General features: G+C 39.8%; 2 protein-coding genes across 2 annotated transcripts; both read left to right on the top strand.

Annotated features, from left to right (window-relative positions):
• Window positions 1-5,250: 5,250 nt before the first annotated feature.
• LOC107776162 (uncharacterized) lies at window positions 5,251-64,486 on the top strand. The gene is made up of 19 exons (XM_075230804.1): window positions 5,251-5,458; window positions 5,551-5,660; window positions 31,613-31,771; window positions 32,188-32,253; window positions 32,368-32,457; window positions 32,602-32,898; window positions 33,001-33,098; window positions 36,651-36,686; window positions 41,874-42,024; window positions 42,115-42,351; window positions 45,218-45,313; window positions 45,434-45,499; window positions 45,672-45,710; window positions 45,785-45,919; window positions 46,725-47,086; window positions 47,331-47,424; window positions 49,686-49,862; window positions 50,154-50,271; window positions 64,061-64,486. The coding sequence occupies exons 2-18, from the start codon at window positions 5,562-5,564 to the stop codon at window positions 50,250-50,252; spliced, it is 2,301 nt and encodes a 766-aa protein (XP_075086905.1). The 5' UTR covers window positions 5,251-5,458; window positions 5,551-5,561; the 3' UTR covers window positions 50,253-50,271; window positions 64,061-64,486.
• On the top strand, window positions 5,667-17,791 carry LOC107810508 (uncharacterized). Its single transcript, XM_016635297.2, has 2 exons — window positions 5,667-8,872; window positions 8,939-17,791. The coding sequence occupies exon 2, from the start codon at window positions 9,023-9,025 to the stop codon at window positions 9,515-9,517; it is 495 nt and encodes a 164-aa protein (XP_016490783.1). The 5' UTR covers window positions 5,667-8,872; window positions 8,939-9,022; the 3' UTR covers window positions 9,518-17,791.
• Window positions 64,487-114,712: the final 50,226 nt, after the last annotated feature.

Below are 114,712 nucleotides of genomic sequence, written 5' to 3'. Positions count from 1 at the left end.
CTAGTTGATTACTCAAATCACATAAAACAATAACAAAAATACGAATCGCACTCTAATTCAAACTTAATGAACTTGAAACTTCATATTTCTACAACCGATCCGAAACCTATCAATTCACGTCCGATTGACCTCAAATTTTGCACACAATTCATAATTGACATTACGGACTTACTCCAACTTCCGGAATCGGAATCCGACCCTGATATTAAAAAGTCCATTCCACTGTCAAACTTCCCAAAAATTTAACTTTCGCCATTTCAAGCCTAATTCTGTTAGGGACCTCCAAATCACAATCCGGACGTGCTCCTGAGTCCAAAAATCACCCAACGGAGCTAACGGAACCAACGAAACTCCATTCTGGAGCCGTCTTCATGCAGCTCCAACTACGGTCAAATTCCTAAAATTTAAGCTTCCATCTTAGGGACTAAGTGTCCCAATTCACTCCGAAACCAAAAACAAAACCCCTGACAAGTCACATAAGCATAAAATGATACGGGGAAAGCAATTATTAGGGGATCGAGGCTATTACTCTCAAAATAACTAGTCGGGTCGTTACATCCTCCCCCGAAAGTCAACTGGACTTGTGTGTAAAATTTGAGTTCAATCCGAGTTGATTTGATATGTTTCGGCGCGAGTTTTGGAAGTTGAAAGTTCAGAAGCTCATTAAGTTTCATTTGAGATGCGATTCATCGTTTCAATGTTGTTATACATGATTTGAGGCCCCGAGTAGGTCCGTGTCATGTTATAGGACTTGTTGGAATGTTCGGACATGGTCTCGAGGGGCCCGAGCGTGTTTCGAATTGATTTCGGACCATTGTTTCTTCACATTGCATTGCTGGTTTCTACTCAGTGGCTATCCTTGATCATCAAATACACAAGCTTAGAACTAAGGAAAGTGATTCAGTGAAAGTGCATTGGAGGAATCAAAATGTTGAAGAGGCTACGTGGGAAGTCGAAAAGGACATGAAGTCCAGATATCCCCATCTCTTTGAAGAGCAAGTGAAAAATGTAGAAGGTAACTAACCTTCTCATTCAGACCTTATATTACAATCTCCATGCCTTTCAGTATTCAGTTAGCTCAAGAAGAACTCTGAAAATCGATCCCATGTGAGTGAAGTTGCCTCGGCCTGGCTACCCAACTCGTACGTTCGCCACCACTGATATGCCGCTCCCTTGAGCTGGAACGTAGTAAAAGCAACCCCACTCATCTCCACAATACCCATAGTGCGGAGAATACAACTTGCCCTTCTTCCCAAACCGCATCACACCCTTCATAGGTGAAAAATTGAGCAAAACCTTCTCACCCACCATATATGCAACATCACGAACCTTCCTATCAGCATAACTCTTATGTCTGGAATGCGCTGAACGTAGCCACTCCTAGATCAACTTTACCTTCTCCAAGGCATCCCGAACCAGATCGGTGCCCAACAACCTAGCCTCCCCTACCTCAAACCAACCAACTGCATATATATGACATGTATGCCTGCACCCATAGGTTATTACCTTACTCTGGAAGGGCGGGTCCATGCACAAGCACTGATGTCAAGACCCAAAATCCCAACCCTTCGTGATGACGCCTAACACACCGGCTAAGAAAGCCGAAACATAACAATAAAGAACCATAATAACGAAATTTAAATAAATGGCATAAGTCTGAAATCTCAATATAATAAAATACCGCTAATACATGATAAATTCCCCCAGAACTAGTAAATATTGAGTCATGATCTCTAATACATAAATAGAAGTCTGAAATAACCAGCTACCATACTACCTGAAATAAAGACAATAATACATAATAAATAGATGCCAAAACTGCGGAGTAGAATGCAGCTCTACCTCGTCTCTCGATACTCGGCTCAACAAGCAGCTCCGCTGCTGGTAACTGATTCCAGCACCTAGATCTGCACAATTAAGTGCAGACTGTAGTATGATTACAACCAACCTAACATACTCAATAAGTATCATAACTAAACTTGGCGAGGTAAAAAAGAAGCAAGAATTATAAATGATACCTGCTATAACCTGTACGGTTTCATCAATTTAACAAGCTTAGAAGAATGATGTAATCAACTCATAAAGCACAGAAAGAACCCTTTGTGTGTGCAATTATTCAAGTTCTCTATTCAGCTAATGATACATCATATAAAGATGATATGCAAGTAAATCAGGTAATTAACCATGGCAATTGCAAGTAAAGATGAAATGCAGATCTAGACAAACACTCGCTAGACTTTCTTCAACCTTTCCATATATGTACCAAAGCACTGATCGTTTTTTCTCAATATCCGTGTGTTCACCATCAAGAGAGAAACATGAGAGGGTGACCCTAGGGGAATGGATCCATATAACCAACACCTATGTGATCGCGGACCACCACACGCGATCGCGATGAACAACCGCATGCAATTGCTCAAGCCTTCCCTTCCTTCTTCGTGAACGCTTCCCCTCACACGCGTTCGCGTTGAACAAACACCCAAAGCTATGATCGCGTCCTTCTCCTCGCGAACGCGATGAACAAAAGTCCACCTGCGAGCAATAACTCTTCGCGATCACGACCGCAACCCTTTCCTCGCAATCACATAAGAGGAAACCAGATGCACGGAAATCAGTAGCTCCTCTAAGTCCAAAATGAATCCGAACTTGATCCGAATCATACCCGAGGCCCCCGTGTCCTCATCCGAATATACCAAACAAGTCCTAAAATACAATACGAAGCCTAAAATCACATCAAACAACATCAAAATCATGAACCGCACCCCAATTCAAGCCTAATGAACTAATTAACTTTCAACTTCTAATACTAATTCCGAATCATACCAAACCAATTCCGGATGACCTCAAATTTTTCATGCAAGTCCCAAATGACACAACGGACCTATTCCCACTCTTAGAACCAAAATCCAAACCTGACATCAATAAAGTCAACTCTCGGTCAAACCTCTAAACCTTCCAAACCTTCAACTTTCCAACTTTCGCCAAAAATCCTCAAACCAACCTACAAACCTCCAAATCAATATTCGGACATATGCCTAAGTTCAAAATCACTATACGAAGCTATCAGATCCATCAAAACTCCATTCCGGAGTCGGCTACATAAAAGTCAAACTTCTGTCAACTCTTTCAACTTAAGATTCCAACCTTGGGCTAAGTGTTCCAATTTCCTCTCAAACATTTCCGAAACCAAACCAACCACCCCAGCAAGTCACAAAAATCACAAATGAACATAGAATAAGAAATAAGTAGGGGAACAAATCTACAATGCATAAAACGACCAACTTGATCGTTACATTATTCCCCTCTTGAACAAATGTTCATCCTCGAACGAGTCTAGAATCATACTTGAAGTCTCACAAATTGGTGCATTTGTTTATGCCTTTGACCCTATTATTCGTAAAGTGTGCTTATTATCCTCCTCTTTGATTGTGCACCTTATTGTTAATATCCGTTGTTCCTTGATTGCTTCTCTATTATTGTATATGCTTATGAACTGCACAAGTTTTATAAAGTAAATATCTTTTGACCTAAAACCTTGTCACTACTTCGTTAATGTTAGTCTTGATACTTGCTGAGTTTATGTGATCGAATGTAATCATACAACACTTTTGCATCTTGCATGCAAATATTGGAGCTGAGCTGTTGCGGGGTTCAAGGGTAAGCACTAAAGACACTAGATAATGTACTTCTATTTATGTATATCCAAATAGATAATGTATTTTCTTTATACCAACGTTAAAGTTCTAAATTTTAGTTGCTCACGACTTGTATCACCAGTTCTTTGGGTAGTTTGTACTGAATTTCATATTCTCATTTTTTTTATTTATTAATAATATTCAGATTAGGTGATGTTATATTGGTTGACTTACCTAGCGAGTTGAGTTAGGTTCTATCACAACTTGGTAGAAGTTTGGATCATGACAGTACCAAACACCAATGTTAGAAGGTTAATAGTTAAAACTTGCTCAATCCCCAATCTAGTTGTCAACTTCACTCCTAATTTTCGAATAATAAATAGCAATTATCAAATAAATTCCTGAATACTTAATAACAATTTGAGAGAGAGAGAGAGTTGGAAGATTTGTATGAAAATAAAGAAGAATGGTATTTATAGTTAGAATTAAGGTTAAAGTATAATTTTATAAACTTAGGGGTTTAAAATAAATTAGGAGGGTAGGAGGGTGATTTAGGGGGTTGGACAAAAAGAAAAAGAACTATCGATGTGGATTATTCAAGAGTCGAAGTCGATTTGCTTTATAAAATAAAGTTGTCAATAATCTTCTATGAAATGGTATCACGGGATTCATCCAATTGTCTTGATTGAGGAATATCATTAAGAAATAGAAATCTTAACTATTAATAGATTTCTTGCAATAGTTTCTAGTATGGAATGAGTCAATCATCCACTTTGACATCTTACTAAACAAAAATAGTAATATTTTTAATAAAAAAAATTGAATTTTGAGAAGTATCATAATTGTTCAATAAGAATGATTTTCATTTTTTCAAATCAACAATTCAAAGACATGTTGATTCTAACAACTAATTGCAAAGGTTAACATCCAGACCTTTTAATTTATAGATGTAGAGCTCAGACCTATGAATGAGTATCTTTCCATATTCACACAAGATAAATAAAAATGACTTGAAAAAGTTTAAGCATTTCATAGATATGAAAAAGTTTGAGAAAGGAGATTTAACTTGAGGTGAGATAGTAAAGTTGTTTATGAGAAGAAAGAGAAAATGGCTAAGGTTAAGATTTTTCTTAAAATAATTTTGTAAAAATAATAATGAAATGGAATATTTTTATCTAACATGAATAATACATTAACACGATTAGGTGACACACACGATTAGATGCATTCAAAATACTTATGTTAATCAAGTTGAGTCCAAATAAAATCCCGTGGAACATGAGAGTGGAGGGTTCAGAAATACAAACTAGTGCAAATATAAGTGTCTATTTTGAGGTTAGGTCTCTTTTGAGTTGAAATCAACTTTTAGAAAAAAGAAATTATGCAGATTTAAGGAATAGTACCTTGTTAGAAAGTAATGCCCACCTCAATATATATACACATTTTATTTTATTACAATACATCCAAACCAACAAAATAATTAAATTCAACAATTAACTTTAGTTTCAAAATCATGTACTTACTTGTTTATGTGGTGCCCCATCCAAAGTTGGAGTGAATAATGTCACCGTTTGAAATAATCTGTGGTTAAATGAGAAATTGACAAGGTTTTGTGTTTGACTTTGAGAAAGAGGAGAAGGTAAAAAGGAAAAAGAATTGAAAAGATCATTTCATCCCAAAACCATCAAAGCTACCAATAATTTAATCTGCTTTCATTCTCAACTGTGAAGACAAATGGAATTTAGTCGATATACCTGAAAAGAATTCCAGCAAGGAGCAGAAGGGTTTCTACTGACTGAAAGCGGGCGATTTTAATGACGTAGGTCGATTTTCTTCTTCTTCTTCTGAATTACAAATTATTTGTTGGAACTTATAACACAAACAGAACATTGAAGTCCGTTTGGTTGGTTTCTAGGGATATCTGCGATGCACCGTGTAGCAAGTGCAGGCAACACATCCAATTCGGTGCGGGCTCGGAAGGAGAAGAGGTTGACTTATGTTTTAAATGATGCCGATGACACTAAGGTCATTCTTTGCCTTGCTCTTTCATCTGCAATTATCTCGTTTATCGTAATTTGCTTCGCATTTGCATTTTTCTAGGAGCATCATCCATGTGATCTTTAATTGTCTCTTTCGATACAGTTATCCAGATGACATATGTTTACCCTAAAAATCGGATAACAATTGAATTTATACGCGGTTTTAAGGATACACGATATAACTTGATACAAACGATTGAATTTATACGCGGTTTTAAGGATACGTGATATAACTTGATACAAATTAAGGAAACATATTAAAATTGAAATTGGCGATAAAAGAATTAATGCAAACCACACGAATCGAGCAACCTTATGCCAAACTGATTATCAAATCGAACAGTCTTGACCCTCGAGTTTGATCACCCTTGATCCGAGAGATGTCTCGACTGATGTATGAACATAATAACAAAATGATAAAAGCTAGAAAATGACACTATATTGCTTTTATGTTGCGTAATGTGTCCCCTTACAAATGATCAGACCCCCTTTATATAGTAGGGGAGTCCTACTATTGATACAATTCGATACAAGGTAAGAAATCTCATGATTTGCTAATCAATCGGCCTATCTTTGATACGTGCCGAGATTTCCGCCGTGATCTACAACCGATCGCGGATATTTCGTCCTTCTGTTATTTGGCTTGGTAAATTTCCCTCGATCTCGTCTAATCTCGATTTTGTTCAATGACATGGTCTCGAGTTTAACGATATAGCTTCGCACCTCGGTTTGATATAATTCGAGGTTGAACTTTAACCTACCATTTTTCAGTCTCGATTAGTCGCTTAAGAGGCGAACCCGGTTTTGACCGTATACAGATAGTCCCCTCGTTTCTCGGAAAGAAGATGACGAGAAACGATATGAACTTCTGAATCGCCTCTCGATGGGCCATGACGTAAGCGACAAACGGATATCGAAACGTCCCGTCGGCCCAGTTACCAAGGCATTAAATGCCTGTCAGTTGCTGGTCGGCCACTATGGGTTCTGAACTGTCATCAGCAAGCTATAAATACCCTAACTTTCATTTATTCAAACATTACGTTCAAAACTCCTCCTATTCTTGTTCTTCAAAAATCCCTTTGCTTCCAACTCTTGCACCCAAATTTCTTGAGTTTTTAGCAAACCGCTAAACATACCTTCCTAATTTCCTTTTCTTCTGTTCTACAATGACGAAAACTTCTAAGACTGTCCTGCGAAAGGAGGCCGCCTCTTCATCATGGCCCGCCGGCGACGTGGCTGCGGCGGAACGACACCCTGAGGAGTTCGTTTCTGCAGGGTGCCCGACCGTTGCCGATTTTAAGATTGAAAAAACTTCCTCGGTACCGGGTCGATGCGAGCCGGTTTCGAGGTACATATGTACAATCACCGATGATCTCCTCACCAAGGTTAAAGAAGATTGCAACTGGGCCAATAAACATGTGGTGGTCCCTTTGCCTGAGGAGTCAATCATTACCCACGTGGAGGGTTTTTTAAGTGTTTACACTTACCCCTTCACGTTGGGTCCCTTAGACCCGATCATTATTGCTTTCTGCAAGAGGTACGATGTGACTCTTGGCCAGATTCACCTTTCGTTCTAGAGAATAGTGATTCTCCATCGATTCTTCGTAAACAAAATCGAAGGGTGTTCCTTCACCCTCGATCACCTTGTGCGTCTCTACAGTACCCGACTCTATCGAGGGGGGCTAGTCAAGCTTGCTCGCCGGGCCAGTAGGGCCCTGTTCTCGAGTATAGATGAGGCTCGAGATCGAGGTTGGATGGGCCGTTTTGTTTGAATAAAGACTTCAGATTTGATCCCTGCCGAGGACATGCCATTTCCCGAGAAATGGAACATGAAACGTAAGTATTACTTTGCCTTGAAGATTTAATCTATTGTTTCTCCTCTTATCTCCTTTTTATGGGTGTTTTTGGTGTTGCAACTGTGGCCCAGATGCCGTATGTGGTTCCCCAACTCAAGGAATGGGTCGAGGACCTTGTGTCACAAAGACCATATTCCGAGCGTGCTTGGATGGAATTATCGAAGGATCGGTGGGAGGCCCGTAATCATGGTAAGTTTCCTTTTCTGGTTCGATAAGGTTTTGACTTTCTCCTTGTGCTGTCGAATTGTTATCGACTCTATTTTTTTGTAGGTCTCCCCAAGGACGTTGCTATGAGGCCTCCATTTGAGGGTGAGGATGTGCCTCTCGAGTCCCCTGCTCCGAGGCAAGGTGTCGAGAAGAAGAGGAAAAGGGCCCCGAGCCCTCTGGACTCGGAGAAGAAAAAACCAAAGAGGAGGCTGGCGCGTAAAGCTAAGGAAAGTACCAGCGCCCTCCCATCGGACTCGATCCGCCGACTGAGGGATGAGTCCGAAGAAGAAGAAAAAGATAACTCTGAGCTAGTGGCTCGGGTGCAGACCGCTTTGCCTCGAACTGAGGAGGCCGTTGAGAAGGCATTGGCCGGTACCTGCGAATCGGAACGAGGTGCGGTTGCTTTGCCTCAGGCCAGGGAGGTCGAGAGAGAGATCGGGGCCGACACTTCTCGGGCAGAGGGAGGTGCCCCGAGGGACGAGCTTGGGGCGGTCGACCTTACCGGGTCCCCTCAGATCTCAGACGCCATGATACGCGAGGCCGGTATGCAACTGATATCCACAACTTCTTGGATGGGTTAGAGTCCACTGCCTCAGAAGATGTCACCGGGCTTGGTGACTTATCGGTGCCAAGGAGGGTACCATCATCGGGTGCCAGTGGGTCTTCATCGAGCCCGAAACTGGTGGATCGGTTCCCGGCTCCAAGTGTTAACCCTGACTGCAGGCGGTCGATAGTTTTCTCTATCCCGGAGGATGCCCAGGTTTTTTCTGCCCCCGTGGGAGTTGCTATCTACCTTAGTTGCTTGGTGACCGAAGAAGACCAAGCCGTGACGGACGCGGTGGAAGCGCCTTACCTATTTAATGAAGCCCAACACGCTTTGAATCGGGTAACTTCGAGTGTCACTCTATTATTTATTTTAAATTTGAAGTTGTAAATAATCCTAAGACCTTTCTTTACGCTTGCAGGCCTTGGTATTGCACCATGAGGCTTTCCTCCGAATCCGGGAGGAGTTAACCCAACACGAGGCTGAGGTTCGGGAGCTCACCGAGAAAAGGATACTTATAAGCTTCTGAGTGAGAAGCTTCAGACCGAGTTAGAAGTGACTCGGAAGGAGCATACCGAGTGGGCCGAACAGGTAAATCGAGTACTTGAAGATAGTGACGACGAACTGGACTCAATGGCTAACGATCCGATCCTGCAGGTTCGACAAAGGCTTGGACAAATCGGGCAGCTCCAAGCGCAGATAGACACGATACAAACTGAGGCCGAGGAGTTCAAGAAAAATATGGACCTCATAACCTCGCAAAAGGAAGTTGTCCAAGCGCAACTGGCGTCGACCGAGGCTCAGCTTCGGGCTGCAAAGGAGAAGATCTCGGTGCAGGCCAAGAGGATCGAGGAGCTCCAATCTGAGCTTAACTCGGCTGTTTCTGGCCAAGAGAGCTTGGCCACGGAGCTCGAGGCGGCCAAATCTCAGGTGGCCGTGGCCAGTACCAAGGCCAATGCTAAAGTGGCCCAATTCAAGGTTGACGTCGAAGCTATTCAGGCACAGGCCAAGAGCATGGTAGATCATGCAAGGTGGGAAGCTCGAAGGGAAGCCCTCGAGGGAGTCCATGCTCAGGGCTTTGACATACTGGCGGAAATCGAGAATGCAAAGGTAGAAGAAGCCAGGGCTCGGAAGCTGGCTTTTCCCGAGGAATACTTCAAGAGCTTAACTGAATCTGAAGGTGGGGAAGACCCAGAGGATGAAGACGCTACCTCCGATGAGGACCAGGCCGCTTAGGACACTTATGCCTTTAGATGTTTTTATTTTTTGCGTTTTGCATCTTTTTGAGGTCGCTTTGGCCATTGTACATTTCTAGATCGGGCCATTCTGGCCTTTGTAAAAAAGATTATATATACAAGGCTTTCTTTCCCCTTTGACTTTCAAATTTTTCCTTTACTTTATTACTTGTATTCATAAGGGCCGAAACACCTTAACATAAAGTAATTTAGGCTGTGTTTGAAAGTTCAAACAAACCTTGCCTTTGCCCTACTTTGTTTTAAGGTGTATTGGGGGGTTCGGTGGTACCGGAACCTTTTCCCTAAGTAGGTAGCCGAGATTGTAGTTTGCCGAGGGTAGCCTTTAGAACCGGTTGTGAAAAATTTTCTTTTTCGAAGGCGTAGTTTTTGTTACAGGCTTCGGACGTCTTTGAGCCGTGTGAATTTGGTCGTAGACTTTTAGTTCGGGAGCTGCCCATTGGACTTGTTTTCCCGAGCTATCCGGACTTGCCCAAGATAACAGTCTTCGAGTGGGGTGGCCGTGGCCTTTAAAAACCGGTGAGTTGCCTAGTAGGTCTTATGCCCCCGAGGCCTAGTGACTTGGGCCTGTTCGAGTTTTTTGGACGGCGGTCCCGAGTGAGGGAGTGGCCGTTCGTATTCCGGTTATAGACTGCCCTTGGGCTCGTTATTTTCAGGAGATCGGAAGTACGAAACTCTTTAAGGGATGTAAAGAGGAAATTTTTTAAAACATAAGATGATTGCAAGGAAAGTACTTCTCTTTATTCTTGTGCAAAGCAGTCATACATGCGTACATGTTTTATGCCAGGGTTCGAGTAATCAATATGGGCACGGTTCGTTTGACGGTTTGGCCCTTACAATAAATCCTACCTATCGAGACCCTTCCTTTACGAAGTAATTTCCTCGCTAAAGTTGATATCCGAAGATAATGCATATCCGAGGGTAATACCCCCCCTCCCTCCCCCCAGTATTCGAGGTTGATTGTAGAGGGACCTCAAATATTGTTGATTTGACCTTCGATACCGATTCGTGATTGACTTGATTCTAAGTTAGCACGATCCATTGTTGCCTCGTTAAAAACCTTGCCGAAAAACCCATTTGGGACAAAATCGGTCTAAGGAAAAAAGAGTGCAATGCGTGCCTTCAGACCTAAAAACTTCATGCCGCTTCTTGTTGATCACCTGCAAGTGTTAGTCTGAAATAAAAAGGAAATTAAATGGGGTCGTACCTTAGCAGTAATATCGTTTTGGGTGGGATATATTCCAATTGCTCGGTAGTTGTTCTCCGTTCATCATTCCGAGCTTATAGGATCCTTTCCCGGTGACCTCGAGAATCTGGTACTGTCCTTCCCAGTTCGGACCTAATTTCCTTTCGTTCGGATTCCGGGTGTTTAGGGTGACTTTCCTTAGCACTAAGTCCCCGACATTAAAGTATCGAAGGTTGGCCCTTCGATTGTAATACCTCTCGATCCGTTGTTTTTGGGCAGCCAATCGAACAAGGGCGACCTCACGCCTTTCATCCAATAGTTTTAAGCTCGTATTCATGGCCTCGTCATTTGACTCCTTTGTTGCATATCGGTATCTGATACTTGGTTCCCCGACTTCGACCGGTATTAAGGCTTCGGCGCCATAAACCAATGAAAACGGAGTAGCCCCGGTACTAGATTTCGCAGTCGTGCGGTATGCCCAAAGGATTTCGGGTAGGATCTCCTTCCATTTCCCTTTGGCGTCGGTTAACCTCTTCTTAAGGTTTTGTTGGTCGATTCGACTTGCCTGTTCCCGCTAGGGTGATACGGTGTCGATAAGATTCTTTTGATCTTATGATCTTCGAGAAACTTGGTCACTTTGCTGCCGATAAACTGTTTTCCATTGTCACAAACAATTTCGGATGGCATCCCGAACCGACATATGATGTCGTCCCAAATGAAGTCTATGACTTCCTTCTCCCTAACCTTCTCGTATGCCTGTGCTTTAACCCACTTAGAAAAATAGTCAGTCATGAATAAGATAAATTGAGCCTTACCTGGTGCCCATGGAAGAGGGCCAACGATGTCCATTCCCCACTTCATGAATGGCCATGGTGACAAGACTGAATGCAGCAGTTCCCCAGGTTGGTGAATCATTGGAGCATATCTTTGGCATTTGTCACATTTTCGAATAAACTCTTTCGCATCTTTTTCCATGTCGATCCAGTAATATCCGGCTCTGATTACCTTTTGAACCAATGATTCGACGCCTGAATGATTTCCACAAGTGCCCTCGTGAACTTCCCTCAGAACATACTCGGTATGAACTTCCCTCAGAACATACTCGGTATCTCCTGGTCCCAGACATATTGCTAGTGGGCCATCGAACATTCTTCTGAACAAGATTCCGTCTTCGGACAAGGTGAATCGGGCTGCCTTTGTGCGCAGGGCCCTCAATTCTTTTGGATCTGAGGGAAGTTTCCCGGTTTTCAAATATTCTACGTATTTATTTCTCCAATCTCAGGTTAAGCTTGTGGAATTTATCTCGGCGTGACCTTCTTCGACTACCGATCTCGTGAGTTGCACAACGGTCCCTGAGTTGAGCTCGTCGTCCTCGACCGACGACCCTAAGTTTGCGAGGGCATCAACCTCGCTATTTTGATCTCGAGGCACGTGCTGCAAAGTCCATTCTTTAAACCGATGTAATGTCACTTGTAACTTATCTAGGTACCTTTGCATTCGTTCTTCTCCGACTTCGAACGTTCTGTTAACCTGATTCACCACAAGGAGGGAGTCGCACTTAGCTTCAATCGCCTCCGCCCCCAAGCTTTTGGCTAGCTCGAGACCTGCAATCATGGCCTCATATTCGGTCTCGTTGTTAGTCAGCTTCATAGTTCTAATGGATTGTCTAACCACGTTGCCCGTGGGTGGCTTCAGTACGATGGCAAGTCCGGACCCTTTTGCGTTCGATGCACCGTCCGTAAAGAGGGTCCAGATTCCCGAGGGTGTTCCCGAGTTTACCAACAACTCTCTTTCGACCTCGGGTATTAGGGCCTGCGTGAAGTTGGCCACAAAATCTGCCAAGATTTGAGACTTAATGGCTGTTCGGGGTCGATATTCGATATCGTATCCGCTGATTTCCACGGCCCATTTGGCCAATCGTCCCGATAGTTCGGGTTTATGCATTATATTTCGCAATGGGTAAGTTGTCACAACACATATAGGGTGGCATTGAAAGTAATTTTCAGTTTCCTAGAGGCGCTCAACAAAGCGAGCGCCAATTTTTCTAGGTGGGGATATCTTGTTTCGGCCTCACCTAAGGCCCGGCTAACATAATAAATCGGAAATTGCGTACCTTGTTCTTCCCGAACTAGGACTCCACTTACCGCTATCTCCGATACTGCCAAATATAAGTATAGTTGTTCGTCTGCCCTCGGCGTGTGAAGCAGTGGCGGGCTCGACAAGTATTGCTTAAGTTCTTCCAGGGCCCGTTGGCATTCCAGAGTCCATGTGAAGTTATTTTTCTTCCTCATCAATGAGAAAAATCGATGACTCTTATCGGAGGACCTCGAGATGAATCGCCCCAGGGCGGCTATGTGCCCGGTTAGCCTCTGCACGACCTTCACATTGTCCACTACCGTGATATCCTCGATAGCTTTGATCTTGTTGGGGTTGATCTCGATTCCTCGGTTAGATACCATGAATCCGAGAAATTTACCTGACCCGACTCCGAACGCGCATTTTTCCGTATTCAATTTCATGTTGTACTTCCTCAATATACTGAAGGTTTCCTGCAAATGCTTCAAATGGTCCTCTGCTCGCAGGGACTTAACTAACATGTTATCAATGTAAACTTCCATAGATTTCCCTATTTGTTTTTCGAACATCCGGTTTACTAGGCGTTGGTAAGTGGCACCAGCATTTTTTAATCCAAATGGCATTACATTATAGCAGTATGTGCCATACTTAGTGATGAAGGAGGTCTTTTCCTGATCATCCGGGTTCATTCGTATTTGGTTGTACCCAGAATAGACATCGAGAAAACTGAGGATCTCGTGGCCGGCCGTGGCATCAATCATGCGATCGATGTTAGGCAAAGGAAAAGAGTCCTTGGGACATGCCTTATTTAAATCTTTGTAATCCACACACATTCTTAGTTTGTTCCCTTTCTTAGGGACTACTACTATGTTTGCTAGCCATTCGGGGTATTTGACTTCCCGGATGGACCATATTTTAAGGAGTTTAGTTACCTCGCTTTGATGAAGGCATGCTTGATCTCGGACTGGGGTCTCCTTTTCTGCTTCACCTGATGGAATTTCGGGTCCAAGCTCAGTTTATGAGTGATGATCTCTGGTGGGATTCCTGTCATGTCGAGATAGGACCAAGCAAAACAATCCATGTTAGCTATAAGAAATTGAATGAGTTTTTTTCTAAGCTCGGGAGTTAACCCCGTGCCTAGGTATACCTTTTGATCGGGCAGATGTTCGATCAGTATGACCTGCTCCAGCTCTTCGACCGTTGATTTGGTAGCGTCGGAATCATCGGGGACAATGGAGGATCGAGGTACCCCATAATCATCGTCTTCGTCAGTCCCATGCTTATCTAGTTGGGTCGAGGCCGACATCTGTGATTGCTATTTGGCTTCCTGTTTTGCTTTCGAATCTGACTTCTTTGTCGATGAGAGTGTCGATATTGGAATTACTTCATCGATGGCAAACATTTCCTTCGCGGCGGACTGCTCCCCATAGATTGTTTTAATCCCTTATGGTGTTGGGAATTTTAGCACCTGGTGAAGGGTCGAGGGCACAACCCTCATGTTGTGGATCCACGGTCTCCCGAACAGGGCGTTATATCTCATGTACCCTTCGATCACATAAAACTTGGTCTCCTGGATGGTCCCGACTGCGTTCACTGGTAATGTTATTTCTCCCTTAGTAGTTTTACAAGCCATGTTGAATCCGTTTAGCACTCGAGCCGCGGGCACGATTTCGTCCTGTAGGCCGAGTTGTTCTACGACCCTTAATCGAATGATGTTGGCCGAACTACCTGGATCAATTAACACACGCTTAACTCGAGTTTTATTCATCAGTACGGATATTACCAGTGCATCATTATGGGGCTGTATGATTCCTTCTGCATCCTCGTCGTTGAAAGATAAGGTTCCTTCTGGTATGTAGTCCCGAGTTCCTTTCTCCCTCGTGATTGACACCTTGGTGCGTTTTAACATCGGACTTTGGGGAACATCGACCTCTCCGATAATCATATGAATGACGTGTTGAGGTTCTTCTTGCTCGTTTTGTTTATTGGAATCCCTGTTTCTGAAATGATTCTTGGCTCGATCACTCAGAAACTTCCGTAGGTGCTCGTCGTTGAATAACCTGGCTACTTCTTCTCTCAACTGTCGACAATCTTATGTTCTGTGGCCATGGGTGCCATGATATTTGCACATTTGGTTGGGATTTCTCTGGGGTGGATCGGTTTGTAAAGGTCGAGGCCATTTGGTATCTTTGATGCGTCCGATAGCCGATACGATGCCGGCTGCGTCAACATTAAAGTTATATTCTGTTAATCGTGGTGCCTCTTTAGGTCCGATAGGCCTGTCGAAGCCGTTCTTACTCATAAGCCCTCGAGAGCTCTGGCCTCGATCACTCCTCCTTTTATTTCGTACAGGATTTCGCCCAGATCTGCTGCTCCTACGATCTCCATTATACGGCTGATACCGATCCTTGTTCAACCTTGGTTCTCGGTCAATGTCCCTCTTGATTCTATCAATGGGCCTAATAGGATAAACGGACCCGGATAGAGCTTCAAGCTGTCATCTTTGACCCTGATCTTTGATTGATACCGATTGTGCACATCGGCCCAAGTAACAACCGGTATTCTATCAAATTCTGCTTCAACTGCTGCGGAGCCACTGAACTTCGAACATTGAGTCCTTGGGTGAAAGCTTGAACAACCCAATCATCGGCGACCGGTGGCAGATCCATTCGTTCCATTTGGAATCGAGACACGAATTCTCTGAGCATTTCGTTGTCCTTCTGCCTTACCTTGAAAAGGTCCGACTTCCTGGTTTCGACCTTGAAGGCCCCAGCGTGTGCCTTTACTAAAGAATCTGCAAGCATAACAAACGAATCAATAGAGTTAGGTGGTAAATTGTGGTACCATATCATAGCTCCCTTTGACAGGGTTTCCCCAAATTTCTTTAGCAAGACAGATTCGATCTCGTCATCCTTTAGATCATTCCCTTTGATAGCACATGTGTAAGAGGTGACATGCTCGTTTGGGTCGGTCGTTCCATTGTATTTAGGAATCTCGGGCATGCGGAACTTCTTGGGAATCGGTTTGGGAGTCGCGCTCGGGGGGAAGGGTTTTTGCACGAACTTTTTGGAATCCAGACCCTTCAATATTGGTGGTGCCCCCGGGATTTGATCGACCCTGGAGTTATAAGTTTCCACCTTCTTGTCGTTTGCCTCGATCTTCTTTTACCCCGACTCAACTCGTTTTGTCAGTTCTTCGAGCATCTTCATGATTGCAGGATCGGCCCCCGATTCCTTCTCGTTTGATTTCCTTGAAACCGATTCGACCCTATGGACAACTTCCTGGGACGGCTCGGGCTCGATCCTGCTCGGTGGATGATTCTGGTTTTGGAGCTGGGCTATCGCTGTTTGTTGAGCCTGCAACATTTCGAAGATCACCCGTAGGCTGATCCCGCCCTCTTCGCCGCCACATGTGCTTTGAGTGGCTGATCGAATGTCTCTGCGGATGCTGCTCTCGGGATCGACGACCAAATTTGCATTGATGGCTACATGCGAGCTGACGTCAATTGGATCTACAGCCGGAACTCCATCGAGGCCAACTGGAGGTATGTCGTTCCCTGGTGCTAGGTTATCATTTTCGTCGTGGTGACCGAAATCATTGTCCACGTGTAGGGGTGTTGACTGAGAGTTCGACATTTTGGTCCTGGAATCAAAGATACTCCAAAGAACAAGTGTAAAATAGTGTGTGTTTATGAAAGTTTGTAACATGTAATCACTATTATCCTTAGCCCCACGGTGGGTGCCAAACTGTTTACCCTAAAAATCGGATAACAATTGAATTTATATGCTTTAAGGAAACGTGATATAACTTGATACAAACGATTGAATTTATACGCAGTTTTAAGGATACGTGATATAACTTGATACAAATTGAGGAAACAGATTAAAATTGAAATTGGCGATAAAAGAATTAATGCAAACCACACGAATCGAGCAGCCTTATGCCAAACTGTTTATCAAATCGAACAGCCTTGGCCCTCGAGTTCGATCACCCTTGATCCGAGAGATGTCTCAACTAATGTATGAACAGAATAACAAGATGATAAAAGCTAAAAAATGATAGTATATTGCTTTATGTTGCGTAATGTGTCCCCTTACAAATGATCAGACTCCCTTTATATAGTAAGGGACTCCTACTCTTGATACAATTCTATACAAGGTAAGAAATCTCATGATTTGCTAATCAATCGGCCTATCCTTGATACGTGTTGAGATTTCCGCTGTGATCTACAACCAATCGCGGATATTTCGTCCTTCTATTATTCGGCTTGGTAAATTTCCCTCGATCTCATCTGATCTCGATTTTGTTCGATGACATGGTCTCGAGTTTAATGATATAGCTTCACACCTCAGTTTGATATAATTTGAGGTTGAACTTTAACCTACTATTTTCCAGTCTCGATTAGTCGCACAAGAGGCGAACCCGGTTTTGACCGTATACAACATACTTTAAGTCTTTTTTCGAATTTGTGGTGTTTATTGTTTTGATGTGATGAGCCGTGACAGGACAACGAGAAGTATCTTATTTGAGGTTCTTGCATTCTTAGCAGCTGTCTCTATGTACATATATACGTATAATGTACGTGTATGTGTATATACATGCATATGTGTGTATACACACACAAACTTAAATACAAGACACAGTTTACTAGCTAGGATTCGAACTCATGATGTGCGCCTACCATGCATTACGCGTTATACTACCTTAATCGTTGAATCAAAGTCGCCCAGGGAGTTTTCTTATACTATTTATAGCCTGTTTGGCCAAGCTGGAGAAATCAGCTTATTTTGAGAAATGCTTATTTCAAAAGTGCTTTTGGAGAGAAGCAGTTTGTGTTTGGCTAATCACTCGGAAAAGCACTTTTGAGCAATAATTTGTGTTTGACCAAGCTTTTCAGAAAGTGCTTTTAAGTATCAAATTACAAATAAGGACGTGAATAAATTTACTTAATAGTTAATATTATAAGCAAATAAATAATCTTAAAAATTTGTTATTACAGGCAATAATTAAATTTTTTCATTTTATTTAAGTAAAATATGAAAATAAAATTTAAAAGTACTTAATACTTTTAATATAAGTTAAATATATTAAAAATTATTCAACAAATATAAAAGCATTCACCCCTAAAGTCACTATATATTAGAAAACTATCTTAAAAATAATAAGAAACATTTATACATTAATATCCTAAGTATTAGGTTTAACGATTATTTTGGTATATACTATAAGGGTATTTTTGGTAAGAAGAAAAGTCAAAACTGCTACTGCTTCTGCTTTTTGGAAGAAGCTACTTTTTTCCGCTTCTCAGAAACTGCTTCTGCTTCTTCCCAAAAGCATTTTTTCCCCCCCAAAAAGCTTGGCCAAACGCCTCAAGTTAGGAAAAAAAAATGCTTTTGAGAAAAAAAGCACTTTTGGCCTCTTGAGAAGCTTGGCCAAACAGGCTATTAAAACTCTAATAGCGTCTACACCGTTAACCTAAAAAGAAAATCATATGTGCATCACGCCTCAAGGAACCTATAGGTCTGGAATTTCAGTACAAGAACACAGCACTCTCTCTCTCTATCTCTCTCTTTCTCTCTTTCTGTGTGTGTTTTTGTCTGCATTCAGTTCAATAGGTGGCCAACAATCTCTCGAGGAAGAATAAGAAGAGAAAGTGAAGTTCTGCAGTACAACCAATGTAAAAGAATGGATAATCTTCTGAAACTTGGTCAGGTTTAGCTCAGGTTATATGGCTCCTTTGCATTCTGACATGTATTATAGTAGGTATTGGAAGGAATCTTAAGTTGATATGTATTTGGCGTTGTGGTGGAGTTGGACGAAGTTGACAAGTCCAAAGTGAGTTAGTCATTAGAGGACACGGGAAGTTTAGCTCCAACCTGCCTTGGAGTTCTGAGCCATTCAATGAAATTCCTATTAATTCTTATTAAGTTGTGTTCATGCATTTTCTCTTTGCAATGTTCCTTTAGTTCCTAGCTTTCAATTTCATCGTTTCCTTTTCTTCCATTCCTCATTTTCATATGTAAGATGTTTTGCAGAGATGTGAACTTGTTATAATGGATTCAGAGCTTTCTTTTAGTTATGCACTCACTCCTCATTTTCCTTTTTTCTTTTAGATATACCCTCATTTTCATTTTTGATTTTTAGTTATGCGCGTAGGTCTCATAGCTTCTGAGGTTATCCTGAGGTCGAGAGTTCGAGCCTCTCTCACTCCACAATTCTTTTCCGGCTCTTCCCCCGCGCATAGCGGGAGCTTAGTGCACCGGGCTGCCCTTTTTTTTTTAAATATGCATTCTTAGCGTTTGAATTACTCCAATTATTACCATTATAAAGCAAACCGCGCAGCTAATTACTCCCTAGAACCATCAGACTTTTCAATGTCACATCTCTTCAGGTACCAAAGTTTGTAATAGATTTTCATATCATAAATGGCATTCGTAGACCAAAATGACAGTCTACTGCTTTCCGGTCGGTGGTAACTTATGTGAAGCCAAAATATCTATGCAATAATTCCTCTTTTAATTTGGTGAACTGCCGATTAACAAAACACATATAATCTTGATGTAGAAGTCTTGGTTTAATAGACAATGAACCCAGTACGTGGCTGATGGATGCCAAGGTCGTTCAGTTACATTTTCTTCTATCAAACTGATGATGCTAAAAAACAAGCTGAAGGAGTGGGATATTATTAGTTTTGGGTTTCTTGGAAACAGAAAGAATATAGTCTTAAAGGCCATTCAACAATTAGACGACCTTTTAGACTGATCTACTAATGGATCTGAAGGGTATTGCCGAAGCGGAATAAATCTCTTGTAATCAGAAATCCAGATGTCCTTGGCTCAAATTATGGGGACAAGAACATTGTTTTTTCCCGCAAAATGGTCAACACACTTAAACGTCATAATCATATCGACAGACTTGTGGTTAATGTGGAAATAGATGAGTAGACTATTTGCAAAGAGTTTCTTTGCTTCTTTGAAAAGTTATACTCGTAAATCGAACAACAAAGACCATTCTGAAATCAAGGGAGCCTTCCTGCTATCTCGGGTGAGGATGACGAATGCTACAATGGGAATTTGAGAAAGATGAAGTTAAGGGTCAGCCAAAAGTGTTCAAGTGATTAAACTCCGAATCCTGGTGGATGCATTACGTTTTTTATGAAAAATGTTGGAATGTAATCAAATGGATTTGATGAGAGCTCTAGATTATTTCCACTGGAATGGCCAATTTGAAAAAAAGTTTCAATACCTCTTACATAGGGCTGGTGCATTAGAGGATGTGAGCCGAAGAAGTGAGAGAGTACAGACCCATTAGCTTGATAGGTAGTTTCTACAAGATTGTGTCCAAGCTACTCTCAGAAAGACCTAAAAATCATTGACGGTTTTTATAAAAAAGAAGACAGACAAATCACTCAACTTTTATTGGAAATGAGTTCCTTGACACAAGGATTAGGCAAAAGAAGACCAGGATACATTGCAAGCTGGAAATTGAAAAGGCGTGCAATCACGTTCAATGGATTTTTCTCTTGAATTTGTTTAAGGGTATGAGTTTTGGTAAATAAATGGACTAACTGCTTGCATTACTATCTCCACAATGTCAATATTGGCGAACAACTCTCCTACGATTTTCCCTTCTGCTATCAAGACTATGACTAAGATTCGCCTTCCCCCATCAAATGTATTTTGAGATATGGATGTGAGATTGTCCATAATTGGTTTGATTAGCAATTATTTGATGAACATTCACCAATAAAAGAATAGGTTGAGCCTCCATCGCTCCACTTTTCTTTCGGATAAGTACAACAAAGATATATTATAGGCTCTTCGTGGCTGATCCTGCATGATAAAACTGATTAGCATTTCATGACATCCACAGTAATGATAATACCACAATACAATAATGATAATACCACAATGATAGAAAAAGCTTAGATGAAACCATCTAGTCAAGGTGTCTTATCTCCTCCATTTGAAACAGTGTTTCGAGTTAGTAAATCCCTTCCCATCACTCTACAAAGGAATTCCATCGAAGGTCGATCTCTAAGTCTTGTTTTTCAGTGAAGCTGCTGAATAGAATTGGACTACCCCTTCCTTTCTGTGAGAAGGCACGGGAGAAAATCTGTTATTGATATTAGATGAACAATACAATACAAGAGGTCCTTATTTATAGCTATACTATACAAGGACATACTACTCCTCTACCAATGTGGGACAATACTACACTATATACATGCTGTAAACTAACACTCCCCCTCAAGCCGGTGCATACAAATCATATGTACCGAGCTTGTTACATATATAACCAATACGAGGACCAGTGAGAGACTTGGTGAAAATATCTGCAAGTTGATCATTCGACCTCACAAAATTTGTAGCAATCTCTCCTGAAAGTATCTTATCTCTGACGAAGTGACAATCAATCTCAATGTGTTTAGTTCTCTCATGGAACACCGGATTTGATGCAATATGAAAGGCAACTTGATTATCGCACACAAGTTCCATCCGACTGATTTCACCAAATTTTAACTCATTGAGCAATTGTTTGGTCCAGACTAGCTCACATGTTGCCATAGCCATTGCTCGATATTCTGCTTCTGCACTAGACCGAGCAACTACATTCTGTTTCTTGCTCTTCCAGGACACCAAATTTCCTCCTACTAAAACACAATATCCAGACGTAGAACGTCTATCAGAAGGTGATCCTGCCCAATCAGCATCTGAGTATCCAATGATCTGCTCATGACCCCGATCCTCAAAGAGTAACCCTTTTCTTGGAGCCGATTTTATATATCGAATAATGCGGACAACTGCATCCCAATGACTATCACAGGGAGAATTCATAAACTGACTTACAACACTCACAGGATAAGAAATGTCGGGTCTAGTCACTGTGAGATAATTTAATTTTCCAACCAGCCGCCTATAGCTTACAGGATCGCTAAGCGGCTCCCCCTGTCCTGGCATAAGTTTAGAATTCGGATCCATCGGAGTGTCAACAGGTCTGCAACATATCATCCCCGTCTCCTCAAGAATGTCTAAAGCATATTTTCTTTGAGAAATAACAATACCTGAGCTAGACTGGGCAACCTCAATACCTAGAAAGTACTTCAATCTGCCTAGATCCTTAGTTTGGAAGTGCTGGAAGAGATGCTGCTTTAGATTGGTAATACCATCCTGATCATTGCCAGTAATAACAGTATCATCAACATAGACTACCAGATAAATACAGAGACTTGAAGCAGAGTGCCGATAAAACACAGAGTGATCAGCTTCACTACGAGTCATGCCAAACTCCTGGATAACCGTGCTGAACTTATCAAACCAGGCTCGAGAAGACTGCTTTAGACCATAAAGTGACCGACGCAAGCGACATACAAGGCCACGAGACTCCCCCTGAGCAACAAAACCAGGTGGTTGCTCCATATAAACCTCATCCTCAAGATCACCGTGAAGAAAGACATTTTTAATGTACAGCTGATAGAGGGGCCAATGACGAACCGCAGCCATGGATAGAAAAAGGCGGACTGAAGCCACTTTAGCCACGAGAGAAAATGTATCACTGTAATCGAGCCCAAATATCTGAGTATATCCTTTGGCAACAAGACGGGCCTTAAGTCGATCAATCTGTCCATCGGGACCAACTTTGACTGCATAAACCCAACGACAACCAACAGTAGATTTACCTGAGGGAAGAGGAACAAGCTCCCAAGTACCACTTGTATGTAAAGCAGACATCTCGTCACTCATAGCCTGGCGCCATCCTGGATGAGACAACGCTTCACCTGTAGACTAAGGGATGGAAACCGAGGACAAAGAAGATATAAAAGCATAATGGGGAGATGACAGACGATGATAGCTCAAACCGACATAATGAGGATTAGGGTTAAGTGTGGTCCGTATACCTTTCCGAAGTGCAATCGGTGTACTAGGAGCAGGGTCCGCAGCAGGAGAAGGGTCAGGTGCAGGACGAGAACCAGTTGGGCCTGATGGAGGACGCAAACGGCGATGATAAGTCAAGAGTGGTGTTCCTGTGGCTGGGGAACTAGGGGGAACAACACTAGACTCCTCAACGGTTGGTATGGATGAAACCTCTGTGGTTGGAGGTGGAGGAGGAGCTATAGTAAACTCCTCAAAGGTCGGTATAGGTAAGACCTCAGATATATCATGGTGGTCAGCAGAGGTAAAGAAAGGTTTAGACTCAAAAAATGTGACGTCAGTTGACATAAGGTACCTACGAAGATCTGGAGAATAACAACGATATCCCTTCTGAACACGAGAATAACCAAGGAAGACACACTTGAGAGCACGAGGAGCTAACTTATCTTTCCCAGGGACTAAGTTATGAACAAAACACGTGCTCCCAAAAACACGAGGTGGAAGAGAGTATAAGGGTGACTGGGGAAACAATACTGAATGCGGAATCTGATTCTTGATGGGAGATGAAGGCATCCGATTAATCAAATAACAAGCTGTGAGAACTGCATCACCCCAAAAAACGCAACGGAACACGAGATTCAATTAGAAGTGTGCGAGCTGTCTCAATAAGGTGCCTATTCTTTCTCTCAGCAACCCCATTTTGCTGAGGGGTATAAGGACAAGATGTCTGATGCATAATTTCTTGAGAAGTCATAAACTGCTGAAATTGAGAAGATAAATATTCTAAGGCATTATCACTGCGAAAAATGCGAATAGAAACACCAAATTGGTTTTTGATTTCAGCACAGAAACTCTAGAATATAGAAAATAACTCAGAACGATCTTTCATTAAGAAAAGCCAAGTATATCTTGAATAATCATCAATGAAACTGACAAAATAACGAAATCCCAAGGATGAACTGACTCTACTAGGACCCCATATATCAGAATGAACTAAGGAGAAGACAAACTCTGCATGACTCTCAACACTACGCGAAAAGGAGGCTCGGGTATGTTTCCCAAGTTGACACGACTCACAATCTAATGTAGACAAACTAGATAAACTAGGCACCATCTTCTGAAGTTTGGATAAACTCGGATGTCCTAAACGTCCGTGGATTAGATCTGGAGGATCTGTAACTAGACATGTTGTGGAAGGACCGAGTGAGTTAAGGTAGTAAAGGCCTTCTGATTCACGTCCTGTACCAATTGTCTGTCCCGTACTGCGGTCCTGCATAATAAAAGAATCGTCAATAAAATATATACCACAATGGAGGGCACGAGTCAAACGACTAACAGATGCAAGACTAAAAGGACAGCCAGGGACATAAAGAACGGAATCTAGGGTGATAGAAGACAAGGGATTAGCTTGTCCAACTCCTTTTGCCTTAGTTTGACATCCATTGGCTAAAGTAACAGTGGGAAGAGACTGTGAATATACAATATTTGACAAAAGTGATATATTACCAGAGATGTGATCAGAAGCGCCGGAGTCCATGACCCATGGGCCAAGAGTGCTAGACTGGGAAATACAAGCAAAAGAATTACCAATAACAGAAGTATCAGTCTGAGCAACTGAGGCTACTTGTGGAGATGTCTGCTTACTTGCTCGATACTGAAGGAGCTCATTATATTCTTCTTTAGATAAAGAAAATCCTTGGTTACCTGGAGTCTCGGTCTGAGGAATGTAAGCATTTTTTGGTGGACGACCATGTAAGGAATAGCACATTTCACGAGTGTGTCCAAGTTTGTGACAATAAGAACACTTGGGTCTAGATCTTCCAAAACGACCTCCTCCTCGTCTATGCTCCATAGTTTGAGATGCCCGAACATCCATTGTTGGGGATGCAAGAACAGAGGAATCAAGTATCTGTGATGAGATCACTGGTGGACTTGGTGCTGCAGCAAGGCGGAGTAATCGAGAGAATAATTCATCAACTGTCGGGACAGACGGATTAGCCAAAATCTGGTCGCGTACTGAATCAAGATCATTAGGAAGTCCAGCGAGGGTAAGAACGAGAAACATCTTCTGTCGCTGCTCTTGTTGTTTTTCCACACTAGCAGAAACTGGCATCAACTTCTCAAATTCCTCCATAACTGCCTGTACTTGACCCAAGTAAGTAGACATATCCAATTCCTGGTTCTTTAAGTTTGTCATCCGCGATATCACATCATAGAAGCGAGATATGTCATTAGTGTATAAGGTGCGTGCCTTTGCCCAAACCAAATAACATGTCTGGAATGGACGAAACAAGGGCATCAACTTGGAATCAATAGATCGCCACAAGATGCTACATAACTGAGCATCGATTTTTGCCCAAAGTGCTATTGCCTTTTCATCTCCATCGCTAGACTGTTTGATTAGATGATCTTGAACACCTTGACCTCTACACCATAACTCGACAGATGAAGCCCAAGCTAAGTAGTTTGAACCTCCCATTAAAGGTTCCGAGGTAATAATAGCACTAGAGCTTCCAGAACTCATGTTTCTAGACCCAAAAGCATCAAATCCCAAAGACATTGTTGCAAATTATTACCAAATAAGAGAAAGAATCAACTGTAATCCACTGAAACAGTGTACGGAAACACAGAAACAGAATACTGAAATACTGTAGCTGCCGGAATCTACTGTAGCTGTCGGAATAGTACTGTAGCTGCCGGAAAAAAAACTCAAAGTTGTCGGAATGAAATGAAAACAGTAGGGGTAGGATCGGAATTACCAGGCGACCCAATTGTTCTGAAGAAAGATTTTCAAAAAATGGCCGGATGTGGTCGTACGCGCCGGCGCGTGAGCTTACGCGCGTGAGCTTCTGGTGGCGCGTGGAGGAGGCTGCTGCCGGAGCTTTTCACTGGGGTTTGGTCGCCGGACAGTGACGACTCTTGTGGTAGTGTTGGATTTTGCACAACACTGACAGAAATGAAGCAGATATAAAACAGCCTTAAAAAAGTACTGATTTCTCTTTCCCGGAATCGCTGGAATTTATGCACAGCGATAAGTCTCTCACAATTGCTCTGATACCATGTGAGAAGGCACGGGAGAAAATATGTTATTGATATTAGATGAACAATACAATACAAGAGGTCCTTATTTATAGCTATACTATACAAGGACATATTACTCCTCTACCAATAGAGGACAATACTACACTATATACATGCTGTAAACTAACACTTTCCCTTCAAGTTCCCAACCATAGATTAGAAATTTGCAATTTCAATTATATCTTCTGTGGACTTTGGCCCTTCCGTGAAAGATTTTGTACTGTTATCCCTTCCCTTCAACTATTTCATTCTTGTTTTTTATTTCGGTATCTCCAACACAACTCTTGTGCCTCCAATGCTCTTGCTAACAACGCTTTTAACTCCCGTCCTCGCAACTCCTCCTTTAATACCCCTCATCTCCTTTCCAATCCACGCAATTCATCAAGTAGCTTAACAATGTTGGTTTCCCCTCTCCAATAACTTTCTGACTCTGCATCTTCCTATCATTCTTCATTGTTCAAATTTTACTATCAACCTATTATTTGGTATTTTCAGCACCAAATAATTTGTATGTTGATTAACTATCTCCTTAAAGCCGTTATGCTGTAGCTATGTGCTTTTGAACCCGAACGGATTTGGACCTTGCTCTACTATTCTTATCCGATACCTATCCTAGTGATATGTACAATCATCTGAGAATGTTTGTCCTATTCAAAAAATTAAGATTCCATTTATATAGGAGGCATAGCTTTATTTATCAATGTGAATTATGTTTGTGATAAGGAAAGATCAGAAGGTTTGTTTTCATTGATGAACTCTGGGAGCCTTGAAGACGCCATAGATGTGTCTGCTTGTGTATTCATGCGATTGTTCCAAATTGAAGCCCCGTACTATCACCATGGACATGATCATTTACTCATTGCCTACACTATTGGATCTGCAACATCAGTTCCCAATTATCAGCACTGAATTTTAATTTGCGAGAAACGGACTGACATAATGTAATTGTACATTTTTCGGCTATCCGACATCACCAGGGCCGCACCTTTGGATTCAAAGTTTTTCCATTCCATAAAATAATTGCCCTGTATACTTCGAACTATACTATTTGAAACTTGCTCCAGTTTTGCTTCCTCGATGAGTAGCTATGTAGCCTCCACGTTTTTATAAATGTTATTTCATGTTAAATATTTCATAGCAACATAAGGGTAAGTGTGAGATTTTAAAAGAATAAAATTTGCCTTTTAAAATAATCTTTTATCGATAAAAAAGAGATAATTTTAGAGACTTCACTTCAGGTTTGGCTTTGCCAAACTAACCTCCCTTACAGTTTTGCAATATTATACTTACCTACCTTGTTATAAATTTTTTGTAACAATTCTTTTGCCTATTTGTTGTTAATTTTAAAAAATTGTGGTATGACTAATTCACCTTTTCTAAGATACTCATATTTATTAATTCCGCAAACATCTTTTGTCTAAAGTTCCTTTAGAATATTGCCAATAATTCCGAGGTTTGTATAGTTCAGTATTTTTTATTTTTCCTGGTTTTTGTATTTTTTTTCCTTTTATATTTCTTTCTAATTTTACCATAATTCTGATTTGTGATATATCCTAAGAGCTTCTTATATTAAGAGTGATGTAGGATGAGTAAACAAGAAAACAATTAGGTGAATAGAAAGACTATTTCACGAATTGTCTATCAGAGAAAGCGTGCTCACGGCGAAGCATGAACAGAAAAGAAACAAGTGTTTACTGTTTACTGAGAGAACTTTAAGTAGAGAGAATTGTTATTCGCTTCTGGATGATTTACAATGGGTTCTAACAGGCTATTTATAGGCCACTTCTAATACTAGAATCTTCTCATTCTTGATATCAAATGCAATAAAAGATAAGATCCAAAAAATCCTTCCAACCAAAATTATTGCAATATCAATCAAGAAGGAATCTCTCCGCATCTCAATTGGAAATTCTCTAAATCATTGGATATGGTTCTCTTCTTGATTTAATTGATTCTCTACCTGATTTTCTGCATCAATTCTCTCCTTCTCAGGAAAAGAACCCGTCCTCAAGTTAACTGCCTCTTCCGGATAGAGTGGCTCCTTAGATGGATGGAAAAGTCTTGGAAATTTTCAGGGCATCCAGCAAATGTTGTTGTGTGTAAATAGTCCTTGTCCTATATGTCGTGTGAGCTATTCTGGCCATTTTTTGACAAAACTTCTTCAGGACAACTTACTCGTCTAGTGATCCCGAGCCTACCCATATAAATTACATCAAATTCTGACAACTTCTATTTTTCCGGCGTGAACAGTGCACTTTTCCGGCATGAGCAGTGATTTCCAGAAAAGTTTTGTTTTCTGGTGGTGTTTTAGAACTTATTTTGTAGTGTGGAATTCGGCTTAGTCTCACTATTTTCAAATTTTTCCGACGACCTTTCGGTCAACTTCTGTTTATCAGCAACCACTTGGTTTTGTTGCTCAGGGGAGTCTAGTGGCCTTATATGTCGAATGATCAGCTTGCAGATCTTTTCACCGAGTCCCTCACTGGTCCTCGTACTAGTTACATATGTAACAAACTCGGTATATATGATTTGTATGCACCGGCTTGAGGGGGGAGTGTTAGATAGTTATGTGTAAATAGTTTTTGTCCTATATGTAGTAGAAGTAGAATATGTCCTAGTCCCATACGTAGTAGGAGTAGAATATGTCCTAGTCCCATATGTAGTAAGAGTAAAATATGTTTATATGTAGGGTTCATTGTATCATTGTTAAAAAAAAATAGATTTTTCTCTCGTGCATTCTCACAGCTGCGTCCGCAGTAATCCAAGCACAATGTCCATGGTTAAATCCTCCCAAACATGCTCTGAGACTGACAAAGGAATGAAAAGGCTAGTATTTTGAGTTTGACCCGTTGCAGTTAGACATGTATAACATCTTTTCACCAATTTACGGATATCTCGTTTCAATTGAGGGCAATAATATCTTTCTTCTACTGCAACAATTGTTTTGTCTCTTCCCAGGTTTCTAGCTAAGCCTTTGCCATGTAAATCTTTGATAACCTTCTCACGCAGGGAAGTACGAGGAAGGCAGAGCTTGTTACCTTTCATACAGAACCGTTCATAAATGTGGAAATCATCAACAACTCGCTTAAGTTGGCATTTTTCCTAGATTCCTCCAAGATCCTCGTCATTCTCGTAATTATCTTTAAAACAATCAAAGCCAACGATCTCAAACCTGAGCGTTGTCATCAATGCCACTCGTTGGCTTTAAAGCATCGGCAACTCTGTTATACTCCTGACTTGTCAAAGTCGATAAGGGAACTTCTCTAGAAAAGTGAGCCATTTGGCACACGTCTTGACTAATTATTTTCTAGCTGCCAAGGTATTTTAAAGCCTAATAATCAGTATAGAGAACAAACTCTTTACCGATAAGATAATGTTCCCAGTGCTCTAGAGCACGACTAACCGCATAAAACTCCTTGTCTTAAGTAGACCACTTCTGTCATGCATCACTCAATTTCTCACTGAAAAGAGCTACTGGTCGCTTTTCCTGTGATAACACTGCTCCAATGCCTACTCCACTTGTATCACACTTCACTTCGAAAACTTTGTCAAAACTCGGCAAAGCTAAAATTGAAGGGGTAGTCAGCTTCTCCTTGATAATATTAAAACTTCTATCTGCATCTTCATTCCACTTTCCTTTCTTCAAGAGATCAGTAATGGGAGCCATGATCTTACTGGAATGATGAATAAATCAAAGCCATGATCTTACTGGAATGATGAATAAATCGACTATGGAAGGTCACTAACCCGTGAAAACTACGTAGTTCACTTACTGTTTTGGGGACTGGCCACTCTTAATAGCATACACCTTTTCTTCATCCACTCGAATTTCAACTGCACTGGTAATGTATCCTAAGAACAGTAACTTTGAGGTCATAAAGTTGCACTTCTTAAGGTTGATATAGAGCTTGTTTTCCTGTAAGACCACCAGTACCTCCCTTAGGTGTGAGATGTGATCTTCCTGAGTTCGAGTGTAAATTAGGATATCATCAAAGTATACTACAACAAACTTTCCAATAAATGGTTGTAGGACCTAGTTTTTAAGTCGCATAAAAGTTCTTGGAGCATTAGTTAAGCCAAAAGGCATGACTAACCACTCATACAATCCATCACTCGTCTTAAAAGCTGTCTTCCTGTCATCTCCTGGTCGAACCCTAAACTGTTGGTACCTTCTGTGTAGATCAATCTTTGAAAATAACACTGATCCATCTTACTGGACCATGTCGTCCAATCGAGGAATTGGAAACTAATACCCTGCAGTGATCTTCTTAATTGCCATACTGTCTACGCACATTCTCCAACTTCCTTCTTTCTTCAGTGTAAGTAAGGCTGGTACTGCACAAGGGCTCATGCTCTCTCGTATATACCCTTTCTTTACTAACTCTTCAACTTGGCTTCTTAAAATCTAATTCTCCTTAGGACTCATTCGGTAGTGTGGTTGGTTTGGTAAATTTGCCCCGGTATGAGATCAATGTTGTGCTGACTATCTCGTATAGTGTGGCAACTCCGGGGGCAGCTCTTTGGGCATAACGTCCTTGAACTCCTCTAACAACAGCCTCAAATATTCGGGAATTGGTTTCTCCGGTAGATCCTTTGCTGTATGAGAACAATGTGGTGCTTAATCAAAATATTTTTCAAAAGTCGTGAATGGACCTTATGATTTTGAAGGTTGGAAAGCATCAAAACATTGAGGGATTCATAGTCAATGTTCCCCGCCATTGTTGTTATTTTAGAGGAATCATTTTCCCGAAAAATGTTTGCAAATTTAACTATACAAATGAGTATATTAGAAATGGTTAGTCATGTCACAATTTTTTGAAAATTAACAATAAAAAAATTGTTATAAAGAAATTAAAATAAGGGAGGTAAGAGTAATATTGTAAACCACAAGGGAGGTTAATGTTACAAGCCAAACTTGAGGGGAGGTTTCGAAAATCTAAGTTGCTCGGACACAAGTGGTGCGGATCCTTCGAAATGTAAATTCTAAGATTCGGGGATACGAATCTTAGTACGGATACGGGTGCGGGGATCCGGCTAAAAATAATTAAAATAAAAAATAAAAAATAAATATATCTCTAAATTATGAGAAATTTTGTGGATACTTACGTATAGCTTGTAAAGTGTGGATTACTTTTTTATTCTCAACTTGTAGATAAGTAGAATCTCTTAGATAAGATATGCGATTTTCTTCAAATTTACCCTAGTTTTGGTTCTGATTTCGAGAATCAAATTGTATCTCGTCTCGAATTTTTCCTTCCGTCGTGGTCAAAGTACCCAAAATTGTTTGACCAAATTCGGTGCGGATCCCATACCCACACCCATACTAGTGTCATGTCGACACGGATGCGGCACCTAAACTGCCGTGTCGGAGCAACTTAGACGACTACAAGCAATCAAAGTTCACTTAATCAAGCAAGTTAGGTCATAGGTTGCAGCAACATTCTTCTATTGCCACAGTATTTTCCCTCTGATTCAGTTCTTTTTACCACCCAGAATTTCAAAACAAAATGAACCAAAAAAAAAAGTTCGTATGCCATGTTTCACATTTGGAGCTTCTGTTGGTGAAGAGGTACTTTTACTTTACCGAAGATGTAGTTTATCAGTAATATAAATTATGTCGGCCAGCCTGTTATCTTGAAGATTGTTCACCTTTCCACGAGCATTTCTGGCTAGTTCATCATTTCTTATTATTTCTGGCAAATATGAAATTTGCATCTTTTTATCAGTTATTTCAATAAGCCTCATACTGTTTTTTTTTTTCCTTGTGGTTCTTGTGATCATAAGCAAGTTCTCTTTGGTCATTCAGTTTTTTATACTCTGCCGAATGGTTGCTAACCACTGTTTTATTGCATTTCTTTCTCAGCATTATGCAGGTGTAACTTGTTTGACTCTATTGAAGTCATCCTTACCTGGTGGGTGTGACTACCTATTTACTGGGAGCAGAGATGGCACATTAAAGAGATGGGCATTGGCTGAAGATGGTGCCGCCTGTTGTGCTACATTTGAGTCCCATGTTTATTGGGTACAGTCCAAATTCGTTTTCCTCGCTAGTTCTTGTGTTGTACTAGCTATTTGACTCCTGCAGCACTAGCAGCAGTTTAATGACATCTACTGGATAAAATCGTATCCATCATATGGTACATATAAATCAGTTGACTTTGACCACGCTGCACCAGATAGTTGCTTTCATTCTTTTTCATTTTTTATTTTTCCTCTTTCTCAAATAATTGGCCACCAAATATTATTTTCAAGCACTCTATGCAGTGGCCAATCTTGGTGTGGAATTCAGTTTGTTAGATGAAAACCTCTTGTCCCCTTGGATATGCCTGGATGTGCTATTGACCTGTCTTTCTGATGCTAATATTTGGTTGCGTATAGGTTGTTATTTTGTTACTTATGCTGATTTGGCAGTTGTTTTTTGATTCATAAATTCTGCAGGTAAATGATGCTGTTCTTACGGGCAATAACACATTGGTTTCATGCTCCTCAGACACCACTGTCAAGGTATTTACAGTCATTTCTGAATATAATATCCCTATTTGCTACAGTTTTTGATACACATTTGTATACCTTTTCATTAAGGTGCTTATTTTTTTGGAAATTTCTGTTGGATATCAGGTATGGAATGGCTTATCTGAGGGATCTTGTATCAGGACACTTCGTCGGCACTCTGATTATGTCACTTGCCTTGCTTCAGCTGACAAAAATGTAAAATTTTATACAAAAAATGTGGCATTATAGAAATTGCAGTGGATAGTTAACCTCAATTGGAACTATGGCTTGAATATTCAGGCTGTATGCGGGCTTAATTAACTCTACTTTTTGCCTTTGTGTCCTTATCATTAATGATAGAGCAATGTTGTTACATCTGCTGGGCTTGGTGGTGAGGTTTTCATATGGGACATTGAAGGCGCACTTGCCCCAACATCTAAGTCAAGTGATGCAACTGAGGAAGATTATTCAAATGGTGTCAGTGGTTCAGGAAGTTCATTACCCATTACAGGCATCCATAAATCGAGCAACACCATTTCCTTGCACACCCAGTCTCAAGGATATATTCCTGTGTCTGCAAAAGGCCGTAAGGAGTCAGTATATGCATTGGCAATGAATGAGAGCGGATCCCTTCTTGTTTCTGGTGGAACTGAGAAGGTATATTCTGGTAGTTAGGTTAGTTTTTTAATCTTTCAAAATGTACAGTTCCTCAGTTAACAAAGCAGCTGTCTGAATAGCAACTTTCTGAGTTTCTTCAAGGTTGTTCGTGTCTGGGATCCAAGAACCGGTTCGAAGAACATGAAGCTTAAAGGTCATACAGATAATATTAGGGCACTACTTCTTGATTCTACTGGCAGGTATGTTGGAAAAGTTGATGCTATGAAGATACTTTGACTGGTTTTTAGGCTCACAGTGCTACTCTTTTATTTATCTAAAAGCGTTTGGCTTCCAGCTATTATCTGAAGTTGATATATTTTTGTAAGCATGGTAGAAGATGGATTGGATACATAGGTTTAGCCAAATATCACTGTGCATGTTACTTGACACTCAACAATATAAAGTGGAGCAGATGATGTTCATTTCCTCCAACTTATGAGGGTGCCCGATTTATGTGCTTGGGTTGTTTTCCTCGGGTTTGGTTTTGTCAAAGTTGCATGCATACTTTTTCTCTCATGTCCTTCAAATAGGTTAATAACATCAAACAACTTATCTTCTTTTCAACTCCCTTACTAATGGAGTTGCCTCCTTTTTTTTTTCTCCATACAAATGGTTCAGTCAAGTCAGTGTCCAGAAAATAGAATCTCACAGTGATGATTAATATGTGCAATAAAAATTTCCTTGGTCATTTCCTTGTTAAGTTATAAAATTTCACTGTTAGCTGTGATGATGTAAATAACTGAATATAGTTCTCAACAAGAATACCATCTTCGGCTTAGAGGCTACATCTTAATATTGGGATTTATGTGGGAGTTCCATTTCTTCTATTGTGAAGTTTACAATTTCTAATACAAATACAAACTCATATTCGTCAGTGACATGACGGCTGGCCTGTAGGAAAAAAAGGGTGCCCGACAAGATGTGATAGATTTTAGTCTAGAGTAACATACTGATATAGATAACTTTGAAGTGGCTGTTTTTGCAAAGTAGAACCTCAAAAACATCAGGAACATGGTAGAGAAAAAGTTCTGGGAAAGGTAGGGGAAAGTTAAGTATGTCCTCGCAGGAGTTTGATAAACTTGTAACTAATTCAAGTGTATTGGGTAGATGTGAAGTGCTGTACTCATGTTATATAAGACTTTGACCCATGAGAGGCAGCATGCTATATGATGAGAAGGTACTTTACTGTTGCATGTTAAGGACTTGCATGGTTGATTTTAGACTACGTAAGTTGCCGGAGATAAATGGATTTGCAAGGGGGTTATGGAGTCAGCATCTATACTGTTCTCATGGTTGAATGTCAATGAGCAATAAAAACTAGAGTGTTATATATTCAAAAGTTATTCTTCTTTAAATTTTTTTTTGTTCTTTTTTTGAGAAGGTAACATGTATCAGTATATTAATAAATTTCAGCACAAAGCTTGTGCTCGTCTTTAAATTCTTTTTGGAATATGAATATGTTTAGTTTCAAAACATTTTCACATTCCGAGAAGAATTCAAAGAAGAAACGATACTCCTGACAACAATTGTGATATGCTGTAAATAGATTGCATATCAATTAGAATCAGTAGGAATCTGTTAAGGAGATTATTTTTCTTGTACTTTTGAAACATTGGATTTTCTTTCTATTTTAGAGAAGCTTGACACATCCGCTTGTATGCACCACCTTGGAGGGGAGGTTTATAGGAGAATTATAAATATATAGTACTCCTTCTTCCAATTTATGTGAACCTATTTCCTTTTACTCCATTCCAAAAAAAAAAATGAGCTCTTTCTAAATTTGGGAATAATTTAAATCAAACTATCAATGAAAAGCTTTTATAGCCATAGAAACACTCTGATATGTTTAATACCACAACTTTCAAAAGAATTATAGCTACACAAATGTTATAGCTTCTTTAGGACCACAAGTTTTAGAAGTCTTTCATTTCTTTCTTGAACTCCGTGCCCAGCCAAATAGGTTCATATAAATCGGAATGGGGGGAGTTTATATGTTGGAATCAGTTAGAGAAATTATTTTTTCTGTACTTGTGCATCTTTGATATTCCTTCATACTTAAGAATAGGTACATACTACATCACTATTTGAATACTGAATAACTTGAGGGAATAATCAAGCTATGCATTCTCTATATTATTTATTTCTCACAACGTCCATGCTTGGATCTAGAATAGAAACTATTTGTGGAATAATTATATTTAGATTAACAGAGCTAAAAGTAACAGCAAGAGTCACTAATCCAAGTAACTTAACGACACCACATAGAAAACACAAAGGGCACGAAATGACAAAAAAAAAATTCAGTTAAAAAGAAGTAACCATCCCATGTTAGAAAGCTGGTTAAGTTACATGCGCGCCTCTTTGGCCTTTTCGACTGTTCCATTGTTGTTTTCTCTACAATAAACTGTGGCTCAGTGCCTTTCTGCTGCCTTTGTCTTCCAGCTCAAGACCTTGCAGGTAGTAGCCCACAGTTATGCAACTATATATTCTTCTTCCCCTTCATACATTCAAATTTGACGAACAATCAACTAGTTGGGCTATGGATGTATTTTATTCTTCTTTTAGTTGGAAACTTTATATAAGTACTATGTTTCCCTGAGAAAGACAAATTGTTTTTGATGCATGTGCCAAATTATTCTGCTTTGTGCTTTCTCCATAAGTACTATGTTTCCCTGCAGGGGCGGCCCAAGAAGATTGGTGGCCTAAAGCCAATTTTTAATTTGGGGCCTTTCAGAAGGAAAAAAAATTTATCATAACATCGATGATTCATTCCGATGTTCCTACACATAGAACAACATAATTTAGCGCAATTATCGCATAATAACTCACTTAAACCAACAAAATATAGGGCGAGTAATGTGCTAAAAGTATAAAATTTTGACCTAACATCAGTTGTTAATAGTTTCTTTTATAAATAATTTAGTCTCTCCTAAGATATTGTTGATCTTAGATAATAAAACCAAATTCATATAGATACCTCACTAATGATGTCACTCGGAAAATTTAAATAATGAAAAGTTTTATATTTGCGACAAGGGTTTAGGGGGAGTGATTCTCTTTCTGTATTTTTTGCTCAAACGGTTACATCACTACTAAATTAAAAGTTATCTTGAATTTTTATAAAATATTTTATTTTTTATTTTAACATACCCAATATATTTAGACTCTGCCTCTAAAGATTGTTGTGAGATGTATTTGATCCAACTTACCTTAATTAAATATATTGGGTTCGAGTCCTGTGGTTAAAAAAAATCCTGTTAAAACGTGTTATCTCTTTTACTAGGTATTACGCGGTACAAATCTAGATTAGTCGGGGTCTCAATACAAATACGAGTAGAAAAACAAAAGAAAAATTTGGGGCCCTCAAAATTTGGGGCCTAAAGCCTTTGCTTTAGTGGCTTTACCGTTGGGCCGCCCCTGTTTCCCTGAGAAAGACAAATTGTTTTTGATGCATGTGCCAAATTATTCTGCTTTCTCCAGCAAAAGTAGAAACACAGGTTTTATTTCTTCTTCCTTTACTTTGTCTTTCGCTAAAGAGAAATTTATTTTCGGTTTTCACCCAAGTCCTTAGAAAGTAATATATTTATTTTGTCTTGTATGGGTTGTTAGCTGTTTCTTCTTGGTTTTGAGTTCACACACTTGTTGACTGTTCACTTGTTGCATATGAAGATTGAGTGGTAATGCTTGCTGTATTTTGTAAACATGATGTGTTGGGTTCTTTAATATGATGGCCTTATCCTCTATTTTTGTAGGTTCTGCTTATCTGGGTCTTCTGATTCCATGATTAGGTAAGGAGTGACTATGTTACATCATCCAAAGGGATGGGGATGGGAAGCTGAATCTTTAAATTCTGCCAAGTTGATGTGAAACATGCAGTAAATAATGCCTGGCTTCACTATACTCATCAAATTTATCATAACAAGTCACTCATGGTGTTGCAATGTGAGTATTTAAGAAGAAACTAAAGCTAAGAATAAACTAAGCTAAGGAAAGTAAAATAACAGATTTCATTCATGCCTTCAAAATGAGCTACTGCTCAGTACATATAACTCAAGACATGAGCAAAAGACCTAGGACTTAAAAGAAATAAATAAAACATACAAGGGTTAATTAAATAATAACGTATACTAGCTAAATGGACTTAAATGCAAGAAGCAAAACTTGTTAACTAATCAGCCAACCCCTCTCACTAACTTCACTGTGCAACCTTGCAAGCCCATTGTACAACCTCCACCTATAGCGCCGACCTCTTCCATTTTATATCGTATCACATGGCTGTCCCCTTAAGAACTTCCTTGTCCTCAAGAAAGGGGAGATGGAAGGACACACTCTCAGAGTGTTTGCATCTTCCCAGATCAATGACTGCCAGCCCTGTACAAGCATTAGGCACTTCTGAAACCATGAAATCAGTTGGTTTGATCTTTTTCTTCGGAACCTTAACAAACATCCAGTGATCTTTGTAACTAAGTAGGACCGACAACTGGAGACAAAGAATTCTTAGCTTGATAGTCCTGTTTTCCTCTTGACTTGGAACTAATTTTAACAGTGAGAGGAATAGCTTGTTTAAGTCCCACATATTGCTCCCATTCTCTGCCAGCTTCTGCTATAAGCAATTCAGTAGCAACAAGGCCAAGCTTAAAGAGAACTCTTGCCTTCAAAGCACCAATCAATACACACAAACAAACTACTTTGTCAACAATCACCAATATATGCACAAGACTAAGTGTATAAAAATGTCCATCTTTCTGATCACAAAATTTTTTAATGTTCACTCCACCTTTAGTATTGTTACAAAAGAACATTCCAAGTAGATCAATCTGCTGCTCAGACTTCTTTCTGTCGATTCCATGAGCTAACATTTGAACTTCTATTACAAAGAGTTGGTAAATTGCAACAACAAGAATGTTGGAGCGTGCTTGTTCTCTAAATCTGCTCAAGAAGCTTTTCAGGAAGATTTTCTCACCAACTGGTTTCGTATCGTTGAGTAAACAAATTCATCCATAACAGTAGTTCTACCATATTTGATGTCATTCTCAATACCCGAAACACATTCTTGGGCAAAGCATGAGCACAAAGTAACCACACCATTAGCCATAAGCTCCCGTAATACACCCAACTTCAAATTGTCCTCCCTTTCGATGTACTTCACTAAGGACTTTCTTTCTTTCTTCAGGTGAACTTGAATCAAGAATCTTAACAACAACAATGCTGGCACACTTGAAACAAAAGACATGGTCAAATGATAAAGCGGTTTAGGCTGAAGAAATATAAGCAGATCATTCTTTGCGACTCGAAAAATAGCAGTTTCTCTGGCTATTATAAGACAGAGTGGAATACCAAAATTACTAGCCTTGACACTAGTAAAGCCATGATTGAGACATGCATTATAGATCTTCAAAGAAGTGACAACCAACTCACAATAATTCTGTGTTAACTTAGCACCCGAGATGCCCAATATAACAACAATATCACCTGGTAGTAGAGTATTCTTCTTTTCCACTATCATGAGAGCAATTCTAAGGAAATTCTTCATTATATTAGGAAACTGAATTTCCAACTTGAGCTCATTATCGGACCACCCAAACCCAAATACTGGCTCAACTATATGGGAAGCCTTATTATTTGCACGGACACAACTAGTAATGATATCATTGTGACCACTGATATATTTGGCTGCAGAATGCAAAGCAATATTGGTCTTTGTTCCACTCTTCAAGAACCTTGTCCTCAAGGTTCTTGAACTTGAAACTGCTCCAGCAAGACTTCCATACAAGCAGAGAGAATTTAGGATTGAAAGGAGCTCAAACCAGGAAATGAAAAGGAAAATAAAAGATAAAATAACTTATTGATTTCAATTGATAATACTGTCACTGCATCTATACTGCTGTAATTGGGCTCCTAAATTCACATCAATCATTATCATACCTCCTTTGACCAAATACATCATATTTCTTGCTCTGACAAAATCGAATGAAAGATTTGAGCACCACAGTTACTGCAGCAGCTGGGAAAAGGGTCCTCCAAGGTACACCCCTTTGCCACCAAGAGATTACTTCAAAGATCTTCGGAGGGTTCATGACAAAAGAATGCCCAACAGCTTCACACATACAATCTGTAGCATCCGCCTTCACCCATATAGGTGAGCAGGCATCTACTATAAGAGAATTCACCTTCCAGGTAGAACTTAGAACCTCCGATGGCCAGAACATTAATTCTGCCACATTTTCCTCATACATACTTGTTGTAGCAAGATCTGATCTAAGGACAAGGAAGTCATGAGATTGTAATCCACCATCAAGGATTCCCTCTATTGTTCAACAATCTTTTTCTTGAAGTTTAGATTACAAATTTTGTCCTTTCCATGGAATTCAGATGCAGCAATATTCATGTCAATGATAGCTGTTTTGCGCGAATTAGGACCCTCCTGGTTCTCTTGAGTATTGGGAATAAAACCACCAAGTGTTCCCACGCCAAGCAATAATGGTGTCACATCCAAAAGAACAATATCACTAACATCTCTAACAATTACACCAGACACCAGTTGCTGCTGCAGCTCCAAGAACAACAGTTTCATCAGGTGCGATTCGTGTGCCACAATCACAATAAACATTATGCAAAGCATCAATGAACAAATAAGGTAGCGGTGATTGAACTATAAAAGATGGAGTTAATATAAGCTCGTGGCTGAAGACTTCCAGTTCAGAAGCCAAACAAACACCATCATAACTCCAACTAACCTTATCCCAGTAACAAAAGGCATGTAGAAGTTCCCTTTGACCATAAATGGAATAAATCCTAGCACCAGGTTCACTACAGAACCTTACAATACCATATGGTGCAGCAGCTTCAGCAAGAACTTGCTGTAGTAAGGCATTCTCATCTTCCGTTAGATCAGTTTTCTTGTTTCATGTTCAACATTTGTATGATTCACATTTTTAATCACTGCTATATCCTCAGAGTTACTGCTTTTCCCCCATTTTCTTGCTTTAGTCCTTTCTCCTCCACTGAAAGTGGAAGTGACATAGCAAGTTCAAGATCCTCTGTATTTTCACCAAATTCAACATCAAATACTCCACCTGTAGCAGTCTCTGCAGCTGCAGGAGCATGAATTATGTGATTGCTATCATTGTTGTTCACCACAGCAACTAGTGCCTCAGGCTTCTCAACGGTCAAGGGACAGTTTCTTTGTTCAGTCTCCTTCGTCTTGATCTTCTCGTCGACAAGACAGGTGTGGTTATCCAAGTTCCTCTTAGTTTCCCATGAATCTTTAAATTCCCTCGGTTGGGAAGAAAATCGCCGCGCTTGTCTATCTTGCCTCGAGCTTAGGCTAGTCATTTGCAATGCAAGCTTCACCATTTCTTTAATCTCGTTCACTTCTGAAACCCTTTCAGGAGAAACTAATTCGTCAACAGGCTCCCCTATTTCATTAACTCGCATTTCATTAAACATGCTGTGATCGTATTCAGGGACACTTATTTTGCGATACATTGCTGGGGTTGATTCCAGCTCCTCAGTTATGCACTCCTTCTCTTTGTCAATTAGCTCATATTGTCCAGTTCCCATCTCAGCATCGTCATTAGAAGTTTCTTCCTCAACACTCAATGTTTCATTTTCCTGTCGATCTTCAGATATAGGTATTAATTTGTCTGAAAGTATCAGTACCTTATCTGTTGGCATTTCATCAAACATCTGGCGCTCATGAGAGGAATGTTGTTCCTCTTTTGCCAACATCTTTCCTCGGCGAAACTTCTGTAATCGCAACATCAATGAAATTGTTTAGTCTTTCATCTGCGTGAATGGAAGTGCTGCTGTTGCAATCCTTCAAAATCCCATCATCAATCAAAATTTCGAATGGAAGAAGGCTCTCAACGACGGTATCAAAACAAAAGTGTTGCTGCTGAAACGGCAAAAGGGGAAGGGAATATTCAGATCCGCGATTAGAATTTCCTCTATCAGCAGCAGTTGGAATCGCCTCGTTAGTCAGAAAATTGACTGGAATAGAGTCGTGGATGACCCTGTTAGCACAAGGCTGCTGCTTTTGAAATGACAAATATGGAGGATTATACTCCGAACAATGATCAGTACTCACCATTTCCATGCTAGGGAGGAAACCCATGTTACTAGATTGAAATCCACTGCAACACCTCTATCTGGAACCTCCCCGGATCGAATAATTCGAAAAGGCCGTGGTAAACTCTGATGGCTGGTAGGTATAAGGGACAGATGGGAAACTCCCAGCTTGCCAAGGTTGATGTGGACTGAAATTAGAGGTGTATAAAGGGTTTGTTGGGCTGAATTTCCGCTGATACCCAATATGGTAAGCTCCATATCCGTTAATTATAATAACCGGGAGAATTAGGACCTTGGTAGGGTGCATAATTGAAATCTTGTGGAAGATTTGTAGGTCCGAAACCTGGTACAGTAGCTGGAGCGTTCACTATAGCATTCAGCCATGGATGTGTAGCTCGTGCGTCATTGTAATAGCTGTATGGTGGGAGAAATCGATCAATCTCCATTGCCATAAAGGTCAGGAAATCGATGCTCCGATACCACTGTTGCATTGTGAGAATTTAAGAAGAAACTAAAGCTAAGAATAAACTAAGCTAAGGAAAGTAAAATAACAGATTTCGTTCATGCCTTCAAAATGAGCTACTGCTCAGTACATATAGCTCAAGACATGAGCAAAAGACCTATGGACTTAAAAGAAATAAGTAAAACATACAACGGGGTAATTAAATAATAAAGTAAACTAGCTAAATGGACTTAAATGCAAGAAGCAAAACTTGTTAACCAATCAGCTGACCCCTCTCACTAACTTCACTGTGTAACCTTGCAAGCCCATTGTACAAGCTCCACCTATAGCGCCGACCTCTTCCATTTTATATCGTATCACATGGCTGTCCAAATCTTGCATTTGTTATCTACAGATTTTGTTTTATGTTAGAATTGACTTTTACTTTGAGTCGAATTGTTAGATTGTGGGATCTGGGTCAGCAGCGGTGTGTCCATTCCTATGCTGTGCATACTGATTCTGTATGGGCACTTGCTAGTACTCCAACATTTAGTCATGTTTATAGTGGTGGAAGAGATCTCTCTCTAAGTGGACTCCTAAAACTTATCCAGCATGTTTTCTCTTGCCAATTTCTTTTCCCAACTTCTTAGACTTCTATGCTTACAAAATCATTCTTTTTGCAAAAAATTTGTTTGAACTTGCAGTTGTACCTAACAGATTTGGCAACAAGGGAAAGTATCTTGCTTTATACAAAGGAACACCCTATTTTGCAGTTAGCATTACACGGTGACAGCATGTGGGTGGCCACAACTGATTCTTCGGTACATAAGTGGCCAGCAGAAGGGCGTAATCCCCAGAAGGTTTTCGAAAGAGGGGGTTCGTTCTTGGCTGGAAACTTGTCTTTTTCCAGGGCAAGGGTTTCATTAGAGGGATCTACGCCTGTGAGCTAACTTCAACATCCCTTTATATGTTTTCTTGAGGTTACAGCTTAAATTCCTGAATATATATGCAATTTCAATTGTGGGGGTTCAAAATATCTTCTGTTTTTCTATATGCCTATTATGGCGAATTGAATTTCTGAAAATTGGCTTCTGTTAAATGAGTAGGACATAAATTTTTGTTGATCTTTTTGTTCTTGTGGAAGTTGCCAAGACTCGAGGACTGGTTACGATTAAATTGAAGTAAAATTACCCATAGGCATCATCTAAACTGAGAATGTGTGATTGTCAAGGATCTCTAGAAGATTCTCAAATCTGAAAAGATGATGTGATTGTACATGATAAAAGGAAAAGATAACAAGGAAAAGGATGGGGCTAAAGCTATGGGATTCAGTTGTTGGGTTGTCTTCACAAGTTATTTCTCATTTTGCACTAATTTCCAACAATAGCAGTCCCAGTCCTAGTACCAATACATGCACGATTAAGTTAAATCCACTATTAGTTTTCTTTGTGTTAGTAAACAATTTTATTATTTTACTTCTAAGAAATATGGATATAATGTAACTGGTTCGAGGAGGAGCTGAGATGATGAAATTTGTGAAATATCTAGTTATTAGCCACTTTTTATTAGAATTTGATGCATGGTGTAGAATTTTGATGTGTGAGTCCTGTGCAAGGAACTATTATAGGTGTTTTTGAAGTTCTTTGACTTTATTACTGATTTGTATTGAGGTGCTACAAGTTTGTCGAGTTGTATGCTTGGCGTCCATGGTAAGCTAGTTGTTTGTTAGTTGGTTGTTATATAAATAAGCATAGTCCTACATGGAATAGGACTATAGGAGTAGTGTAGGTATTGTGTATTGTTATAAATAAGGGTACTTGTATTATAGTTAATACACATCAATAATATAATTTTCCGAGTTATTAATTCTCACATGGTATCAGAGCATCGGTGAGAAACTCCGGAAAGGCCGGATAGTCGTTGTGCATCAATTTCCGGTGACTCTTTCCTGATCTGATTGCGTCACCTCTCTCTTGGTGAGTGTTGTGCTAAAACCAACACTACTAACATAATCGGAAAGCTCCGGTGACCAAACCCCAAGAAACCAGTCCGGCAGAAACCCTACCACGCGTCGTCACGCACGGCTTAAAGCTCTGACACCGGCGACGCGTCAGTCACACGCGCCGGCCCGTGGACACTGTTCCGGTCAGTTTTTGACGAAAGTTCTTTTGGACAGTCTGTTCGCCCTTCAATTCCGAGCCTACCCATTATATTTTCTTTTTATTCCTATCACTTTCAATTTTTTTCCGGCAACTACAGTGATTTTTCCGGCAAAAATAGTGATTTTCTGGCAAATACAGTGATTTCTTCCTTCCCTGTTTCAGGAAGATACAGTTGATTATTTTTATTATTTGTTTCTAGACCTCTCTCCAATCCAATAATGTCTTTGGGAATTGATGTATTTGGTTCTAAGAGCACGGGTTCTTGAAAATCAAGCTTCATGATTACTTCGGAGCCCTTAATGGGAAGTTCAAACTATTTAGCTTGGGCTTCCTCTGTCGCGTTGTGGTGCAAGGGTCAATGTGTTCAAGACCACTTAACCAAAAAGGCTAGTGAGTGAGATGAAAAAGCACAGTGGGAAAAGATCGATGCTCAGTTATGTAGTATCCTGTGACTAGACCCGATATTTCCTTTCCTGTGAGTGTTGTAAGTTAGTTTATGGATTCTCCTTGTGATAGTCATTGAGATGCAGTTGTTCGCATTCTTCGATATATAAAATAGGCTCCAGGAAAAGGGTTATTATTTGAGGATCGAGACCATGAGCAGATCGTTGGATACTCAGATGCTGATTGGGTAGGATCACCTTCTGATAGACGTTCTACGTCTGTATATTGTGTTTTGGTAGAAGGCAATTTGGTGTCTTGGAAGAGCAAGAAACATAATGTAGTTGCTGGGTCTAGTGCACAAGCAGAATATCGAGCAATGGCTATGCAACATGTGAGCTAGTTTGTATCAAACAATTGCTCAAGGAATTGAAATCTGGTGAAATCAGCCAGATGGAACTTATGTGCGATAATTAAGCTGCCCTTCATATTGCACCAAATCCGGTGTTCCATGAGAGAACTAAACACATTGAGATTGACTGTCACTTCGTCAGAGAAAAGATACTCTCAGGAGATATTGCTACAAAGTTTGTGAAGTCGAATGATCAGCTTGCAGATATTTTTACCAAGTACCTTACTGGTCCTCGTATTAGTTATATATGTAACAAGCTCGGTACATATGATTTGTATGCACCGGCTTGAGGGGGAATGTTAGTTAGTTAGATGTTATGTAAATAAGCATAGTCCTACATGGAATAAGAATAGTGTAGGTATTGTGTATTGTTATAAATAGGGGTACTTGTATTATAGTTAATACACATCAATAATATAATTTTCCGAGCTATTAATTCTCACACTAGTAAAGTAGACTTGCTCTAATCTTGTACATTTTTTTTTTGAGAAGGACTCTAATCTTGTACATTGGTGTAGGTGGAAGAGCTACTAGGAAAGAATATACAATGAGTCAATGAATTAATATATTTATCCTTTTTACTCTATTCAAAATTTGGGTAGTTTTGTGGCCATTTTCCATTTTTGCGTCCAGTGTTATTTCTTTGTATTAGATTATTATTATCGATAGATAAATGGTGCGTCATACATGTAATTGCTCCTTGCTTATGCAGATCAGAAGTTGTAGTCAGATTATAACCTAAGTTGACTATTCTTTTTAGAACGTGTTCTCCTCCATCCTTATAATCCCTTCTTCCTTTTCAAATATAATACATTAATCATAAGAAAATTTAAGAGTTGGACAATTGTGCAGGTACCTGTCTATGAAGAACCTTCATTTAGCATTTCTGGAACCCCAGGAATAGTGCAGTATGAGATTTTAAATAACAGAAGGCATGTCCTGACCAAGGTAAAATGATCTTTTGCATTTATATTTTGGTTGCTAATGACTTACTATTCTTAATGAGGTTAAATTTTATATTTAGAAGAGTATGATTTGTAACCTGATGCTGGATTATGCCTTTGAAAGGATACTGCTGGTACAGTTAAGTTGTGGGAGATCACAAGAGGGGCTGTAATTCAAAACTACAGAGAGGTTAGAATGAAATGATTTGAGATCTATTAAGCAACAATGGCATGTTTGGAGGACACTTTCTTATTTTCTCAAAATGATGACGATTGTCCCCTTCTGCTTTTAATTCATTATGGCCTACTTTACAATGCAGTGTTGTTACCATGTTTTTCTTTTCCGATTATTTTTGGTGTAGGTTTCATTTGACAAGAAAAAGGAAGAATTATTTGAGATGGTAGGAACTACATTGTCATTGTTGCAATGCTACTACTTTTCTATGAATCTTTCTGATACATTTTGCTTCTTCAGGTAAGCATCCCTGCATGGTTCACCATGGACACTAGGCTGGGAAGCCTGGCTGTACATTTGGATACTCCACAATGCTTTTCTGCTGAGATGTACTCTGCTGACCTTAACATCCCCGGGAAACCTGAAGATGACAAGGTATTTCCTGATATGAAGCTTTTGTTTTCAGTTTATCATAGAGGTTCCAGTTCCTGTATCCGCTTTCATTTATTCACCTTGCTCCGTTCTATTACATGATCTAGGCTACTCTAGCTTCTTATTTTTTTCTCCCTGTAAGTTTGTTTGTTAAGAGGAAATGTGAAAGATGAAAGTCCAATGGAGATAGATACAACATTTCCCTCCTTTTGAGCAATTAGTCTGCATCAAATTGAGTTATTAAAATAATCAGAGATAATTAGTTGGGTAACATATCTGTATAGATGAATGGGACAGTTTGTTAAAAATTGGGGAGGGAGCCACTCATACGCTTTCTAAGTATTTGTTGATACAATCTACGTGTGACATCAATGAAATGACTTTGATTTATCAAAAAACAAAAATTGGCTAATACGTTTTTGTCTTTAGGTTTGTTATGTCATTTGGTTGTCAAGTCTAAATCACTTGAAACATTTTGATAGGTAAAAGCTATGCCATAGTACTTATGGGCTGCAGTTATCTCAGAATGACCTGAAATTTTGCTGTTATTCTGTTTCATGCTGAAGTTTATACTTTTGATTTCAGGTTGTTGATATTTTCCTTATTTGCTTCTTTGCCTTGTGGATTTCTAAGTAGTTTTGACTTTTCGAGTACTACCAAATGCCTGCGCTTTTGCATGTTGTATTACATGTGGAACGGATAAATGTTTGAACCAATGTTGTGATTTATCAGTCAGTTATATTAATGAAGTTTGATTCACTTACGCAAAAGATGAACAGTTTTTGGTCCTGGCCTATTCTAAAAATAGGTTAATTTGGCACGAGAAACACTTAAAGGGCTGTTGGTGCATGGGTTAATCAAAAGAAGGCAGAAATTTGGATCTCAACCGTCAAGCAATGGAGAAGTCCCATCTGGAAAAGATGTATCTGTAAGGATTTTGGCTGCATCTAGAGTGGAAGTAGACAGTGGTGCTGATAACGATTCTGCTGTATTTCCCCCCTTTGAATTTTCAGCAGTATCTCCTTCATCTATCGTGACTGAGGGCTCTCAAAGTGGTCCTTGGAGGAAAAAGATCACAGACTTAGATGGAACTGAAGACGAGAAGGACATGCCTTGGTGGGTTATAGACTGTGTGATGAACAATCGGCTGCCTCCCAGAGAAAATACCAAGTAAATCTCCAAAATTATTTATTTCTTGACAATCCTTGAATTGCATTTAAATTATAGAGTATGTGTTAACTAAAAGTCTTTCAGGAGGCCCTTAAGTCTCAATTTTTGAAGGAGCAATGTGCTTCTAATTTCCATTATTTCTTCCAGTTGCTTGCACCATGTATGTTTAAAGCAAAGGTATTTATCTTTCTGGCTGTGATAAAATACTTTCGTTGTAACCCCTTTTCTATAAAATGGTTTGCAGACGTAGCTTTTATTTGCATCCATGTGAAGGTTCTACATTCCAGATCCTTACCCAAGGCAAGCTGAGTGCACCTAGCATATTAAGAATTCACAAAGTAAGCTTCTTTGAGTTCAAATCTCAATGCAGAATCAATATATTGTTGTGATGATAAAGGTGTTCCTTGTTGGCTACTAATTACACTTCATCGTATTATCCATATTACTGGGAGATTTACACTTTCCCTTTTCCTGGACACCTTCTACTGAAACACCACCTATAATTTTCAAAAGCAACTCGAATATACAGAAGTATATCTTAAGGAAATCAGTATAAAATATGCTCTGCAGCTCTGCGTTATCCAAATTGATTTTTTTATTTGGTACAAGACCTGTACCATGGTTACCCTTTTGTGATGTAGACAGCATATTGCTCTAGTTTTATGTCAAGTAAAACTCCAGTATTCTCTTTAGTCTATGTGAAGGAGTGTTCTTGTGGTACCTTAAGTTGTTACAGCTCAAATCTGGTTAATATTAGGCAGTCGTCAAGTAATATCAGATACTTCTGCAACATGGTTGATATCTCCGATCTGGGAGAGGGGTGTCATCAAATGGATAAGTGAGGGTGATTTTTGATTTCTACATGGATACTTTTTTGAGAATGGTAACAGTTTTTCTACTTGGATATTTACGTTTGCTATAATATCTGGACTCGTGTAAATTTTCATTGCTCTGCCCTATGCATAAAGCATCCATGACTTCAAAAGGATAGCTAGATCATAGATGATTATAAAATATATATTACTTTGTCAGTTTACCCCTTCCTTGACCCTTTTTTATGGAGTAGGATATTTTATTCATAGTTACATCAAAAGGCACCAAACTGCTATGAAGCTTTACAAGATTACATCTGTGGAGCGCTCTAAAAATCGATATAATTATTCATCTAGTTCATATGTATTCAGATTATATATCAATTATGTCTCAATTCCAAGCTAATCGGAGTATGGTATATGAATCCTTTGTATCTATTATGCTCTATTGAGACCCTTTTCATTCCAGTACTTGATAATTTGTCTTTTAAGATATTAGGAGTCCTCTAAAACTAGAGGTACCCGATATCATACACTTATACCTAGATGAACATGCAAGTCTTTAAGCAAATTTAAAAGACTCTTGGGAAAAACCAGTATAAGTGAAAAAGCAACTAAGTTTTAATTCCTGTTAGTTGGTATTGTCTATATGAATTCTTTGCTTCTGTTGTGTGCTAAGTTCGCATTTCTTCCAATAGATATAAGATCTTTTGCGACAACTTGTCTCCAACTGATTATAGGTGTACCTCATCCTATTTATCACCTTCAATTATTGTAATCTCTCACCAACAGAGTTGTGCAAATGGTGGTCTATGTAGGACATGATTAAGCCATCTTAGACTACCTCTCATTTTTCCTCGATGAGATACCAATTATCAAATACGATCATTTCTAATCTTATATGACCCAAAATTGTTCTTGACTTCATTTGTGTGATTTTTCTTGTGGATCTGTTGCATCTTTGAGGTCCACCATTTACATATGACGTTGCTGATTCCACTACTGTTATATAGAACTTGTCTTTCACTTTTTTAGGTATCTTCCTATTGCACTATACTTATCTATTTTAGCCATCTTATTTTAAGGCTCTGTTTTACATCTTCCTCTATCATGTTATTCTCCTGCCAAATTGAGCCTATTATATCTGAGTTTACATTTAGACTCCATGGTTCCATCTAATCTTACTTAACCTTCATTCTACTTATGAGTGCTAAATGCAGTGTATATATTTCATTTGACTTCTATTCATTCTAAAACATTTATACTCTAGAATTTTCTCCATATTTCAACTTTAGGTTGAGTCCCTCATTAGTTTCATCAATTACTTAAAAGTCATCTGCAAGTACGATGCACCATGAAATCTCATTCTATTCACTATTCTGTAGCTCATCCATGAGTTGGGTAAGTACGAGCTCATGGAAAATCCTTAGTGTAAACTCACGGTGTGCCTTTATGGTAATAAATAAAAGAGTTGATAATTTTCAAGTTAGGTGCATTACCAATTCAAAATTGAAAAGTGATGGAATATGACCACCCATTTTTTGACATAATACCTCCAACACACAAAATGCTTGCACAGTCAGTGAGTGTGAGAAGTGCAATTTATCCTTACATAGTACCAATTGATCATTCATGAAATAAGGTATGATTCATTGGTTCAGCTTCTCTTTGATCCTATAATCATCCAGAAATAATTATGTCTATATACAATTGATTCATGGTAATTAATCTATACCTACAGAGAATACACATTGAATATCTCAAAGTCTACTGATTTTCTTCTACAGGTTATCAATTATGTCATAGAAAAGATGGTTCTTGACAAGCCTTTGGATAGTATTAACTCGGATGGGAGTTTTACTTCTGGAATGCATGGAGTTACTGGAGGAGATGGCTCATTCCGGACTGGGCCGAAACCTTGGCAAAAGCTTAAGCCATCTATAGAGATTCTGTGCAATAACCAGGCAAGTTCTGGTTTCCGTTACTGGTTTCCAGATGCTTCACATATTAAGGTGTAAATATCAAGTACTGTTTGTAGTTTCCACTTCATCTTTATACTTCAAAATGAGAGGTTCTTAAACTTAAATTTTAGCAATGTGATTCTGTCACATCAATACCTATTCCCACAAGAAGAAACATTTGACTTTGTTGCATCAATCTTTGTATATGTTGCCTTCAACCATAATTGTCCAATTGGGTTCCAGGTTCTGCTCACACTGCATTCTGGTTATATGAATTTTGTTGTCCTTTACCAGGTTTTATCTCCTGATATGAGCTTAGCAACTGTCCGGGCCTATACATGGAAGAAACCGGAAGATCTTGTACTTAATTACCGTGTGTTGCAGAGCAAGTGACAGGATGGGAAGCTGTAAGGTATGCTTTGTTATTTGTCTCTGTTATTTGTTATTTGTTATTTCGTCCCTTTTGAGCTAGTCCTTGTCTTGTGAGAAAATAAGAGACACTGGAGGGAATATTGGGAGAGTGATAACGATTAATGTCTTACACCCATATCCTTTTACATGCACACTTTACATGTACGTGACTATAACTACTCAATGTGAAACATTAGTACTATATTACATCAAGTATAACTTTTTGTAATTAACCATAGTCAACTTTCTAATACTTCACCTCAAGCTGGTAAGGTTGTTGTATATGCAACTAATTCTGGAGCCTGTGAGTGATTTGCTAAATCTATTTGCTAGCAAATTATTTGAATTTACGCACTTTGTGACAATGTTTGCTAAAAATATACTTCCTCTATCAAAGTTACAATCAATTTTTATATGCTTGTTTCTCTGATACAACAATATATTTGATGCAATATGGAGTGCAACTTGATTATCAATACAAGTTTTAAATGCGTTTGATTAATCTCTCCCATCATTAATTATTTGAGTGGTTGCTTGATCCTTATGAGTTGGCAAGTTTCTATTGTCGTGGCTGGATATTCAGCTTTTGCACTTGAGCTTATAACCACATGCCATTTCTTGTTTTTCCTAGATACCGATTACCTCCAACTAACCCAATCTGCATTAGTATGTCCAAGTATCTTCTTCGTGTTCTCGGTCCTCGTAAAACAACCTTTTCTTAAAGCAGATTTTGAATATTGAAGGATTTGAACCGATATGTCCAATGACTACTATGTTAAGTAGTTAGTCATGTATAGTGTCCCACATCGGGAAGTAGATACCTATTATTATGTAATCACTGTATATAAATAGGCATTGTACAACACTTTAATTAATTAATAAGGTTTTTCTCCCGTGCATTCTCACATGGTATCAGAGCAACCGTGAGAAATTTATTGCCGTGCATAAATTCCAATTTCCAGCGACTCCGGGAAGAGAAAACAGTCAACCGGAAGCCCTTTTTCCAGCAAAAACCATGTCTGTCCGCAAGAACCATACCATCCGTTAGTGTTGTGCAAAAACCAACACCACCAGGAAGTAGATCAGAGCTCGGCGACCAACCTTCAAAAAAATCTTCGGTAGAAAAGGACCCATGCGCCCTCACACGCCGCCGGAAGAAGTTTTTCAGCGAAGCTCCGACGTTCACGCGCCATCGTGTGAGACTGTTTCCGGTCAGATTTTGGGAAAATTTCTTCAGAACAGTCTCTTCTCCTCGCAAATCCGAGCCTACCCATCCAATTAAAATCAAATTCCGACCACTTTTATATTTTTCTGGCGTTAACAGTGAGTTTTCCGGCGAGAACAGTAATTCCCAGAAAATTTCTGCTTTTTCCGGCGCAATATTATAATGGCATTCGTATCAGAAGCCTTTAACTCACAATCCGTTGGATCCAATGCATTGAATCCAATCTAGATGGTTTATTTACCGGATTATATGGAGTTCCTTTAGTACAAAGCATGTAAACAAACATCTTCAAGGATAGCTTCCGTTGTTCAAACAGATAGTAGCGTGACTTGTGTCTCCCAATCTTAAACCTTTGAGTCTTGGGTCATTGATTGAGGTGCATCTGCTCATATTTCTGGTAACAAATCTCTTTTCACTACTATTTCATGTTCTCAATCTCTCCCAACAGTCACAATGGCCAACGGGTCTCAAACCATGGCAATTGGAATAAGTCAAGCAAGTCCACTTCCTTCCTTACCTTTAGATTCAGTACTTTATGTTCTCGGTAGTCCTTTTAATCTCATAGCCGTTAGTTGCTTAGCCAAATCACTTAAATGCTCTGTTTTATTTCTTGATGACCTTGTTTTTATACAGGAACGCAGTACAGGGTGGATCATTGATACCGGGCGTGAATCATATAGACTTTATTACCTTATCCTTGCAAAATCACATGGACTCACATCTTGTCTTCCTTCAACAACTTGTCCTGTTACTGATTCACCAGATTTATTACATAAACGGTTGGGATATCCTAGTTTGTCAAAACTTCAGAAAATGGTACCTGGTTTATCTCACTTGTCTACTCTAGAGTGTGAGTCATGTCAGCTCGGTAAGCATACCCGCTCCCATTTCCCTTGGCGTCTTGATAATCGAGCAGAGTCACCTTTTACATTAGTCCATTTAGATTTTTGGGGTCCTAGTCGGGTCAGTTCTACCTTGAGATTCCGCTACTTTGTCAGTTTCATTGATGATTATTCCAGGTGCACTTGGATATTTTTGATGAAAAACCGATCCGAGTTGTTTTCTATTTTCCAGACCTTCCACACTGAAATTCAAAATCAATTTGGGGTTTCTATCCGCACATTTCGTAGTGATAATGCCCTAGAGTATGTCTTTCCCATTTCAGCAGTTTATGAACTCTCATGGGATTATTCATCAAATATCTTGTCCGTACACATCTCAACAAAATAGGGTAGCTGAAGGAAAGAATAGACATCTTATTGAAATTGCTCGTACCCTGCTCATACAATATCATGTTCCGTTGCGTTTTTGGGGGGATGCAGTTCTTACATCTTGCTATCTTATTAATCGTATACCATCTTCAGCTATCCAGAATCAAGTTCCATTCTCTGTCCTGTTTCTCCACTTACCTTTTTTCTCTCTTCCACCCTTTGTCTTTGAAAGCACGTGTTTTGTTCATAACCTTACTCCAGGAAAAGATAAGTTAGCTTCTTGTGCTCTTAAGTGCGTATTTCTGGGTTACTCGAGAACGCAAAAGGGGTATCGATGCTATTCTCCTGACCACCAGCGGTACCTTATGTCCGCTGATGTTACCTTCTTTGAAACCCAATCATACTTCACAGGTCAAAGTAATCACTTATGTTAGTTTACAGATATGTATAGTATAGTCTTGTCCCACATTGGAAGAGGAGTAATATCTCCTTGTAGTGTATAGCTATAAATATGGACCTCTTGTATTGTATTTATCATCCAATATCAATAACATATTTTCTCCCGTGCCTTCTCACATGGTATCAGAGCATTAGTGAGAAAAGATCGTTGTGAGTCATTCCAGCGTTAACGGGGAAGAAAGAACTTAGTCATCGTGCAATTTTTTCCGGTGACCTAAGGCTTGTCTAAGTGAAAGTCACTTTCTGTCGGTGTTGTGCTAAAACCAACACCACCACGAGGTAGATTACCCTCCGACGACCAACCCCTGAAAATTTATCCGGCAGAAAAGCCGCCACGCTCCTCCACGCGCCGGCAACAACTTTTCCGGCGAGGGTTCTGGCCACTTTTCGGCCATTTTTTCGCGAAGCTTCTTCAGGACAGTCTGCTCTCCTCAAAATTCCGAGCCTACCCATCTAATTCAAATCAAATTCCGACCATTTTATATTTTCTGGCGTGAACAATGACCTTTCCGACCATTTTTTGAAAACATTTCTTCAGGACAGCTTGCTCGCAAGGGAATTCCGAGTCTATCAATCCTGGTTACGACAAATTCCGACAACTTTGAAATTTTCCGGCGAGCTACAGTGTTTCCAGCATGAACAGTGTTTCCGGCGCAGAACAATGTTCTATTTTCCTGCTGTAAACAGTGTTTTTCAAGCTATTTCTTCAGTTTTCTCACAGGAGTTACTTCTTTCCACTATTTCAAGTTAACCCTACTACTACAAATTGTAGCGACATGGGAACCGATGCTTTGAATAGTCGGATGGTTTCTTTAGCAGATTATATTGAGTTCCTTCAGTACAAAGCATGTAAGCAGACATCTTCTGAGATAGCTTCTGTTGTTCAAACAGGTAATAGCGTGACTTGTTTCTCCCGATCTTCATCCTCTGAGTCTTGGATCATCGATTCAGGTGCATCAGATCATATTTCTGGTAACAAATCTTTTTTCACTACTATTTCGTATTCTCAATCTCTTCCAAAAGTCACAATGGCCAATGGGTCTCAAACCATGGCAACTGCAATAGATCAAGCAAGCCCACTTCCTTCCTTACCTTTAGATTCAATCCTTTATGTTCCCAATAGTCCTTTTAATCTCATAGCTGTTAGTCGCTTAGCCAAATCACTTAAATGCGTTGTTTTATTTCTTGATGACCAAGTTTTTATACAGGAACGCAGTACGGGGCGGATCATTGGTACCAGGCGTGAATCAAACGGACTTTATTACCTTATCCTTGCTAAATCACATGGACTCACATCTTATCTTCCTTCTACAACTTGTCCTGTTAGCGATTCACCAGATTTATTACATAAACGGTTGGGACATCCCAGTTTGTCAAAACTTCAAAAAATGGTATCTGGTTTATCTCACTTGTCAGCTCTAGAGTGTGAGTCATGTCAACTTGGTAATCATACTCGCTTCCATTAGTAACCTTTTACTTTAGTTCATTCAGATGTTTGGGGTCCTAGTCGGGTCAGTTCCACCTTGGGATTCCGCTACTTTGTCAGTTTCATTGATGATTATTCCAGGTGCACTTGGACATTTTTGATAAAAAATCGATCTGAGCTGTTTTCTATTTTCCAGACCTTCCACGCTGAAATTCAAAATTAATTTGGGGTTTCTATTCGCACATTTCGTAGTGATAATGCCCGAGAGTATTTGTCTTCCCCATTTCAGCAGTTTATGAAATCTCATGGGATTATTCATCAAACATCTTGTCCGTACACATCTCAACAAAATGGGGTAGCTGAAAGAAAGAATAGACATCTTATTGAAACTGCTCGTACCCTACTCATACAATCTCATGCTCCGTTGCGTTTTTGGGGGATGCAGTTCTTACATCTTGCTATCTTATTAATCGTATGCCATCTTCAGTTATCCAGAACCAAGTTCCATTCTCTGTCATGTTTCCCCACTTACCTTTGTTCTCTCTTCCACCCCGTATCTTTGGAAGCGCTTGTTTTGTCCATAACCTTACTCCAGGAACAGATAAGTTAGCTCCTCGTGCTCTTAAGTGCGTATTTTTGGGTTTCTCGAGAACACAAAAGGGGTATCGATGCCACTTTCCTAACCTTCAGCGGTACCTTATGTACGTTGATGTTACCTTCTTTGAAACCCAATCATACTTCACAGGTTCAGGTCATCACTTAGATATTTTTGAGGTACTACCAGTTTCATCTTTTGGAGATTCAGTCACTCCAGCTCCACCACCTATAGCTCCAGTTCCACCGCCTACAGCTCCAGTTGTAGCTCCACCACCTATAGCTCCAGTTCCTCCACATAATCCAGTTCAACCTTCTGCAGCTCCACCACTCTTGACTTATCATCGTCGTCCACATCCAGCATCAGGCCCAGGTGATTCACGCCCCGCATCAGATTCTGCACCTACTGCGGACTTGTCTCCTCTTAGTCAACTAATTGCACTCCGCAAAGGTGTACGATCTACACTTAATCCTAATCCCCACTATGTCGGTTTAAGTTATCATCGTCTGTCGTCACCTCATTATGCTTTTATATCTTCTTTGCCCACTGTTTCTATCCCTAAGTCTACAGGCGAGGCACTATCTCATCCAGGATGGCGACAGGCTATGACTGACGAGATGTCTGCTTTAAATGCGAGTGGCACTTTGGAGCTTGTTCCTCTTCCTTCAGGTAAGTCTACTGTTGGTTGTCATTGGGTTTATGCAGTCAAAGTTGGCCCGGATGGCCAGGTTGATCGGCTTAAGGCTTGTCTTGTTGCAAAAGGTTACACTCAGATTTTTGGGCTTGATTATAGTGACACTTTCTCTCCCGTGGCTAAAGTAGCATCTGTTCGTCTCTTTTTGTCCATGGTTGCTCTACGTCATTGGCCTCTTTATCAGCTAGACATTAAGAATGCTTTTCTCCACGATGATCTTGAGGAAGAAGTTTATATGGAGCAACCACCTGGTTTTGTTGCTCAGGGGGAGTCTAGTGGTCTTGTATGCCGTTTGCGCAGGTCACTATATGGTTTGAAACAGTCCCCTCAAGCTTGGTTTGGTAAGTTTAGCACAGTTATTCAGGAGTTCGGCATGACTCGTAGTGAAGCTGATCTCTCTGTGTTTTATCGGCATTCTGCTCCTAATCTGTGTATTTATCTAGTGGTTTATGTTGATGATATTGTTATTACTGGCAATGATCAGGATGGTATTACTAATCTGGAGCAGCATCTCTTTCAGCACTTCCAGACTAAGGATCTGGGCAGATTGAAGTGATTGAAGTATTTTCTAGGTATTGAGGTCGCTTAATCTAGCTCAGGTATTGTTATTTCACAGCGGAAGTATGCCTTAGACATTCTCGAGGAGACTGGAATGATGGGTTGCAGACCTATTGACTCTCCTATGTATCCGAATGCTAAGCTTCTGCCTGGACAGGGGGAGCCTCTTAGAGATCCTACGAGATATAGGAGGTTGGTTGGCAAATTGAATTACCTCAAATTAGCTCACAGTGACTAGACCTGACATTTCTTTTCCAGTGAGTATTGTAAGTCAGTTTATGGATTCTCCCTGTGATAGTCATTGGGATGCAGTTGTTCGCATTCTTCGGTATATAAAGTCAGCTCCAGGCAAAGGATTACTATTCGAGGATCGAGGCCACGAGCATATTGTTGGGTACACAGATGCTGATTGGGCAGGATCACCTTTTGATAGACGTTCTAGTGAGTTCGGCATGACTCGTAGTGAAGCTGATCTCTCTGTGTTTTATCGGCATTCTGCTCCTAATCTGTGTATTTATCTGGTGGTTTATGTTGATGATATTGTTATTACTGGCAATGATCAGGATGGTATTACTAATCTGAAGTAGCATCTCTTTCAGCACTTCCAGACTGAAGTATTTTCTAGGTATTGAGGTCGCTCAGTCTAGCTCAGGTATTGTTATTTCCCAGCGGAAGTATGCCTTAGACATTCTTGAGGAGACTGGAATGATGGGCTGCAGACCTGTTGACACTCCTATGGATCCGAATGCTAAGCTTCTGCCTAGACAGGGGAGCCTCTTAGAGATCCTACGAGATATATGAGGTTGGTTGGCAAATTGAATTACCTCACAGTGACTAGACCTGACATTTCTTTTCCGGTGAGTGTTGTAAGTCAGTTTATGGATTCTCCCTGTTGAGATGCAGTTGTCCGCATTCTTCGGTATATAACGTCTGCTCCAGGCAAAGGGTTACTATTCGATGATCGAGGCCACGAGCAGATTGTTGGGTACACAGATGCTGATTGGGCAGGATCACCTTCTGATAGACGTTCTACGTCTGGATATTGTGTTCTAGTAGGAGGCAATTTGGTCTCTTGGAAGAGTAAGAAACAGAATATAGTTGCTCGATCTAGCGCCAAAGCCGAATATCGGGCCATGACTATGGCAACGTGTGAGCTAGTTTGGTTCAAGCAGTTGCTCAAGGAGTTGAAGTTCGGAGAAATCAGCAAGATGAAACTGGTGTGTGATAATCAAGCTGCTCTTTATATTGCGTCAAATCCGGTGTTCCATGAGAGGACTAAACACATTGAGATCGACTGTCACTTTGTCAGAGAAAAGATACTCTCAGGAGATATTGTTACCAAGTTTGTAAAGTCGAATGATCAGCTAGCAGAATATTTTCACTAAGTCTCTTACTGGTTCTCGTATTAGTTACATCTGTAACAAGCTCGGTTCATATGATTTATATGCACCGGCTTGAGGGGGATTGTTAAGTAGTTAGTCATGTATAGTGTCCCACATCGGGAAGTAGATACCTAATATTATGTAATCAATGTATATAAATAGGCATTGTACAACACTTTAATTAATTAATAAGATTTTTCTCCCGTGCATTCTCACAGGAAAGACAATCATGTCAAATAACTGTGAGATGGGTCAGAACTTTTCAACAGACCTCTTTTATCACCAGGATTACTAAGAGAATCCCGTTGATCATTACTTTTAACATTTAGAGTTATAGGAGTGTTAGCGAGTCCACAAGCGGTCATTCTTGTCTCTTCTGGAATGTCAAGAGCGTACTGACATAGCTGAATTAGACTAGGCAACCTCCATGCCTAGAACATAGCACAGTCTACCTAGGTCCTTGGTATGGAAGCGTTACCTTGAGCTAATCCGTTATTGTTTTCGAGCATTATGCTCAGGAATACGTTTATTTGCTAATATGATGGCCTTTCTCTATTAATAAGGTAAGCTTTCAAGCCGCCGCCCTTTAAAGGAGCGGGCGCAGTCTCTGAAAGTTTTGCAATATAAGTGGCCCTGCTTCAAAGCCCCAGAAAACCCCCTGCGGATCATGGCCTTACCACTTGGTTTTAAGGAGATATTTCAACTTTGCATCCCCTATTGTTACTAGCCTTGATAACTATGTCATCAACATGAGCTACCAAGTAAATACATAAATAAAAGCAGAGTACCAATAGAACACCGAGTAGGCATTTGGACATATCTATTATTTGTTAATAATGGAAATATTATCTGTAAATTAATGTTTGGTTTACAGTTTTATCCATTATTTCAACCTATAACAACATACCCGGTATAATCCTACAAGTGGAGTTTGGGGAATTATTTCAACCACAACTTGAAAAAGAGAACCTGAAGTTGAAAAACTTGTTTGAGTAATCAAGTAAAATTAAGGTTTCACTCATAAAACTTCAATTTTTTCCCCAGTGAAATTCATATCCAACATTATTTCAACTTTCAAATACTATTTTCTTAATTTTAATTTTAAATGCTCCTTTTTTAACTTTAACCAAACATTTGTCCAAACGAGCCCTCAATCAACTTTGTGTCATGCCAATCATGATTGAGAAGACTACTTTAAACCATATACAAATCAACTTAAGCAACATACAAGACTAGACTTCCTGAGCAAAAAACCATGGTGGTTGCTCCATATGTGTTTTATCCTCAAGATTCTTGTGAATAAATGAAGGCTTGTTATCTAACTAGTAAAGAAGCCAATGATGAAAAACAACCATGACAAAAAGCGTCGTAAGGGAGCAACTTTTACCATGGGATAGAATGTATCAGCATAATTATCCGAACATTTGAGTGGCCTTTGCAACCAGCATGCCTTGAGAAAATCAATTTGACCACCTGGACCAACCTCGACTATATAGACTCATCGACAACCAAGAACATATTTTCCGTAGATTCCGAGGAACAAATGCCCAAGTAGCAATAGAGTATAGAACAGACATTTCCTTAATCATAACTTGTTATTTTGGATCTGAAAGAGCTAGTCCTATAGATTCAGGAACACGAATAAGTCAAGGTCGGCGCAAAAGCAAAATATTTTGATGACAAATTATGATAACTCAAACATGTATATATGTAATGAGGATTATGAGCAGAACAGATACGTCTGCAAATAGCCACTTGAAGACTGTTTTGAGAGGCAAGTTTGGAACATGCAAGGGATCTGTTGAACTAGGTGAATCTTATGACTCTGGAGTGGCATACTGGTGGCAACAATAATTCAAAAGCAGTCACGCAGTGGGAGGATATGTAGAGAGGTACTAATAAGAACTCCATTGGTGGTACGGGTAAAACAACAGAGCTTTCAAGATGGTCAGGAAAAGGTGCAAGATAAGATCGAGTTAGGAAAAGGTGACATCAGCTTCCTTAAGGTATCGACAGAGATCAAGTGAGTGACAACAATATTCCTTTTAAACTTGAGTGTAATAAAAAAATACACACTTGAGAGCACGAGGGTCTAGTTTGTCTTGCCCAGCAGTCAGGTCATAACAGAACAAGTTTTACCAATACCCACAAGGAGGAAGAAAATATAGAGGTGGATGTGGGAATAAAACAGACTTAGTCAAAAGCGGTGACACTGTGGGAGGAGATGAAGGAGAGGTACTATCAAGAGCTTTCCTGGTGCTATAAGTAAACAACAGAGGTGTCAAGAAGAAGTTGTAAGATAAGATTGAATTTTGAAAAGGTGTTATTGGCTAACTAAAGGTGTAAACAAAGATTAGGTGATTGGTAACAATATCCCTTCTAAGCTCAAGAATAATTAGAACAAACGCTTGATTGCATGAGGGTCTAGTTTATCTCCTTTAGGTGTTAGGTTATAACGAAACAAGTGCTACCAGAGATACGAGGAGCGAGTCAACATAGAGGTGAATGGGGAAATACAACAAGTAGGGAAATCTGATCCTGGATAGGGGAGGAAGGCATATAATTCATCAAATACTCCCTTCGTTTCAATTTATGTGAACCTATTTTCTTTTTAGTCCGTGCAAAACAAAATGACCCATTTCCTTATTTGGAAATAATTTACCTTTATGCAATGATTTGTAGCCACACAAAATATATGTGCCTCATTTTACACCACAAGTTCAAAAGTCTTCTCTTTTTTCTTAAACTCCGTGTCTAGTCAAATGGGTTCACATAAATTGAAACAGAGGGAGTAATAATATTTGTGAGGATCCCCAGGGCTTTGATCTAGTGGTAAGAGTGCAACTTTCGATGTGTCAGTTAGGCGCACATCACTTGTTCGAATTTTGCCGCACCCAAAAGCCCGATATTTAAGTGGAGAAGAGTAGATGGGCAGGTCCACTATACACAAAGTTTCGAACTGTGCTCCACAGGTTTTCCGGGATTACTCGGTTATAAAAAAAATATGCTGAGAGAGTTGCATCAGTCCTAAATTGTTCGGCACGTGGTTATATAAGTTAGGCCAAATATATATACGACCCCTTAAAGTTGGCTTCAGTTACCATTTTAGCACTTCAACTAAGGTCATTACCTATTGAATACTTAAACTCTAACAAAAATGTACCTATTGAACACAAATGCTGACATGACATAGTATGTGAAAGCACACCCTCTTTTGAGAGCGTGGAAAGGAAAAGCAAAGAAAATAATTTTTTTAATTTTAGATTTTTATCTTCTCTCCTTAATTTTAATTTTTGAGTTTAATTAGGAAATAATTTTTTGCTGTCATCACCTTTAGGACAGCTCCCCCGATAGCCACGGCCTCCGACACCAACTCTATCTCCTTTGGTTTGGAGTTCTAATTTCATTTAGAGTTGGATTCCTTCACTGGATTGATTTTATTCATCGTTTTTGCTACCTAAAAATCTAATTTGAGGAGAAAATTTTGACTTCCATTGGAGCATCGAGCTTGAATTAAAAAAAAAAAAAACAGATCTGAAAATTTTGAGTAGAAATCAATTGGTTGTTATAGATTCTAGCTGAAAACATTTGTTAGAATCTGAATCTAAAGTTTGAGTGCATTTTTGAGCTGGTTCGAATTGGATTCTTGGGTCAAATATTTCAGAGCTGCTCGACGAGGAAGATGACCTGGGTTTCCTTAAGTTCGAGTCTGTTTGATCAAATTACTGAATTTTGTTCTAATTGTCATTCAGAGTCTATAGTTACATTTGAGTTCGATTGGAAATGTATAGGCTGAGATCGGATTAACACAAACCTAAGCAAAATTGAAGAACACCAACTCAGTTTATTTTAATTTGTTATTGGTTTGTTCAGATAAATTGTGGTTGCTTCTACTCGTTATTTGGAGAAGATGGGGCAGGAAAAATTTGGCCAGTGAGGAGTTGGGGACGACGGCGGTAAGGACTGCGCAGGGTTGGGGACGATGCAGACAGGAAATTTTTCTTTTCTTTTATTTTTTTTTTTCCCTTCAGATTTTAGCTTTTTCTTGTCTTTGTTGACATGTCATTTTATCATTGGTCTTGTTTGCCAAGTAGATAGCAACTGATATTCACGCACCAAAGATGATTTGGGATTATCAAAGTTGTGTTTAGTAGGTGCACTTTTGTTGGAGTTGAAGTATTCAATGGGTAATGACCTTAGTTGAAGTGTCAAAATGGAAATTGAAGCCAACTTTAAGGGGCTGCGTATACCTCAATTGAATGCCTATACTTCCTCTCTACTATCCCATTTTGTCGAGAGTTATAAGGGTAAGATATTTGAATAGTCTCGCAAGAGCTCATAAAATGCTGAAATTTAGAGGATAGATATTTTGGTGCATTATTCCTTTGGAAAATGCAAATGTAAACCCCAAGCTGATTTTGCATTTTAGGACAGGTTTGAAAAAGGGAGAACAACTCGTAACAGTCTTTCATTAAGAAAATCTAAGTACACTTTTGATAATCTTCAATGAAGGTGGCAATATTAGAATCTGACTCGATTAGGATCATTGACATTAAGAGAAAGAAGACTCTACCCGAGCATTAGGATGATGAGGAAACAAAGGATGGGTGTGTTTACCAAGGTGGCTTGATTTACATTTTAAGGCATAGATCGCAGAGCCGGGTCCATCCTTAGAGTCTAAAAACTAACGAGAAATCTGATCCAAAAACTGAGAAAATTAGAGCATGTTGGGACCCTAACAATGAAGACCTTTAGCTAAGTTTTCAGTGATTGAAGAGAGCCGAAAGTATAATATGTAGCATTGGATGAAGAAGTTGACCTCAATGGAGAAAAGTGGCTCGTCAGATGGTCGCTGGAAATTGTCTTTCACATCAGCGTGTAAGCTGGACCCCGTAGAAACATTATGGCAAGCACGTGAAGGCACGTCCGCCTTCCGATAATAACACAGTTTCTGAGGTTGTGCTTGCATGAAGATTTTCAGCCTTGTGATGGTATTGGTTTCTGCACAATGTACATGGCAAAAACTTGGGCAGCCGCACAGTCGCTGGAGAAATGCAAAAAAGTTGTATTTTCTCTTCTTTGTTGTGTAAATGCACATCAAGCAAATCCTCACCAAGGCTCTAATACAATGCGAGAATATAAGCAACACGGTAGAGAATATTGAGAGTGCGCATGAAGATTCATGTCTTGTGCTCATATCCTTTTATACACGTGACTCTATCTATTGGATGTGGAACATCAATACCATATTATTTTTATTTATGCTTAATCATTTTCAGCTATCAACATCAATTTTATGCTTTGGATGGATAATTGTTTGCGATTGGTGGTCAAGTAGGTTGGTTCAGTCAAGCGACAGATTGTTAAAGAATGGACGCCCTACCTGTGCTTTTTAAGGCCCAAATGGTTATTCTTGCTATTTGGTTTAGCAGCCAGTTAATGCTTCTTTTTAAGAATCTAGACAATTTGAAACTGAGTTCAGTCAGTTCTGTGTTGCTAACATAACAAACCAAAAAGCTAATCCCAAATGCTAGTATTAACTCCAAACCTAGTTCCTAACAAGTGTCGTGGCATTGTTTATTTATCTACATGTCACAGAGATGCTATGTTGGAATCTTCTCACCATCTCCACTAAGCTAGTCCAGCTTACCAACTCACAGTTGTCTGTTTGGCTTTTGAGGTTTTGTTGCATCTACATAGAAGTTTGGAAGTTCTCTATTCCTCGCATATGGATTTTTACATGCTTCCCAGCTAGCACTTTAATTCGAAAAAAAAATTAAAAGAAAAAAATAAAATAATAAGAACCCATTGTGACTGCATAGCATCTACTGTCTTACTCTATCCCCATATGGGTATGGAATATTAGATTAGTTTTCCCAAGTTACCCTTGCTTCAACTGGCATTAGGGCGTTCATGTTTCTTTTTATTTGGTTCTTAGCCAAAACCTGATACCAGCCGTGAATGCAAATCCAGTTCTGTTGCTTCCTTTTTTTCGATAACTGGTGCGTATTGTCAAAACTGGAAATGTCGGATACTTGAGCAGCCACTAACTGAGCAAATAGCAACATCTAATGTAGGTTTTGAAGTGTAGGCTACAAGATGAGTTTTTCTACTACATGATGTGTGAGTAAAAATTTTCTGAAGGCTAGCGGAAAACCATTAATATTAGATGGGTAGTTATTTTAGAATATAGAGGCATGCTTGTTCATCTGCTCATTCGTTTCTCCTTATTTCCTGCAGGTTCAAAGTGGCTTGAGGTAATGGAGCTCTGTCCAGACAAAATACTTCCGTGGGCAAGCATTGGGTTGCTTGCTGCTGGCGTTATTTATAGCTTGTACATCCAGGAACCAGGCGGTTGGATTCATTTGAAAAATTTCCATGACAATCCAATTTTGCCATTTGCCTATGGAGTGATGGTAAATGGTTTTGTTGGACCTGTCGGAAAAACTAGAAAGTTTCTATGGCAATTAGGACAATGCAAAGTTTATATAACCCGAGTTTGCATTTGATCTAGGTTTCAAGTTGGATGACACACGAGATTAGAAGAAATTTTAAGAGAGCGCTTGTGATGATGTCGAAAGCAGGGTCCGTGTTGGTTAATGTTGCATAAACCAGTGTAGGAACGTGAATAATTAATTTGGAAATAAAATGTTATTTCTGGCCAAAGTAATATATGTATTTTATCTGTTTGTTGTTTCATCTATATTCTTTGTTATTAGTATTCTCAATTTGGTGCTGAGGATATGCTGCCGAGCACTTATAAGCAAATGAACTGTTTTTGAACGTTATTAGTTGGTTTTATCAGCTTTATGTAGTATCACTTAATTGAGATTAGGAATTTTTATTTCCTAATATTAGGTGATTTTTTCTCATATGCTCAAGTTTTGATGGGCAGAGTTACTCATCTTTGCTGGTGGGAGGTAGCAGGTACCCGGTAGAATAATCAAGGTGTCACTAGGTGGTCCGAGCATTGCCAGTACTAAAAAACAAAAGACAACTTTCTTTGGGACTTGGTTTTTGCTAGTAATTTATTCTAGTAAGTGAGGTCGTGAATGAAAGATCTCGAGAAAATACTGAAACGGCAGAGCAACACTAAAAGAGGTGCCCACTGCTGTCAATGCTATCAATATGTTGGAGAATGAGGAAAACAAAACTATTTTTGTTTTTATTTGTTCAAACGTGAACTGCGGTTTCGCCAAGTTTCGAAGATTTGTTGTTTCTGAAGTTCCACGTTGTATTGTTTATGCATTTTTCGTTCTTGTACTCTTTCTTCGGATGATTAATGTCTTTGCTGAATGCTTGAAGACTTGAAGTAGTGGATCAAAATGCTTATTCAAAAAATAGGGTTATAATGGTTAAATTAGTCAAGATAGTGAGAATTTTTGGACTCTTAATCGGTATGTCTGAAAAAGTTGACCTCTTTTTTCAATAAAACAAAATTTTCTCCCTCCGAACTAGGGGTATACGCAGAATTTTTCGTAAGCGGTGTTATATTTGATGAAGTGGACAAAGACATAAATATATATAGTAACATCAAATTAAAAAAATGTACCTTACTACAACTCTTCTCGACGAGTTTTCATATTTTGGAAGGTATTCATAATAGCCTCATCAGAAATAAGACTAAATACATCCTTGTCACGACTCAATTTTCACTATATCCTTTGGCCTTCGCAATTTCTTCTTTTGTTTGTGTTCATGAACTGTTTGTGAACCAATATGTTATCATGCTATCTCTGTTTGCAGCCCTATTTTCCTTGAGATTAGTTTATGATTCTGAACTTTTTCTAACATTAGAACTTGCCTAATTTTTAACCCGAATTCTGGATTTCTTAAGTATGTTTAGCTTAATGTTTTGTATGTTTCTGGGTACCTATGCCTACTACCGCTATGAGCCCATCTCCCTACCTTATTCAAAACTTATGAGGAACCAGCTCATTGCCCTGAATGTGTTCATATGCATTGCTTCCAGTAGGTCATTCATGTGTAACTTGTTAACTTGCTTAATGATCATGTAATTTCTGAATGTTATTGCTACTTGAATCTCTAAAACAAGTATGATCATTCTAATGTGTGCTCTTTAACCTGCTCAATTCTGTGTTTCTAAGTGTTGCTCAAGACTTTCTAGGGTAAACCTCAATGTTTAGCCTTTTCCTGCATATGGTCAATTGGCACTAGGCTTGATGATCACCTATCTTGTTAAACTAAGGTTGATATTTTCACCAATCCTAATGTCTGCTTGTCCTGTTAACCTAGAATTAGCATGTTCTTCTACCTACTATGAATTCTTTAGAATCTTGTGCTATAGTTAATGTCCATCATGTTAAGTCTCATGTTCAACTAACTATGTTCACCAAACTATGCTACTAATATGTTGTTATGCTGGGCCTTCATGTTAAAATCCTCATATGAAGATTGTACTCCGCCTTCTTTTTGTCTATGATTCTTCTAAGCTTTCATATGGAATTCTTTGGGTTGGTTCTACTTTGAAACACTTTTCGCAGTAGTTTGCTAGCTTAGGATATCCTACCTTGTCACTATTAATCTTGTTTTTTCTGAAATTACCTGTCCGCATGTGTCTTTGATGCTTTTCAACTTAGCATGGCCATGTTTATTGTTTGGAACTGCAGCTGTTTCAGTCATAAGAACTAAGTGTTCAAGCTACTCTATGAGTAATTTTGTTTGGCATCCATTAGCTTAATTACTTGAATCTTTGGGGCCTAGTATGCTGGGCCTGCCTTTGGTATTGGGGGTTTCACTGCCTGCACCTGGAGTTTGGGCCTGCTGTCCGCATGAAGTTCTGAGTCTATTTGAAGGCCCAGATGTGTTAATGGGTTATTCTATATTTGTATTTGGGCCTGTAATTACTTAAGATGGTCTGTAATAACTTGTAAAACTGAATGATGGGGAAATTAATGAAAGGGGGGGCTAGGGTATTCTAATTCTTGCATGAATGGGCACAAAACCTGTCTATAGGGTTTAATTGCTTTGTTTGCTATTTGTTTGACGTGATTTATTTCTACACACTAATAGAAATCATACCTATAGGAAGTCAAACACTTCACCTACTTAACCTGGATAATGCCCGCACATTATCAGAAGCATGTTGTAAGAGTTTAAGTGCTTTACTTGTTCACATGTCCACTCCTATGCGCTATTAGATAGCATGCATATAGGAATCAACATCAATGACTATTTGCTCAACTTGTGCAATTGCAGTGTGATTAACATGCCTATAGGGTCATACTAATATATGTCTTTGCTAATACTCATCTAGATACCATGACTATAGAACCTTAATTGATTAACTAATTGGCTGTTTTTGTTGTTCCTATCACACTGTCGCCTAAATAACATGCCTATAGGAATAAGCGTGATAAATCTGTATTCAAATACCAACTATTAGAGAACCTGCCTATAGGATACTGCTACTCGCTTAGAAAGCATGCCAATAGGATCAAAGTTGAGTAATTCTGAGTTTTCCAAGGGCTTCACTTCCCCAAGCACAAACCATTTACAGATCATGTCTCTAGGCTTTTATAACGCTTGTAATCCGTAATTTCGATAATATGGACAGCGACACTGCCTATGAATTTTTTCTTAAACCGTGTTGTCACATAGAAGCCATGCCTATAGGTTTTTAAACAACTGCAATATATCTCAATTCTAAAACTGCCTACTAAAGAATCTAAATCTGTCCACGTGCTTTTGTTGCTTATGTGCGGAGGCTAACTTGAGCCATTCGTTGTGTTTATCTGTAGTCCTACTTGTTTTGAATGTGCGTCTAGTTTTATCATTTTGAGCACCCTAAGTAAAGTTTAGAACCACCCAAATAGTAGGTCCAAAGCTTCTTGGACCATAGGCATGGGACGAGTAGTGCACACATAGGATACAACCTAGAATTGAATTAGAGCGCTTTAGGTAAGCAACTTTAACATAGTAATTGGGTAGTAGGAGATGATAGTCTGTTCCCGCTGAATAATATGAGTAACCCCTACTCTAAGGGAGTTGCGAAGTATTATTTATGTTGCACAGGGTGATCCTTTAGGCTAAAAAACTTAGGACCCGCTTCATATGTTTGTTTCTCGCGCCTTTGTTTCTTTAAAATTAGAGCAATTAAGTTGTATCTTGTAACCTCCAAAGACTTGTACTAATCATTTATATATAGTCTAATTCCTTTATATGTGAAATCTGCTTTACACTTGTTTATATCATATTTGAACATTTAAATTCCCCGTCTTCCTTCACTTGCATGATCACATAGGACAACTATAATCCAATTATCCCACATAGCGTTAATTTCGGTCGGGACCCACAGTTCTGGACCTTGAAGAGTGTCTAACACCTTCTCTTCGAGGTTTGTCTCAGACCTTACCCAATCTTTGGTGACGCATACTAGTTCTAATCAGAGTTACTTGCAAATAGGTGCCCTAACGCACCTCAAAATCGTTAGGTGGCAACTCTTCTCTTTTAATACCTCATTTAAAAGAGTTGGCACACGTCGAAACCCGCTTTTGCGAGAAAATGAGACGCGACAGCATGGCGACTCTGCTGGGAATATACTTAGGCTCTTACCATAATGAAGTTTTGCTTATGTGGATTAGCAGTTTGATGACATGTACATCCTTTCCCTATTTCCCTTATTTGCTATGACATATGCATCCCATCCCTATTTCCTTTATCTTGTTTAAGACTATTATATCATGTCTCTCCCATCCCTATCTCCCTATTTGCTTCATTTAATTACGTTTTCGCACATTTTCATGAGTTAAACTGACTTCTTTCTTTTGTCTTTCCTTTTTCTTTTCTCTCTCCTGTTCGTCTTTATCATATTATTTACTGGTTTTACGTACTTTCATCATGCAAATATCTGGCAACGTGTTACTATTTTTGCATAAATCATGCTTTCAACATCATACTCCACTCGTGCTTATTATCAACATAGAGGCACTTGATGAGTGTACGTGCTTTCCTAAAAACACCCTTTTGAATCAGAAAGGCTTATTAGCGGTAGACTAGTTGATCAACGGTGTAGTCGACGGTCCCGTGTCTTTCCCGCTCAAGTAGTCCACTTGAGAGTACCAGTCTAGACCCTTCTAGAAACCACACTCTGATTTGAAATGTACATGCATCATGCTAAACCTAGTATGTATTGGAACGTCATTGACGCATCGATCCTCTTAGATAAACCTTGTCCAATGTCTAAAGGGATTTCCACAATCCTAAAGGATACCATCATATTATGTGCATTTCTTGGTGAAGACGTGCCGACATGTTGACTGTTAATGTGTAAATAGACGAATTTGGAGGGGGAAAGGCCTAACCTTTATTTGTTTTCAGAAAATGAAGCACGAAATCCCCAGGTTTGGTGTGGTCCAGAATATCCCGCCTCTGCTAATTGACTGGTGGAATGAAATTGCACCATGCGACAGAAATCACGTGAGGAGAGTATTGGGTAACTTGCCATCTTTGCTGAATATTCGACCCAACAGGGAATTAATTGAGGCAACCACCATGTTCTGGGATGAAAAGAGAGTTGTTTTCCTATTTGGCAATATAGAAATGACTCCTCTTCTAGAAGAAATAGGGGGTTTCGCCAAGTTACCATGGGATAGTCCGGGTCTACCGGTGCCATAAAATTGCACCCCACGCAGTTTTATGAAAATGCTGGGGTTTAAGAATGTCACAACCCCAATTTCCCTATATAAGATGTCGTGATGGCACCTAGTCTCTATGACTAGGTAAGCCTAACAAATAATAATAACTTGGCAGAAATAATTTATCAAAATACTAAAACAAATTGAATACTGATATAACCTTCCGAATCAAAACATATTCTCAACAGTACGCTCCCAAAAACCGGTGGAACTGAGTCATAAGCTCTATAGAATAATTCTAGAATATCTAATACATCACTGTCTGAAAAAATACAACAAGAAGTAAAATAGGGAAGGTGACTCCGAGGCATGCAGACGTGGGGCAGGTATACCTTGAAGTCTCCCAAGAAATAACTACAAACAACTCTAACGACCGACACGAGCAGACGTATCTGGATCTGCACAAAAATATGTACAGAAGCGTAGTATGAGTACACCACAACGGTACCCAGTAAGTATCAAGACTAACCTCAGTATAATAGTGACAAGGCCAGATCAAGTCACCTACTAGGATATAAATAAACAATATGAAAATGTAATAAGAATATGTAATGGAAGGTGAAGAAACTATTGATATGAAACAAGATGATAACATGAACTAGTACCGAAAATCAATAATGGAAATAGCGGCATAAATATTATAATAAACACAATTATTTATAGAATATAGACTATTATTGTAAATAGTATAGATAAAATAAGAAAATTGTAAATATAATTATTTAAAAAAGAGATAAAATATTATAAAATGCATAAGGGTATAGAATGATAAATTGGGTGATTAAATCAACTTAAAATAATTTAAAGATATAATTAATAAATATTTAAACAAATTAAATGCGGAAAATCAATTTTAAAGCTTTAAAAATTATAGAAAGTTATAGAAAATACCTATATAACTCTTGTAAATTGGGTAATAATGCAAAATGATATTTTGAATTATATGAAATATTTTATAAAATATGAGGGCAAAATTGGGTATCAACAGCTTTCCCTCTTTACCCGAAAATGATGAAAGAGTTGTCGGGTAAAGAAAATGATGACCAATTTTGTCCCAAATGAGTGAGGATAAGGTGTGTTTGAAACAATAGGGGTCGAACCCTGGTTCCTGAGTTGCCTACATATCCCTGGTGTTACGAGAATTAGGACATGTTTAGTTCTGGATCCAACAACGAACGAAACCAATAGAGTTGTTGTAAGAATGGTCGTACGTTTCGAAAAAGGATTTTTTGGAAAGGTTAGTGTCACGAGTAACGGATAATTTTAGGTGGAGCTATGAATATGAATTTGAACGTTACGGATATTCGAGATAAATGTTTGGGCGGTTACGGAACAAAGAGTAATCAATTGCCAATCATCGATTACGTTTGAGATAATCGAAGGATGTGAACATTATGAACGGAAACCAAAGCAAGAATTGCTCCCATTTGTAGAACGGTCACCTCCCGAGTTACCTGCAAAACTTAAAAAATTATGCACGCAAATATATGTAGTTATTACGGAAATTTAAACATGGTGTGAATTCCCTTGGGACCATGAGAGTCGTCTTTCGGACGATGAGGATGATGTCCTTAGACCATGACGTCCTGGGCCATGAAGCGTATGATAAGGGATTCGTAGGCCATGAAATGGTGTCTTCGGGCCATGAGGATGGTGCCTCTGAACTATGACGCCTTTGAATAATGATATGCAGTTTCGAGAGATCCTCCGGCCATGGCATGATGTCTTTAGGCTATGAAGATGATCCCTTCGGACTATGACACCTTCGAAAAATATGGCAATGTTTAAGCCCATGAAATGCACGGATGCATTGATATTGATTGCTTGATAGAAGAACAGGTGATGCTTAATCATATGCGAGAGCGAGACAAGGCAGCGCTTAACCTTGTATGTGATGAGGGCAGTGCTTAGCCCTGTGCAGATGAAGGTAGCGTTTAGCCTTATGAAATAATGGAGGCAGTGCTTAGCCTCATGAAAATATAACGGAGATAGTGCTTAGTCTCATGCAAAGACATGCAGCGTTTAGCCTTATGAAATAATGGAGGCAATGCTTAGCCTCATGCAAATGTAACGGAGACAGTGCTTAGTCTCATGCAAAAAAAGGCTGTGTTTAGCCTTATGTAATAATGGAGGCAGTGCTTAGCCTCATTCAATGTAATGAGGGCAGTGCTTAGCCCTATGGAGAGAAAGGCAGCGCTTAGCCATATGCAATGATGGAGGCAGTTCTTAGCCTCATGCAATGTAATGGAGACAGTTCTTAGTCTCATGCAAAGAAAGGAAGTGTTTAGCCTTATGTAATAATGGAGGCAATGCTTAGCCTCATGCAATGTAATGGAGACAGCGTTTAGTCTCATGCGAAGAAATGAGGGCAATGATTAGCCCTTTGTAGTGATGAGGGCAGTGTTTAGCCCGATGTAAACAAAAAGCAACAATCAAATATGAAGAAGCAAAGTGGTTCTTAGCTTGACACGTATGTTCTCGGGGACTTCTGTCGGTGTGAAGATAGTGGTCTTGCTGCATATATTTGTGGACGTGCTTGCTGTGTCTGTTATTCCTGCATCCAAAGAAAAATCATGAGTTTTGGGGAAGATTGGTTTGTGCCTTTGATTCCTCATTTCGCCTTTGCTCCTTCTCTCGACGCCTTGTTCGAGTCACCTTGGGTAACATCTGGCTACTATAGAAATGAAATTTTCGAAAATATGCATTTGCGATAAACAATATGTGATGATGCATAAAACGAATAATTTTGTCGAATCATGGACTGTCACACGCATTGAGACATTTTGATCTTCTTAACTCGAAATTTTGATGACCCCCTCAAAATTATGTCCCAGTTTAAATGTGTACCCCCGGCGATACATTTCTTGGCGATCCTTGACGTAATGAGATTGAAGAAAACTCGAGATTTGCCATAGTTCCTGACCGTAGAGGAGAATGAAAATTTTATTATGATATGAGCGAACCTACAGGGTTGCCTACGTATCCCCTGTTAAACGGGAATCAGGTCAAGCGTAGTTCATGTTACATCAAAAAAAGTGCAAACATAACCTCAAACATTATATCCCTTAACGGCGTCCGAATTGATAGGTTTTGGCCATATTTCTCCGTCCATCTATGCAAGTATAAGTGCTCCTCCTATCAGTACTCGATGAACCATGTAAGGGCCTTGCCAGTTAGGTGAGAATTTTCCTTTTGCTTCATCATGGTGTGGGAAGATCCGCTTTATCACTAATTGCCCCGGTGTGAATTGCCTCGATCTAACCTTCTTGTTGAAAGCCCTTGACATTCTATTCTGGTAGAGTTGATCGTGACACACTGCGTTTATCCTCTTACCGTCAATGAGAGCCAGTTCCTCATACCGACTCTGTATCCATTCCGTATCGCGTAGCTCGGCCTCCTGTATGATTCTTAGGGAAGGAATCTCCACCTTGGTATGTATAACAACTTCAGTACCATGAACTAGTAGATAGGGAGTTGCCCCAGTTGACATGCGGACTGTGGTGCGGTATCCGAGCAAATCATATGGTAGACTCTCATGCCATTACTTGTAGTTATCCACTATCTTCTTGAATATCTTCTTGATGTTCTTGTTCGAGGCTTCCACTGCTCCATTCATTTGCGGCCTATATGTTGTAGAATTTTGGGTGCTTGATTTTGAATGTTTCGCACATGGCTTTCATCAGATCACAGTTGATATTGGCAGCATTAACAGTAATGATTGACTCGGGCACTCCGAATTGACAAACAATACGATCCCGGATAAAGTCTGCTATGATCTTCTTATTCATAGCTTTATAGGAACCGGCTTCGACCCATTTTGTGAAATAATCTATGGCTACCAAGATGAATCTGTGGCCGTTGGAAGCAGTGGGTTCAATCGGACTGATGACGTCCATGCCCCAGGCAGAGAAAGGCCAGGGTGAACTTGTTGCATTGAGTTTGTTGGGTGGCACCCGTATCATATCAGCATGTACCTGGCATTTATGGCACTTCTGTACATATTTGATGCATTTTGTCTCCATAGTTATCCATAAATACCTTTACCTTAATATCTTCTTGGCTAGAATGAACCCATTCATATGAGGTCCGCAGGTTCTGGCATGTATTTCTTCGAGCAACCTAGATGCCTCCTTGGCATCGACACATCGCAGCAATCCCAAGTCAGGAGTCCTTCTATACAGAATTCCTCTACTCTGAAAGAAGTGGTTGGCCAATATTCGAAGTGTGCGCTTCTGAGTGTGTGTAGCATTTCCTAGGTATTCTCTTTTCTCTAAATACTCCTTGATATCGTGAAACCATGGATTTTCATTGAACTCTTCTTCAACATGAGCACAATAAGTTTGTTGCTTACGGATCTCTATCGGGATAGGGTCAATAAAATTCTTGTCTAGATGGTGTATCATGGAAGACAAGGTAGCCAGTGCATTTGTGAACTCGTTCTGAATTCTCAAAATATGTTTTAAATCTATATTCGTGAACCTCTTGATTAGACCTTGCACACAGTGCAGGTATGGCAATATTTTGATGTTCTTGGTAGCCCATTCTTTGAGTACTTGATAAACTAGCAGATCTGAATCTCCGATTACCAGCAACTCCTGAATATTCATGTCGATGGACAATCTGAGTCCCAAGATGCAAGCCTCATATTCTGCCATATTATTGGTGCATGGGAACCTGAGCTTGGCGAATACTGGGTAATGTTGACCAATTTCTGATACTAATACGGCTCTGATGCCCACTCATTTGAAGTTTGCGGCTCCGTCGAAAAAATCCTGCAACCATCATATGTTTCGGTAATATCTTCCCCTACAAACGATACTTCCTCGTCGGGAAAATACACCTTCAATGGTTCGTATTCTCTGTTTACGGGGTTCTCTGTCAGGTGATCGGCCAATGCTTTCCCCTTGACCGCCTTCTGAGTCACATAGAAGATGTCAAACTCACTTAGCAATATCTGCCACTTTGCTAGCTTACCTGTAGGCGTGGGTTCTGATTCCAGCGGATCCATCCTTGATATGAGATATGTGGTGTATGTGCAGAAGTAGAGTCTCAATTTCTAGGCTATCCATGTCAAGGCACAATAGGTGCATTCCAACAAAGAGTACCGGGCTTCGTAAGGTGTGAACTTCTTACTCAGATAGTATATCGTCTACTCCTTTCTCCCGACTTCATCATGTTCCCCCATGACTCAACCAAAGGCTCCATCCAACACGGATAGGTACAGCAGTAAAGGTCTTCCGAGGATCGGTGGGACCAACACGGGCGGCTTGGACAGGTACTCCTTGATTTTATCGAAATCCCTTTGACACTTTTCGGTCCAGCTTGTCGCGGAATCTTTCCTTAGCATTTTGAAGATCGGCTCACATATTACTGTTGACAGTACTATAAATGGCTGATATAATTGAGGCATCCCAAAAAGCTCATCACATCCTTCTTGCTCTTTGGCGGTGACAAGTCCTGAATAGCTTTGATTTTTGATGGATCTAGCTCAATACCACCATGACTGACGATCAAACCCATCAACTTTCCAGCAGGGACTCCGAAAGCACAATTGCAGGATTTAGCTTTAGATTGTACTTTCAAAGTCGGTCGAAAAACATCCTCGGGTTTGCTATGTGATCTGAACATCTCTCGTACTTAAGGATGATTTCATCCACGTACACCCCTATTTCCTTGTGTATCATATCGTGGAAAAGAGTAGTCATGGCCCTCATGTAGGTAGCCCTGGCGTTCTTCAAACCAAACGGCATCATTTGGTAACAATATATTCCCCGTGCCGTGATGAAGGCTGTCTTTTCGATGTTATCTTCGTCCATCCAAATCTGGTGATATCCTGCGAAGTAATCCACAAATTATTGGAGTTCATGCTTGGCGGAGTTGTCGATCAGTATGTGTATGTTGGGTAACGGGAAATCGTCCTTAGGACTTGCTCTGTTCAGATCTCGATAATCAACGCACACCCTGACTTTCCCATCCTTCTTTGGTACTGGCACAATGTTGGCTAGCCAGCTTGGGTACTCGACCACCCGAAGGACCTTGGCTTTGATCTGCTTGGTCACCTCTTTCTTTATCTTTAGACTCATATCTGGCTTGAATTTCCTGAGCTTTTGTTTTACCGGTGGACACATAGGGTTGGTAGGTAGCTTGTGAGCCACTATGAATGTGCTTAACCCAGTCATGTCATCGTAGGACCATGCAAAAATGTGCTCATATTCCTTTAGAAACCTGATGTACTCTTCCTTCTCTGATGGCGATAGATGAATGCTAATGTGAGTTTCTTTGACTGTTTCAGAATCCCCTAAGTTAATTGCCTCAATGGACTTTGGTTTGTTCTCAAAATTCTCTACCTCTAACAATTTCCTCGGCTATTATATCATCTTCCAAATCTTTCAAATCACTTTCCTTATGTTGCTTTGTCTCATTACATGTCACAGTCGTAGGTTCATCAGGATATGTAATAATTATGCTGAAAAAGAATGTAGAAAGATAATAATATAAATAAATGAAAATCAGTGATGCAATAATAAAACTTAAAACTGTCAACAAGTACGACTCGATGTCTCGAGTAATTATTTGAAAAAAACAACACTGAAAATGTCTTAAATGCCAAAAACAAAATTAAAAGTAAAACATGCTAGTTCTGCCAAGGCTACCCAAGTGCTCGGCGAGCCCGGGATGGTGCAGCAGTCTAGTTCCTGAGAACAACTCCTTCTCCCACTGTCTGAATGGTGAGGTCTTCCTCCTCCTCCTCCAAGATTGCACTGCAGTCCATATTTTCCTCATCCAAAAACAACTTCCTCATGCCAGCCAAAACCTTATCTTCCTCGAATCCCTACATCATGTCAGTCTGGCAGAATGTCTGGTGCAGTGGTGGTATGGGTTGTCCCAATGGATAGTAATCAGCGCGCCACGACGGTGTCCAATCCTGATATTCTTGCACAGTGTATTCGTATCCGAGACCAAAGGTTGTGCCATGATATTGCGGTCGTATTGGTTCTGTGATCCCTTGAAGCTTTGAACCAAGACCCTTGCCTGGTTCATACCCCAACCACATCAGTATGTTCTCTATCTTATTGCTCCACTATCGCCCTTTCTCGATTACGTTTATCCGCTCAATGCTATGGTATGTCTCTCCTCCCATTTTCTCCTACTCTAGATAGCTAGCACAGTCTGGTTGATGTAGATAGGTTTGCTTCCATCTTCGTGAATAATCACCTCTTGATGATGTAAGTCCACGTAAAAAAATATTTACCAAAAATTCGGGGTTTCGTGGTACCAAGGTAAGCTAATGTATTGGAGGGTTGTAGAAAACCATTGTTGCAAAACAGGGCATTTCTGCGGTCCATTATGCGACCGCAGATCTGCCGCAGAGTGAAGCAGATAAATGGGCCAATTTTGGAGGTTGTTTTGCAGTCAACTATAAGACCGCATAATCGTTTCACGGGCCGTACATCCATCGCAAAACAAGCATGAAGATTTTCGGAGGGAGGTTCTGCGATCTATTCTACTGCCGCACAACCGATATGCGCCTGCCGCACACCTGGCCGCATACTGGACCAGACCAGCCCAGTTTTTGGGACCATTTTTGCTGTCCATTTTGCAGGCCGCATACCTGATCTGCGGTCCACTCTGCGACCGTAGAGGTGTGTTCGGAGGGTCCATTTTCTCGTTTTATAACCCGACCCTATTTCGATATATAGACGTTAAGGACTATTTGTAAGGTAAAAATCTGATATTTTAGAGTGAGGAAATGCTCTATAGTGAGAGGGGAGTTCCTAAGCTAATTGCTCATCAATCCTTGCTCAAAATTTGGAGAATCCACAAGGAAATCACAAGTTCTTCATCCAAGAGGTAAGGTTCCATATCCTAGTTTCAATTTCGAATTTGGGGTAGAAGATGGTTAATGGGGAGTGTGATTCTTGGGTGTAAGAGTGTCATTTACGTATGCATGTACTATCAAGGTTTGTGGGAAGGTTGTTGAGCTCAAATGGGTAGACTTTGGGTTGTTGGATGAAGGAATCCACCATAGGAGGGCCTTGAAATATTAATGCCCACCTAGTATTTAATAAAATGCTCAAATGAGCTTTAACCATGAATACCCTCCTAATTTATGTTCAATTTTGTTATGTTTCTAAATAGATCGAAGTTGCTAAGATTTCCGGAATATTGTAGTAATTTAAGGAATCTCAAAGCGAGGTATGTTGGCTAAACTCCTCTTGTAGAATTGAGTTCCATGATGTCCTAGTAAGTTGCGATCATGATTGGCTCAATTTCTTATGTCTCATGTTCCGAGCCCTTCCTAATAGATTTGATTATTTTAAAATGAGTGTTGTGTTGAAAGATGTATGTACCCAAAATGTGCTCCAAATGTTCCTATCATATCGTGATTCCTCCGAGAATGTATTCTAGTAGGATTAATGTATCAAAGGTGTTGTGATTTAAAAACCATGTTTCAATTGCAAGCTAGCATGCCTAATTGTGGTATAGAAACTCAATGTCCTTAAGACTCTTGTTTGCCATACATGTACTTAATGTCTTGATTTAAAAATTCTCTTATTGATGATAATCCATAGTAACACTTAAAAGTTATAGGGGTGAATATGAAATATGAAATAAGGTCGATGTGCCAAGAATGATATTACAATTGTGGCCATTAGTGCCAATGAAATGGAAAGACGTGTGAAAGATTATGAAATGAGTTGTAAAACCCTTAGATAATAAATGCTTTGGGAGTATCGTTTAGTCACCGAGGAAGGGTAGGTCGAAATAACCTAACCCCGAAACTACACGTGCCGGTGTAGGAGTGATTGAGGGGTAAATACCTGTATTGTTGTGATGAGATTGTTTCCCCTTATATGGGATGTGATTGATGTGTTGAGATATTTCCCTTTAAATGGGATGAGATTACTGCTAGCAAGATGTGATGTGATGTCGACCCACAAGGCATTGTGGTGAGACGGCTTAGTCGATCAGGCTGATATCGGATGCCATGTCGCGCACATAGTGGTGTTGTGAGTGGATGTCTCTGGGTGAGATGGTATATCGGTACTAAAGATCTCCCAACTTAAAAATATTGAAATTTACTTGAAATTTACTTCTCTCCTAACTTGACCCCTTGATACTATTTGAGGCTCTTATTGATTTCGTGTTTCCTTCTCCTTTTACTGTTACTCGTTCTATTGAAAGGGTGTTTAGTTTTACGTACTAGTACTATTCCATTATGTACTAACGTTCCCTTTGTCGGGGGCGCTGCATCTTCAATGTATGCAGGTGGTTCCATAGCAGGTGGTATTGATCAGTGATAGCAGCACACCCTCTCCTCAGCTGACTTGGTGAGCCCCATTTCATTTTGGGGTCTTGTATCTCTTGTCCTTTGTGTATATTGTTTTGAGGTATAGCCGGAGCCTTGTTGCCGGCACCATCATGCTACTCTTTTTTATCTATTAAAGGCTCCGTAGACATAGCATGGGTAGTACCTTTGTTTTGGGAAGTCAAATTAGAAATGTTGTATTTGTATTATATGTTTCCACTTCTAAACTATGAACGTGTAATGTAATATTTTGGGTAAATCTTGAATGAAGTTCTAACGGTAATGAAATTGGTATTGTTCATGTAACCTTCTCATTGTCTAATTAATGAAATATACCTTCTCTTTATTCATGGGTGAGTCTGGGTAGAAGGCATTATATAGGCTTGCTTGACCGGGTTATCTCGGTTGAGCGTCGGTTGTGCTCCCCGAAGTCAGGGCATGACAGATGATTCCACTCGAACTTCACAACTTGGAGCATAGTAGAAGTGACTACCCCAGCTGTGTGTATCCATGGTTGTCTCAGTAATAAGTTATAAGTGACAGATATATCTAGCACCTGGAATTCAATGTCGAACCAGGTTGGGCCCATCTACAGATCAAGGTTGATTTCTCCGAAAGTAACTCTCTGAGTCCCATCAAATGATTTCACGTTCATACTTCCTATCTGTATCTCATGCAGGTCTATACCCAGTCTTTTCAAAGTAGTCAGCGGGCATATGTTAAGACTTGAACCCCCGTCTATCAGGACCCTGGCAATGAACTTGTCTTCATATTACACAATGATTTGCAATGCTTTGTTGTGACTTAATCCTTCCAACGGTAGCTAATCTTCATGGAAAGTAATCTTACTCTCCAGTATCTGCCCTACCATATTCTCCATTTCCCCACTAGTGATACCGGTAGGCACATAAGCTTCACTTAATACCTTCATCAAGGCATTCTTATGCGCATCTGAGTTTTGCAACAGTGATAAGATGGATATTTGGGCAGGAGTCTTGTTTAGGTGATCAAAAATAGAGTACTCCCTCACCTTTACCTTTTGCCAAAGGTCGTTAGTACTTGTCTCCACAACAGGTGGTTTTGGTGCGATCTCTTTACTCATTCCTCCAAGATTTTCAGGTGTGTAAACTCTATCGGTTCTAGTCATTCCTTGTGCAGCACCTATCTCTTCCAGCCTGGCTTTTCCTTTTCTCCTTGCCTCCACCACATAATCCCATGGGACAACATCAGACTTATAAGGCGGTGTTGGAGCTACCATCACGGTGAAGGGTGTAGCTACTTCGACCTCGAATGGTGCCTGGGTTTGTACCATAATTGGTGATAGGGTGACAAGGGATGTTTTGGGAGCGTCCCCCTATCGGATAAGTCCGATGGATCCTTCTTGATCCCATGCTTCATCAATTTATATCACATTCACTCCCCCACCCCTATGATCAGGAAGAGGGTTATTGCGGACATTCGGCATAGACTCCTTTACTTGTATAACTTTGGTATCAATCAGCATCTGGATCTTGTCTTTCAACATGTGGCATTCCTCGATAGTGTGACCCTTCATGCTTGAATGGTAGGCATAAGTCTTGTTGGGGTTAACACACTGGGAAGGATATTCAATAGCAACAGCAGGAATGGGAGTGACATAACCAGCGGCCTTCAGTCTCTCGTATAGTTGGACTATGGGTTCAGCGATAGGGGTATATTGTCTTGGAGTTTTGTGGTCAAAGTTTGGTAGTAGATTTGGGTAGTTTTGGCATGCGGGAGGAGGTGAATGGTAATATTCAGGTTGGGTATTGTATGTATGGTAAGCAGTGGTAGGGTATTGGAATTTTGGAGGTGAGAGTTAATATGTGGGTGGAGGTGTTTAATAGGTAAGGGGAGACTTAGGGGCCTGGGCTACCATCACAGCACCCACTTCCTTCTTCTTTGAGATACCTCCTGACTGTAAGGCTTTGTTGGTGGTTTGCAGGGCCTCAAAGTTGGTCACTATACCGCTCTTGATTCCTTCTTCTATCCTTTCTCCCAACTTGATGATGTCGGAGAACTTGTGATTCTCTATAACCATCAATATTTCATAATATTGTGGATCCAGAGTTTTGACAAAGAACTTGTTCATTTGCTCTTCTTCCAATGGCGGCCTCACCTTGGCGGCCTCTGACCTCCAGTGAGTAGCATACTCATGAAAGGTATCTGTTGGCATCTTTTTGAGGTTCTGGATATGGAAAACATCAGGCGCGTTTTCTGTGTTGAACCTGAATCTATCCATGAAATCGGATGTCATGCTCACCCAGTTTGCCCACTTCTTCGGGTTTTGTCTAATATACCAGGATAATGCATCACCTGTAAGACTCCGCATGAACAGTTTCATGCGTATTTGCTCATTCTTGCCCACTCCTACAAACTTGTCACAGTAGGTTCTTAAATTCACCTTAGGATCACTTATTCCATCAAACATCTCAAACTTAGGAGTTTTGTAACCCTCCGGAAGTTCCACATCTGGATGGATACACAAGTCTTTGTAGTTCAAACCTTCAACGCTTTCCTTTCTTCAACACTCTGGACTCTTTCTGTCAGTTTCTATAGCTCTTCCTCCATGTTTTGGATGAGCGGGTCCTTCTCGGTTGGTTTGGGTATGTATAGGGTTTGTTGAAGGGTATGTGGTAAGGTCTCCACGTATATTGGATTGCCTTGTTGTGTTCCTGGGACTTGGGTGTATGGGTGATCATTGATTGAGGTTTGAGGGGGATCAGGGTAAGTTGTGGTGTGTTTTGAGGGGTATGATAAGTGGTGGTTTGCGGATACTGGGTCGAGTGATGGTGGTGTTGTTGAGAGATATGTACTGGCGAAGGGTTAAGGTTTTGAGGGGGTGCGCGGTTATGATATTGGTGTGTTGCGGGAGGATTTTGTGGAGCTATAGGTGGCGGATTTTGGGCTTGTGTGTTTTGGGGTGACGTTTGATTCTAAGTGGTTGTGTTTTGAGGGTTGACGTCGGGAACATTTAGAGTAAGGGAGAGGTTTGCAAGATTTTGGACCTGCTCAATCTAACATTGTAGCTCCAATATTTTGTGTTCCAACCGTAGGACCAACTCATTCTGTCCTGGCGTACTTCTTCCATCTGAGGTTTCAATATTTTCTTCCATGGTAGCATTTTCTTTTCGATTACCACTTAGATCATCCATCTTCCATTTGCCATTGCCTTTGATTTTTGGGTCTCTAGGTGGAGGAGGTGGTGGAGGACCTATGGATCTGGTGTGGTATGCTGATGATGCCAGAATGCACAAACCAACCTTTGGGAATGGGAATTATCAAAAGAAAGAAAAACAAAAGGTAAAAAAAGTCCGTAAGATGAAATAAAAGAGTGTTTGCAATATTTAAGCAAGTATCGCCTAAGGTCATGCAATAATTCGCGTCCTAATTTGGGGACCTCATTGTGCCCGAGGTAGGCCTAAACAACATATAGACTTGGAGAAAATTCATGCCAACGTTGCCTCATTCCATTAATGTGAAAATAAGTCAAATCAATCTTTACTAAGTCGAAATAATAATTATGAAGTCACTAATGGCACGAAGCCTTATTACATCGAAATCTAACGAAATCTAATCTAGAAAGCAATAAAGAACATTTTTCCCTAGTCTATTTGGTCCCAGAAGGACCTTCTTTGTCACGCCCCATACCTGGGGAGGAATGGCTAGCACCCGGGTCGTACCGGCCTGGGCGAACCACTTTGTAACCCATGATCGTTCGACTAAAACTAGAACATACATAGGCCGAGTTGGCTAAACTCATTCCTTTTTGTAACTATCATAGGCCAACATGGCCACAACTCATAATGTATAAGTGTAAGTGAGCAAACGTTGTATCAGCGATCCTACATGAATATACACAGGTCGTCAAGGCCTCTAACATACTGTACATAATGAACTTGTGTCTACAAAGCCTCTAAGAGTATTTGGCATCGAAACATGGTCGGGACAGGGCCCCTGCCTACCCATAAGTCTATAGCAAAACTCTAACATGATGACTTATAGACTCGGATGCACTCTGAATAAAATGGAGTCTTACCTATACTTCACTGAATGCAAACCTCGTCTACTATGAGGACTCGTCAAACTGATTACCTACACCTGCTGGCATGAATGCAGCATCCACTACAAAAGGACGTCAGTATGAATAATGTACCGAGTATGTAAGGCAGAACTGAAACATAACAATAAGTTAAAATTAATGAGAGAGATGAAAGAATCAACCTGGACCTCTGAAGTGCCATCGTATATGCATACTAATTATACTTATATATATATATATATAATGCCTCTCTTTGGGACTATTATCCATAGTGTAACATGATTGCCCAACTGATCAGTGGTAACTGCCCGACCGGCCATCGCACGATGGTAAATGTATGACTACCTGACCAGCCGTAGCACGGTGGTAAATGCATGACTTCCCAACTGGTCATAGCACGGTGGTAAATGCATGACTGCCTGACCGGCCGTAGCACGATGGTAAATGCATGACTGCCCGACTGGCCATAGCACAGTGATAAATGCTTGACTGTCCGACCGGCCGTAGCTCGGTGGTAAATAAATATGTATGACTGCCCGATCGGCCATAGCTCGGTGGTAAATGAATATGCATGACAGCCCGACCGGCCCTAGCTCGGTGGTAAATGAAGATGCATATAACACTACATTATGAACTTTAACATCTTTATCGTATGCCTTAATAGGGAATTAGAAACATACTTAGACATGGTTGAATATCATTTTACATGAATGAATAACGTAGACATCCTTAACTACTAAGAGTAGAACTACTTATAGAACAATATTATGTTTACGTTTCGTTACTTGGATCATGCCAAAAGAAGGAAGGATTAGCCTTAACATACCTTGTCTTAAACCACTTGCTCAAGAGCTCAACTCGTATCCGCTTCACGATCTAGACGATAACAAGAATAATACTATTGTCAATCATACGAACAATTCTCTTAATCACATAATGGAAGATAACCTATAATACAATGAAATGGACAGTATTTTCCTTGTTCGTATCATTCCCTCAAGCCTACCATAGGCAAGGTAATTGTCACGCCCCAACCTCGGGGAGCGCGACCGACGCTCAATCGAGATTCCCCGGTCAAGCAAGCCTACTTGATTCCTTCTACCCAACCTTACCCATGGACAACATAAGAAACAGCAACAATAGATATACATAAGAAGAGTAAAGTGTTCCACAATATTTTTCCATTACTGAAAGGAGATTCATTTACGATTTCCAAAATATTACAAGTTCATAGTTACGAGAGAAAAACATGTTTACCAAATAACAACACTTCTAGTTCATTACCCAACATCGAACACCACCCACAACATGTCTACGGAGCCTCTAAGTTCAACTGAAGAGTAGTATGGAAGTATCGGCGATAAGGCCCCAGCTATACCTCAAAAAATAAAGTACAACATCAAGTGATATAAGGCCCGGAACAACATAGGGCTCACCAAAACCTGATGAATAGAGAATAGCTACTAACAAAGATCAAAGTTTCCCGCTGATAAACCACCTGCATCCATTGAAGATGCAGTGCCCCCGGAAAAAGGGACGTTAGTACATGTGGAATAGTACTAGTATGTATAATTAAACACTATCTCAATAGAATGAACAATAATACAGGGGAAGACAGTCAAGAATGCAATATGAGATTTAAATAACACTAAAACATTCAAGTTAAGGATCACATAGATTTTTAAGTCAATTCCCGCATTATTAGGTAGGATGGTTTTTAGTGCCAATATGCCACAATCCACAATACCACCGTGTTCTTACACGGAGTCCGATGTCAACCCGATCGGCTAGGCCTACAACACCCATCAACCATCATTAGTCACATGCATGCCCAACCATTTGCTTCAAACCCACCAAAATCATATTTCCTAGTCTTCACATACTCCCAAATTTGAGATTGAGGGCTTATGGATTCCGGTCACCATCCCACAATCCCTACCATGATAACATCCTAATTAAACCCATTATTATACTTTTCATAAAATCTAGAGATGAAGTCTTACCTTGTAAGTAGAAGGTCTTGTGAATCTCCCTCTTGAATTCCCAAGGTTTGCAAGAATTGGAGAGTATAATTTTATAGAGCTTCTGGCTCTCTCTCTCTCTAAATTGATACCCTCACTCTAAAACATCAATTTATGTCTAATAAAATTATCCCCTAAGGCCTTATATCAAAATAGGGTCGGATAAGAAAGTTTTCAAAAATAACCCCTCCCCCCCCAAATGTTAATTATGCGATGCAATTCTGTGGTAGCGGAACATAAATGGTATGTTAATTCTGCGATACCATTTCGCGGTAGCAGAACGGTTATGCGGCCAGCAGAATGGCCACAAAATAATTATCAAATTCTGGGTTGGTTCTGGTCAATTCTGCGATGCAATTCGCGGCAGCATAATGGTTATGCGGCCAGCAAAATAGCCACAAAATGGTTTTTAAATTTGAGTTTCTTCTAATTCATTATGTGGTGATTTAGTGGTCAGCGGAATACATCTGCTATAGCATAATGGACCACAGAATTGTGATTTTCTACAAATTCTTCTACCAACTCCACGATGCATTACACAATCCAAAAATTTGGTTTGTGGCACATTAGCTTACCTCGGCATCATAAAAAGTTAAATTCTTGGTGAGATTTTATGAGGCCTTACAATAATATTACAACACAACCACCAACTCCTATAACAAGTTTTACAACCCAAACAACAATACAACAAGCGAAAAGCTCGCCTATGATTATCAACCATACTTCTCCAATCTTTTCTTTCCTTTAAAACACATATCAATGACTACACTAACTATATACTCAAGTTACTCCAATAATTTTCAGCCATAACAAAACTTAGTAAATTACTGAATAGCCGATACAACAACAGCAACGTCAAAATACGATTGTTTCGCTATTAATTCCACAATTCTCATCCCACAATTTAGCCATGACCTAGACGAGTTTAAATATACCAAGGAGAGAAAAACATTCTTATTCCACCTACTTCACATTGAAGAAACCCCGGATTAACCAACGCGCCAAAATGGAACAACGGGATCGAGGTGGTACGCAAAACCCATATATTGTCGTTGAGAAAGATTACACTTTGCTGCCCCAATCACTTGAAATATTACGTTGATGTGGTTTGTATCTCCATCCACATTTTGAGCAAGTATCTTACTTAAATGAAAAGTTAGGAAAGTCAGCTAAATTTAATTGGATGTCAACACACCTTTTTAATACACATGTAACCTTTATAGACAAAATAGATGTCCACTCCACCTTATGCATTCATGTATCCAACCCTTGGCTGCCACCTATTCCTAACCCATGTGAATCATGCCCACATAATAATTATTCAACAATCTTGACTTATTTCTTCTCTTCCTACTATAATCTCCAATTTAATTAGTTACACACATAATTCATTTCTAGATCAAATTTCACTTAAATACTTATCACTTAACATACTTCATATACCATACTATCATGATCATGTGGTATAGCACTAGTCTATAAATACAGGGTATTATAGCTTGGATCGTATTTCATCCCAAAATTTCAAACTTCGGCAAAACTCATTTTCTTTGATTCGTTTACCCTCTGACCTTCATGATACTTAATTATCACTTGTTTGAAATAGCATAAATACTTATAACCTAAAAAATAATCTTGTCCTTGAACTTATGTTAATTAACTTACAAAAAATCCAATGTACAAAAGTATCGGTTGTAACATTCTCCATGCTTGGCTCTTTTGACTCCATCAATCACACTTCCCAGGTCGCGCATGTCGAGTAGCAAGTAAGCCATTGCCAGCTTCCCTCCTTCATCATAGCCCATACCTTGATAATCCCAAAGCCTTTTCCTCATCTTCCCATCTAGCTCCATCAGTCCTTGCTCTAGGTGCTCCAACCTATCTGTCGACTTGTTTGCAATCTCCTTCCATTCCTTGATCGCCTCCATATCCACCTTATGTTGTTCCAGATGCTTAGCTTCAGATTCGAACACTCTTTTGTGTATCCTCTTATACTTAACATGTGCCTCAACCACCTCATCTATGATTCTATCTTTCAAATTGACCCTCGGTTTGACGTCCCCTGTTATGTCGTCTTCCAACCATGAGAGGTATTATTACATGTTATACTTGTCTAGTTCAAAATTCTCTCCATCCACAATGATCTTTTGGTTCCACATGTGTTGGGCTTCAAACTTGAATGGGATAACATCTCCTTTGAAATCTGCTTTATACTGAACCATGTTGGAAACCCGAGGTACGACTTTCTTTCTCCCAGCTTGCCTCATTACCCTTATAGGAGCGTAAGAGTAGATGTCTCGCAACCCAATCAGTAGCAAGTGAGTGGTTCCTTTAGACTTGATGATGAACTCGCTACTAGGGAACCACTCGAACATCCAATTCACTTGCTCATCTATCGGATTACTGAAGAAACTGTCACGCCCCAAAACCGAGGAGCGCGACCGGCGCTCAACCGAGTGAACCCGACAGAGCAAGCCTGTTAGATTTCATTCTACCCAAACTCATCAAAGAATAAAGATAATACATGATTTCATTAATTAGACATAAATGTGATCATGTCTACAATACCAATTCATTACCAATAGTTACTTCATTTCTAAAGTCTCCGTTCCACATACTTTTCATAATTTGAAATGGAAATAGTAATTCAAATACAACATAACGAGTTTGTCTTTTCCAACACCAATACACAACCCACACTATGTCTACGGAGCCTCTATAGATAAGGAAGAATACAATGATAATGCCGGCAATAAGGCTCCGATTATACCTCAAACAGAATACACAACGTACCGAAGATTTATGACCCCAGGATGAAGTGGCGCTCACCAAGTCAGCTGGGAAGAAGGTGTACTGTTATCACTGATCAATATCTCTTGTTGTGGAACCACCTGCATCCATTTAAAGATGCAGCACCCCCGGCAAAAGGGACGTTAGTACCGTCGAATAGCACTAGTATGTATAACTAAACACCCTCTCAATAGAATGACAAATCATACAAATAAGATTATCATAATATAAATGAAAGCCTTAATCAACATCAAACCTCAATTTAGGATCAAGACAATGTTCAAATTAATTTCCATATCTCACATTGGGAGATTTTTAGTATTGATATACCATTGTCCACAATACCATTATTCACAATACCAGTACCACCGTATTCTCAGTACGGAGTCTGATCATGACCCGATCGGCTAGGCTATCTCATTAGAGACATCAACCACAATTACTCTCAATATCAATACCACCGTCTTTAACACGAAGTCCGATCACGACCCGATCGGCTAGGCTATCCATTAGGGACATCAATCACAATCACAATTTAAATTATAATTTCCAGCACAATCACCACCATGTGTGCGGCATGGTGTCCGATCACGACCCGACCGGCTAGGCTGTCTTATTTGAGACATCAACCTTTTTATATCAATCATCGCATTTAATATTACTTTTAGATCTTTTCATTTCATTGGCACTAATGGCCATAATTATAAGATCATTCTTGGCACGTTGGTCATATTTAGTATTCCATGCTCACCTTTTCAATTTCAAATATCATCATCATCATCAACGATAAATACAATTCAAATCAAGGTGTGTAGTACACATGTGAGCCATTTAGAGTCTAAGGCACATAGAGTTTTTTCACAAAATTTGGCATAATAGCCTTCGTTTGAAATTAACTTGAAGTCGAACATTTCTAATGCACATCCCATATTTTTAACACATCCTCAATTGATAACATAACATAAATAAAGCATTTGAATACTTGTTGAACATATATCTTTCAACCCAATCTTACTCGGAATAGCCAATTTTATAATGAACCACTCGGGACTTACATAATTCATATGAATATCGTGGGATCCAAATCTAAGAAAAAAGTTTAGCCAACATACCTCACTTGAGCTTCCTTACACTCTAAATGTTTCAAAAGATGATTATGGTTCTAGCTCATTTGAGCATTTTATCAAACACTAGATGTGCATAAGGTTTCAAGGTCCTTTTATGGAGAATTCCATCATCCCACAACCCAATCTTCACCATGCTTAGTTTAACAATCTTCCTACACCCCTTGATATCACATGCATGTAAAATAAACAACTCTCATGCCCAACAACTACCTTGCTAATTACCCATTTTCAGATAATTTCGAAATTAGGGGTTACGGTATAGAATCTTACCTCTAGGATGAAGACCTAGTGAGTTTCCCTTCTTAATCTTCCAAAACTTGGGCAAGAATTGAAGAACAATTAGTGAAGAACACCTTCTCACTCTATGGCACTCTTTATCACTCTAAAATGTCAGATTATAGCTCAATAATGGCGCAAAGAGTGTATTTAACGAAATAGGGTCGGGTTTTAAAATTCCAAAAATGGAGCTCTGGAACAAGGTCTGCGATCGCATAACTGATATGCGGATCGCATATCGGTCGCATAATTGGTTACAAAACAGCCAAAAGAATTGTCTGTGTATGCGGTCACTATGCGGTCCGCATAACTGTTCTGCGGTCACATAATGACTGCATAACAGTTATGCGGTCGCATAGTCGACCGCAGAATTGCCTATAATCTGGCCCTCTCCTGCCTCACTTCTGCGGCCATTATGTGGCCCACAGAGTGATTATGCGGTCGCATAATGGACCGCATAAACGCGCTTTTTCGCCAAAAATTTTCCTTTACTTTCCGGTGCATTGTTCAACCAAATTTAGCACCATAAAATATTATTTTCTTTTGCAAAATTTTACGGGGCCTTACAGAAACATACCCAGCCTATAGCATTCCCAGGCTTTGCAAACCTATCTGGCGCAAATGTCATCATCTTTGGATGATGACTAGAAATGTAGTTATTTAGTGGTCTACGTAGGAGCTCCTGGCGATAATTTTCCCTCTGAAAGTCTTCTAGCAGCCAAACTTGTAGTAGTAGATTACAACCCTCAAAATGTCCAAACCCATGCTTGCATCAATCTAGAGCCTGGTACATCTCGGCTAAGATCATAGGGATGATGGTGTATTTCTACCCCTCGATACCCTCTATCACGGTCCTGGTGACCATGGCTAAGCGAGTTTGAATTCTCCCTCCTTGCATCGAAAAGAACAACAAACCCAAGAAACAGACTATGAAGACATAGACTCGGCAGTGTACCCATCCCAAAGAGATAATGGCTAGCTCCTTGTGATGCAGGCGATATGATTTATTGTGCCCATATCGCTCATAGAGAAATTCAAAGGGGATGTATGATTTTTTTCAGGCAGACTAATTTGTCCTTCTTCTTTGTAACGACCTGATCGGTCATTTTGTATAATTGCACCCCGTTACCCCTTTTATTTATTCACACTTGTGTCTTTATGATTTTATGACTTATGGGGTTGGTTAATTTCGTTTCGGGAAACTTTCGAGTTAATTTGAACCCTTGATTCTTGACTTAGAAGTTTAAATTAGAAATTATTAGCCAAACTTTAACTTTTGTGAAAACAACCTCGGAATTGTGGTTTTATGGCTCTGATAGCTTTGTATCGTGATTTCGGACTTAGGCGTCTGCCCGAAATTGATTTTGAAAGTCCGTAGGTTGATTAGTGTTGAGTTGCCGAGATTTGGCAATTTGAAGTTAAAAAGTTTGACCGTAGGTTGACTTTTAGCTATCGAGCACAGAATTTGATTTTGGGACTTGGAATAGGTCTGTTATGGTATTTAGAACTTGTCTGCAAAATTTGGTGTCGTTTGGAGTTGATTTGATAGGATTCAGACGCTTAGTTGTAATTCTAGGAGTTCTTGAAACTTTCCTTGAAGTTCATGCATTTTAGAGTTCAATTTATAGTTTTAGATGTTATTTTTGTGTTTTGAACGCGTGAGCGAGTTTGTATGATATTTTTGGACTGAAGTTGGCAAAAATCTGGTGTCTGGTGCTCTGGTGTCGCAAATGCAAACACCAGGCTCACATTTGCGAAGGTGAAAGAGGAGGAGCAGTTGTCGCAAATGCGACCTCCCCTTCGCATTGGCGAAGTCCGCAGGATTCCAGCACAATTCGCATTTTCCAACCAAGTTTGTCACGCCTAAACCTCGGAAAGCGTGACCGGAGCTCAACCGAGTGAACCTGGCCGAGCAAGCCTGTTAGATACTTTCTACCCAAATCACCCATGATCAAGAAAATACATGATTTCATTGATTATACAGTAGGAAGCTCATTCAAGCAATACTAAATTGTTTCATTAGCTATTTCGCCTTTCAGTCTCAAAATACACATATTCTTGTAGTCCGAGTGGAACAAGTGATCAAACACAACATAACTTGCTTAACATTCCCAACACCCATATACAAACCACATAGTATCTACGGAGCCTCTAAAGATACAAAGAAAAGTAAAGATGATGCCGGCAACAAGGCCTCGGCTATACCTCAAAAAATGCCACAATATAAACAAAAGGTACAATACATGACCCCGGAATGAAATGGGGCTCACCGAATCCGCTGAGAAGAGGATGCAGCAGTATCTGTGATCAACACTATCTGCTATGTAACCACCTGCATTCATATAAAGATGCAGCGCCCCCGGCAAAAGGGACGTTAGTACTGTTGAATAGTACTAGTATGTATAATTAAACACTATCTCAATAGAATGAACAATAATACAGGGGAATAAAGTCAATAATGGAATATGAGCTTTAAATAACACTAAAACATTCCAGTTAAGGATCACATAGATTTTTAAGTTAATTCCTGCATTATTAGGTAGGATGGTTTTTAGTGCCAATATGCCATAATCCACAATACCATTTTTTTCTTACACGGAGTCCGATCTCGGCCCGATCGGTTAGGCCATCTCATTTGAGACATCAAGCATTTTGACAATTTCATCCACAATACCACCGTGTTCTTACACGGAGTCCGATCTCGGCCCGATCGGCTAGGCCATCGCATTTGAGACATCAACCATTTTCACAATTTCTTCCACAATACCACTGTGTTCATACATGGAGTCCGATCTCGGCCTGATCGGCTAGGCCATCTCATTTGAGACATCACCCCTTTTCAATCAGTCATCTCAATTCATATTTCTCTCCCATTTTTTCAATACAATGGCACGAGTGGCCCCAATTATAAAGTTATTCTTGGCGCTTGGCCGTATTTCATGATTCAAGTTCTTTTCCACATTCCAACATTATTGTTAGAATCAATAACAACATGGTTTTTTTCATTTAAGACTTATGATTTCACATGTGAGCAATTTAGAATCTAAGGCACATAGAGGCTTTTCATACAATTTGACATAGCAGTCTTTAATCGAATTTGACTTGAAGCCTAGGCATTTTTAGCACATATTCAAAGTTTTGAACATTTCCTCAGATGAGAGATAACATGATGAAAGCATGGGAATACATATTACACATATATTTTCAAAACAAGCACATTCGGGATAGCAATTTCTAGGATGTTCATTTTGGGACTTGCATCGATTTCATGAATACCATGGGATTCAATTCTAAGAAGAGGGGGTTTAGCCAACATACCTCAATTGAGCTTCTTAAAACTCTAAGATGTTCCGGAATATTAGCAACTTCAATCTATTTTAGCATATAGCAAAAATTGAACCAAAAATTAGGAAAACGATCATGATTCTAGCTCACTTGAGCATTTTATCAAACACTATGTGTGTATTAATATTCCATGGCCATTTTATGAAAGACTTTACCATCCCACACCCCATTCTTTTCTATCTTTAACTCACAACCTCCCCACGTACCTTAAGAATACATGCATTCAAGGTAAGCACTCCCATCCCCATGAACTACCTTACTAATTGCCCATTCTAGTTACATTTCGAAACTAAGAGCTTGGTGATAGAACCTTACCTCATAGGATGAAGACCTGGGGTGCTTCTCTTGATAATATTCAAAGCTTTATGCAAGAATTGAAGAGTAACTTGATGAAGATCACTTTCTCCCTCTAGGACTCTCTATCTCACTCTAGAGTATCAGATTTTGCTCAAAAATGGCCCCATACAACTATTTTAACGAAGTAGGGTCGGGTTTTAAAAACCCAAAAATGAAACTCCGAAACAGGTTCTGCGGTCGCATATGCGACCGCATAATGGTTATGCGGCCTACAAAATGACCGCAAAATTGGGGTGCCAAAACTGGAGAGGAACTGACCAGGTCTGCGGTCACTATGCGGCCCGTAGACCTGTTCTGCGGTCGCATAATGCACCGCAGAATTGTTCTAAGGTCGCATAGTGCACCACAGAACCTCCCTCCGAAAAATCCCAAGGCGGGATATACGACAAGAGTGCGGCCCGCGAAATGTTATGCGATCGCATAATGGGGCCGTAAAATGACATTAAAATGGCCTAGAAGACTGCTCCACTCTGCGGCCATTCTGCGATTCACAGAGTGGTTCTGCGGTCGCAGAACGGATGGCAGAAATGCCTACTTCTCCCCAACATTTTCCTTCTACTATTATTAACCTCTACGCCTACTTTGGCATCACTGAAATCCGGGTTTTTAGGAAAAATTTTACGGGGCCTTACATCCTCCCCCACTTAAGATCATTCATCCTCGAATGAGGATCAGGGTCCATTATTATCACCTTATATAACTCAGTTTTTCATACCCCACACCAGCAACCCCAAATTTAACTAACTCCCCAAATTTCCAAAAATTTCACCAGAGTTTCCTTTGTAACTAGGCCTATCCACCTATCAGAGAGGCCCTAGAATCACATCCTAAAAACATGTATACAATCCAATCCAACGATGTAACATAACTCATAACAATACCAATCGTGGCCTCATGTAAATAACATATAATCAAAAGGAACACCTTTACATTAACTGAACAAGTGATACAAAATTCATAGGTGACAAGTTCATAAAAAGGATTACACAGCTATTCAAACAAGTAAGGATACTTCTTCTTCATCTCTTCCTCGGTTTCCCAAGTGTCCCCTTCAACCTGCCAGTTTTGCCATAACACTTTCACGGAGAAAATTTCTTTATTTCTCAACCTTCAGACTTGTCTATCAAGAATTGCAACTGGAATCTCTTCATCTGACAATTCTTCATTAACCTCAAAGTTCTCAACCGGCACAATAGCTGACGGATCTCCAACTACCTTCTTCAACATAGACACATGGAATACCGGGTGCACTAATGACATCTCGGGTGGTAGATCAAGCTTGTACACCACCTGACCGATCCTTTGGATGATTTTGTACGGCCCGACATACTTCGGACTCAATTTCCCTTTCTTTACAAACCGCATTATACCCTTCATGGGGGAAACCTTCAGAAATACCCAATTATCTTCTTTGAACTCTAAGTCTCTACGACGAACATCCGAATAGGATTTTTGATGACTCTGAGCAGTTCTCAATTGCTTTTTAATGATTTTAACTTTTTCCATAGCCTGATGCACGAGGTCTGGCCCTATCAACTTAGCTTCCCCAATTTCTAACTACCCAATGGGAGATCTACATATCCTACCATCTAATGCCTTAAATGATGCCATCTAAATAATAGCATGAAAGTTGTTGTTATAAGCAAACTCTATGAGTGGAAAATGATCATCCCAGCTACCCTTGAAGTCAAGAACACAAGCACGCAACATGTCCTCGAGTGCCTGAATAGTCCGCTCTGCCTGTCCGTCGGTCTGTGGATGGAAGGTTGTACAAAGATTTACCTGAGTTCCCAAACGTTGCTGAAATGTCTTCCAAAAATTGGCCGTGATCTGAGCCCCTCGATCGAAGATGACAGTAACTGGAGTGCCATGCAGCCTGACTATTTTCTTGATATACAACTGAGCATATTGTTCCGCTGTGTCGGTAGATTTAACTGGCAAGAAATGTGCTAATTTCGTGAGTCATTCCACGATCACCCAAATTGAGTCAAACTTGGACAGAGTGCATAGTAACATGTTCACCCAAATTAACCTCTACGCCTACTTCGGCATCACGGAAATTCGGGTTTTTAGGAAAATATTTATGGGGCCTTATATGTTCGCTTTTTTGAGGGCCCTCCAGTTCGCAATTGCGAAGCTTTCATCATAATTGTGATGTTGACTTAGGCTGTCAGGGTTCGTAAATGTGAGCCCTGGTCTGGAATTGTGAGGGTTCACAAATGCAAACCCTGTGTCGCAAATGCGACATCTGCAGCTAGTTAAAGGGCTGGGAGACAGAATTTTTGAGCTTATTCTCTTATTTTTGAACCCTAGACTCGGTAGGAGGCGATTTGGAGAGGGAATTGTCATCTACAAACCTTGGGTAAGTGATTCTAAATAATATTCCATCATCATATCTTCAATTTTAACATCAAAATCATGAGAATCAAAGTGAAAATTTGTGAAACTTTGTCAAGTTTTTGAAAAATAAGAAATTGAGTTTTGAGAGTCGATTTGGACTTGGATTTTGAAACCAATCACATATATGAACTCGTGGGGTCATGGGTAGATGGAATCTACCATTGGACCCAGGTTTTGACCGGGAAAGCCTTGGGTTGATGTTTGTTGACTTTTTGTAAAAAGTGTAAAGATCTTAACTTTATCTATTACAATTGAATTCCCTAGCATTTTTTGCCGATATTGAGTCGACTTTGGTTAGATTTGATATGTGTGGAGGTAGATGTTAAGGGAAAAGCTATTTCTGAGTGTTGAATTGGCCTAGTTGAGGTAAGTGTCTTGCCTAATTTCGTGTGGGGGAACTACCCGTTAGGATTGGTATTGTTTGATTCAATTGTGCTAAGTGAAATTCGTGTAAGCAAGGTGATGAGTGGGTACACGGGTTGTACGTGGTATTTTGTTAATACTTGTTCTACCTCTTAATTGATCATTTTCTCTCATACTTGTTCGAGCTTCTAGTGTTAGTCTGGTTGTTCCGAGGTCCCAGGTTACACAGGGTGCCTTTAGTGGTCAGTCCAGCCAACCAGGCCCAAGACAGTCCCAGCAGCCACGTGTACCGAGTGCTTGCTTTGAGTGTGGTGATACCCGCCACATGGTCAAAGACTGCCCCAGACTCAGGACGGCTGCACCTTCTCAGACTACTCAGGCCCCACGGATTCAGTCAGGCCCATAGACTTCACAGGCCATGGTTGCTTCCCCAGCTGCCACTCCACCCGCTCAGCCAGATAGGGGTGGGGGACAGGCAGGTAGAGGTCGCCCTAGAGGGGTATGACAGTCCAGATTCTATGCTTTTTTGGGTAGGACAGAGGCAGTTGCTTTAGACTCAGTCATTACAGGTATGGTTTTGATTTGCCATAGAGATGCATTAGTCTTATTTGATCCGGGATCCACTTATTCATATGTGTTATCTTACTTTGCTTCATATTTGGATATATCTTGTGATTCTTTGAGTTTTCCTATTTACGTGTCCACGCCTGTGGGAGATTCTATTATTATGGACCGTATGTATCGGTCGTGTTTAGTTGTTATTGGTGGTTTTGAGACCAGAGTTGATCTATTGTTACTTAGTATGGTAGACTTTGATATTATCTTGGGCATGGACTGGTTGTCGCCCTATCATGCTATTCTAGATTGTCATGCCGAGATTATGAAGTTGGCCATGCCAAGTTTGCCACAGATAGAGTGGAGAGGTGCATTAGATTATGTTCCTAGCAGGGTTGTATCATTTCTAAAGGTTCAGCGGATGGTTGAGAAGGGGTGTGATGCTTATCTAGCCTTTGTGAGGGATGTCAGTGCTAATATTCCTACCGTTGAATCAGTTCCGGTAGTGAGAGACTTTCCATATGTATTTCTAGTGGATCTTCCGAGCATGCTGCCCGATAGAGATATCGATTTGGTATTAACTTGTTGCTGGGCACTCAGCCCATTTCTATTCCACTATATTGTATGGCCCCGACAGAGCTGAAGGAGTTAAAGGAGCAGTTGCAAGAGTTGCTTGATAAGGGTTTCATTCGGTCTAGTGTATCGATATGGGGTGCTCCGGTCTTGTTTGTGAAGAAGAAGAAGGATGGTTCTATGCGTATGTGTATTGATTATCGGCAGCTGAACAAGGTTACCGTGAAGAACAGGTATCCATTGCCACATATTGATGACCTATTTGATAAGCTACAGGGTGTCAGAGTGTTCTCCAAGATTGATTTGCGGTCAGGTTATCATCAGCTGAAGATTCAGGATTTGGATATTTTGAAGACTGCTTTAGGACTCGGTACAGTCACTACGAGTTCCTTGTGATGTCATTTGGGCTGAGCAATGCCCCAACAGCATTTATGCATATGATGAACAGTGTATTCCAGCCTTATCTTGATTCATTCGTCATTGTGTTTATTGACGACATTTTGGTGTACTCTCACAGTTGGAAAGAGCATGAGCATCACTTGAGGATTATGCTCCAGACCTTGACAGAGAAGATGTTGTATGCAAAATTCTTAAAGTGCGAATTCTGGCTTGATTCGGTGGCATTTTTAGGTCATGTGGTGTCGAGTGAGGGGATCAAGGTAGATCCAAAGAAGATTGAAGCAGTGCAGAGCTGGCCCAGACCGTCTTCAGCCACTAAGATCCAGAGTTTCCTTGGTTTGGTTGGGTATTACTGTCGTTTCGTAGAGGGTTTCTCATCTATTGCTGCACCAATGACCAGATTGACTCAGAAGGGTGCTCCTTTCAGATGGATCGAGGAGTGTGAGGCGGGCTTTCAAAAGCCCAAGCCTGCTTTGACTACAGCCCCAGTATTGGTCTTGCCTACAAGCTCGGGGTCTTATACTGTGTATTGTGATGTGTCATGTGTTGTCCTTGGTGCGGTGTTGATACAAGACGGTATGGTGATTGCCTACGCGTCTCGACAGCTAAAGACCCATGAGAATAATTATCCAGTCCATGACTTACAGTTGGCAGCCATTGTTCATGTATTGAAGATCTGGAAGCATTATTTGTATGGTGTTCCTTGTGAGGTCTTTACCGACAATCAGAGTCTACAACATTTGTTCAAAAAGAAATATCTTAACCTGCGTCTATGGAGGTGGTTAGAGTTACTTAAGGACTACGATATCATCATTCTATATCATCCTGGGAAGTCCAATGTGGCGGTCGATGCCTTGAGCCGAAAGGCAGAGAGTTTGGGTAGTTTAGTATATCTACCGGCAGCAGAGAGGCCATTAGTTTTGGATGTTCAGGCCTTAGCCAACCAGTTTGTTAGATTGGATGTTCGGAGCCCAGTCAAGTTCTTGCCTGCGTGGTTTCTCGGTCTTCACTATATGACCGTATTATAGAGCGTCAGTATGACGACCCCCATTTGCTTTTCCGTAAGGACACAATTCAGTACAGCGATGTCAAGGAGATTACTATTAGGAATGACGGTGTGTTACAGATGCAGGTCCAGTTATGTATGCCCAATGTGGATGGTTTGCGTGAGTTGATTCTTCAGGAGGCCCATAGTTTGCGATAGTCCATTCATCCAGGTGCCGCTAAGATGTATCAGGACTTGAGGCAGCACTATTGGTGGAGGAGGATGAAGAAGGACATAGTGGAGTATGTAGCTCGGTGCCTAAATTATCAGCAGGTGAAGTATGAGCATCAGTGGCCGAGTGGTCTGCTTCAGCGGCTTGATATTCTAGAGTGAAAATGGGAGCGTGTCACCATGGACTTCGTTGTTGGGCTCCCACGGACTCAGAAGATGTTTGACGTGGTGTGGGTGATTATGGACAGGTTGACCAAGTCGGCTCATTTCATTCTTGTAGTGACTACCTATTCTTCAGAGCAGCTGGCTCAAATTTATATCCGAGAGATTATCCAACTTCATGGTGTACCAGTATCCATCATCTCTGACCGGGGTACGTAGTTCACCTCGCATTTCTGGAAATTTGTACATCGTGAGCTAGGCACATGGGTTGAGTTTAGTATAGCATTTTACCCTCAGACAGACGGGCAGTCCGAGTGCACTATTTAGATATTGGAGGACATGCTTCGCGCCTGTGTTATGGATTTTGTGTCACGAACCAAACCGATAGGCATGACATCTGTCTACAAGCCTCTAAGAATACATAATTGTCATAAAGGTAGGGACAGAACCCCGCCATACCAAACAATACACATCTAAATTATACTGACCAAACAAGCAACTCCGGAGCAAATGGAGGGCACCAACATCTTCTGCTGAGCTGATCGCCTACTTGGAGGACTATCGACCTATCTATCTAGACCTGCGGACATGAAATGCAGTGTCCCCCGGCAAAAGGGACGTCAGTACAAATAATGTACCGAGTATGTAAGGCAATAAAATCACTAAAAACTGAAACTGAACTAATAATATAATACTGAAGTAACTGGGAGTCAAAGATAATCTGAAGATATGCTTACCTGCTGTTACTGACTCAACTCTCTCAATATAGTAAGTAAATTAGTTGTCCGGCCTTATAAGGCTCCGTATATATATATAACTGCTCTGCCGTAGTAGGCTCGCTCATAGGCGCTCGGCCATACTAGGCTCTATATCTCGGCCATTCTGGGCTCGCTCATAGGTGCTCGGCCACAGTAGGCTCGGTATATAACTTACCATCTAATCAGAGGTTGCCCAAAGGGGACTGCCCATCGATTATAGCTCGATGGTAATGAAAATACGGTAATACTGTATATATAGACTCTCTGCTCTCTTGACTGGAAGAAGACAATACTCAATTAAATATGAAGTCCCGATAAGGAGAATACTGTAAGTTATGAGACTAGGATAATGTATATAAATCCGGGATTATGAACTTCTCTTTATGCCTCATTATCAAACACATGTAATTACGAGATCATGCCAAAATGAAGGAAGGGCTTAGTCTTAACATACCTGGAGTAGGAAAAAATCCGTATGATATTCTTGAGAAGGATTGCACCGTACTCCTTAAGAATTGCAAAATCCCGTTGTTATTACACAATGCAATTTTGTATGAATTCCTTTACTAATCCAAGAACTGCCGTTGCTATTGCGTAGAATAATTTCGGATAAAACAATTTGCTGAAGCAAAATTACGCCAATCTATCTCACCTTGTAAAAGATTTGTATGAAATCATGTTTGAGAATTTCCATCCGTTCCTACATGTATAAACATCTCAATTTGTGATTTTTAAAGGCCTTTTATATAACGTGTGGGCCCTACACTTTGTATGACTAAGCCACAAAGATTCCTCCAATCTTGCCACCTTATTAAATAATCTTAAGAGTCAAGTTAGGCTTGATTTAAGCCTTCATGCTTGCTGCCACGTTAGGGAGTTAATTCCTTATAAAATAATCTCTTAATTATAAGTTAATCTCCCACTTAAAAATCTATAATTATCCAATTATCCATATAATTAGGAATTATATCAAATTACTTAAAATACTACTCACTTTTAATGCACTTTATACACCTTATTATCATAGCCATGTGGTACCTTGTATGGTACTAGTCCATAAATATCGAGTATTTTAGCTCAGGTCGTATTTTATCCAAAATGTCAAACTTCAACGAAATTTATTTTCTTCGATTTGCTTACCCTCTCACTTTCACGAATTTACTCGTCACTTGTTTGAAATAGCATAATGCTTATAATCTCAAAATAATCTCATTCCCGAGCTTTCATCAATTTATTTATGGCATACTTTTACGTACAAAATAATATGGGGTGTAACATTATTCCCCCCTTTAGAACATTCGTCCTCGAATGTTGACTGATGCACTTATCATTCTCATAACCCATAGCTCTTGCGAATATTTTAATATTCTCCTTGCCATTTAGGCAACTGTTCTTTGAATAAATCCAAAGGCGAGGGCATTCCCCCATTTAGTCCTCTTTCTCATACCACGACTTTTCTCCAGCTCTTAGCTAATCTCTAGGCCTCACTTTGTGAACATATACAAGATTATGTCAAGCTGTCCCTCTGGGCGTCATTAACTTTACTACATCTAAGTAGGCCATACTATACCATAACTCTTACTTCGATTTATTGTTACTGAGGTCAGCAACCAAACTTCAGGTTACTCTCGTTCCTTATCCTATATGCATAAAGCTAAGTCTTTTAATGCTTCCTCATTATTGTTTATCTTAAGAATGACAACCTAATCTCAGCTCATACTTTGTGACTTTTGTCCATCCATTATGATTCGCCTCAATATTAATCTACAATATACCACTGATAACTTGAAACTTCTTACGTAATACATTGCCACTACGGCTTATGTTTCATCGAGGAATATTTGAAGTGATTTTCCTGATCCACTTAGGGGTGATACTGTACTTCAATAATTATATTTTATAGCATCCCAATGTGATTCACCTTACGTGGGTATTTTAATTCCGTACAATCCATGCAATCCTCTTCAAATTATTACTCAATCGAAGGCTCAACCGTCATCCTTTATCTATCACAATTACACCTTTATTCTACTACCAGGGCAGCATTCCATCTCTTTCAAATGCTACTAGTCTTAGATTCCTTTGAGTCCATCCGGGCTATACTGAGCTTTCTATAACTTAGAGAAGCCAGCAACTATCTTGTTTTCATGGGCTTAATCCCGAGGACTCATCCATTTCTCGTTACCTTCTCACTCGCCCTTTCTTGTCCTTACTCCTGTCTTCCTAAAATCTTGTCGCTCTATCATACTTTAGCTTGCGATCTACACATATCCATTTATACTACTCGCAAACTTCCTTCAACTTGCTTGCACTATAGATTTCCTTATGTTATTCTGGAACATCAAGCAAGACATCACATCGTCTCTAACTCTTCTTTACTCTCTTGACTAGGTCTCTCGGTACCTAGAAACCATAAGCTGGAAGATATGCCATCAATGACACCGCTATCATTCCTGGATATTGAATCCCAACACTTCTAGTCCTTTATCTAAAGTATGGATTGTTCGCAACCTTCTGCATTTCAGTATCTCGTACGTTGTTCACCTTTACCTTACTTACCTTAAAATCTCGCATCACACCTTCTATCTCTTTTATGACCTCGCTTTTACACAAGTATAATTCACGTCCATAACTTGAAGCTCTATTATAATACTTGCACCTCTGGTACATACACAATTCGGTGGGAGATTCATACTGACTTCTTATGGGGCTGGTACTCTTCTAACTGGCTTTATCGTAGAGTCGTTATAAAATATGGCTATTGTACTATCTCTCTTGTACCTCTGATATTTAAGAGTGATTCTGCAATGTTCTCAATCATGATGTCTATAATTTTCTGGGTCTAATAATCAGACTCGTGATTTACTTGGTTGACGTAACTCTTTAGTTTCCTCTTCCTTCTGATCAGCCTTTATGTAGGCTTAAGCTATCTTCTGATCTGCGACTCATGGTATTAGTTATTACTTTAGCCTTTCATGGGCGCTATGGAATATCCATGATACAATCTTCTAACAATTCAATCCTTTGTCTAAGCCCTGGGCTCAATTCTTTCTTTTAACTTATACCGGAGTCTTCTACGGCTGTATGAATATCAACATATATGCTACATGGATAATACTCCGAACTCTTAAGTGTGTTCATAACGTAACTAACTCTGGATCATTAATCAAATAATTATTTTTGTTCCTTCTCAACTTTCTTTAAATGCAAGCAATTGTTTTTCCTAGTTGTTCTGCCACTTGTTGCGTGCATACTTAACTTATCTTAGTACCCATATATATTGGAATTCCATACAACTCATATAATCTTGAATATCACTTCTGATTTTTACTTCACGTCCATTAGCCACGGTAGGTTCCACTTTCTTATGGAGTGCATACAACGTTGTTGTGAGACTGTTGTTATAAGATCACTTTCTCTTTAGGTCACTGAGCTTAGGTTGAAGCCTCCATCCTTACTTCCTCAGCTAGTCTTTCATTGTAGTACTTAGGGAGGACCCTCTGACTCTTGTAATGTTGCAAGCTTGTTATATTGTATACCTGAAGAAGTTTTCGATGTTCTTACTTGTCTATAAATATCCGTAGTTACATACCTCTGTGCACTTGTGCTCGTACGGTTGCTTCTGAACTGAAGTTTTTGACTGTCTTCCCAGTACGATATCTTTAACTACCCCAACAACTATCTGAATATTTCTCAAGAGTTCCGATGTAATATCTGCGAGACTGAATTCCCCATGTTGGGGTTCACTATGTTCATCTTGCATGATCTGATGATTTGTCGGTAATCTCTTGTCTAGCCATGAATCTTCCTGAATCAACTACTAATTACTCGTTGACCCATTCTCATATCAATATCCCGCAAAATCTTTCTTGGTTTATTTCCTTTGTCTTAACTTACCTCTCGCACTGGCTCCTTATTTATCAATATCATCCCAGGCAGGAACCCTTACTTCCTTTCCTTGACGTCGTGTTTGCATAATGTTCTAGAATCGTAGCATATCTATAGGATTTGAATAAGTGAAATTTCATACCTTTCTCATTTTTTATTGCATTCTTTCTTTACCATTCCATACTGATTTATATCACTATGGGGTTTAACTTTTCCTTTTGGTAATCACGTTAGAGTCACGGACTTATTTCTCGAAATGAGGATATGACTTTATGTCCTATACTCTTTTGTTGTTTTAAGGCCTATCACATCTCGTCTCTTCCTTCACCTGACTATGGACCTTGTAACACCGTCATCTTTTTGATCTACCGTTGTTATCCATGTATCACATCTTACTCATAATGCTTCCTTATCTCTCTTATCATTTCCCTGCTAATATTTCTACCTATCCTTTGTGAAAATTTCAACAAGACATTCTTTTGCTTTTAGCTCCCCTTGCTCCATCTACTGGCTCTTCGGGTTGCCTAACATTCTTTCTCTACCAGGGACGGGAGCCACACTAAGGTAATATTTATCTCTTCAAGGCTTCCAGGGCTTATCTTTGTAGTACTCATATCTAGTTGTACTATTTTAGAGTGCACCCTCTGGGTGTCTTATAAGGAGATCTATTAGCACATTTGCAATATCCTTCGGAAATGTCAGCTAACGCTAACAATCCATTTACCATTTTGGGTTACCCTAACCCCAGTTAGATCCTGATATCCTTCCTTCTCTTATACTATTTTTGTTAGCCCCCGTAGGGCATAAATGAGATAGGTATAGCCAATTGTACATACCTCTGTTATTGTTGAAGGTAACTCAAAAGGCTTATATTCCTCTGCGATAATCTTTATTAGCTGGGTAGCTCATACCCTTTTTCATCTTGCTTCTTTTACTTGCTAAAACTTGTGTCTACCTTCCGATTCTCTTATACCTTTTTAACGTAAGAGTGGATAAATATTCTTGCCTTAAAGCTCCTTATCAAGAACCTTACACATTTTAGTACATGCATGATCTGCTGAAGACCTCACATTTACTCATCATAAGAATCATGCAAAATCGAGTTCCTCTGACTCAACTCTTCCACATCTATATCTCTTATCAACCATCTTTCTAGATGTAGACATCCTTGTATTATGAATAAGATAGAGTTTAGAAAATTGAGTTCTTACAACTGAGCTCTACCACACGATCTAGAGTAAGAAGAAATAATGACAGCCCTAAATGCCCTGTAGCCTCCTACTTATAAGTGTGGTGCACAACACACCCATAAACAAGACTCTACTAGACACGGCTTGTAGACTCCCTAGGACAGAACTGCTCTGATACCACTTTTGTCACGACCCAAACCGATGGGCCGCGACGGGCACCGGGTACCTTACTCAACTGAGTACCAACATAACGTATCTTTTCATATCATACTATCATAGATAACTGAGCCGGAGAGGCTGTGAGATAGGTAGAATACAACATGTAATACCAACTTATACATAAGACATATGGGCCTATAAGACCAAAATAATCACTCGTACACTGAACATAGGACGACAAGGCCATACAATCTTTTACGTACATGACATATGTCTACAAGCCTCTAAAAATACATAATTGTCATAAAGGTAGGGACAGAGCCCCGCCATACCAAAAAATACACATCTAAATTATACTGACCAAACAAGAAACTCCGGAGCAAATGGAGTGCATCAACATCTTCCGTTGAGTTGATCGCCTACTTGGAGGACTCTCGACCTATCTATCGAGACCTGCGGGCATGAAACGTAGCGTCCCCCGGCAAAAGGGACGTCCGTACAAATAATGTACCGAGTATGTAAGGCAATAAAATAACTGAAAACTAAAACTGAACTGATAATATAATACTGAAGTAACTGGGAGTCAAAGATAATCTGAAGATATGCTTACCTGCTGATACTGACTCAACTCTCTCAATATAGTAAGTAAAATAGTTGTCCGGTCGTATAAGGCTCGGTATATATATAACTGCTCTACCGTAGTAGGCTCGCTCATAGGCCCTCGACCACAGTAGGCTCGGTATATAACTTACCATCTGATCAGAGGTTTCCCAATAGGGACCTGCCCATCGATTATAGCTCGATGGTAATGAAATACTGTAATACTATATATATAGGCTCTCTGCTTTCTTGACTAGAAGAAGACAATACTCAATTAAATATGAAGTCCCGATAAGGAGAATACTGTAATTTATGAGACTAGGATAATATATATAAATTTGGGAGTATGAACTTATCTTTATGCCTCGTTATCAAACATATGTAATTACGAGATCATGCCAAAATGAAGGAAGGGCTTAGTCTTAACATACCTGGAGTAGGGAAAAATCTGTATGATATTCTTGAGAAGGATTGCACCGTACTCCCTTAGAATTGCAAAATCCCGTTGTTATTACACAATGCAATTCCGTATGAATTTCTTTACTAATCCAAGAACAGCCGTTGCTATTGCATAGAATAATTTCGGATAAAATAATTTGATGAAGCAAAATCACGCCAATCTATCTCACCTTGTAAAAGATTTGTATAAAATCTTGTTTGAGAATTTCCATCTGTTCCTACATGTATAAGCATCTCAATTTGTTATTTTGAAAGGCCTTTTATATAACGTGTGGGCCCCACACTTTGTATGACTAAGCAACAAAGATTCCTCCAATCTTGCCACCTTATTAAATGATCTTAAGAGTCACGTTAGGCTTGGTTTAAGCCTTCATGCTTGTTGCCACGTTAGGGAGTTAATTCCTTATCCAATAATCTGTTAATTATAAGTTAATCTCCCACTTTAAAATCCATACTTACCCAATTATCCACATAATTAGGAATTATCTCAAATTACTTAAAATACTACTCACTTTTAATACACTTTATACACCTTACTATCATGGCCATGTGGTACCTTGTATGGTACTAGTCCATAAATACCGAGTATTTTAGCTCGGGTCGTATTTTATCCAAAATGTCAAACTTCGACGAAATTTATTTTCTTCGATTTGCTTACCCTCTCACCTTCACAAATTTACTCGTCACTTGTTTGAAATAGCATAATGCTTATAATCTCAAAATAATCTCATTCCCGAGCTTTCATCAATTTATTTATGGCGTACTTTCACATACAAAAAAATATGGGGTGTAATATTTTGGGGGTGCTTGGGATCAGCTATTTCCACTTGTGGAGTTTGCCTACAACAACAGCTACTAGTCGAGTATCCATATGGCTCTGTATGAGGCTTTATATGGGAGACGTTGTTGTTCTCCAGTTGGGTGGTTTGAACCGGGAGAGGGTAAGTTATTAGGGATAGATTTGGTTCGAGATGCTTTGGAGAAAGGTCAAGATGATCCTGGATCGGCTTCATATATCCTAATCAAGATAGAAGTGTTACGTGGATCGAAAGTTTCGCGATGTTGCATTCATGGTTGGAGAGCGAGTCTTGCTCCGGGTTTCACCCATGAAGGGTGTGATGAGGTTCGGGAAGAAGGGCAAGTTGATCCCTAGGTATATCGGACCTTTTGAGATCCTTGAGAGGATTGGAGAGGTGGCCTACAAGCTTGCCTTGCCACTTAGTTTATCTGTGGTTCATCCAGTGTTCCATGTTTCTATGCATGTATTATGGCAATCTGTCTCATGTTCTAGACTTTAGAAAAGTCCAATTGGACGAGGATTTGACTTATATTGAGGAGCATGTGGCTATCTTGGACCAACAGGTCCGGAAGTAGAGATCAAAGGATATTTCTTCGGTGAAGGTTCAATGGAGGGGTCATCCGATCGAGGAGGCGACCTGGGAGACCGAGCATGACATGCGGAGTCGTTATCCTCATCTATCCACCACTTCAAGTATGTCCTTATGCATGTTCGAGGACGAACGTTTGTTTTGAGAGGGGGAGAATGTAACGACCCGTTCGGTCATTTTGTGTAATTATGCCATGTTACCCCTTTTATTGCTTCACACTTGTGTGTTTATGATTTTATGACTTGCCAGGTTGGTTAGTTTCGTTCTGGAAAACTTTCGGGTTATTTGAACCCTTGATTCTTGACTTAGAAATTTAAATTAGAAAATATTGACCAAACTTTGACTTTTGTAAAAACGGACCCGGAACTGTATTTTTATGGCTTCGATAGATTTTTATCGTGATTTCAGACTTAGGCATATGCTCGAAATTGATTTTGGAAGTCCGTAGGTTTATTGGTGTTGAGTTACCGAAATTTGGCAATTTGAAGTTGAAAAGTTTGACTATAGGTTGACTTTTAGCTATCGAGCTCGGAATTTGATTTTGGGACTTGGAATAGGTCAGTTATGGTATTTATAACTTGTCTGCAAAATTTGGTGTCGTTTGGAGTTGATTTGATAGGATTCGGACGCTTAGTTGTAATTCTAGAAGTTCTTGCAAATTTTCTTGAATTTCATGCATTTTAGAGTTCAATTCTTAGTTTTAGATGTTATTTTTGTGTTTGGATCGAGCGAGCGAGTTCGTATGATGTTTTTAGACTTGTGTGGATGTTTGGTTTGGAGCCCCGGGGGCTCAGATGAGTTTCGAACATGTTCTGGCGTGTTTTGGACTAATGTTGGCAAAAATCTGGTGTCTGGTGCTCTGCTGTCGCAAATGCGAATACCAGTCGCATTTGCGAAGGTGAGAAAGTAGGGGTAGTTGTCTCAAATGCGACCTCCCCTTCGCATTTGCGAAGTCCACAGGATTCTAGCACAATTCGCATTTGCGAATGATTGTTCGCTTTTACGAGGGGCCTCCAGTTTGCAATTGCGAAGCTTTCATCACAATTGCGATGTTGACTTAGGCTGTCAGGGTTCGCAAATGTGATCCCTGGTCCGCAATTGCGAGGGTTCGCAAATGCGAACCCTGTGTCGCAAATGCGACATCTGCAGGTGGTTAAAGGGCTGGGAGACGGGATTTTTGAACTTATTCTCTCATTTTTGAACCCTAGACTCGGTAGGAGGCGATTTGGAGAGGGGATTTTCATCTACAAAACTTGGGTAAGTGATTCTAATCCATTTCTAATCATATTCCATCAACATATCTTAGATTTTAACATCAAAATCATGAGAATCAAAGTGAAAATTTGTGAAACTTTGTCAAGTTTTTGAAAAATAAGAAATTGAGTTTTGAGAGGCGATTTGGACTCAGATTTTGAAACTAATCACATATATGAACTCATGGGGTCATGGGTAGATGGAATCTACCTTGGACCCGGATTTTGACCAGGCAAGCCCCGGGTTGACTTTTGTTGACTTTTTGAGAAAAGTGTAAAGATCTTAACTTTATCTATTGCAATTGAATTCCCTAGCATCTTTTGATGATATTGAGTAGACTTTGGTTAGATTTGATTTGTGTGGAGGTGGATTTTAAGGGAAAAGCTATTTCTGAGTATTGAATTGGCCTAGTTGAAGTAAGTGTCTTGCCTAACTTCGTGTGGGAAAACTACCCCTTAGTATTGGTATTGTTTAATTCAATTGTGCTAAGTGAAATTCGTGTATGCAAGGTGACCAGTGGGTATACGGGTTGTACGTGGTATTTGACCGGTTTAGACTACTTAGACTATTTCCATGCTTTAATTGAATGCCATATCATGTTCTAATTCTTTTAGTCAATCTATTCGTACTTGTATTAGTCTATCCTAACAGGCCTTAATTGATTTCATTAATACTTGGTCTACCTCCTAATTGATCATTTACTCTCATGCTTTAGTTGAACTTGTTGTCATTTTTATTGTTACATGCTATCTCTTCACTGTTAATTATCATTATTTGAAGTTGTTGATCGTGTTATCTCTTTCCTTATTGATTATCACTTACTTGAAGTAATTGTTCACGCTATCCCTTTCCTTGTTGATTTCGATTATTTGAAACTCGTTGCTAAATGTTATCTTTTTTATTGTGAGTTAGTCTTATCTAATATCGTGGTTAGACATTATTTCTTTATTTTGAATGTGCGCCTAGTTTTATCATTTCGAGCACCCTAAGTAAAGTCTAGAACCACCCAAATTGTAGGTCCAAAGCTTCCTGGACCATATGCATGGGGCGGGTAGTGCACGCATAGGATACGGCCTAGAATTGAACTTGAGTGCTTTAGGTAAGCAACTTTAACATAGTAATTGGGTAGCAGGAGATGACAGTCTATGCCCGCTGAATAATATGAGTAACCCCTACTCTAAGGGAGTTGCGAAGTATTATTTATGTTACACGGGGTGATCCTTTAGGCTAAAAAACTTAGGACCCCCTTCATATGTTTGTTTCTCGCGCCTTTGTTTCTTTAAACTTAGAGCAATTAAGTTGTATCTTGTAACCTCCAAAGACTTGTACTGATCATTTATATATAGTCTAATTCCTTTACATGTGATCTGCTTTACACTTGTTTATATCATAGTTGAACATTTAAATTCCATGTCTTCCTTCACTTGCATCATCACATAGGACAATTATAATCCAATAATCCCACGTAGCGTTAATTTCGACCGGGACGCACAGTTGTAGACCTCGAAGAGTGACTAACACCTTTTCTTCGAGGTGATTTTAGCCCTTAATCGATCTTTGGTGACGCATACTAGTTCTAATCAGAGTTACTTGCAAATAGGTGCCCTAACACACCTCAAAATCGTTAGGTGGCGACTCTTCTCTTTTAATACCTCCTTTAAAAGAGTTGTCACGCGACAAAACCCATTTTTCCGAGAGAACGAGGCGCGACAGGTGTACATTGCGATCGTATGGAATTGGTCGTAATCGAGAAGTGTAAAATGGGAAAAATAGATCTGTGCATCGCGTTCGCGGATGAAGCTTCACGTTTGCGAAGAAGAAATTCTGCTGTCACTGTGTTGATGTCGGAAGTTTATATCATGCAATCTATAAGGAATTTGGAGATGATTCAAAAATGAAAGTTGTAGCCCTTTGTTTTTAGTTTTCAGAAAGTCAAATCATTTATCATTTGGAGTTATGTACAAAATGTTATAGCTGACACACTACAGGCTATCTGAGAAGAGTTTGGGAAGGATTAATGGAAGTTTATTCATTGGGATCCCTGGGAAATGGCCGTGATCACATAGGGTAAAAACTGCCCTGATAAATTTTGTAATGGCGATCGCAAGGTTGGTGACCGCGATCATGAAGGGTACCTCTAGAACAGTGTATAAAATACTCTATTTCGAAAGTCTTGGTCATTTTATCATATTTTAAGCTATGGAGCTCAGATTTGGGCGATTATGGAGGCGATTTTTACCACATGAATTGGGGTAATGTTTTCTACTCGGTTTTGATTATATTTCATGAATCTATATTCAATTTTGACATTTGGATTATGAATTTTAAAGAGAAATTAGGGGGTTTTGTCTAAACTTTCCTAAAGTTAATTTTGAGGTTTGAACATCGATTCAGAATCGGATTTGAGTGAAATTAGTTTGGTTGGACTCATAATTGAATGTGTTATCGGATTTTGTGAGTTTGTTAGGTTTCGAGATGCGGGCCTAAATTTGACTTTTTGGTTAACTTTGAGTAAATGTGTAAATATTCGACCTTTATCATTCAGGATTATTTCCATAGGCATTATTTGATGTATTTGAGTTGTTTTTGGTTAGTTTCGAGCCGTTCGGAGGTTGATACGCGCGAGATGGCATTTCTGGAGTATTGTTTGGCTTGCTTGATGTTGGATTTGGCTAGTTAGAGATAAGTAACATATCTAAACTTGGATTTGAGGGTATTTAACCTTGGGAACTATATTATAAGAGATGTATTGAGGTGACGCACATGCTTGGTGATGAGCGTGTGGGCGTGCACCAGGAAAATCATGATTCTACTTGACTATTAGACTATGACCAGACTTGTTTTGCTGTTATATCTTGCTACATCCATGTTGTATCTGCTTGTTTGATTATATGAGCTGCGAATCATGTTAGAAATCATGTTTAGGATACGATTGAGACCTAATGAAGCTCTTAATGTTATTTTGAGTTATCTTCTCTAATTGTAATTATATACTCAGTCATGATTCTTCATTTACATATAATATCTCAGTCTCTATTCATCACTCTTTGTTACATCACATGTTATCATTGTTGGGGCTGAGTGGTACAAGATTGTGATCCTTTGAAACTTGATAGATTGATGACTGAGGTGGGCCTGAGAGCCGTATTGTGAGTGATATTTATGGGATCGGACTACACGCCACAACAGTTATGACCCGACCGATCATTTCGAGCATTTTCACTTCGCTCGGTAGTTTGAGGGCATGAGTAGCTCCATATGATGTGTTATGACTTATGTCATTTGGGACTTGTGTGAAAAATTTGAGTTCATTCCAGGTTGATTTGATGTGTTTCGACGCTAGCTTTGGAAGTTGAAAGTTTAAGTTTATTTAAGTTCGATTTGAGGTGCGATTCATCATTTTAATGTTGTTGTGTGTGATTTGAGGCCTTTAATAGGTCCGTATTATGTTATGAGACTCGTTAGTATATTCGGACGGGGTCCCGAGGGGCCTGAGTGAGTTATGGACGTGTTTCAGATCATCTTTCATTCATGTGGGATGGATGGCCATTGCTGAACCCGGTGTGACCGCACCTGCAGAATATTGGGCGCAGGTGCGGAGCCGCAAATGCAGCCAAGTGAATGCAGAAGCGAAGTAAGCTAGAACAGGGCATCTGCAGAAACGGGGAAGTGGACCGCATCTGCGGTAGCGCATAAGCGGTAGGAGTGATCGCAAAACCAAGGATGTGCGCAGGAGCATATCTTTTGGTGCACCTGCGCTTGCGTAGAAGCGGGTCCCGTTGCGCAGGTGCGAAAGTGTGGAGTTCCAGAGTTTTCCGCAGGAACAGAGTTTTGTCGCAAAAGCGACGCCGCAGAAGCGTCCCTTTTGTTCGCAAAGGCGATATTGCTGGGCAGATTCTATATATTTCGAGGTTTTGGCTCTTTTATGATATTTTGAGATTTGAGGGTCGGATTGAGACGATTTTTGAAGCAATTATCACCATATGGATTGGGGTAAGTGTTCTCTACTTGGTTTTTAATTATATTTCGTGATATTATCTTCGTTTATGTTAATTGGATTATGAATTTTAAAGAGAAATTGGGGGTTTTAGCCAAAAGTTTCATAAAGTGATATTTTGAGTTTTGAACATCTATTCGAAGTCAGATTTGGGTGAAACTAGTATGGTTGGACTCGTAATTGAATGGGTTATCGGATTTTATAAGTTTTGTCGAGTTCTGAGGCGCGGGCCCGGGTTGGACTTTTGGGTTGATTTTAGGCTTTTGATTAAAGATTTGACCTTTATCAATTGGGTTTGTTTCCTTTGGCATTATTAGATGTATTTGAGTTGCTTTTGGATAGTTTCAAGTCGTTCGGAGGTCGGTACGTGCGAGATGGCATTTTTGGAGCATCGCTTGGCTTAATCGGTATTTGATTTGAATTGTTCGAGGTTAGTAGCACTTCTAAACTTGGTGCTGAGGGTATGAACCCCAGAATATACGTGATATGTGTTTGGTGTTGAGGTGACGCACATGCTAGGTGACGGGCGTGTGGGCGTGCACTGTGTGAATTGTGACTTGGTTATTTCTTTGGTACTGTGTAGTTACCTAATCTTATTTGTATCTATGAAATCTCTACGTGCTAGAGTAATTAAGCTGTGATCCATGTTAGAAACCATGCCTAGGCTATGTGCTTATCATGTTGAGACCCACTGAGGTCTATTTCTGCTATTGAGTTATTTGCTTACATTGCAATTACATACTCAGTCATACACATTCATTTGCATATCATATCTCAGTCTCTATTACCATTTATTGATACATCACATCATCATTTTTGGCTGATTTTCATGACATTATGAGCCCGAGAGACCGGAGAGATTGATAAATGAGTGGGGACGAGGGCCTGATGGTGAGGATATTGATGAGATCGGGCTACATGCCGCAACAAGTATTATTGATTTATGATGGGATCGGGATGCACGCCGCAAGATGTTTTTTTGATTTATTCCATGATTGGCTTATTATAGCGCTTGGGCTGAAGGAGCTCCTCCGGAGTCTGTACACACCCCCAGTGAGCGCATGTACCTACTGAGTGCAAGTGCCGAGTGCGAGTACGAGTGTCGAGAGCGAGTGCTGAGTGATTGGGAGGACTACATGGCTATGAGTACTAAGTGACTGTAAGGTCTAAGTGACTGTGAGGACTGAGTAACTGTGAGGTCTGAGTGACTGTGAGGACTGAGTAACTGGGAGGACTGAGTGAATTGATACTTTGAGAGTATGCATATGGTTTATCACTGAGTTGTATTGAATTTGACATGCACACTTGACTACAAGCAAAGAGATGCATTTTTCTTCATACTGTACGATACTGTGAATGAGTTGAGCACTATATCTCTGAGTTACTTCTTTTATCACTTTTATTATGTTTTTATGAACTATTCTTGGCTATTGGTGTTGGACTCCAACCTTTGTTCCAGCTTGTTACTACTTTCAATCTAAGGTTAGGGTTGTTACGTATTGAGTACATGGGGTTGGTTGTACTCATACTACACTTTTGCACCTTGCATGCATATGTTGGATGCTGATGTTGTTGTGCACGGCGAGAACTGGATTTAAAGATGTACCTGCATTCCAGTCATAGCTGTCTCTTGATCTTGGTAGCTTTAGAATTTAAATCTGTTCATGTAAATTTCAAACAGAAGATGTACTTTATTTCATACCGGCTTTGTAAATTCTAAATCTTAGAAGCTCATGATTTGTACTACCATTCCTTGGGAATTCTTGTATAAAATTAGTTTTATTTTCATTTCTTTCTTGAAAAAATACACGTTAATTTGGTTAGTTGTTAATTGGCTTACCTGACGGGTTGGGTTAGGTGCCATCACGACTAGTTGGATTTTGGGTCGTGACAAGATGGTATCAAAGCTCTAGGTTCATAGGTTCTACAAGTCATTATCAAGTGTCTAGTAGAGTCTTGCGGATTGGTATGATGACATCCATAACTATCTTCGAGAGGCTATAGGGTATTTAGGATGAATTTCCCATCTTTCTTTCCTTAGCGTGCGACATTGATTCAGCTTGAAGCATAACTCATTGAATTCCTTCCAAGGATTCGTATGCACATGTGAGCGCTCATTATCAGCTGTGCATCGCTGACTTGTGATTCCATGGATAAGGTGCGAGATATGATTTCTGTGTGCTGATGATGGCCTAGTTTGGAGAACTTGAGGCCAAGTCATGACTGCAGCTTGAGCACGGGGATTTCAGTTGTGTGAGCACGTGCTTTTATGCTTATATGTCCGGTAGCATCCCTATGAGTAGAATTTGTGACTCGATAAGTGGTTGGATGACTATATGATAAGTATTATATGACTGCACAATGTGTTCAGATGGTTTGAATGCGATCAAAAGAGTTTTCTTGAGATGTAAAAAGAACTATTGGGTGCTAGATTGTTGTCTTGATGTGACGTATAGTCTCGAGTTGAGTGCGTTGAAAGATTTTTCATGTTGTTTAATTGTGGAACGAAGTAGATTTGCATGTCTTGTGGTGAGTTCAGACTAAGAAAGATTAAGTGATGGTGTAATAATCACAGCTGCGAAAGGGTA

The sequence above is a fragment of the Nicotiana tabacum genome, chromosome 15 (assembly GCF_000715075.1).
Source record: "Nicotiana tabacum cultivar K326 chromosome 15, ASM71507v2, whole genome shotgun sequence".
Lineage (NCBI taxonomy): Eukaryota > Viridiplantae > Streptophyta > Magnoliopsida > Solanales > Solanaceae > Nicotiana > Nicotiana tabacum.
This window is presented reverse-complemented; position numbering and strand designations above follow the sequence as displayed.

Bases quoted from the DNA above. Each gene is read 5' to 3' on its own strand.
- LOC107776162 (XM_075230804.1), top strand. From the start codon at position 5,562: ATGCACCGTGTAGCAAGTGCAGGCAACACATCCAATTCGGTGCGGGCT. The intron at 31,772-32,187 runs GTACAGTCCAAA...TAAATTCTGCAG, and splicing joins TTGAGTCCCATGTTTATTGG to GTAAATGATGCTGTTCTTAC. The intron at 45,711-45,784 runs GTAGGAACTACA...TTGCTTCTTCAG, and splicing joins AGGAAGAATTATTTGAGATG to GTAAGCATCCCTGCATGGTT.
- LOC107810508 (XM_016635297.2), top strand. From the start codon at position 9,023: ATGGACCTCATAACCTCGCAAAAGGAAGTTGTCCAAGCGCAACTGGCG.